Below are 114,203 nucleotides of genomic sequence, written 5' to 3' on the forward strand. Positions count from 1 at the left end.
ACAGTTCATGAGGTCAAATTCAAATTCAATTCAAATTTTTATTTGTCACACACACACACACACACACACACACAACCATACACAGTATGACATGGGGGTGAAATGCTTGTAGCTGTACAATGCCCGACCATTAAATGACAGAAAAAAAGTTTTACAATATTTACAATTTACAGGTTACTACAAAATTTACAAATTAACTTAAGAATTTACAGTAAAGAATGTGCAAATAGCAGAAGAGATTATAAAGGTTATAAATTATTGGAATTATAGGATTATAGGAAATGTGTGGTGGTGCGTGTGGTGATGTGTGTGTGAGAGTCCAGTCTTATAGTGACGTGTGTGGGAGAGTCCAGTCCTACACCTGGTTCAGGCCCCGAATAGCCTGGTGGAAGAAGCTCCTCCTCATTCTCTCCGTTTTGGCCTTAAGGGAGCGGAAGCGCTTCCCAGACCTCAACAGTGAGAAGAGTCCATTGTTGGGATGGGAGAGGTCCATCATAATCTTCCTAGCTTTGGACTTGCACCGCTTGGTGTAGATGGACAGCAGGTCAGGGAGCTCTGATTGAATGATGCGTTCGGCTGAGCGCACCACTCTTTGCAGATCTCGTCTGTCCTGCTTGGTGCTGTTCCCAAACCAGGTGCAGATGTTTGTCGTCAGGACGCTCTCGATGGTGCAGGAGTAAAAGTTCTTGAGCACCTTCAGTGGCAGATGGAAGTCTCTAAGTCTTCTGAGGAAGAAGAGACGGTGACGGGCTTTCTTGACCAGGTGGACAGGTTTGAAAATCTGAGATCTATCCGGTGACTTTTGCAAGGTTGAATTTTAGTGACCACTGAAAAAAAATGTTCTGCCTGTTTTTAAAAAAAGAAAACTTTTTCATTAAAGCCAACATTTAATTTTTTTTTCCAATAGAGCTTATGGTTCTGCTTTAGTTCCATTAGTGGTACTTCAGTGTTCAAAGTAAAGCAGTCAGTAAAATTGTATTTTTATTTTCACTGCTTAAAGTGAAGAGGTTGTTTTCGTAGTTACTAGTGCCACAAACGGATCTAAATCAAGTGGACAGAAACTACAGTTTAACACTGTAGATCAAAAAATCCAAGCAATATTTCAACTACATGTTCTTATGTACTTATTCTGTTTGCAGAGCCTTTTTTCCCCTTTCTAATGCTATAATGCATCCAATCCTCCTTTGTTAACATTTGCAAATATTAAAAAGGAAACTAGATGGCATGCATCCTATAAAAGATTTTAGTTTGACAGCTTCTAGTGTGTCAAACTAAAAACAGCACAAATTTTTGGAGTGCACAATAATTCATCCTGGGACTCATTTCAATAAAAGCTCTAAAAATCTGAAAATTAAGCTTTGAGCCATGCTGCGGAAGAGCTCCAAATCATCCTCATCTATCTTCATAAAGCTGTGATTGGCATCCAAGAACTTAGTCTATTTACAGCAGCCGCACTTTAACTAGTTCAAGAAACAGCATGGCAGCTTTATTGAGGGACTGGCAGGATGCTGTAATCTCTACTGCCAATCCAGCTGCTCCCATCCAGCCCTCCATTCAACATGAGCAGCTGACCAGCCCTGGAGGACACTGGTAAATCGCGACAACAGTGGGACAGATGCAGAACACATCTGGTGGTGGTGGTGGGGGGGGGGGGGGGGGTATGATGGCAAATTACATTATCAACACAGAGGGAGAGGTGAAGGAAGAGGATGATAATGCGCTGCCGTGTGCAGTCCAATGTCACTTTCCAACTCAGCACTAATCAGAGCGCCTCAGACCATTTCAGAAATTAAACTAATACTCTGACACTGATGAGCGGTTAAACTAAACACAAGATCTTCATCCAAAATGCAGCACACAAACAAGGAGACTTCGTATTAAAGCAACCTTTCGTTATGCGTTTAGCTGGAGGGAAGACAGCTGCAGCACAGTACTGCAGAAATTGCTGACAGGTAGTAAAATGCAATCATGGAATCACGGGACAATGTTTTTCCAAGGACTGCTGCAGGTACTTCAACACCAACTGTTTTTGTTCCTCATGCAGAGCTTCAAGGAACAGATGAGGCACGTGCCCACATAGACCCCAGGTCAGAGGTCAGCAACCTTTAACACCGAAAAAGCCATTTGGACCCGGTTTCCACGCAAAAGAAAACAGTGGGAGCCGCAAATACTTTTTGACATCTAAAATGACAATAACACTGTATATATTGTTTTTTACCTTTATGCTGTGTGTGAACAACTAAGGTGTGTTGCTTATGAAATCCTTGAAGTGCTACAGAGAAAATTACATTTTATTTATGTAATTGACACATTTTGAACTCTTAATGAAATATAGCAAAAGGAAAGACACCCAGCTGAACTAAAGTGATCCATGTAGCAAACAAAAACTGTTGTGAGCCGCCACCCTTATATCGCCTTTGGGCTTTTGGAGCCTTGACCTGACTTTTAAAAAATAATTGGGAAAAAAAGCACTATGCTGCTAAAAAATGACAAATAGATAATTGCAAAATTCTGCCTAAATATGTATTTTACCTGGTTAATGTGTGTGGCGTGGCGTGGTCTGCAGCGCCGCTGCAGGGGAGGCGACGCACCTGAGCGGCACCTGCAATCACGCCTCGCCGCCTTTACGTCTCTGCTCTCTATGCTGTTGTGTTGGTATGTGTCGGGCTGTGAGCTGAAAAGCTACAGCCGGCTGTATGTGTACAGCAACCGTGTGTGAAAAGTGGTCAATAAAGAGATGCTGAAAAGCGTGTTCATGGAAACATCGTCGGGTCTGCCGTGATATGTTTACAATGGGACTTCTGCTCCTGAACCTCTGCGCACAGCGTCTGCAAATCGGGGCTGTACAAGTCACTTTCATCTTTACGCAGGACTGTAAGCTGTCATCTGTGAGGCGTGAGCGGTGTTTGTCTTTAACATAGTTCACGGTGGAGAATGGCTGGATCCAAAGATCCATAATTGGCCTACCTGGGGTTGAAAGTCTTGATAAATGCATGGCGTTTCAGCGGGTATATCGGTTTCTGCGAGTTTGACTCTTATTTTGAGCGATGAAAAAAATAATAGAATATAAATTTATTTTTATATTTATAGAACTACAAGGTAAAAAAGAACTAACATAAAAATAAAAAAAATAAAAATACACGTCAGCTAAATACTTCTAATTTATTTTCCCAAACCACGCGGAGCCGCACTGTAAGGACTAAAGAGCCGCATGCGGCTCCGGAGCCGCAGGTTGCCGACCCCTGCCCCAGGTAGTGCTCAGGCACCTGTGCTTTTAACTTCTTACTTGATAAGTCCCCTTTTTGCAGGTTACTTTTTTTCTATCATCTATTTCACAATTTCGTATGACATTAATGTCAAATTAGAAGCATATGAAGGCCAACAATTATATTTTTATAATTCTGCTAGATCACACAAGCCACATATCCTCTTTTGATTTTTGCTGTCAGCCATATGCCTGCATGCCATCAGAGCACCCTGAGGAACAGCATGATGTCTCTGACCTGCTATTACCCTGCGAAAGCAAGGTTATGATAGCGTTTGGCCAGCAAATATTCAGATGTCAGAAACACCTGCTCGGCATATCCATCTAGAGTCATTCATATCAACTTGCATGGAAGTGACGTTAATCTTACAGATTTGTCATCGTATTTATTGGTTATAGGTGCAGTCAAAAGAGGTCAAAGTTTGTGTGCGAGTCCGTGCGACATCAGTACCAGTATGTTGTGTGTGTGTGTGTCAGACCTGCTACAGAGGGAAAAAGTAGCGTGTATAATTATTTCTCAAATACTTTGCACATTTAGTTAGCTCCAAGAGTGTTTGCCTTAAATATTATTTTAATACATATCTAATCCTTAATTATGATGTGTAATATTTATTTAATATGTAGCACAACAGCAAGAAAGAACAGGTTAAGAAAACAGAAATAAAGATAACTACAGCAGGGCAGCAGCTCTCTTCTGTCCTGGATCAGACCATGCAGCAGTGAAGTCGATGAGGGAGATCAATAAATAAGTATGTAAGCAGGTAAAACCTGTGCTATTGTGTGCAGATTTGTTTTAATATACAAATTCTTATGTGACCTGTTTTTGGCTTTAGCACTTCCACACTCTTTAAAATGTTTTTTTTCCAAATTTTTGGATGGACTGCTGTTTTTCCTTAGCAGGATGTTTAAGGGCACTTAATTGCACTTTTGTATACACCAACCCATTCAGATGTGTTATAAAACTGGAATGTGTTAAACAGCAGAGAACCAGTATATTTCACTTACTGCTGTTTGTGGTTCAGCTCTGCCTCCTTGTTCACCAGGTCCTGCTTGAGATTGGCTAGCATCTCCACGGAGACGTCCACCTGCCGAGAAAGCTCCGAGGCCTTGTCCTCCAGGTCTTGTTTCTCCTGGCTCAGCCGTTCACTCTCCAGCTTGGCCCGCTCCAACTCTGAGCTCTTCCTCTCCAGCTCCGCCTGAAGACGGCCTACACGGGCCGCTATTTTCTGCTCCACCTACAGTTGAGGAGAAAATTTTACCCCCCTGTGTAAAATTTAAAGTGTTTTTTTTTCCAAGAATTTCTAAGCATACTAGTTTTCTTTAGAAAATCAGATCAGAGAACGAAATCATGAAAAAGCATGCCAAAAACAAAAGAAGTCCGTTTACACTGGAGAAAAAAACTTGTTGCAAGAGATGGATATACAAAGTTATCGCAGTGTACCAAAATGTCAATAATTGGAGTGAGAATTATCAAGAGTTACACAGTACAGAACAAGCATTGCAGAGGTAGAAAGTGAAAGAGTTTGAAGACTGGTTAAAAAAAAAATACAGTGTCTAAAGACCCCAGATCAACTTCCATAACACTAGTGAATGACTTAGCCAAGTCAGGAATTATAGTCTCAAAGAAGGCAATCACTAGAACCCTGCACAGGAATGGACTGTGAGGTTGCAGACCAAGAAAAACTTCACTTCTGCAGAAGAGACACTTTCAAGCCAGACAGAAATATACTAATTACATACTACTTATGCATATTGGAAGTGCATCCTCTGGTCAGAAGAAAAGAAACTAAAGCTCTTTGGCCGGGGAGATGCTGCTTATGTTTGGAGAAAGAAGGGAGAGGCGTGCAACCCGAAGAACACTGTCCCCTCAGTGAAGCACGGTGGTGGGAGTATAATGCTGTGGGGATGCTCAAGCTCATCAAGGTAAGAGGAATCATGAAGAAAGAAGGAAATGTGAAGAAGTAGACTATTAGAAAATTAGTGAAAAAACAGCTAATGTCCAAGGACCACTTAAAAAATTCCAAGAAAGTCTGGCTCCTTGGAAGCAAAATATAGAGAAATGAGAGGTGAGTTGTTGCACAGGACTGTTTATGGACACAATTTCCTGATAAAGTTTATTCTGACTCTGTTAGCTTAGTGTATTTACCTCTTCAGACAGCTTCTCCAGCCTCTCATCCAGCTCCAGCCGTTCAAACGCCCGCGCCTTCAGCCTGGCCAGGCCTTCCTCATACGCTGCTTCGACTGCACTGGCTGCTACATTAGCTGCCACCGCTACAGCTGTGCTGGGGTTTCCATGGGGACCCGGATCTGTGGATGTCATGGCTTTTTTCATAAAAATCTCCCCCAGGGGAAACTCCACATTGGGAATATACCGGGCTGCAGTGTTGGAGTTGGCTGGGGTCAAACTCAGGTCGTCTGCACAAGGAAGCTCACGGCAAGGAAAGCGCCGCTCCTTTAAAGCTGAAGGCCGAAGTGGCTCAAAGGGGTCGTTGTTATTGGCGGGTGCGAGCAGAGCTCCCTCAGCCACTAGGGGCAGCAGAGCAGCAGCGTCACATACACTGTTGGATTTGGAGAGGACGTAAAGGGTCTCGTACGTGTGGTTGTACTCCAGGTGGGCACGCAACGACGACAGGCTTCGGAAGCGCTTGTGCTCCCCGCAGCGAGGACAGCGGTATGGCAGGTCCAAAGATGCCATTCCGTGCAGTAACTGCCGGAGGAGGGGGGGGCGCTCACGCAGCACAACGGTAGCGCCAGTCTGAGGGCACTGAGCTCGAGCACCTGACAGATCCTCTCATGGTGAGAACAGGGCAACTACTGGACATCAGCAGGAGAGAAGAGCCAGGTCAGTCACATGACCGCACTGGGTGGCAACATTCAGCTGGTCGTCTCATTTCATCTGCCATGGTTGCCTTTCCTAAGGTCCTAAAGAGAGGACGAAAATACAAGTTAAAGATTGTTGGTTTCATACAAGTATAATTCTAACATATACTGAGATAAAGTCACTCAAAGGCAAAAATCAAGTCAACTAAATAGATGCCAAGAAGCAGAGGACAAAGCTAAAGCTAAACCACCTGCCAAAATATACAAGGGAAGAAAAACAACGTGCCTTTTCCAGCAACACTACACGGCTTTTCCCTGCGACAGGGCCACATAAAACTCCCATTTGACAAAAAAAAACAACAACATTTTATTTACAATAGAGAAATGAACACAAATCAGTTGTTTAATCTGAGACATGAAAAATACTGGCTCATTTTGAATTTGATGATAGCAACACATCTCTAGGAAGACAGGGATGGGGTAACAAAAGTAGGTGACGCTAAAAAGAAACAGCTGGAGGAAAATTTTGCAAGTAATTAGGTTAACTGGCAACAGGTCAGTAACATGACAGAGCATCTTTTCTCAGCAGCAGAAGTGGGCTGAGATATAAAATACTATGTCTATATGAAGAAGAATTTTAATATCTCATCATCTACAGTACGTAATACAAACAACAGACTGAGAGAATCTGGAGAAATCTCTGTGCACAAAGCAGGCTTGAAAATCAAATATTGGATGTCTGTGATCTTTGGGCCCTCACGTGGCACTGCATTAACAATACGCATGATTCTGTCATGGAAATCATTGCATGGGATGAGCAAGACTTCCAGAAGCCACCATCTGTGAACACAGTTCACTGTGCCACTCACAAACGCAGGCAAAATCAAAGAAGAAGCTATGTGTGAACATGATTTATCTTCTGCGTTTAAAGCAGGCAAAGTGGAAACGTTTTCTGTGGTCAGACAATTCAAAACCTCAAATTCTTTTTTGGAAAACATGGATGCTATGTCCTCCAGACCAAAGAAGACAGAGATCATCTAGTTAACAGTGCTCAGTTCAAAAGCATCTCTGGAGATATGAGGAGCATCGGTGTTTATGAAATTGGCAGCCTAAACATCTGGAAAGGTGCCATCAGTGCTTTAAGGTATACACAGGTTTTACAGCAACATACACTCCCATCCAGACAACATCACTTTCAGGGAAGGCCTTGTATATTTTAGAGAGAAGATGTTAAACTACATACTGCATCTATTACAACAGCATGACTTTATAATAGAAGAACCCGGGTGCTGAAATGGCCTGCCTGCAGTCCAGATCTTTCACTGAAAGCAGAAAACATTTGGAGAATCTTAAAATTTAAAGAAAATACCACAAAGAAGACCCAGGACTGTTGAGCAGCTAGATTTTAATGTCCTAATGTGAATAAAATATGGGGTTATGAGATCTGCAAAACATTACATTCTGTTTTTATTTATATTTTACCCAACTTCTCTGGAATTGGGGTTGAAAATCCTGGTTATTGTTACATTTAGCTAATCTTTATTACAATATTAGAGAACAGTTTTCCTAATGTCCTCACCACAGGCCTCTCAATATTTACTACTCCAGCTGTCTGATCACTGAAGAAATCAAAGCCTGTCTCTCTCAGCTGGACTCATAATCCATGAGTTTAGCCGTCAAGAAACCTGAAACCTTTACTTCACCAAGGATTAAAAAGCAAGCTCTTGCACTTGTACTCGGGGAATGGTGGGGAAATGGAAATGGAAATGGATCCATTAGTGAGAGTGCTTATTAGTGCCAAGGTCATTTTCCAGTCTTAGTCTAAGAGGTCAGACTGGATAAGGCTAAATCCTTTACAAAGGGATCTGGTAACCCACAGTAGTAAAGAAAAAAACCCTGATATCTGTTTTCAGAGTAACGGCCCTCATAGATAATGAAGACAAGAAGAGAACATGTAAATGCATAGCAAAACTTTTCCTTGGATGCATTTCTGGGTAAAAAAAAACAAAAAAAAACAAAACAAAAAACAAACACAGTTGCATTCAGAAACTGAAGTTAACTTAAGATATTCAAAATTATTTTTTGATTACTTTTTCCCATTTGCTATTCAGATGCAGAGCTGTGTGGGTCACTGCAAGAACAGTGAATTAGTTTGTTTTTTTTATTCAATTACCCAGAACTTGAAGCCCCTGATGAAATAAAAATTCAGCACACCATCCTTTTCTGGTTTCCCTGAATCAGCTTCTCTAATTACTGTAAAGCTCAGTGTTCTGCTCAAGTCTTAGACACAAGTGCACTGACAAACAATACTGAGTTCTTCACTCTGAGCCTACACAGCTACTAAATAATATCTGTAGCAAGGTCTCATTTAGAGTCAAGTCCTGCTGTGATTCATTGTCTTAATAAGAAATTCAGTAAACTCATGTTCTTGGATGTATTTGTTTGCTACATTTTATTTTATAAAACTTGTTTAAAAAAAACAGTGCTTAAGACTTCAGTCACATAGAGCCTAGCAACCACCAGTTGCTAGGAAAAAATTAATATTCCCTGAGCAGTTGGTGAGTAGCTGCTGAAGGTTGCCAACAGTCACTGCGGTTGCTAAAGTCAGGCCAGGGATCCCCTGGTAACCACCGGTTAACTTCCACTCTTTGATTTGCTGCTTTCTGTTGCTAGGTGAAACTCCTCACAAAGAGGTATGCAGTGTTGTACTAAAAACCTCCTCACGACTGCAGACTGCCACAATCACCCACAAATATGCACAGAAATCAGCAACTTGAAAAAGTGCGACAGAAAACCAGAAACAGACCGTTTGCAATCAAAGTCAAAGGTGCACCTTTTAAAACATGGGCGAGGGAACTCCAGGCCTCGAGGGCCAGTTTCCTGCAGGTTTTAGACGTATCCTTGATCCAACACAGCTGATTCAAATTGCTAAATTACCTCCTCAACATGTCTTGAAGTTCTCAAGAGACCTGGTAATGAACTAATTGATTCAGGTGTGTTGGCTCAGGGTGATATCTAAAGCCTGCAGGACACTGGCCCTTGAGGCCTGGAGTTGCCCACCCCTGTTTTAAAACATGTCAGTTTCACCAGTATGGCACACCCTTTACTTTGACAGCAATCACTTCTTATTTTGCTAAGTTTTACAATCGCTATATGGTTAGTCAGTGAGCATTTGCAGACAAGCTGGCGTCTTCCATGCAAATCACAGGCAAACACAACAACCTACGAGCAAGCAAAGCAATCAAAAGGTTTTTTTGATCCCTCTCTGTGATCAATTTACAACTGCCAGTAGCCACTCGTCAACCAGTCAGGAATACATTTTTCCCTAGCAACCAGAGATAACCAGGGTCTCTAGACCCCTGTGACTGAAGCCTAAGCCTGATGCTTCCTTACATATAAAAGAATTATTCCCAGCTTTTTCAATTTAAGACTGCTTAAAAGGATCTGTATCAGACTGCTGCATCCCATTTGCTGCTGCACTGAACGCCACTCCCCTCAGCCACACAAAGCCCACTGGAGACACGGCGGTAGGCGATGCCTTTTTCGGTCACACTTTCCAAATCATTACCAATCTGTAAATTTGCAGTCTAGAAATAAACCAGTCATAGTTCCAATCCCAATCATTACAGAGCATATCTTTATTAGGAGTTGTGCTCATCCAAAGGTGAACATTTCCAGGCAGACTGCGATTTATAAATATTATATTGTCTATTGTGTGTTGGTGTTTTTGGCTTTAGTGTGTACTCATGTGTGTACTTTTAGTAACGATCCTGAGGAATCTCCATAAATCACACCCAAGGGTATTTTTTAGGAAATGTTTCCCTATTGACAAGAAAATCAAACTAGCATCATTACATGTGGAATTTCTTAATGGTATCAGTTTAAATACTGGGTAGTGTATTATCTGCATTTTCAACATAGCACAAGCTACTTTCTACTATAAGGCAAGAACCATTTTACAATGACTGTAGAGTAGTGTTTCAAAGCCATAGAAAGCTCATGCTTGAAGCAGGGATTGTTTTACCAGGTAGTTCCCACCAAACCAGCCTGTTCTCATTCCCAGGAGTCACGTACTTCCAGTCTGTCAAAGGCAGTGGGGTCTCACAGATTTGACAATGTGTCCTCTGGGACTGGTGCCATAACACAGTCGTTATGCATCAAGAGGCACATTTTAACCCAAACCACAATCTTTTCCTAAACCTTGCCAAGTAGTGAGAGTAAAAACCAACACTGGCACTTGAACTGGAACCAACTCTCAGAGATCTCCTATCTCTCAGAAACTTCTACAACAGCTATTAATGAGTGAAGCAGCAGGCACTGGAAGCACAATCACAAATCCCAGATGCAGACCATTCTTCACAGTGGGCTCATACACTGGAAATCCCCAGAAGTCGCACAGACTGTTATTAGACGTCTGGTAAGGCTGGATCAGGGAGTGTACTGGCAACGCGTCCCCATTTATTAAAGGAGGAGGATTTCACAGACACAGTCACTGCACTGCAGTGAGCAGGCATTCCCATCTGCTTAAAATTACTCAGTGAGGTATTTAAACAGGCAGGAAAAGGAAGGAAGCGAAGCTGCTTTTAGCCACATGTCACATCCTGTCAGTGGAGCTCAGCTGAAACATTGAAAAGAAATGCATTTAATTTTCTTTATTGTGGAGTACTGAATAGCAGACATTAGAAATACAAAATAGAAACTATTGGGAAGATAATGTATGATTTACTTTACTTCATATGCACAGAAAGCATATTCAGGCCTCAATAAATGGACATCATTGAAGAAACACAGTCGCCTTATGACATCAAACAGAGTAAAGATATAAAAATGTATTTGTTTGCTTTAAAGTAGGTGGTAGCAGTTCAGATTTTAACTCATCAGCTCCACTTCAGTGACCATCAGTAACAACAAAAAGCCATCGGTCCCATCAGATCAGCTATCCCATCTGCCTCAAACATTTTGCAACCTTTAACTGCCAACTGAAAGGCTGTGTGGCCAAACACAGATCAGCTTTACAAGCTGTCCTTTAAAAGTAGAAGCACTAGAAATGTTAGGGAACGCTTTATGATAGCTTACGTTCTCGTAACTGCACTGATCACATCTGCAAAAACCTCAAAGCTACAATTGTATTTCAGTACTATTTTGGGATTCGAGCATATTCAGAATGGCTCCATAATAATGATCCCACAGAGAAGCCACGCAGAGAGTGCATTACTCAGCATCAAGCAGCACAGTAAGCTTGTGTACGGTATTTACAACAATCATATTTACAGTCATACTTTCACAAAATCTTTGGTTTTACCCTCACAAAGGGTAGAGAGACACAGACAGATCACACATCCTAAACAGCAATTAATTCCTAATAAAAGTTAATAATGTAGAAATTTTTTTTAAAAAACCTGCCGATATGTAAATGTGGTTAAATTCATCTTATTATTGTGCATTTAGACAGTTCATTAAACAGTTGAGTTAAAAGCAAAGGCTCCAAGCCTAAATGTACTTCCAGAAGGGTTAGTTTTCACAACTATATTACCGGCCGCTTCATTAGTTATTGATAGTTATGGTCACTGATAGCTCAGGCACAGTGCGGTGGCCTGCTGCTGTGTCCCATCTGCTTCAAGGTTTGACAGATTGTGCATTCAGAAATGCTACATACCTTGAGTAGAATGGCACTATACCAAGTCCAGTCCATTTACCATTTATATTATAAATATATATTTCGATTCAACAGTCACTTCAAGGCACTTTATACTGTAAGGCCTTGAGACTACAATAAACAGAGAGAAAACCCCAAAAGTCAGACAATGATCAATCACTTGGTGACAGTGGGAAGGAAAAACTCCTTTTTTTTTTTACAGGAAAAACCTCTGGCAGAACTAAGCCAATTTTAATTTAGCGAGGCATCATTTCCACAAGCTTATGCAGCGTCACAACATTTGAGAGAGTCGCTCAATTTTTATAAATTAAATTCTTTGAGTTGGTGACTTTTCTTTTGGCCAGGCATTGTATTTACAGTTTACTTAGTCAAATATAATAAGTTCTAATTAGAACTCACAGTTATTCCATATTTACAGTACATAATAATGTACAAATATCAGTAAAAAAATCAATTCAAGTTACAACCAACACTGGTGCGATGGGACCACAAATATACCCTTTACTGGCAGTTTTGCATTTCTTTATTGAGTAATTCAAATGAAGAGATTTAATGAAAAGCTACTTTTTAAAGGGCTTTTTGCTGGGAAACAGTAACAATCTCATTGTTAAACCCACAGAAGCTTTCAGACAGTCAAACAAGACGCAAAATAAGTCCAGTCAACAATCTATAAACCTATGACCTATTTGAGTGTAAGAGGGAGAACTTCATTTTGTGGTCCTGTACAACAAGGTCAAAGACTGAAAGTTATGGTATTAGGCATAAATAACTCTTTATTCATTGCTGTTTGCATTGGGGTGGTAATCTGAAGTCAGGGTTTGTTTAAAAGTGAAACGTGGTCTACCCTCCCACGGGGATTCTGCACATCAAGCAAGATGTCAAAGGTGAAAAGAGTCCAATTCAAAGAGAAGATAGAGATAGATATAAAGATATAGAAAAGTAATAATAAAGAATAAGAAATCTATCAGGACACACAGAGGTGTGAGGGTGAGTGAGAACAGGGCAGATAGAGGGAGTGAAAGTGTTTCTCAGCAGAAGAGGCGATAACAGGTTTTAATACTGAACTAATCTGCAGACTAGAGAGAAAAGCAACTGGGAGGTGTCAGTTTTGAGCTTTGTCAATCATTTCTTATGTTCCTGTAATGCTTAACCAGCCGGTATATTCAAGTTCTTTGATCAAAACGGGATATTTTGAATATTATTTTGTTATCCATGAATTTTCAAATTCATATTTTACACGAAAAGAAAAAAATATTAAAGCAGAACATCATTTTTTTGATAAAAATGTCAAATTAAATTTATTTAATTAAATTCCTGAATACAAAATAAAATGCATTAGTGGCTGAATGTTATCCTTGATTCATTTCTGACCACTGTGCTCAAATTTGGATATAAAACCATGAATTCAACTGTTATTTTCCTAATAAATAAAACAATTATTTTTAGTTTTAAACACATTTTCAGTATAAATTTTTACGTGACATAAAAATGTCATATCGTGATATTATTGCTATAGCAACACCAGGTGTTTACATCCTATAGTGCACACAAGCTCGGGCATGTCTGAGAGAGCTGCAAGAGCCACGTGTCAGCCTTGTGTGACAATTTAGTATCTAAGAATAGAGCTGCTTTAACAACCTCCAACAAGACAAAGTACTTATATATGCAAGAAAACTTGCTGTTAAAGGTGGAAACAACAAACCTGTTTCACCACTTGAGGCAAACAATACATCATCAAGTATAACCAGGCTAAAAAGGAGAAGATAACATCTCAGGTATCATTATTGCAGGTTTTCTTGAAATATCAAGATATAATAATTGAGGCTATGTTGTCCATACTTATTCCAATGTGTTTTCATATTATCCTTTACTTGAATGATCTTCTTTTAACTATCTATCATGCTTTAAGTGGGTTCCATGTGGCTAATTAACATATCATTACATAAGCAAATTTTTATAATGATGATGATTATGATAAGCGATAATTATTGTAACCACTTATTTTTATGTTTAGGGAAGAGCAACCTGGATTATTTTCTGTAGCTACAATTTCAATGTTCACATCCTTGTAGTTACGCAATTCAGGGCTGTGGTTGGACTGGATGTGATCCCAGTTGTCATGGGACGAGAGGTGGGCATACTCTGGGCCCATCTTTTGAAAGGCTAACACAGAGGGATTTGTTTAAACCAACAGCCAATTGGAACCACTAATTACCCTAACACACTAGTTGCTGGACTGCGTGAGGAAGCCGGAGGGAACCCACGCAGGCTAGCTGATGGATTCAAACCCAGGATTTTCTTGCTGTGAGATGACAGTGGTACCAAATGCACAACCATACAGCCAAACAGTTGCTGTGAGCACTAAGAGACATGTAAGTACTTCTTTGAAATGACAGATCTTTAAGGACACAACAACTTGAAGGATTAGTCTTTGCTAATTAATATAAAACAGATGAAGTGAGCCTGAAAGGTAAAGCTAACAAAAGAAGTTGCTAAATAATGAAATATAAACTAGCAATGAATTAGCCTTCTACAAGATAACCAGGTTGACCTAAGTAGTGTTAGGTGAACTCTAACTTTTTGGAGCTACACCCAAATTTCTCTGCAGCATTTCCCCCTTGCTCAAAATGTATTTTTTGGTGGCGAGTGTAATCACTACAATTTACCAGGGTTCCCTAAATGCCTCACATGCAGGCAATCGGTAGCTGTCGTGTCAAATGTCTAGAACCTCAATGCTGCTGAAAAGATAAAGAGCAGACATGCATGCATTTGTTTAGAGAGATAACAAATGTTAATGCTATTTTTCAAAATCTAACAGTAATTGAACAGGAGGAGATAATTGCTGAAAATAGTCAAGATTGGCTCAACCATCTCTGCCACTGACGAGACCTGAGAAACAAAGAAACTGATTGGCATCAGCTGCTGCATTCAGGCCTCACAATAATTGCCTTATTCACATCAGCAAATCGTTTCTAAGCAGGTGTACACACTTCTCACTCTGCTCTATCCAAAGCCACAACATCCTGTTTATGTGCTATATTTTTGTTATTGTTGATCAAGCTCAGGTTTAAACACCCGTTTATGTGTTTATTACTGAGGATACTATTAATGCTCATTATGGTCCTTGTAAGTGATTTTAAGAGTCTCTGACTGAACTGTGTTTAGCGTAGCTGGAGTTTCAAACTCCTGCTTGAGGACAATGAACACCGCTGCAGCGACTGCAACAGAAAGCTCAATCTCTGCACCGTGTGCATAAATCATGAGCTGGCCCTCAGGCTGCATTAATGATATGCCTATTAAAGGTTCAGCTCTAAAGGATAAACGCCAAATGATGGTCTGAATTCATTTATAAATAATAAAAGCGACCAGTCACAAGCGAAATACCCCCTCAGTCTCGCAGTCTTTGTTTCACAGGCTGTCACTGGGGTTCTATCACGCAGTCACTTCAGATTTATTTCTGCGTGCTCGTGCTCGCCGACAAAGATTTGTTTTGCTCGGAGGTGTGAGGAGGAGAATGACTCAAGGTGTATCACAGCCTTCATGCCAGTCCTCTGCAAAGCATCGCTTGGAGATGCTGTAGCGCTGAGCTCAAACTTGTGCAAGCCTCTCGGAGAGGTGCGACACGATCATCCTCCTCGACCCACGCTTTAACAATGGAGCCGTTATCCCTGCTGGTATTTCTCCTTTGGAAAATGTGCTCCTCCAACTACAGTTAATACCATGATAAAAACGCAGCGCAAAATAAACAAAGTGCGACAAAATGTTTCACATCACCCCGCCCCAGTGCTCTGCGTGGCTTCCAGTTGTATCAAGAATAATTAAAGGGGACACAGATGAGGATCCTTCAGAGTTTTGACACATTACAGTACACTATAGGCTCCTTTATAAACTTAATGAGAGGTTTAGTGAAAGCTCCTAAAGCCTTTTGGGTTACATGACTACATCAAAGTATGTTAGCCCTGAGTAAGCCATGGCACTCCCCTGACAGGACAACCTCATAGCCGTGGGCCTATTACCTGACAACAAAGGACAAGCCTAATCGCTTATGTCGAAAAAGACTTGGTACACTCCAGTTATTACACAATGGGCCACTCGTCTGAAGCATTTCATCTCATGTCACAGTATTACTCAGAATCCCTTTCGGCTATATATATACATACATATATATATATATACACATACACATATATATATATATATATATATATATATATATATATATATATATATATATATATATATATATATATATATATATATATATGTGTATGTATATATATATATATATATATATATATATATATATATATATATATATATATATATATATATATATATGATGATGACTGGTAAAGAAACTACGCATCAGATTGCATTAATAAAGGAAAGTCATTTATAGTAGTACTCCTGTGATGGAATAATACCACTTTGCTTGAAGTTCCTTGTGCGTTTACTACAGTGCACACAAAAAAAGTGGTAAGGAAATGTAATAAAGCTTAACAGATGTGTTCAGTATTAAGATTTTGACACATCAGTCCTTTTTACAACTGAAGGATTGGATGTATTAATCAGAACTTTTCTTCTGGCATTTGGGCAGTTGCCCACTTTACTCTGATGAGCATCGAGCTCGGGACAGGACAAGGCTGCGACAGCCTCTCGCCGATCTGAGCTTATGGACAGACTCATCCTCTGGCTCGCCGCTGTCTGCTATTGATCCAGACAGCTGTTCACTGAAGCAATTACATTCAAGTATACATGTACATACAAGCATGCCAAGAGGATGTTGTTAGGCACCCTAACGCCACAAGTCCATGCTCATTATGTGGGCAAATCTGTGCACTGTACAAATTCAATACTGACAATGTAGGCGCATTTGTATTCTGCTTGTTCGTTTCCCCGGAAAATAGAGGGTTTTTACAATAATGTGGGTATGCTAATGAGGGAATATACAAAAACGAATTTTTTCTGCAAATTTCTTAACAGTTAATAAGATCAATTTATACGTCATACGCTTTTTTTCAGCAATTAGTTCATTTAAACAGCTGCCTATGCAGATAACACATCTGTCACCTCCACTCAGGGATGTTAGATTCCTGCTTTCTCTCCACTGCGCATCTTCTCTAAAGACTACAGCAAGCTTCTTACTGTATGTTTGCACATTAAGCCCCTCCATGCCTGCCTAAACAATAATGGGGATGAAGCTCCTATAGAGGACGTGAGGAGGAAATGATGCAGAAAATGGCCTCTGTGATTTGTGGCTGCATTTTGACTGTCTCTGAAGTCCTCTTATACTCATTAATCCTGGGCTTGTGGTGGCATAACATGCAAGTTGCAGGTGAAGAAGTGAGGGTTAAATATTTAAATAGTGTTCATAACATTTTTAGATATCACTTTTTGATGTTTTAAGTTTAAAAACCTTAAAACAATAAATGAAGATAAGTAAATATGGCACAAGAATCATTTCTACATTAGGGTCAATACAGTCGTTGATAGTCACAAGCCATCAGAAATGCTTAAATGCTCTGGGACAGAGCCATGAGTCTGATATTCGATCTGTACTTGATGGCCAGACAAGTACTTTGTCCAGCAATGCAACTTCAACTCCAGTGTTTACAACACTCTCAGTGCTGTCTGTAGCATGCGTAGCAGGATATATGGTCCTGTGAAAAACTGCTTCAATAGGAATTAATCAAATGCACTTGTATGACCACCTCTATGAAAGTAGATGTTTTGGCAGTTTGCTGGTCTGGAGCATACAGGTGTGTGTGTGTTAACAAAAGGCCAATCTTCCCAGGAATGGAAATCCCAGGAAATTCACCCAAAGGTCAGACCATGAGTGCTCAGAGAAACTGCAAGAAACCCAAGAGCTACATCTTAGACTCTAACAGGAATCAGAATGTCAAATGTTAAAGTTCATGATAGCACAATTAGAGAAAGACTGAACAAATATGGCTTGTTTGGTAGCTTACCAGGGGAAAGCCTATTCTCTCTAAGTGTCTTGCAGCACTGCTTAGGCGGTGCATTTAACAAAAACAGAGCATATCAGCACTGCTGGCACCATGTTGGACGGGTGATGATTTGGTCTTGCTTTGCAACCATAGGACCTGGACACTTTGCAGTCATTGAGTCGACCATGAACTCCTCTGTATACCAAAGTATTCTTGAGTCAAATGTAAGGCTATCTGCCCAACAGCTAAAGTTTGGCCCAATCTGGGTCACGCAACCGGACAATGATCCCAAGCACAGCAGCACATCTACGACAGACTGGCTGAAAAAGAAAAGAATTTAAATGTTGCAATGACCCGGTTAATGTCCAGACCTCAAGACAATTGAAAAGCCCTGGCAAGATCTTAAAAGAGTCGAACTGAAGCAACACTGTAAGGAAGAGCAGGCCAAAAATCCCCCACAATGATGTGAAAGACTGATAATGTCATACAGAAAACAGTTGGCAGGCTGTACATCTGCAGAAATAAATAAAAATAACTAAATAATCTACGTTAAATTCTAGAAATAAAGTACATAACAAAACACAGCCAGGAGAACATAATGAGCTCCAGCACCAAAAAAAAAGCTGATGGCTGCTACTCCAAAAAACTAGCAGAAATGCCAAAATCTTACTTTGTTTATGTCTTTAGCACCAAAACACCTATTTAACTAAATTTGTTCTTTCTCATTATTAAAACATCTCAGTTTGACTAAAGCAGATGTCACCAAGACAGCCCCAGCAAACACTTGTTTATTTCCCTTACAAGAAGCTACTTCATTCAGCTTTACGTCACATTTTTCAGTTTGTTGCTCATAGTGACTCTGTCCCACCAGTGGGACCCCACCCCTCAGTTTGAGAACTGCATACTGAAAGGATGCAGATTAAAATCTTTGGGAAAACAGCAAAGACGGTGGCAGAAGTGTAACTTCTGTAGTAGTTCGGGGACCTTTTTAAAAACTTTGATGAAACTTGGGGCAAAGTCAATGAACATTTTTAAGCAGGTTTTACCTGGACATGTACACTTTTAATGTCCAAATAATCAATGAGATTTAAGTTAAGATAATTTAAGTTTAGATAATCCTTCAAAAAAATATTTTCCAGAGGAGTGCCTGGAGGTGTCACCATGGCAAGACCTGCATCAAAGGATCCTACCAGATAGATAGCAGTACAGACAGTAAGTATTGTGCATCTGTATAAATACTTGCCTCACATGTGATCAGTCAGGAAACCATCTGTTTGCACTGACATTTGCATGACGAATGGAAACTGATAACCGGCTATGCTATAAACTGACATACTGTCTGCACAAGCATGTTGTATATAACTGCATTGCAGATAAAGGACACAGCTCTTCCTTAAATATAATGAGCACTCACAGGCCCTGACAGCTCTGTTTGCAAAAGAGTTCAATCTACTTCCACCCTGTACAAACTCAGCTCTAATCTTGCAGCCATCCCTCTTTTTTCAGCATGACTGCCCCAACTTTTGTCACATCAGATTTCTACAAACACAGCAGCAACATAAAGGCTAAGGCCCACTGACTCTGAGATTTCTCCAGCTCTGTAGTCATATGACAGTTTCCCAAACTCTAGCAGCATGCTGCCTTAAGAGCTGAGGGTACATCAGGGGAGTTTGAGGAGTCCTTCGGGTATATTATTATTATTAGACCATGCATATAGAGTCATGACTTCCTTTGACACTTTCCTCTTGAATCCAAGTGTGCTCAGAGGAACAGCACAAATCTGTGCAGTGAACACTGTATAGGCTATAAGGGGGGGAAACATGCAGATTTATGCTCAAGCTGTGTGAGCACATTCAATAAGCAAACACATGCAACTTATAACAGACAGCATCCTAATATTTCTACATACAACCTGTCCAGTTCCTACAGGCCAAGGCCGGCCAAAGTCTCAGAGCGATCCCTGAAAAGCTGCATGTAGCTGTCGCCTGACAGCCGCCAGCGACGTGACAGCAACCACTGGATCATCCGGCGCTGACGATCTTTGATCCTCACATTTTGCACCGCACATAGATCAACCACAAGCAGCCGATCAAGTGGGTGTGGACGAGCGGCACCACCAAATGTTATCTCACAGCCACGAACGCCTCTGCAAGCGCGCACACATATACACACAAGCCTAGGCCCGGAGTCCAGCTTAATTCACACCGATGCTCGTGACAGCAGCCGTGCACAACGGGGAGGGGACAACCTGGCGTGTACCCGATTTTCTCCTGTGTTTTCACGGCAGCACTGGCTCCTTGCTGGACCCGGACTCCCGACGTTGCATAAAATTCGTTGCACGGGAAGAGCGGAGCGGCAGCAGTGAAGCGACAAAGCATGCACACACACACACGCTGACACAAACGTGATCGGAAGACAGAGGGATGTTGGAAAAAGCAAAAGAAACGTGCGGTCTCACTCACCTCCTAATCTTCTCCCCATTTTTCTCCCCCTCCTGCTCCAATCAAGGGACCGCTCCAGCCTTCAGTGACGTCACGCAGCCCGTCTCTGCAGCAGAGAGCAGCAGCAGGCCTGCAGAGGACGAGCAGGGAGGAGAGGAAGAGGGAGGAGAGAAGGAGAAAGAGAGAGGGGGGAGAGGAGCAGATGCAAAAATGTGAATCATTAAGAAAAAAAAAGCCCTTCTGTCCTCAGGATAGAGAGAAGATATTGTACCAACTCAGGCTGTGGAGGTGGAAATTGATTAGACATCATATTCATCCAGCTCAGCAGCTCACCATCACAAACTGAAAAGACAGTTTTGTCCTACCAGCTGCCTGTTTGCCTATTAATTAACATCAAGTAAACATGGGTGAGGTAACATCTCTGTCATCCAGGCAGCATGTTCACGTGTCTTTGGTCAGAAGAAGACGGAAAGGGTCTTTTAATTCAACATATGCTGAGATATATTTCTCCCATACTGGTTTCTCTTCATTGGCTTCCTGTGAAATCCAGAATCAGATTTAAAATTATTCTCCTCACATACGAGGTCTTGAATAATCAGGCTCCCTCTTATGTTAAAGACCTCATAGTACCGCATCACCCCAGTGGAGCACTTCGCTTACTTGTAGTTCCTAGGATACTTAAAAGTAAAATGGGAGACATTTTACAGGTTTTCAGAAACCAGCTCCTAGTTTGGATTCAGATGATAGACACCCTCTCTACTTTTAAGACTAGGCTTAAAACATTTATTTCTGATCAAGCATACTGGTAGGGCTGGATCAGGTGACCCTAAATCCTCCTTAATCAGGCTGGAATAGGTCTAGTCTGCTAGAGGCTTCCCATGATGCATTGAGGTTCTTCACTCACCTTTTTCACTCTGTGTGTTTATACACCACTCAGCATTTAATAATTAGTTATTATCCATCTTTGGCTCTTTTCTACAGCACGTCTGCCTCTCTCCCTTCAACCCCAACTGTACTTGGCAGATCACCGCTCCTCTCTGAGTCTGGTTCTATAAGAAGTTTGAAGGTAGTTTTTCCTTCCCACTGTCGCCAAGTCCTTTCTGATAGGGTTGACTAATGATAAATCTAACAGTATTTTGTTTGTTGCCAATCATTAGTCAGTCCACATAACAATTAATTATCAGCTGTTTTGATAACTGCTTCTCAATTCAGTTCAACTCAATACATTTATATAGCGCTTCTTATATTGCTCTATGAGCAAGAATTTGGCGACAGTGGGAAGGAAAAACACCCTTTTAACTGAAAAAACCTCCAACATTTGAAGAGGCAGCCATCTGCCGTGACTGGTTGTTTTATTGTTTTGTTCTCTTTTTTTACACAATTCTGCATCACCCAGATGTCAACACAGGTCCCAAAAAGTGCCAGTAAATTAATAACAGCTAATTTCTTTGAGTTTTTATAGAATAAAAGTATACGTGTTTAAGTTCACCTGCGATATAAAAAATTGAAGATGCTTGGTTTCAAAGATCATCTATACAGTTTTAGAGCAAAACACATCATTTGTAACAGTTTCAGACAAGATGTGTATCTCCACCTGATAAATGTATCAGTGGCAATGTGTTTAAAGTTAGGAATTAGGATTCATGCAAGCTAGAGACAGAATCTGTGAGAAATACAATTTATCAATTCAATTAGGATAATGTGAATTCAAATAATATGACTAATGGATAATTTTGGTACATTTTCTTTGAGAGATTTAGAGACGGAACACAAGGATTTTGGATGGGCTACAGCCCGGTGATACTGGAATAACTGGAACAATGGTTAAAAAAGTCACACAAGTATTTCTTAGACATGCTTTATAGATGTAACGACTAAGGGCAGCTAGTTCAAAGATTTAGGGACTGTTCATGTTTAAGTGAATGCATTAAATTTACAGTGTAGTAACAGTTATTGCAGCTATGATGTGTTTGTCCTCCATTGTTGTTAATTTATGATGGGATAGCTGGTGTGTTTATGGCTCAAGGTGGTGTTGAGTTTGGTTAGTGACTGGCCAGCACGAGCCCCACACCGCCATGGTAATCAGTCACTTCTGGCTATTGTTCCCATTTAGCATATTAATGCTAATAAAACTGTGTTACTGGGGCAGAGTAGTGTATAGATCACAGGAATAACAACTGGAGACTGAGATCTTTGTATCATGATTATTTCATCCATTTGGATTTGCCACCATTTCTCTGCAGCTGTCTTCCCAACCATCTCAAGGATTTCACAAAAACTCAAAAAGATTGTGTCACAAACAGTCTGTCTCAGGATCTGAGGGACTTGCTTAATGCAGTTCACCATTCACTGGCTTTTGTTTTAGCTTTGATCATAACTTTTATGATAAAGATTCGATTTATTTTCTTTAAAATTATGTCAAGGTTTTCACAAAACACTCTGCTTCTTGTTAGGTTTTTGTTTTTATTTATTTTTTTTTATCTTTTTGGCTGTGCTGTTTTAATCTTGCTGAGATACATGTTGGGCTGCATGTGGACAGCAGCACGCAGAACTAAACTTGGCAGATTTCACTTTCTTTTGTGCTCATTTCTCCAACTCTGATGGTTTCTTGCTGTTCACTACAGGCAGTCATGGTAAACAAATCACATTTTTTATGGGTGGTTCTTTGATAACACAGAGTTAAAGAATGTTCTGGACCTTTGAGTGCAGCGTGTTTGTGTGTGTGTTATAATGGGGGTCATAACTCTTCTGCTAATCATACAGTAGGCTTCTTTGTGGTGACAGAAAAGAGAAAAAAAATAATACACAAGCAAAAATCAGATTCCAGGGATTTATTCAGCAGCTGATGTTTGTCCCATGCTTCACAGCCTGTGGCTATATTCTGTACTAATGGTTTAGAAGTAGCAGTCTGCAAACATGAATTTGTCTTTGTCATCCACACGTTATAGCTTTTCTTTTACTTTGCATGCGTTGCTTATATACATTTGATACAAAGACACAAGCATCCATCTTGATTTTGACTGGTTCTCCTACAGAACAGGACTCACTCAGTAACATTAACAACCAGAAGTGCTAAAACTGTCTTTGTGGACACTCACTGGCCAGTGTATTAGGGACATTTTGGTGTGTTTTGCTGCTGGAAGCAACCATCTGAAGTTAGGTACACAGGATGGGCACGCTCAGCAACAATACTCAGGTAGGCTGTGGCATTTAAGAAAATATCCCCCACACCACTACACCACCACCAGCCAGAACTGCTCATACAAGGCAGGATGGATCCATGTTTTTATGTTGTTTACATGAATTCTGACCCTACCATCTGAATTTTGCAGCAGAAGCTGAGACTCATCAGACCACGTAATGTATTTCCAGTCTTTTTATTTCCCGGTTTAAGTGAAACTCTGTTAATTGTTATGATCTTTTGCATATCTTGGTTGTAATGAGTGGTTGTTTGAGTTAATTTTGCCTTACCATCAGCTGGAAGCAGGTCTGTCCATTCTTCTCTGACCTCTGACATCAACGAAGCATTTTCTCACTGGATATTGTTGCTTTTCTCTCGTTTTCTTTTCCTCTGTTAACCCTCGAGGCGAAAAATGGCAGTAGACCAGCAGTTTCTGAAAAAAATCAGACCAGACCATCTGGCCAAAAGTCACGCCATGTTCAAATTCACTTAAATCACCTTTCTTCTTTCAACACGTGCCTATACGCCTGAATGCACGGAGTTGGCTAATTAAATATTTGGGTTAACGAAGAGTTGACCAGTTATATGTAATAAAATGGCCGGTGAAAGAGAATAGTACTTTCCACAGAAATGGAGGTATCATTACACAGATTTAAATCAGTGTAAAGCAAACAATGATGTTTTCATCCAGTCGGTGCTACAATAATAAAAGATGTTGTGTTTTAAAGGCTGTGAAATACTAAATCTCACGCTGTTGTAACTCTGTGTTCCTGATATTAAACACATAATCACACAATGATGCAAATTGATCCACTTGAATGATATCATTCAGTGTTTGCATGAATATGTGTTATTCGAGGCACATGCAAACACACTCTTTCTGATAATAGCTGACTAAAAGGGTGCATTTAATTAAAGGAGGTCATTAAAACCTCAGCATCAACTCAATCAATATCCTTTTGGTGTGGAAGAGGCTGAATGCCTCTTTATGTGGGGAAATTTTCAGCTTTCACAAGCTGAGCTCCAGCTTGTGAAAGCTGAAGCTCAGCTCTGCAGCTTGCAGACCTCAGAGTGAATGCACTGCCTGGTGTTTTGATTTGATTTCACTGTAGCTTAAAATGAACACAGCCACAACCAGAGGTGCTCTTATGTGTTTGCGCCTGTACACTTGACTGTGAGAGAGAGAAGACTTTAGCAGTGACTGAACGTGACGCACACAGCACATGTATTCACACAAACAGACACGATATAGTGCAAAGTCAGTACGTGAATATATTTCAATCTTAACATTAACATGTAACAGAGAGAGAGAGAGATGCATAAGGTCCATTCAGGAACTTAAGCACCACTCCCTGGTGAAAGATGAGAAATGCACTATGTGCAGGCTGAGAATACAATGAAATTAAAGACAATATATTTTTAAATATACTGCATCTAAATAAAACTGATAGACTATCGGAAATACATTTTTTGTTTAAAAAGCAGTTTGTTCTGGACATTTTTTTAAAATTCAGATGTCATTTTTTTTGGTGACAGACACTGAAATGGTGGTGTATCATACAATCTCAAAGTTATCATCAAAATGAAAAAAATGTAAAGATTCACAAACAAAAAAGAGAAAGAATCTCTTCACCTTTAAAAACAGAAAAATAAAACTTTTATTGTGGGGTCTGATGAGGAGTAACTTGCTTTTATTCGACATTGATTTACTGAATGTGGAACCACTATGTAAATATATATAGATATGTAAGTACAGTGATTGATGAAAGCCTTCTGACTTTTTTTTTATTGACTGGTATTTTTCACTCTTTGTGGTTAATAATAACAAACTCAATACTATTATAAACATAGGCAGAAGCATTTCAAGTCACCCAACTTATGAGACGTGGCAAAGGGACAACACATACACCTTACATCTTGTGCTCAGAGGTCTTTGATACCTTGTAGCATACCTCTGCTAAACAGTTAATATATATGATGGTATGTTGGTACGTTATGGTGTAACATGGTTGCAATGAGTTTTTGTGGTAGCTGTAGTTATGATATCTTTACCGTTTTGATTTTCTCATTGTTGCAATAAGGCACAAATGGAAATTCCAAAAGAATGATAACAAATTTAATCTAATATGATCTAATATACACTCACTGGTCATTTCATCAGGCTCACCTGATCAGCTGTTCATTAATGCAAATTTCTAACCAGCAAATCGCATGGCAGCAACTCAGTCCATTTAGACACGTGTCTGAATGTGGCATGGCTGTTCATGGTATTTCAGAAACTGCTGATCTGCTGGGATTTTCCCACACAAGCATCTCTATGGTTTACAGAGAATGGTCTGAAAAAGAGATTATATCTAGTGAGCGTCAGTTCTCTGAGAGAAAATGCTTTGTTGATGCCCGAGGTGAGAGAACGACCAAACTACTTTAAGCTGAAGGCAACAGTAACTCAAACAACCCACTCATTGCAAACCAGGTATGCATCTCTGAATGCAGATGAGCAGCAGAAAACCACACTGGGTGCCACTCCTGTCACAAACAAGAAACCGAGACTACCATTTCCATGGGCTCATCAACATCAGACTATAGATTAGAAAAATGTTATCTGGCCTAACGACCAAACGACCTAAACACCAAATCGTGGATCCATTCTTTGCCTTGTATCAATGATTCAAGATGCTGGTGGTGGGAGACATTTGGCACATGTTTGACCCCCAGAGTACCAACTGAGCATCTTCTGATGGCTGCTTCCAGCAGGATAGCACACCATTTCCAAAGCTTAAATCATCTCAAACTGGTTTGTTAAACATGAAAACTGGTTCACTGTAGTCATATAGCCGCCACAGTCATTGGCATTAATGGATGTACAGTTAAAAGAAAATCTGGAGCAACTGTGTGATGCTGTCATATCAATATGGACCAGAATCTCTGAGGAATATTTCCAGCACCTTGTTGAATCTGTGCCATGAGAAATTAAGGCAAAAGGTACATCTAAGAGTGTCCATTAGTGTAAATATACCAACTACTGTAATGTATAACACATGAATTAATATTGAAAAGCAAAGGCTCTAATCTTTTTTGATGTCTTTTGTCTTTTCACTAATTTCAATTTGAATTTGGCCCACTCAACTTTGGATTATTCTGAGCAAGCATGCAGAACATTAAAGTGTCAAATGGGCCATAATTCAACACTTTCCCGCAACTGTCAAATTATTCATGCCAAATGTTAACATTTCCCTCACCAGTCTTTCTCGCTGACTTTCTCAGTATAACTCGAAGGAGATCAAAGCCTAGTGAATTCTCTGTGGCCAGTAAAAATGCACTTTTAAAGCTGATGTTACAGCAATGAATAGACAGAAACACAGCGCAGAAATGTGGTCATTGTTGAATTGATATGTCACGAAGGGAATATTTAAGATTATTATCATTGATGTGCTCCTCTGCAGTATGACAGCGACCCATAGGAGTCACGGTAACAGAGATCTATCTGTAGTTATGAAAGAATGAAGGTGTCTGCACCACATTATGTGGCCCCTGAACGTAAATTTTCAAAGGTGCTCGGATATAAAGCTAAAACAATCAGCTTACTCTTTATGTCATATGTGGGTGCATAAAATGATCCAAATACACAGTTCTTGGTAGAAACTTCAAAACAACAAAACAAATGTTTGTCCTTTGGTCTGTGGCACTATTTATCCGTCCACATTGCCTATTTTTTGGGAGATATTGTCCACCTTCTCCTGAATATAATAGAACTAAATGGACCTCCACCCCCGACCATACGCTGTTGTGGTAGCTATTTTCTTACCGAACAACACCCACCAACCGCATTTCTTATACCTGCGATGAGAGGCTCGTGAAAGGGTGACAGGATGTAAAGATTAAAGGTGTCTCGCCTCAGCTGAGCTGTGCTGTCAGCCAGCTGCACAGTCGCTTTGACCTGGTGGATGCAGTTCAGTAGAAAAAAAATACAGACTTCGTGGTTTGTTTATTTATTTATTGTTTTTCAGAGTAACCAGGACATGATTTCTAGAACCAGATATTGCTGCCGGGTCTTTCTAAGATAATTTTTGGTGCTTTTTGACCACCACAAGGCACATGCCATCTGATTCCATTACATTCAAGAGAAGGTGGCCGATATCTTCAAAACTGAACATCTCACACCCAAAAAGGGTTTAGGTAGGATTACAGGAAGACTGAAAATATGTAGCTTTAATAGGGGGATGAACTGTCTCGTTAAACACAGATGCAGGTACATGCATTCTGAGGAAGAAGAAGCTATTTATTTGACTACGATGAAGATGAATCAATTAATAAAATTCCTGCTTTGCATTGTTAATCTGAGGTGGTCTGGGATCAAATTTGCTTTGATGACACTACAAGTGCACTCTTGATGAGCATTAAGTAAAGGATATGTAACAGTGAGAGTGGGAATTGGAATATAACTCTGAATATTTAAAGAAAAAATACCCCTCAGATATCTGTTTCCCTTTGATTTAGCTGTGCTGTCAGCTATATCGTTCCCTGCATCTCACAGTAACAGCTGACACCTTCTGGCTATTTCTTAAAGCATGTAACCCTTTTCATTATTTAAAAAAAAAAAAAACACACAGTAAAAACCCAAACCTGTTACATCAATCTCTACCCCTCTACGCCCTCTACATGCCGCACTCATCCAGTCATGACAGGGAAAGACTGACACACAAAAGCTTAAAAACTCTCTCCCTCAGGAGATTTTGATAGGATGAATATGATGCTGGGCCGTTTTCTCGTTCTCACGTCAAAAACCGTGGCAAATTTAGACCGAACACCTTTATCCATCCCTCCTTATTCATATTTATGAGAAGTGACTGACAAACTCATTGTTGGGTAATTACAGTGTGGTGAACCTTCATTGTCTTTAGATTGGTAGAGACTGAGACATGCTGTGCTTTGGCTTGCTGCACTAATGCAAACCTCTCCCATGTAGATATTATTAGTCGCTGTTTGCTTAGCAACCACAACACATGTCTGACATTTTTGTACGATGAAAACGCTTCGCCTGGAGTTTATTTTATTTTGGCTGTGAGAATGCTTATTTGTTTTGTTTTTTTTATTATATACAAAAAAGGTGACAAAGAAGAAGATGGCTAAGAAAACAAAGGCAAAGTCTCACATTATAATAATTATTATTAACAATATGATTATTATACCTACGCGTTAAAGCCAGAGATTAAAGCATGTTGACGTTATTTAACACTTGTGTTTTTAACTAATGCCAACACCACATGGGAAATCAGTGGAGGAGGCAACACCTACAAATAGCAGTGGTAAATAATTCATCCTAATGTTATACCTACAATATATTTATGGAATAGGTGTGATTATAGTCTGAAAACAAATCTAAGTCTCTTTGTGATCTTAAGATTGTTAAGCTGAATTTTACAGGTCACCTTAGAATAAATATGCCATACCTAAACAGATCAGTAAGCCAACAAAACAGGGGGGGAAATGAAGGCAGAGAAGGTAGTATGATCTGCGAACAGCAGGGGGCACCAGTAATATGCCTGGATTGACAGAAGTGTTACTGAAAGAGAAAAATACTTTTTAATCATCAGAATGAGATCAAACCAAGTATTTAAACTGTTTACAGACGCACTGTCTTGATGTGTCTTGATGCTAATTATTCCCTTTCTGGCAATTCTAATCAACGTAATCTTTATAGATAACTAGTCAGGTGATAAGAGTATGGAATACAGACTGATATAAAAGCTTAAGTGTGTGTGTGTCTGAGAGAGTGAGCTGCCATATTATCCCCCTGTAAATGTTCACCAGATTTTTTCTTCTTCTTCTTTTTTACAAATCAGTTTACTCACTGACCAGCGACCACACGCTGTGCAAAATGACAGCCAGCCTGGCTTTCATGAAATTCCTGCTAAATCAGTAAGTCAAATGGTCTTTTGCTGTCTGTTAACACTCAGGGTAACACAACGGAGCAACGCACGAGCCCGTGGGAGCTCGGCCAATATCAATATATCACCTCGAGTGCCAATTATACTCATTAAAGGGATAAAATGAGATGGAACTGCAGGCGAGCAGCTTGAAATTCATCATCACGTTCCCCGTGCAACAATGCAACTCCACTGCAAAGTGTGCAGTTTATTGTCGAGCAGTCCGGCCACGACAATGAACAATCTGGAGCAAGAGGCCAAATAACAGGCAAATACAAAAACATTTGGAAATCACTCGAAGACAAATTATTCATTTTGGCAAACGCTGCTGTTATTACTTGCACTGGCTCTTAACACATCTGAGCACTTCACATCCAAAAACAACAGAAAAAAATAGCGAGAGCTCAGGAACGTCATAACAGCTCAGTTACTGAGGAATTATAGTTTCATTTCTCTTCTCATACAAATATATGTTTTGAATTTTATCAGCTGTGTGACTTAGATCAAGAGCCATTAAGTGATTGTAGGGTGGCGGCGGTGGGGGGGCTGTGCGGAGAACACAGTGCCATCTTTTGTTTTCACTAAAATAACAAGAGTGGAAAGTGATGTTGTTTTGGCTCAGCACTTGTCAAATTAGAATGCACTGTACACGCAAACATGAGCAAAGCGAGGTTTTAGCCACCTCCTCAGAAGGAAAATCCCCACCTCTTTATTACACTGTGATAAAATTATTGTTTTGTAATAGGTTTTGTTCATTTTGGGTGGTTGGGGGGGGGGGGGGGTGCTTTTACAGTACCCGGCGATCATGCTCGCCCCTGTGCACAGCTACAACCCAGCGGCCCGTGCTGAACCAGGACGCACCGTGCATGATCTGATGAAGCAGTCAGGTTTACAGTGTGGGCCGTTGTGCACTGTCGCACCCCAATAAATAGTTGGAGATTGTGTTTTGTCAGGAAAAATGAAAAAACAAATCTGCACAACAGAACGATTTTTCAAAAGAGTCATATTCTCGTGCACAAACTGCCACTGCACAGTCATTTCAGTTCAGTGCAATGCCTGCACTTAAGGAGGGCAGTACATACATAGCAGTGATAGGTGGAGGCTTTTCGTGTTGCGGGCTGCTCAGCATATGCCTGCACAGTCATTGTTAAAATGATTTCTGAATGGAAACCAGTGTAAGTCTGCAAACACATGTACGTCCTCATATAGTGATACACGGATTTTAAAGCGGGGTGTGGGGGGTGGTGGTGATGGTGGGGGGAATCTGTGTATCACAATGACAACGATTATCCAGATCTCTGCATCCTTAGCTTGAGCCATGGATGTTGCCATAGTAACACGAGTATGTCTTATCAAGTACAGCCCTTGTGATTTTTTTTCTTTTTTTTTTTTCCCACTGCAACTTATTTAGGCTGTTCACTGTAGGTATGACAACAGGCTATTGAGTTGTTGCATTCATTTCCATGTTAATAGAGTTAACAGCCATTGTGTGTTAGCTTAACCTTTGATCTTGCCTTGTCAAATTGTTGTCAGCTAATATTAAATTAGGCTCGTAATAGAGGGTTTTTATGTAAATGATGTAAAAATGCTGCAAAACTATAAATAGGCGTAATTCAGCCGAGAGCTAATGTGACGGTCTCTGTGATATCAAAACATTTTTTTGCTGCGCTTTAATGATCGGGATCTGAAAAGCCATTTGTGATCCAGAGTGTTCAGAGGCGCAGAGGTTGAACGTTTAATCCCATTCAGCGCATCACGGTATATCCTGGCTGCAGAAGTAGGACGGCTGCGTGCATCAATGAGGAGTTTGGGGTTCCTTAAGAAGCTGAGCTCTCTTGTTTAAACATTAAAAGCTTCTAATTTCGCGCAATTTGCATCAAACCCTGTGTAAATAATCGCGAAACCGGTGCCAGTCTGGGGGCTTGCAGCACTTTGATCCCTGCAGCGTTTCTGCTTACAGGGAACAACCGCAAAGTGCAGATTTTATTTGAACTTGGGAGCCACTTTGCAGCTCCAGCTCGTCGCATACTTGCGCTTCCTCCCTCGTTGAAAATAATGAGGCTGTTTGATGTGAGGCCACTATGGGCCGTAATGAGAGGAGTAGACTGTTCAGGACACATGAAAGCTCTTCAGTCCATTTGGACCGTGAGCGGCCATTACGGTCGCGGGACCGAGAAACCGGGGAGGTCTGCTGACTTTAAGGGGGGGGGGGGGGGGGGATTTAATGATCGAGGCAACAGCCAAAACTGTCACCCTTTTAACATCTCGCGGAAGGAGGTAGGAAAATGTTTCAGAGGTGTTAAACACAGGGAGACCCGCGACATCTGAGGGCACGGTGAATGGGCCATACGAACAGAAACGCGGTCACATTCTCCAAAAAAGGACTGAGTGCAGCCCAGCTACTGTAGGAGATCACAAATGAAGAGAATGTGCAACATAAATGAAAGTCCTTGATTGTGCCGGCTCTGTGACTGTTTAAGTGATTGTTCAACTTCAATCACACTTCTGGATTCGCTCACAATGATAATTTCTTTGAGGGTTATTCTTTCACTTTTTTTTTCCTTTAGAAAGCCTGTTTTTTAATGACCCGCAGAGTGATGAGTCCATAAATTATCCGTTTCTCATCTAAAACAGGCAGGAAGCAGCTCATCTACCTCTCATCATATCAATCTCTTCCTCCTTTACTAGACACTGCTGTCAGTAGTGCCCAGAAGAGACGCAAACACAAGTGAGTGGATGAGTAGGAGGAAGGAGAAGCTGATAGTGATGGAGGGATCAGCAGCTCTTCATTTATCTGCAGGATCTGGAGGAAGAGCTCCAGCTGAGATGGGGTTAATATTTCCCTCTGTCCTCAGAACTTCTACAGGACATTGTGATTTGTCACCTGAGCAGTAAGCTCGCCCCACCTCCTGTCAAGAATATAGTTAATGGTTAGACACAGCATACAGCATCCTGCCACTTCCTAACAAAGGAAGGCCTGCCTCAGCCTCGGAGAGCTTTGGACCCCGTCACTCTCTTGTCTCCACCGAAGATGGCACTTCCCCGTCAGTTAATGGTTAACAGACATGTGGATGTATCAATCTTGAGGAGTGACAAGGAGTATAAATGCACAAATACACAGACGGTGGGAGCTCAATGCTGATGCTGTAAACATATCTTGTTAACAGGAAGCAGACCCTATGTCGCAACAGCATTGAGTGACAGGATCACAGATGACTAACAGCAACAGCACTCGCTCTTTTTTCTTCTTCTTCTTTTTCCCTCTCCTGTTTTCTAACCTAGCATTTTGCTGCTCAATCTTCAAAGCATAAATTAGCATCATTTTCTTGATCAAGTCTTTGCCGCAAACCTGTCTTAAGAAAGAATATTTATTGACCAAAAGGATGTTCAGTCAGAGAATAGGCGAAATGTACATAGATCATTCAGCAAATTGTGCCTTTCGTAAATTTAAATCCTCCAAAGCTGCTCATTTTCCAGTCTTGCCTTGCCATAAGCTCTCTAAAGCAGTTGCAAAAACTACAAAAATCACACGACAAGTGAATTCTACAGAGAGAGAAAGTGTTTTGATTTTTAAATGAGCGCTGCTGATCTGACTCATACATATGAAAGCCCCCATTGAAAGCACCGAGAATCAGAGGAAAGGGACAAAACATGTCTCTTTAGGTTTCCAACACCCTACAGGTTTGAGATCAGAGACAGCTCCTGTCTGATATATGGCTGGCTCTTTTATGCCTGGGAAAGCATACTGTATCGCATACGCCCCTGTGTGACCCCGGCATGGCTCCTACACACTCAGACAAGGAGAGACGTCACTCTCTGAGCACTCTCCTCTGGTAAAAGTGACAGTCAGTCACCACCTTAAAGGCACAGAGAGGGGGAGAAAGAGGGGCAGAGCTAGCTATTATGCACTGCTGGGGAGAAAGCAGGGAAAAGGGATAAGGAGGTGAGGGGACTATAAGTGACGCTACATGCTAACAGGAGGACAGCACAGTGGCCTGTGGAAGCAGAGCAGGCTGGAGAGAAAAGTATATTTGTATTTTGCTACCTTTCAAAAGAAAATGACCGTGCAGCTTTTATATTAAAAAGCTACAGTTACTAGTTAAAGTTTAAATATCATGTGTGTAAAGAATTTACAGCAGAATGTAAGATACCAACACACGTTTTTGAGGAGGGCCTTTGCATATTTAAATATGTCTTCTTTTCAAGTGAGAGCAAAAGCCTTAAAATGCAGCAAGAGCCCTTTTTGTTTGCCTCAATCCTATTCATTCATTTAGTATGGAATTTATTTAATGTCATTATTTTTACTGGAGTAAATGACACTAATGGAAATGTGCAGGTGGTGCAACAAAAAGGAAATGCGCTCTTCTTGACTATTCTAGATGAGATGATTGCAGACATACTGCTACAGGTATAAACACTGAGTAAAGAGTGCCAGACCTCTTCTAAAGGTGAGCTTTCACATAAAACATCAGCAAGGCTCATGCATGACAGCAGGAAGGAGGCACGTGGAAAGATCAGCTCTGTTCAAATCTGTTTTATTTATACAGCACCAAGTCACAACAAGGCACTTTATACTGTAAGGTAAAGACCCTACAATAACACAGAGAAAACCCCCAAAACCAAACAGCACAGTTATGAGGAGGCACTTGGCGACAGTGGGAATAAAAAACTCCTTCTTAACAAGAAGAAACCTCCATCAGAACCAGGATGAGGGAGGAGCAGCCACCTGCTACGACTGGTTGGGGGGTGAGGGGAGAAAGACAGGACAAAAGTGGTGATGTAAAGCTGGATAAATGTTTAAATATATAGATTACATACATCAATAACGAGACTTTGCAAAACTAAGAGACTGGATGCCAACTTTTACATAACTAAGCATAAAAAAAATAGAGCATGAGAGTTGTCACAGATTTTTGGCCTAATTGTGACCAAAACATGTTGAATTCAGACTTCAAATACAGTTTTATTTATTTCACTTCTTTTTGTTTGGTGAGGTCTCACTAATTTGAGGAGGCCTGCATTGCTCAGGCAGAGTGGAGTCTTTTGGAGAATGACAGCCTGCCTCCTTTCTGTTTGCTGCTGTCTGTTTTGCCTCTACAAAGAGGCCTCAAGGACAGCCTGGCTGCTTGTTGACAGTGCAGACACTCAGTGAGTTCCCTCAACTGGCGGGAGGCTATAAAGAAAACCGTGTGGACGGATAAACTTCAAAACCAGATGACCGTGCTCGCTCTAGCATGCACTCATCTCTCGTCTCCTTGATATCAAGTTGTTCCATAATAAATGTATCTATATTTCATGCTATTCATCTGCATGGTTAAAAAAAAAGCACCTCTTTATGATTTAGGGCACTTATGTGGCTGACAGAAAGTAATGGGCCTTTCTGTTTTCAGTTATTCTTCCCTTAATGGCTCCAATCCACAACTGTCAGAATTCAGCAGGTATTAAAACAACGGCGGCGGCGACGGTGGCAGAGAAAGCAAAAGCTGCTAATGCTGAAGTAGCTACATTTTGCATACATTTCATGGAGCTCCTGAGAGCCGCGCTTGATTTCGCTGGTTAATTTAGATGCAGAATACGTAGTGCAGTTGGCGTTGCGGCTGGTGTGCACATGCAAATCGTCGCCCTGCTTGACGGGAGGGTGCACTGTGTGAGCATGTTCAGCCCACTCATTTTTTTTCCTTTTTTTTTTTCCACTACTAATCTTCATGTCCCAGCCCAGCCTCCTCTCTCTCCCAGTCTCTGATTCCATCTTGGCAATGACAGGCATGTATACATACACACACACACACACAAACACACACTTCAAACTCAATCGGCCTTTCCCCACTCACTTCTTCTCTCTTACTGAACCACACATGCGCACAGTTTTCTCAGACTTCGACACGTTCCCTCCGCTTCTTCTCTATGGGTGAGCCATCATTATCTAGAAAGAGTGCCAGTGTTTGGCCACAGTGTGCCTTCTTCCCAGCGTTGAACTGAACAGCTGAGACATCGGCTGCTGGTAGTGACACGGCTGTCAGAGACATGCCTCATTACTGCTGCTGCAAATGTCAAAGCACCAAAAGTAATCGCTCGCAGCCCAACCGGACACATGGACATACGGTAAATTATTTCAAGGGAAGAAGGGTTAACTGTTGTGTGCGCGCGTGGTGTGTCTGCATATATAAATGCTGAGGTTTTACAGATCTTTTACGTTTGAGGTAATTTCCCACATGCCCTCATGCTAATGTGACAGCAGATTTCTGGTTATTTGCAACAAGTAATAGCATGGTGGAGTTTTTTTTTTTTTTTCAGCAACTTCCTTCAGAGTTATTACTGCCAATCCAGGGATGCTTTCAGCTACTTTATATATGCAGCTAAAGTTGATTTCCTCCACACATAGTCGCAGTAAGCATTTGTGCTGGGTACTTCATATTCCCAGCTTTTGTTGGGATGTCCTTCAGGTGCTCACCAGCTTCAGCGTGAGCACCTGAAGGACCAGCCATCGGCTGATCAGATTAACGATTATGGAGGAAAAGCTAATCATGTTGGAAAACATGCAGTTAATCTGAAATAACAAATTTTTAGGGACTTTTAGGGAGTGGAGTTGAAAGTCGCTGACACGACATCGGCAAATCATCGCTTTATACAGTTGCAATCAGAAATGTGAACCTCCTTTAACTGATGAGATATTCTAGTGATGTGAATAAAAGGTAATCAGAGCATATCAACTTCAATCTGTAAACAGCCAAAGAACGCTCCAAAGTACATATTAGAGGGATTTTTTGGAGAACATAGTGTTAAGCTTAGTAATGCTGCTACAAATAAAGAACACTTCTCCAAAAAAAGCCCAAAAGCTAAATTACTCACCACCCGAAGCCAGTATTTAATAACAATATCCTCTTTTTTTATGACCGCTGATTAATATTTCCAGTAGTTTCTCGCAAGTTCTCTTTGTGAGGATTTAACCAGGTCCTAGTGTTCCCAGCTTCCTTTGCTGCCACAGCTTTCTTTATATCCCACTAAGGATTCAATTCCAGACCACTCAGGGACATTTGAGGAATGTTTTTTGAACCAAGCTTAGGCCGATGCTTCGGGGTTGCTGTCCAGTGATTACCAGTTTTCTGTTTATGCACTGAGGGCATCGTATTCCTTTTGAGGCATGGCCTTAGTATTTTAAATCCAAGACGCCAGTCACATGGTCAACTTTTTTAATTTACTGCAACAGCAAAGCATCATTCTTCTTGCTTTAATGTTCTACTACTGGTCCATGACTCCAAACAGCTCCAGTTTAGTCTTGTGACATCATAAATGATCTCGCAAGTGGATTTTTTCGTGTTTTTGGGCACAAATTCTGTGCCTTTGTACGTCTTGTAGTTTGTACTGATAGTTAATCACATCCTCAATGTGTCTGCTCCTAGCAGTTGTTTTCAAATTTCCGATTTTAGAAATATTCCTCTTTCTTTCACACCCGCTGCTGCTGCACCATGAGGTCTTAGCTTACATTAGATGCTGCCAACTACAGTGCTGTGTAAAAGTCCTGAAATATGTAGAAGCATAAATGGAAATACATAATATGAGGCAAAAAGAGAGTTTGTACAATTGTAACATGCTTGAGAGTCAATATTTGGTATGACCACATTTATTCTTCAACACAGCCTGAACTCTTTCAGTCAATCTTTCTTCTGATGTATTTAGACAGTCTTCGGGAATAGTTCTCCAGACTTATTGAGGGACATTGAAAGGTCCTCTTTGGATGTTGGCTGCCTTTTGTTCTGTCCTCTGTCAGAAGGATCCCACGCTGCTTCAGCAATGTTGGGGCTCTGGGGAGATTGTCAATGACTGTTTATGTTTCTCCATCCATTGAATCCATTGGCACTGTGTTTGGGATCATTATCACACTCAAACATTGAGCCATTTCTGGATGGTATTGTATGGCAGATCAAACCTGATTTTACTTTTCTGTGTTTTAAGAAGGTCCCCAACACCACTGACTGAATTACAGCTTCACATCGTGACAGAGCTTCCACCATGTTTTATAGATGCCTGTAGAAACTCACTGTTGTGCCTCTCCTTACGTCTTCGCTACAGTCTGATGATGAATTGAACCAAAAGTTTCAAATTTGGATTCATCACTCCATCACAGATTTTCAGTCCAATTCTTGTTTAATTTAGGGTACCTCAAGCTTTTCTCCCTGTTTCCCTTCCCTAAGAATGGCTTCTTGAAGCCACCCTGAAACTGAGACCATTTCTGATAAACAGATGGATGTGCTGAAGGGCCAGATGCATCTCTCAAGTCCTCTATCAGGTCTTTGCTGGATTGTTTTCCTGTTTCTTAAGGACATGACTTTCAGATACTGTTCATCTGCTGTAGATCGTTTTTAGGCCTGACACTTCTTCTTTTGTCCTCCACTTGTCCACTTTCCTCAGATGTTTTAAGGACAAACTGCATACTACGCTGGGAAATCCCATGTATTGCCAGTTTTCAGCTTTTTGGGACTCACCTCCTTGGTGGAAAAATAAAATTTTATGTCTGTCACATTGTGTTATCTTTGGCATTTTTCATAGATTCAACTAAAAAAAAATGGGAACAAATAATGTGTTTTTGTGACAGGCTGCCAGTAACAAAATGCCTAAAGGTACAATTTAAAATCGGTTCTTTGCTGTTTACTGTTATGTGTAAACACAACACTGGTTCATCCCTTGAGTTAGGAGCCTTTTTTATACTTGAATGAGTCACAGGTAAGTGTTAAAGCATTCCTCTGAAAATGGTCAGGTACAAGGACTCGACTGAAAATGAGTGAAAAAGCAGCCAATGTCTAAAGAAATGCTTTAAGTGCCCCTCAGAAAGCCTCAATAACCTGCTCAAGACTGTCTGCTTGGAGTTAAAATATAAAGAAGTCTTATACTAGATATATCAGGATTATGTCATCTTAAACAAGTATAGCACCACCTGTTTTACATACTCACAGGTAGAGATAAACATAAACATTTACATCACATCTCTGGCCATCGTTCTCCTTTTAGCTCTGCTTTTGGTCTCCACCTGTTCTCAAGGTAAATGCCTCTCTTTAGCTGTTTAATATTCCACTGCTGTTTATCAGCCAGCTGCTTTTTAGCTGTCTGCTTTTTTATGCCAAGCTGGGAAGGTACAGTGGGCTTTCATAGGTTTATTGCAGAAAACAGCTGGATGTTGCTTCTGTAAAAATACTGCGAGTGTGGCGATAGCGGATAGAAAACAGCTGCAGCCACAATCCAAAACAGTGAGCTGAAAGATGTTTCACTGACCTATAGAGAAACTCACTACAGACACCGTATCATTTTTTACTCATTAAAGCTTTTTTTTTTTTAAATGGATCATTATTTATATTTCCCTAACTCAGCTAAGGTGAAGCAAAACACATCCAAACCATAAGGTTCAAAAGATTTTGCTATGTAGTTATGAATATGTTTGCATGCTCTGAAAATATCATTTACACTGACTTTCCAGATTTCCCCGAGGTTGTCACAGTAAACACGCAGCAGTGCCACAGCAGCATTGTAAGGTCTAAAACTGCAATGTTCCGAGGGCAGCTGCAAATTTCCCAAGTAATTGAACGACTATAAAGTCATTCATCTAACCTGGACGCATTCACCGCTTTCCATTCACCTCAGGTGCAGCATAATGCCTTTGATGTAGACATGTTGCTCACTGGATAAAAGTGCTAGACTGAACTCCTTGACCCAGAGTTGACTTACCAGTTATGAAGGAGCAAGGAAAGAAAAGTTCTTTTTTTCTTCCCCTCACTTTTCTGCTTCGCCTGATCAGTAATACAAATGATGAATTTCGGAGCCAGAGCAAGGGAAAAGAATTGGGCACTTTAAAATGTTTGCATAACAAGCACCTTCTCACTGCAAAGGTTCTCTTCTTTTTAATCACCTGCACTCTCCAGACCACCTACACCCTTCTTCATGATCAGATACAGGACTGACTGGCTGATGTATGATCCGAGGAATTAATCTGCTAAGCCTGATTGCCATTACCGCCATGCGATTATGCACCTTGATTACCGAGCCCACCCCAAGGACCGTGACGTGCCCCGGTGAACATTTTAAAGGTGCGCATAAAATTATGTGGTGATTACCCCACAATAGATCAATCCACAAGCGAATGAGACTGTGTGGCCATATAGACCGTCTCAAGTAGGACTGTGATTATTAATAGGTACTTGAGGTGACCTGATACCTGAAGCTTGAACCAATGAAACTGCTTCTGAACCTTCATATACGCAAATAAATTCCTTTTCATACATTCTGAAAGTCATTATTGGATTATTGTTGTAGAGGCAGAATTGTTTGGAGTTCAAGCATGGATAAAAGGGATGTTGGACTCTTCAGAGACAACTGGAGCTGTACTTATCCCTCTCAAGATAGGCTTCAGACATTCAATGGCAGTACAGCTTTGGAAGGGCTTCACACTCAGGAGGAGGAGGGATGCTTATTAGTCTATGTCATCATATAGAACTAATGGAGGTCAGTGTGTTGTTGCATGATGAAAAAGACTATGAAGAACAAATGATGTACATAAAACAAACTGCTGTGTGCCAATTGGGGGAAAAAGAGAAAGCTGGTGATTACAAGTAATGAACATGTAAGTACAAATCATCCTGTAGTGACACTTATCCTCAGAATTTGGGCCCATCTAATCCTTCGCTGTCATTTTTTAGGATTTTTTTTTATCCTGAGCCAAAGTACTCATTTGGTGCAGCAGATAAATAGTAGCATTGACTTATCCAGAAGCAATCCTACATCAAGCGATTAATTGGATGAGACAATAAGGCAGTAAAATCACATCAGTTCATGGTTTTCTCCTTGGTCACATATGGAATATGTTAGTCACACAGACGCGCTACCTTGGATAAACTAACCCCCCCCTCTACACAGTGCAACAGTTTTTGTTAACATGTTTGCATTAGTAATGCCCTGGCAAGGATTTAATGGACTTGATGTGCTACAATTCACAGTGGTCCACGTTCTTAGAAAGCATGGTGCTCTGTCATGTGCCCTCCCTGCACAATTACTTAATGGCTTCAGCAATTATGCATATCTACAGGAGTTTTTTTAAAACAACAACACGCACACACTCGTCAGTCAGAGGAAAAGAACTGATTTACGTCTTTTGTTAGGAAGACTTACAACATACTAAACATATTCAATAAAGGCACCGCTGCTGAGACCGGGCTCACATGCTGCAGATACATCAGCCATTTACAGTATGCAAATGCGAATTTGAGCTTACAAACGCACAATTGCAGAAATTCCATCACTGGCCACAGTTCAATAACTCTTCAATCTTCAAGTGTCTGGATAATGGTCACCGTGACTGCACATCGCCGCAATTTAAAAACCTCAACCATCCATCACTGGACAATGTTTGCCACTAAAACAACACGGACAAGCGGGTGCGTGCCGATGCCGGTTGGGCCACGCGCTATTGTAAGCAAGGATGAGTGATAGACAGGAGAGGATGGGTACATACTATTCACAGTGCTCTGTGTGGCAGCTTGCATTTCCACACTGCTACAGTATGTTTGTCAGCCACAGACAACGCAGGCACTTGCGCACTGCCGTGGGCATGCAAAGTAGTGATCTGCCAGCCAACTGCGTCACGGGCAGTGTACCACCGCGGAGACCCTCATACATGGATGGCTCCACGGTTTGCGGTGACAGATTGTGAGATTTTGGCATGTTGAAAAATGCCTCTGAAAATCGTATGCATGTACACAGTAGAGCAAATCAGTGTTGTAGTTGCTTTTACGTTAAGCATTGCTCGTACAATGATCTCTTCTTTACAGAGTGCTGCTTAAAAAAAAACACTCTAAAGATTACAAAATGAAGAAATGGCTTTCACCACAGCTTTGAGTCACTCTTTCCTTTTTCTTGTAGAAAGGTCTGAAGGCACAAAGATTATTACCTGCACTTACAGGAATGCAATGGGAAGTTTTGACAAGAGGAGGCTAAAGTTCCGGCGTTATTCAAAAAGAAACAAAATCACGATAATAGAAGATGATCGTGTTCAGCGCTTGGGTTGAAATTAATATCCTTCTATAGCCCCCAAAAAAGAGGAAAAAGGGGCAATTGAATGAACAAAGGAATGAATGAACACAAGGCTTGAGATCATCTCATTGACATGGCAAGAAAATGTCCTTTTTAACAAGATTACCGTGGCACATGTGGTGTTCACATCACGAGAAAATCTTTTGAAGTCAACAGGGATTCGGGGCGAGGTATTCACTGTAATGTGTTTGAGCCTCGTGAGTCACAGGGCAGAACTGCGATGTCTAATGTTAGGGCTACAATGTGGTGCCATGGGGGGCCTGTTATAATGTTTATTTTGGGTAAGACACACACTCATCTGAATGCTCCGACGGGGGGTCTCGACGGCGCACGATACCATTGAGCAAAGTGAGATCATTCCAAACCACACACACGAGAAACTTGCTGCTTCCAGAAAATTTTATTTTGCTCATAAACTTTTCATAAAAATAACAACATCGATATTAATTTAAAGTATTGTAGAAACTGTGTATGTACAAAATCTTTACTTGAACAGTTAATATAACTTAAGGCGAGTTAAATTACTTTTTGCAGTACCCTGTTGGTGACAGTTTCACCAAACTCTGAACATTTTTTTTGTTTTGTTTTGTTTTGTTTTTACGTTTTTTGCTAAAGTGTGAACATTTTTCAGCATACAGTATCTCCAGCAAAAGATATGAGGAGTCAAAAACCCTTTCATCGCCAAGGTAAAGTCTACAGAAACTCGCAGCAATGTGTGCTACCTGATTACTTAAAAGCAATGTTTTTTTTTCTTTTTAAATATGATTTGCTAGGTTTTTTCCCTAGCTCGAATAAACATACCTCTGTACATACTGTAAAATGGCTTGAATTGAAAAGCCGTACCACAACTAGAGTACATTCCCTTTTTTTAAAATCTAGATCAACAATTCAATGAAATAACTCTCATCGTACCAACAATGGGATGAAGTGCGAAAAGGTTTCCGATATCAAATTGTAACATTTAAAATATTGTATTACTAAACAATAGCCCTCAAAAACCAAGACATTAGTTATGATTTAGAATACAATTCACCTTAAAAAGGACGCTCAAATATACTTGTAAAATATACAGTTGGCTATAAAAATACAAAGAAAGTACAGTAATACAAATATATTTATTTCCCATTTATGATATATCTTTCACAACTGTAATAATCCAAACAATTGTAACACAACACAAAGACCAGTGACAAAAAACACTGACAGCATAATGATAAGAAGATAAACAAACACTAAATCTGATCAAAGGTGGGCAGCTTTATGGTGAGAACCATAAATATGTTAGTCTACATTCATGTCAATAAACCTTCACTGTGGAGTGAACGAGTACCTTGACAGAGGTTGATATTCCAGCCAAAGGAAAAAGAAAAAAAAAAACACTGACATAAACATGCAAGAATTTTTAAGAAACATAGTCCAAACAATTGCTCTAAGAATGCTAAAAGCAGAAAATAAGAATCTTAAATGGAGATATTAATAATCTGTAAGTGCAATCCATTCAGTGTGAGAGGCGAATGGAGGTTGGAGCTGTCCAGGTGAAGGAGGTGCTGAACAGCAGTCATGCAATTCAGGGCGGAGAGGTTTGGCTTTACTGACAGTAACAGCAACAAGTTAATTGTTGATCTGTTTACCGACTCTTACAACTTATGCACTTTTTTTTTTTTTGCATAATAGTCAGCAGCATCGGCAGCCTGCAATAAGGCCGAAGCAGTCCTCTTCCCCTTCTCTGCTCCTCAAAAACTCTTAATATTCGCAAAAACCTTTTACGTTAGGTATTGGCTCACCAGTCAGACCAACTCAGACATCAACTTGTAGTCAGCTGGTTTATCTTCCAAGACGGAAAGATCCTAACATGTTAAGTGTGCACACGCGGCCTGGTCTTCAGATCCCCTCGGGAAGAGTGAACGGCCACGCGCCGGTGGTCACCTGTGGCTTAATTTCCATTTTCTCCTTTTGTTTCAGATGTACGCGTCCGTGCCGTTTTCTCTCGTCGCTGCGGGCAAAGCGTTTGCCGCACACGTCGCAGGAGAACGGTTTCTCCCCGGTGTGAGTCCTGGTGTGGGTGGTGAGGTGATCGCTACGGCTGAAACTGCGCAAACAAATGCGGCACTGGAAAGGTTTGTGGCCTGTGTGGATGCGGATGTGCCGGTTTAACTCGTCCGAGCGAGAGAAGCGCCGGTCGCAGCTCTCCATGGGGCAGGTGAAGGGCTTCTCTTTGGCGGGGCCATGAGAGGCGGCAGGGCTCTTTCTGGCCCTGGGGGGCTTCGCAGCGCGGGTGGTGTAACTTTGGGCAAATGAATCTGGCAGCAAGGAAGAGTACAGGATGGAGTCTATGGTGCTCGGTAAAGCTGGTGTTGTGTATAAGGAATCGCACTGATTAGATGGCTGTGGAGGTTCGGGGAAGGGTTTCAGGTTAGAGGAGAGGCCCATCGGCGGGGGTGGGAGGTAATTATTGTACATGGGGCTGGAGTAGCTCTGAGAACAGGTGTCAGAGAAACACGGCTCCTGTTTGATGCCCTCCTCCACTTTAAACTCCATCTCCGGGTTGGGACAAATCGGGGGGAACGTGTCTAAAAGTTCCTTTACATCCATTTGCTGGTCAGGGGGGAAATCGCTCGACATCGGAAAGGTTTCAGTCTGGAAACTGGTCTCCAAACAGTCAGACTTATTAAGGGTCCCCCACTCGTAGCAGCTGCTCTCAAACTCATTCTTCACCACGACGGGGAAAGAAGCAGCCTCTGACTTTGGTTCAGCCTTCTTCTGGTTAGGAGCTCGGGATGAGCTGAAGTTGAGCTGGGAAGAGGACGGGTCTTGGACCTGGCCGCCGGCCTGATCATCGGGATACCTCGAGCACGTCTGATCCGGAGAGTACACAGGAGGAGTGGGTCCGGAGCACGTGTAGGACTGCCTCTTGGAGCCAGGGTCTCCAAAATTACCACTGCTGCTGTCCAGCGGCGCAGGCGACGGATAAGTTCCCCGACTGCCGCTCTGTTGCACTTCTGAAAGCGGCAGCGTGGATATGCCCACAATCTCTGTGATCATGTTGAGGAGTGTTTCGGTGCTGCACGGCGCTCCCTGAGATGCCTCCACATAGAAACTGCCGGAGTAGGCGAGCGAGGAGGGGGTGTATGTGTCTTTTGGGCACTCGCAGGGGTTAAAAGCGAATTCTGAGTTGGAAGCTTCGGTTTTGAGAGTTGCAGGTGTTCCTTCTGTGGAATTAGAAAGAGAGGAAACTTTGTAACCGCGAGTCTTTTATAAGTGGATTAAAAAATGAGTGGAATTTAAGCGATTGGTGGGGGTGTGTGAAAAAAAAAACTGCGTTACATAAACATCCGTGCGTATTTTGCCCCCGATAGAGAGCATACCGGACTGCCCTGAAAATAAAGTCTCATCGCTTTCCGGTAATGCTCATCTTCTACGTTTTAAACGGTCATGCATGCAGATTCATCGACAGTGCAAACATGCGAACTCACCGTGGCCAAACTGGGCAGGTACTCCCCGCTCTGCATCGACATACACCTCCTGGTTATCTTTCCGCACGCTGTTTTCCATCCCCAAGGAAGAACTGTTGCAATTCTCAAACTGAGGGTAGAAAGAATCTTTCGCATTCAAATCCATATTGTTCAACATACTGATGCACTTAAAAGTCCGTCTCTCCCAGGGAAGGAAATAAAAAAGGTAAAATAAAAAAAAGGGAGGGGGTAAACAAATAATACAGAAGCTTGTTTTCTTTCAACCCTCCTTTTGATGGTATTCAACAAATGATCCAAAGTGGTCTGTGGTCAAAAACAGGGAAAAAAAGCAATTAACGGTATTCCTTTTCGTTTCTGCTCCTCGGTAGGTATTTGCCTGCTGTGGATTTCACATCAGCGACTTCCCCTCTCTCTCCTTATATACACTTTGGCAGCTCCCTCGGCCCTCCTCCCCATTCATCAGCTCCAGTGAGAGGATTCCCCGCTGCGTGTAAACTTCATGCCCATATATGGACAGAGGATGTGACGGTGTCCCCACCTCCCCTCAAATCCTCCCTCCTCCCATGCCGGAGAGATGGGAGTCTGACGTTGCAACAAGTGGCGGTAGTGTTCCTTAATAATGATGCCTTTTTCTTTCCACATAAACGAATCGTCTTTTTAATTAAAATGTCACAAAAGTGAAGCTAATCTTGAGCCATAAAGTCCTCTCCTGGATGCATCCTCGTCCAACGCGGAAAATTTCACACTGAAAAGAAACGATGTCAAAAGGGCTCCACAGTCCATGCGCCCATTTGTTTTGGCTGTGCATGTCAAACGAGTATTATTCCTCTCGTTTAGTAGCCGAGAGGGTAGCAGTTACCAATTAAGGATGTGTAAAAAAAAAGAGTTACTCCAACTTGGGACTATGAGCTTAAAAGACGGAAATGTCTCATTTGTTGCAGTAACTACACATAACATGCAATACAGAATACTAAATACTATAAAACAAGATCACTTACATGACCAAACAGGCCATAAAGGACGTTGAAATGCGCGTAAATGTGCGAGATGAGTAAGAAATAACGCACATGTAGCCCAGCAGATATAACGCAAGGATACAAAAATGTCTATAAAGTCAAATGTAACATATTAAAGGTGTAACGAAGCACATTAATTGACTTTGTTCTATTTAAAACCTGAAAAGAAAGAGGCTGGCTTCACGTGCTGTGACACGGGGTACAAATATCACTACACGCTTTAAATACACGCCTATGCACACCTATTCAGGTACTTCTTTTCCCCTCGGCTGACACCATCCTTTCTCGTGTCTGGTGCAGACTGTGTGATCTGGATGTTCCTAGTAGTGCGCTGAACTCTCCTTCCAGACGTTCCACTGCTTAGATTTACTTTCACAAATTCACTTCCTCTCGAGGTGCCGCTGGAAATTGTGGTCGCTCACTCTATCAGGCGAATAACAGCACAGCCTGGTCTGAGCGAACCCTTGGCCTTTAAAAGCATTGAAGGGAGTCGATAACACCCCTGAGGTGTTCAGTGGTTGAACCCAACTGTTCACATGACATTTCAACCCCCCCAAAGCATTTTTTTTTCACTTTCGCATCTGTTGCCGGGTGCACTCCGTGGTCACACTTCCTATTACAAAAAGTCGATACTCTTTCATAGGACGCTGCAGTCTGCAGCAGACCTCTGGCTCCGGCTCGGAGGTTCAGGACCATGGATAGCGACGGTGCAGCGTTCGGCCGTGTAATCACACATGAACCAGCAAAAAGTCATTACTTTTTCTTTTTTTTTTTAAACTTCACTCTGAATGCTTCGTGTGTGTCTTTATTTAGGTGAATTGCATTATTTCCCTTAAAATCAATCCTATAGCCGGCAGAAGAATTCATACCGAAATCATTCATTTCCATTAACACCGTGGAGCTTTTAGCTCTACAAATAACATTTCTTTTACATGAGCAGGAGGCCCAGAGTTCTGAGTTGTACAGCATTAAAGCGCATAAGTGATACTCTAAGCCTCTGTACAGCCATAATGTTCATGGGAATATTTGAGTATTTCAGTAAGATGCCTTATTAAGCCTTAAGTATAATAGTACTTCAAACATCTGCACTAATATTGTATTTAATTTCCATAGAAAGCAAATAACAGTTCATGACATAATCTGCATACTAGTATACTGAAAAAACAACAACATGAATCCTCAAACGTATTTAAGGGGTTAGAGGAAGATTGTGTTTTTAGACATGAAATGCTATTCAAAAGTGTTTCTTATATTGTGTCCTTCCCATTCACATTCTGCACATGAGGGGTCAGAATAACAGAAACTCCTCTTATTAAAAAGCCCAATAACTAAATGCTGTGTACCCTTAATGGTAAAGCCATGTACATAAATGGCACCATGTACTGGAGTGCATTAAACAGCACAGGCTGACCAGGTAATGAAGTGGGCGCTGAGTGTCTGTTGGTATTTTAGCTTTTATAAAAGCAGACGGACAAAATAGGGAACACGCCTGGGAGAGAGGAAAGGACAGGGACCCCTCCTAAAATTATGCAGACTTCTCAAACTTCTATCTACCGCACTGTGTAATTTTTAGGGTTAAAACGTATTCAAATGAAGCAATCTTAGAAAAGGGAAATCGCTCTTTAATTTGACTTTTGCAATAGCTGTAAAGCCAGCAACACGGGGTCACAAGTGCACGCGGCTATACACGAGCAAAAATCTAACAAGGCAAGGGAAGGAAAACCAGAAAGCTGCTTCATTCACGTACGACAGACAACTGCAAGGGCTCAGATCTCAGGCCATTCCACCTGACTCTAAGTGTGTTTTGTTACAGGCGAGATTAACCGAAGGTAAGAGAGATTGTGGACTATATGGAATAAAAGTTACTGTGTCTACTGCAGCACAAATGCAAAAAGGACTATTAGCCATAATAAACAGCCCGCTCACGCTAGACAGCTCAAATTTTATGTTATCTCCATCAATACTGAGCGCTGGAAAATGTATCAAAGGATCTCTAAGTCGCTACCCTGTCATCTTTTTAAGGTAGGGTATGATAATAGCATATAAGCTCTTTCATTGCAGCAGTGACATTCTCCGGAACAAATCGTTTTCACCTCAGCTATGCACTCTAATTCTAGGCCCAGAGATGTTTAGCTTTGAGGAACTGCCTCCAAGTAATCCAGAGTCTATTAAAACCAATCTGATCACACAGAGTTCAGATCACGAGATGCTGTTATGATAACTGCAGTGTGGCTAACCTCTCTCCTCCATAAAATGCCACAGCACAGGGACTAAGTAATGGATTTACGTAATGTTAGCACTTACTGACATTATAGCGCAGGGGTAACTCCATACCTGTGAAAGTTAAATGAAAGCCTTTGTTTTATTCCCTTCCTCTGAGCACTGTGAGACAAAATGCTCCTGTTTCTGAGGAAACGGCTTGCTAGGCAGGGAAAGAATGTAGAGCAATACCAACTTCTCTGTTTTAATAAGATATTGACTTCAAAAGAGGTTTAAAGTGCTGGCAATGGAAAGAAGATGAAACATTGCTTTAATGAAAGGATGTCTTGGCACTTCTGCTAAATGGATAGTTTCAGTAGAGCACAAGTAGAACTTGCTTTAATATAGTACTGACCTATAACAAGCTCAAGCTGTAGTACTTTCTAATTTAGCTAATATATTAATTTGTCTTCTAACCTTAAGGTCTGGAGTCAAGTGCCCTGTTTTGGCATCTTAACCCATCTTTTTACTATCAGCCCGGTGTAGGGCCCATTTTACAAGAGCTCTTCAAATAACCGTAACTCCGTTCGTGCTAGTTACGAAATTTAAATGCTTTCGGAAAGTAGAGAAGACGAGTTTTATGGGGATATTCGGTGTATCGTGGTAGCACAACGCATTCAGAAGGTACTGTTGTCTGAACACAGACAGAAAAATCAGCTCCGCCTAGATTTCACCATGTGCGCCTCACATTACCAGAGCTCCTCAAACATTTTGGGCTAGAGGGGAAATTCAGATGGTTCCTGAAAGACGACTATTACTTTTTTACTTTTGCAGCTAAAATTACAAAATAAGTCTGATAATAATATGTCTGATATTTGGGTGACAAAGGGTTTAAAAAAAAAGAGTGAACCAGACCTGCCCTAAAACTGAATGGATTCTTTCTATTCCATTTCCCCTCTAAGGTTCATGAAAGTCTGCTTGGCAGTTTTCTGTTTTGTCTTTTATCCTCCTGAAAACAGACAGACAAATGAACAAACAGACAAACAAACACTGAGCGCCTACTTCTGCTTTAGCTCTTTCCTTTGTGAAGTCCACAGCCCTGCTAAGGCTGTGAGGCGTGAGAGCTACATCAGAGGCATGGCACTTAAATAACCCTGAACTGAAATCTATGGGAAAGATAATGTTACAACTTCCACAAAAATGCTTTTTAAAACATTATTTTGAGGCACAGTCAGCAAACCTCTTAAGCTTTTACTTTCTTTTCTAGTCAGATTCAACTGATAATATGTGTTCTTTTTTTTTTTTTTTACTACTACTGAAATTAATTTTGAACAATCCTTCAAAATACCTGCACAAGTAATTCCCTGCAGATGCTTCAAGATGCCAGCAGAGTTGCAAAATTTGGCTCAGCACGCTAAAATGCAAACATTTGCTTCTGCGCAATTAACACAATTGCACTTGTTTTGTCATGAAGAGCGAGACAAATTAAAATCTGGACCTGCTACATGAAGTGGATCGCCACTTCATTGAGGACGGGCTTTAACACGTGTAGCAAATTTCTTGCAAAATCTTTCCACAGTGCAGAAATGTCAGCCTTGCCGTTAGACTGGAGGAAAAGTCAGAGGATAATCAAAGCCATTAAGATGTGTCACCGGACAATCATGAATATTTATAGGAATTTTGCGCTGCACGTCTTCTATTAAATGTGAAGATACTTCAGGAAAAAGGTAAAAAAAAAAGAAAAAAAAGTAAAATCCTGCTGGCGGCTCTAAATCATCAGTCAAGGGATCACAGAGGAAGAGTGTAATATAAAAGTTTTTGATATTTTCAGTCTAGACCACAGTGGTGGGCCAATTGATTTTACTTTTGTGCTCAAAGTCACGCTGCTAACATTTTCCATGAAATACACTCGGTATTTCATAGCGTTTAGTGTCAGCATGTGAAAAAAATAGCAGTGTCCTGATGATATCGGGCCTACTCTGACAGAAAAAACATAGTAAGTCTATGTTAACTCATTGGTAACGTTGCAACTGCTTTATTGGATGTTTAGGTCAAAGTGAAGCATCTGGCTGGGTTATTTTCAGGTTCGCTCCTGGACAGGCAGTGGGAGTTTTTCTTACCAGGTGGGTGCCTGACACGAGTTGAAGAGGCAGAAAGGAGTGAGTGTCCTCTGAAATCATTGCCTGTGAGATGAAGGTTAGGGTGGACAATAATGCCTGCTGTATATTTGGCTATTTTGACTTTGTAAGAAATGGAATATCTAACCGCTGCTTTACCAACAACCTAGATCAGTAATACAGATGAAACCCAGATGATGGTTTGAGCCTTTATAACACATCATTACAAAAAAAGGCACATCCTGGCATGTAAATGCACATTGTGTGGTGCTCATTCTGGTCTCAGTCAAGCTAGTGAAACAAATTGCACATCAAAAAAGTCTCATCAATAGATTGTATTGTATTTGGGATCTGCAAGTGTTAATTTTCGAATTTTCAATTCCCCCAAAAATGTGAGCTCGTGTTCCACCCAGAGACCAAAGGTGCTCTTATAATTGTCTGTTCTTATTGATAGAATTTATTGCCTTTGTCCTGCAGCGCACACTATAATTCTGGTTTGAAGCCAAATCAGATAAGTGGATGGCTTTCACTAGTTATTGAAAACCAGTTGCAGGCTTCTTTCCATCAATCGATTTGCAATAGGAATTCTAAATTTTCCGGACAACACAGCTCCGCCGCTGTTTGATTTTCTTGGCCTTTAACAGTTTGACACCTGGACTAACTTACGTTAGTAAGCCTTGAGGCGACTTTTGTTGTGATTTGACGCTATACAAATAAAATTGAATTGAATTGAACTAAATCACTGGATCTTTCTATAGTCACATCAACATTACTTCTTGTTAAAAGAACACAATCATTTTGCACCTACAACTGATGCTTTAAAATGAACCTGATGTGTACAGTAACTCCTGGAAATCTCAATGCCTTGGCATCCTGTCAACCAGCTTTGCAGCCCACAGTGTTTGAGAGTAAATAATAGACGAACCTGATCCATACCAGGAAATCCACTGAGATGCAGAGGCTGTCGTTGCTGTTTGAAATAAAAAAGCACTTCAAACCCACCATGATCTGGAGAGCTTATACAGAAATTACTGCACTGGATCCACAAGACAAATACAAAAGAACTGAGATTAAGAAAATAAAAAAAATTTAACAAGGTAAGCTCCCATCTTCTCTGCATCCTGATGGTGTGAAAATGTATATGTATATATAACACATTTACATTCAGCCTCAAGAGCTGTGCCGTACTTTTTTGCTAATGTCTTCTGCTTCTGACTGCACAGAACATTTATGGAGAAATCCTCCGAAAGTAAGGGTTAAACGGTGCTAGCAGAAATCCATCTGCCACCCCCAAATCACATTCTGACACGTCTCACAGTCAAATCTCCCCCCCAAGGCGTTAGATGAGGGAACATCTTCAGTCTAAACCTGACTACAATGGGGCCAGTAAGACACCGCAAAAATGGATTGGGAGTGCTAAAACCACAGAAACCTCTGCCGGAAACACGACTTTCTATAAATACAAGATACTCGCCTCAGCTGCCAAGTTCGTTATTCTCTCTCCCTCTCTCTCTCTCTGTCATGTGGGGCTCTGCATAGTTATATATACTACATCATCATCCAAACACTGGGCAATTGAAAGCGAAATAGCACAAATAAGAAAAATGAAAGCAGCGGAAGCGTGGTTCGTCTTTGAAGGAACATCTCTCTCCTGCTCTTCCTCTGAGAGTGGGAGTGGGTTAGGGAAGCCCGGTACCAGGCCCCGATGCTGCTGCTGCTGTTGGTGTGGCAGGTTTCCCGTGCGATCCAAAAATACTTTCGCACTCGCCCACTTTGGTCCCCAGCCGCCTGCCTGTACTCTTTGGTTCTACAACAGGGATGGGTGAGAATCAGATTCCAGCTCTCCAATCGTGATTGCGGAATGCCCCAGTGTTTCTTTAACTATGCCCCCAGACTCCTCCACACACGCTGTGCTCGCATGGCTCCCACCTTGCCCTCTTCTCTGTTGCATCCATGCTTACGGCTCTCTGACAGTCCGATTCTTGGGCCCGATCCAGCTACTGCACCTGGTGTTACCTAACTGCCTGCACATTTTCAAAAGAAATCCAAACAAACAACAACAAAAAAAAAGCCAAGACATTAACATTTTCTTTCTTTCTTTTTTTTTTTGCTGTTTCAATTATAACATCTCCACAGAGGTGAAGCATTCCTTAACTCGCACGAAACACATACTGTTAGATAACATGAAATTAAGAGAAAGCAATGTAAATACCTATAATATTTCATTTGACAGACAAACCAGCAATGCCTTTAGACTGAAGCTCAATAACATCCACTGCACTACATCATTTTCACGCAACATGGAACTAATTGCATGTACTTTTGACCAACTTAAGTTAATAGGTCGGCATATTCTAGTCTCTGACTCATCTGCACCCACACCGATTTCTATTTGTTGCTCTTTCTCTTATCAAGTGACTCCACAAAGTGTATGAAAATGTACGTCCGTTAATTATTAGAAAGCATTATTCGTATCGGTGCTTCACTGCCGCGCATATACTGGTCATTACAGAGACCTGCAATGCAAACACATTCAAATAAATAGCTAACAGCAGACATGTGAGGAAACAGATGAAGAATGTTAAGAGCTTGCAGCTAACAAAAGTAACTATGGAAACGGCCGGCTCTACATTGCACTAGCTTCCACAGCTCTCTCCAGAAATAAAAACTGTTGGGCTAAGAGCGAATCAGGTAAAGACAAAAGATCCCGGGTGAACCTATTTATAGTGGGCCTTACATAACATACATAGACCTATGTTGGCTGAGGCAAGTTCGGTATTAAACAGCAAGCTTCTGAGGAGGGGGGGGGGGGGAGTTTGTGTGTAAAAGTGAATATGATAGATCCTAGAGCAAATTTTATCGAAAGCCATTTAGTGTAAACAGCAATTAGGATGACTCCTAATGAGAGGAAAGCTTGCTGTTTTTGATGTCGGGGAGAACAAACGCTGTCACGCCATCCTGTGTGGTCAGTGATGTCAAAGCTGGAGTTCCACAACAACATTAACATGCAGTACGCTAATGAGACGTGATCCATTGAGCAGTTTAAAGCCACGAGGCTTGAGGAATACACAGGGACCGAGAAAAAACAAACAAACAAAAAAACCTTACTTCCTAAGAAGCGCAAATTCATAGCCAGTTAGCCTGGAAGCTTTGTTTGTTTGTATGAAAGGCAAAAAAAAAAAGTTGTGTCAGAGGAGAACACACACACGCTCACACACACTCTCGCACACACAGAGCAGCGTGTGGCCTCGGGACAAGAAAACATCTGATATCTGCAGTGAAATAATACGAACATGCAAGCCCACATGAGCACAGAAACTGTGTGTTAGAGCCACTGTAGTGCTGTAATGCATGAACAGTGATCATCTAGAAATACAGCCTGCCACCATATCTTAAATCCAAATTGATCCATTAGCATAATTATCCACTTATACTGCTTTAATTCTAAGTAGCTCTCCATTGTAAGTAAAATGATAGCTAAGCTGTATTCAAAAAGCCACTTTTCCACTCACAAATGCCTTATTAATTAGCTCCCTCTAGCATACCTTCCCAGTAATTACATTCAATACAGGAGTCACTGCTGTGTGTGTGCATGTATGTGTGTGTCTATGTGTGTGCTGGGGTGGTGGGAGGGGGTGCTATTAGACAACTTTATAATTACTCTGTACATGTATAATGATCTCCATCACAGGAAGAAAAGAAGAAAAAAAGCCCCTTTCCCCACAGAGCTGCTGCATTTTGGACACTGCATTCACCGCACTCACTCAGCCGAATCACCGGCAGCAGGCAATCACAAAATATTCACTGTATAGAAGCTCTGATAAGGTTGGGATGATATGCAAATGAATACTCCCTGACTCATCTGTTTATTATGCAGTCACATTAGTTAGCTCTGATGCTGTTTGGCTATTATCCCATCTCACTGTGAAAAAAGGGTCCTGGGTGAGGGGGATGGATTGCGCAGTGAGTGCTTTAGTCACACAGATTGTCCGCACTCTTCAAAGAAATAAATGCATTTTCGACTGTAGTTGCATTGAGGGGATGTGGAATCCATTTCCTCTGAGAGAAGCAGCAAAAAGGCAGATGATGTGGCTCGTCTGTGTCCAAAATCCCTTGATACTCTGCTTTTACGTTAGCAGGTCAAGGGGTCAAACGACGAGCTTGCGTCTTCCGCAACTGAACCCGGAGCCAATTATTTCACATTGATAAATCATACGGCGTTTTTTTTTGTGCTTTATACCCAGCAACGATTCAGTCAAGTAAGAGTTTCAAAAACGTAAAATGTGAATTTTAAGCCTTTCTGCAGCCGCGCGCATGCTTAAACTTATTGTCGGTGACACGATCGAGGGAAAAAATGGATACTAATACTGTAGCTTTTACTACATTCAGCAGGACTACCAGTCTGCAGCTTCTCAGTCTATCTGCTGCTCTGCTAACTGATAGAGGCACTATTTTTAGCCATGCAACCTTAAAGCACCATGCTAAGCCTTCAACTATACAACCGCACATCTAGTCCATTCAAAGGATTCATAAAAGTGTAGAGGCTGCAACCCAGTGGTCATTGCACACACACTGAGAGCCTGTATCAGTGCTCCCAGCGCCAGCGTTTTATATATCTGGTGTCAAAGTATTAATAAGAACATTGCCACTCTTTGCCCATGTGCGTGAATGTATGGCAACATATGTCAAGGAGTGAAAAGAATTTGCCATGTATGTCTCCTCTATGCCTTTGATCTTGGCTAATTAAGCACCAAGCCCTCACAACAACTGTGCTCCATGGAAACCATGCAAAAAAAAAAAAAAAACAGGGAAAAAATTGACGTCAGCAAAAGGCCTTCAAATGCGCCATCTCACAAAAGAAAAAGGACCGGCTGCTGTATAAGGTCACAGCGTGTTGAAGCTACCGTCGGCTTTGACTGACAATGACATGAAGTACCTGCAACACAACTTTATGTCAATAACTGGAAGAGTGGACAGCCTTCCATGTAAGCTGTACATTGAGGATGAAAATCACACTTAGCCTCTCTGTGGTACTGCATAATATTCATTAAATATTAACACTTAGATCTCAGACTTAATCGTGTTTTTTGGGATAATATCCACTCCTAGAGGGTGGGCGATATTATCAGAGATATTATAAAGATCTGGAGCTTAGAAGATAAAAAGGCTACAAAAAGAACAACTTTCCTAATCTAAGATTATGCTTGAATAAAAAAAATGAACTGTTTGTGTGTAAAAACTACTATATATATCCAGCCAGCCGTGATATTAGAACCACCTGTATAACATTATGTAGATCCTTCCTGATCTAACCTGCCTGATGTCTGGTTCTGGGAAACTGGCAGAAGATAGTTTGGGTCCTGTAGGCTGTGGGGACGGGCCACTGTGGATGAGGATAGGGGGGCACACCGGCCTGCTGCCATGACAGGGTGTACTTAACTACAACATTTAGGTCAGTAGTTAAAGTAACATCCACAGGAATACCAGGACTTACTGTATGTCAGGATGTCTCATTGTGATAAAATGATCACTTTTAGCCGTCAATGGTTTTAATGTTTTTGGCCCATTTGTGTATTTGTAGTAGCAGACAAAGCCGCCAGTGTTTCAACCATAACAGGGTAATTTTCTTTTTGTTGGATGTCAAGCAGAAATGGCAGTTAAAGGCTTAGCAAGTTAAAAAAAAACCTGCTTCCAATATTGCAAACACACCAGTATTTCCAAAATAAAGTACACTCTGACAAAAAAAAAATATTTAAACCATTTATTTGTTGTCACAGTCTCTGCTGCATTCCCTGCCAGTCAAACCACAGGCAACAAAAAATGCTGAAAAAGACTGAATGTAACATTTTTTTCCCCCAAAAGACTGATTAAACAATTAAACGTCAAAATAATCAATCATTAAGACAGAGAATCAAAGACATGATAGATTAAAGAGAAAATGGCACAGTTACAGATAATGGCCCTTATTTGTCAAGTGAAAGCACGACTCGTAGAACTTTTCCAGGAAACTTTTTTTAGCAAACAGCTGTCCGTATAAAAACTGTCATCCACGCTGCTGTTAAAACATGAATCCTCCCTAAGAAGACAAACAAACATAGATGTCCGTTTTCTTTTTCCGTACTAAAGGCTGGACCAGTGAAGGTGTAGACAATTAAGTTAAATGCATCTGAAGCACTAGAGGGAGCTTGGCTCCAAAAACTTGGCAAAGACAGTGTAGCTGCACTTAGGCTTGTTTAAAACTGCCCTTCAAAAATACTTGTGTGAAAACACTTAATTCTGATCAAAGGTTAAACGAGACAGTGTGACCGCAGAAGCCGGTTTCTAATTTTGGATCTCGTTGCGTGTCGCTACTCTTTACTGCACAATGCTGTTTCAGTCACATCCAGATAAATGAAGGCCAGTATCTTAAAAGATAGGAGATAAAAATCAACAGCATCAATACTGTTCAGCCATCATTAATAGGGTCAGAGATGACCAGCCGGTGAAGGGGTGGCTTCCCTGCCCCCTGCCGGTGCCGTCATTGTACTGCTCCCAAATATACCCTGCTTCAACATACTGTCTATAAACATTATTGATAATGTTAGTCCTGAGTTCCTCATAAAGAACAGCTGCCTTCTCTTGGTATGGCCCTTCTGTGTGGCTGTAGTAGTGGAGCGCTCTGACTGCCAAGTAGTTGATGTTAATCCAGATAGGTCCTCTCCAGTAGGGGGCATCGTGTTCTGTATTTCGCTTCATGTACAGTGGATCGGACTTGGAGAGCGATCGCAGGCCGTAGGGTGTCCACAGCTTATTGGAGTCTCTCATATCCTGGAAAATATGCTCCAGCTTGGGTGAGTCGGGCTGGAGAATCTGCAGTAAGAACGGGAACAAGCTAACATAACCCAAAGCATTAACATGCTGCGCTTTGGGGGCCCTACGGACAGAGCGAACGAGACGAGCTACGGGGAACTGATGACGAGGCTGCCCTGGAGGTACGTACACCTTCTCCCTCTGCAAGGATACATCCTCTGTGTGGTTGCCAAAGTCACTGAAAGCACGGTGTTGTTCTGACCAGTGGAGCTCACTGAGCAGGTTGTTGTCACTGAGCACTTTGTGTGAGAGCTGGTAGTCCTCATGGGGCTCGCCCAGAAGCTGAGCTACTTTAGCCATGATGCCTGAGGACAACGCCATCCAGCAGTGCAAGTCAACGTGACGCTCATCTGCTGAGGGGTGTGAGGCCCGTGGGTAGTCATCCAGCCCAGAGGTCAAGGTCTTGGGATTGAGAAACAGATTGGTGTCCTTGTCGCGTCCACGCCAGCGGTAAGAATTGGGTAGGGGCCCCGTCTGTGTGGTGTTGTACCATTCATACCAGGTTTTGAGCCTGGGGAAGAGCCGTCGGAGGAAATGCAAGGTTGGCTGAAATGCTGCCTTGTCTGGATTGGATGAGAGTTGTTCAATAAGCTCCTGGAGCGCTAAGAAAAGCGTAGGGGGGTTGGCGTTCTCGTTTCGTTGAACAATAAATTCAGATGGGACTTTGCTGCGAGCCTCATCTCCAAGAATCTGCTCACGGGGGATCCAGCCCTCCATATTCATCAGGTCTATCCAGTGGGCAATGACCTCCCTCGTCACCTGGGGATCCCACTTACTCAACAGCAGCTGGTGAAAGCCCTCATCCCAAAGGAATCCTCTGGGAAAGAATGAGCGTGATGGAACAGCGGTGAATAAAGCACCTTCGGGATAAAGGAGAGGGTATTCATTGTAGACCGACTGTACTACCGACTGCCCAAAGAAGTAGCCCATTCCGCCCAGCATGTTGCTGAGTGCTGCCTTGCCGAATTTAATATACGCTTGGCTAAAACCTTTCTTCTCAAGGCCAAAAACTTTCTCAAACTTTGCATCAAACTCCGCTTTCCTCTTCTCCAGCTCCTGAGTCATGATGGAGCCCACCAGCTGGTTGGGGCGATCGTGAAAGCTTCCAGATTCAAACAGAACCTCAATCTGGAAAGGTGTCTGAACAGTCACCTGGTACACCACAAAGTCGCTTTCCTTCCTCTGGTCAGGTTTCTGCTGGTTTTGGTGGTGAGGGGGTTTGTAGGTATCTACACCGATGTAATGCTTCTTCTCGCCGGACGGAGGGCTATACACAAACCTGCGGTTCAGACTGTACTTCACAATGTCAGTCAGCTTCTCCAGACCAGGAGACACAGTCTGAAGGTAGTTGTAGCTGAAAAAGACAGAAAACTAGCATTGACTGCCGTGTAGTACCAAATCAGTTGAATAAACACAAAACCTTACAGTGTATTTTGTATTCAGCTACAACTATTAAGCAACCTTAACTGAACTTAGCACACTGTAGCTTAACTTCTGATATCTCCTGCTGTAGTAATGACTCAGAGTTTGAACAGAAGGTCACAATAAAACTTCATCATGCCCCTTCCCACAGCTAATCACTGGAACAGTTCATATACAATTCTTATCATTTCTATCCGTGCATACTGTACCTTGCTATTTTGCTATGCTGGTCTTCTCTGGCCCTCTTCAAAGTGCAAAATACTCCTCCTCCCTGTAAATGCTGCTAGCAGAAAGCTAGCATACTCCTCGTCCATTCAATAAGAAGCAACAACAGTTTTTTCCTGCTGTGAACAACACCTTCACTGCACTAATATCATCTGTTGTTTCAGCAGTACATTAGTTTTTTTCTTTTATTTTTGTACTGGTTGTAAAATGTTTTGTACATATTCCTCTAAAATAAATGTCCCAATGTTGAGAAAACCTGTATCATCAAGTCTGAAAATCTTCATCTGCTGACATCTAGTGGTTAGATTTCTTTTTTAGGTACTCTAGTAATAATTAGGATGACTCTAAATCACACCACAAAACACCATCCAAGACGGTGCAACATAATTAAAATGTTATGGCTCATTCAAGTCATGATTCTCTACTAGAAATTCATTTGTGTTTGCTGACTTAGGACTCCTGCCTACTACACGAGTGGATGTTTTCACCGTTCTATCAAGGTTTACCTTAAATCACTGACTGCTAATTGGAATTTTTGGCAGCTGTACTACATTTATTAAAGTTTAGACCACTGTTGTTTGATGCATATCCTTAACCCTGATAATTCTGAGCAGCCTCTTAAAAGTATGTTCTCTCCAACTTCTTTGCCTTTGTATTTAGTGTACTATTTTTCCTATTCACGTTTGGACTCATACACTCACGTGGCGTATTTAGCACTGGACAGCTCCCCAGTGACAGGCTTTCGGAAGGTGATCTTAAAGTTTCCAAGCTCCTCTGAGAAACCGGTGATGGACGCGAGGCGATTCCTCTCCTCTACGTGAGCCTGCAGCGAGCCCTGCGCGTCTGCTGCTGCGTAAAACATCAGGGAGATGACTGGTGCCTGGGGGGCGGAGCTCTGGTGGTTGAAGAACAACATACAAATCACCAGTGGAAGAACATAAATAGATTTAAAATATATAAACTTAGATGGCAGAATATTATCAGCTGCTTTTGATCGTGTGAGATAACAGCTGCGGCGGTGCAAAGTTATTACTCACATGCTGTTTGGCTGTGACCCTCCACGTCCAGTCTCCTCCATGATCCCCTCCCATCCTCTTAACAAACTCGGTGGTCAGCGTGAAATCGTTGTCTCGGATTTCTTGGACGCCAAAGGTGAGGCCATCGTGCATGAGCCAGCCGTAGCCTTGAAGGCGATCGCCCTGCTCACAAGTGTGCCTGAGATTCATGTCCAAGTCAGAAAACTGACGCATCCACATCATGCCTGACAAGAGTTATACATAAACGGAAAAGAAAAATTCAGTTAAAAGCAATAAACTTGTACAAATTATGCTCAGGATTATGTGGCAATCTGCAAATAGTACCTCAAAATGTACCGTAAGTAGTCCTGTCAACTAATTATCAATAATATTAAGTGCAGTCAAAGTGTTCTTAATTTTGGGAAGCACTCAAAATTTTATCCAAATATGGAGGATTAGGTTTTATAAAATAAAAGATGAATTACATATTTACATTACATTAAATATTAAAGAGAAATTCCACGTATTCTACCAGCGTGCCCTTGTTGTGATTGACAGAAAAGCTACAAAAAAAAGAAAAAGATTCTTCTTCAGTCTTTGTTTTTTAATAAAATTTTACAGTTAAATATATTTTTTTACTTTATATGTTTGTTTCATTTCAACCAAGGATGCTGAGTAGGTAAGTGGAGCTTCAAGGCACAGCTAAACTCTCCTGTTTAAAACCATTGAAACAAACTCATCGAAGATGGGTACACAGTGGTCGTAAAGGGCTGGACGTGATCATCAATATTACTCAGCTAAGCTGTGGTGTTTAAATGATGCTCAGTTGACTCTAATGATCCCAGTGTGTCAAGAAAATATCCCCCATGCCCTTACACCGCCGTCAGCCTGAACCGTTGAGTGCATGCTGCTTACGCCACGTTCTGATCCTAAAATATGAATGCTTGCAGCAGAAATCAAACGTTTATCCAATCTTCCGATGTCCAATTTTGGTGAACGTGTCGAAATTGTAGCCTCAATTTCCTGTTCTTAATTAACAGGAGTGATCATCTGCAATCTTCTGCTATCTGTCTGCCTCAAGGTTCAATGTGCTGTACGTTCAGAGATGCTCTTCTGCATACTTTGGTTGTAACGAGTGATTATTTGAGTTTCAATCACCTTTCTTCCTCATTTACCAGCTGAACTTCAGCAGGTCAACCTTTAGCATGTCTCCATACCTAAATGTGTTAAGCTGCTGTGATGTGATTGGCTGATATTTGTGTTAATGAGCACTCGAACACGTGCAACTAATGAAATGGCCAGCATATTCATAGACACTTGTTTTTCTGAGATGTAGTAAGTTGAAGCTACATTTGTAACCTATGGCAGTTTGTGGGGTTTGAAAGGTTAAAAAAATGATTTTTCACAGTCTCAAAAGTCTTTCACCAGAGTTGAACGAACAATAAAATCACAAAGACAAACGTGTTTTTCTAACATGTCATTTTGGGAAACAAGCAAGTGGCCACATTGCTATATTGTTTCCATTTAGATATTCATTATTAAATATTCCGATGTTTAAAATACAATAAGTCGCTGTTTTTCATTAAAACATTTAATGACACAAGTGTTTAGCCTTAGCCTGACTCTAAATGTGTGATCATACCTGTCACAATAGACCTGGGACTCCTTGTTTTCATCCCAAAGTAGACCTGAGGCCTGTATGACCCCCAGAACCTCTCTGGGGAAACCTTGGCATCGGTGCTATTGGCATCCAGGACGTGAGGAGACGGATGCAGAGTCACCACCCTTTTAGCCAGGCTGGATCTCATGTAGATGGCATAAAAGAACCAGATGAGGCTGAATATGCAGAGACCAATTGAGATGTTAATGAACATTTTCCCAATATTGACTTTCTTTTTCTTGTCCTTGCGGTGAAATGCAGAGGGCTTCTCATCTTTCCGTGGAGGTGGAGCAGCTTCACCCGTCACCACCCTCTTCCTCTGCCTGCCCATCCTACCCTACAGAAGCTAGGAAAAAGACAACAAAGAAAGAGTTAAGATTTATCATGCTGATTATCATCATTGATAAATATTATGGGATAAATAAATCAATTTCAAAGTTCCAAGCCTGGACACTTCAGGAAGGGTATCCAGTGTAAAATCATGGGCAAATCAAGCATACGGATCATCAAAAATAAGACTACCATACCGGATCAGTCAAGGCCAGGATTATCAATGACAGGCTTCGATGCTATTGTCCAGCAACAGGGTGCCAGTGGCCACAGCTGTCATAAATGACTGATAGATGAAGAGAAGGAAGGTTGAAGTATTATGTGAGCAGGAAGCATCACGTCAAGTGCTTTGGAGACAAAGAGAGCCAAGGCTGAGACGATTAGGACGTGTGCAGAGGAGGGATAGTGGATGCTGAATATGGAGCTGCCAAGCAGGGGGAGAAGTGGAAGACCACAGAGAAGGTTCGTGGATGTCTATGATAGGGTGCAGACAGAGGCAGCTGATCTGTGTTGGAGACCCCGAGATGAGAAGAAATTGTAGTCTTGCAATATAGCAAGTATAAAAAGCTCTAACTCTATGATGAAATCAGACCGAGGAGGCAGGACTCATGACGGGGACTAAAGCATATAACCCGGAAATATCCGGGGAAACATTCATCCAGTAAAATGCATCCCTATTAAACTTGTCAGTCCTGAAGGAACTGTGCAGGTTCACGTAGTCTCGAGCATAAAAACGCGGTCTAGCTTGATAACCTTGCACTGTGTACAGGAGCCGGAAATGTCGACTTTATAAAGCATTTTTATAAATGTATCCCATTCACACGCAGAGGTCTCGATTTCAGCAGCCATTTCCCGACACCTGTTTAAAACGGTGAACTAGTTCCTCGCCCCTACACCCCGGCAATGCAACGTCGCCTGCAGGTTGCACGCTACTCGCTAGTTGCCTCAATGCTAACGTGAGTTGGTAGGACTAACAGCTGTCTGTCGCAGTATATTTTGGCCTTAGTTAGCCTGCAGGCGATTAAATTCGGATTCATTTATCATTTCTAGCTACATGTTCATTGAGCAAACCATCACCGACCTGTCCAAACACCAGAGTCTCAGCCGATCATTATCCGTACTTGGCTAAGCTTGCTAGCCACTTCCTGGTTACTGCTCGCTTCCACTGACGTGTCTATGTTCTCCCTACCGCACGCCAATGATGTCATCCAATGATTTACCGCTTGCCCCTAAAAAAATAAAATAATAATAATATTTATAATTAGAATAAATGTAAAACTAACGCTTAGAAGGCGTTTTCATTTAAGCGTTAAAAATGAGAGTTTAATAAACCACTGCATACAAGCAAATATAGATTTTACTAAACAAAAAGTAGTAGGATTTTAACCGTGAACTGTATATGGTATATTTTATATACCGCGAATTAATTTAACGCACATTTATCTCAACCGGTTTATTTATACTGTAGGAATAGTAAAGCTATGCTAGGTTAAACCAGAGCCACATATGTCCTTAAAGGGCCAGAGTCTTGGTTACAGGTTTTAATAAAAGATTTTAATAAACGCTGATTAAATCAGTGTGTGTTAAATGAGTGGACCCCGTGATTCAGTAGCTTGTAGAACAACCTTGTAGCAGCAGTAACTTGAATTGTTTTCAGCTTAACTTTAGCAGCAAATCATTTTTGGAGGATTTTTCTTACTCTGCTTTACTTCGTTAAGGTTTGCAGGCATTTCTTTATGCACAGAAAGGTCTTGTCATAGTATTTTTCAGTCAGGTTGAGGTCTGGACTCTGACTGGATTCTTGGCTGGTTGTAGATTTGCTGCCGTGTTTGACATTATTGTCCTGTTCCATGAAGTTAATTTGAACCAAGCTGTAGTTTTGGGACAGAATATTTTGGTATACAGAGGAGTTCATGATCAACTCAGTGACTGAAATGGTAAATGCCCTGTATTTGTATAGCGCTTTACTAGTCCCTAAGGACCCCAAAGCGCTTTACACAACCAGTCATCCACCCATTCACACACTGAAACAGTGACTGAAAGGTACCACGGCCCCGTGGCTGCAAAACAAGCACAAATCATGACTCTCCCACCAACGTGCTTGACAGTTGGCATGAGATTTTTCTACCAAGTTGCCGTGTTAGGTTTTCACCAAATGTGGTGCTGTGCTTCATGGCAGGACATCTCCACTTTGATCTCCTCTGTGCAAAGGACATTGTTCCAGAAGTCCTGTGGTTTCTTCAGATAAAGTTTGCAAATCTATCCGGTGCTGCCATGTTCTTTTTAAGAAAGAGACTTGTGTGACCTGGTGGCGAATTTCCTGGAATGTCTACTCTCAGTAACTGTCTTAAATGTTTTCCACTGGTGAATTATTTTTCCCCAGACTTAAGAATTATGAATTCAAATTGTTTGGAAATGGCATTATAAATCTTCCCAGACTGATGGCAGCAACAGGTGCTTTTCGGTGATCTTTGATGTTTTTAATCCTGTAAACTCACCTGAATGTACCAGATCACAATTGCTGATTATCAGTTTATTCCACAAAAATAAACACAATTAAGGATGTACTAGTTTTTGTAAAATAATTAGAAGATGCATTATGTTGTGTATTGTTCATCTGAGCTTTAAGTAATTTAAGTAAAAGATTGTCATTTCCTTTTCACGTGACTGTATATTTCTGGTTTTCCAACCTTACTTATCCACCTGCGCTGCTCGCATGAATGACAAAATACAGAAACTTCAATTTGTTACTTTTTTTTAATGAATGAAATATATTTATTATAACTTTGGTCAACATGTAAAACTGTAAGACAGGGGCAGAAAAAGTCTCAATGACCGTTTTCCAAGAAAAGCTGGGGTTGTCTTTACACATGCATTAAACTTAATCCATTAAAGACAATTACCAGACGCCGCCGTCTAGAGCGTCTCTGCACACCGAAGGCTACCCTGTCCAGAATCAACTGCTGACCACGTGGCTGTAAATACACGAGTTAACTGCAAGCAGAGTGCTCAAAATATTGCTCATTTATTTATTTTGAAATCACATTAACCCCAATTTATCTTCATTTTCAGAAATGGCTTCTGAAGTGTATTTGCCCTGATGCAAGTTTCAGATAAACACCCAAATAGTGCCCAAAACACCTTTTGCTTTCACTGGTGCTTTACGAAAGTAAACATTTGGCTTCAAAGCCCAAAATTCAAGGAGGAGGAAAAAAAAAAAGTCATCACTGTTCATAAAACATTAATGAACAACTTAAACAAGAGGTACGAAACATGGCATCCTCGAAATAAGGACAGAAGCTGAAGAGTTTTAGATCCTTTCTGCTCAGCTAAATTACTAAGTGCTCGCTGGATACGGTATGCTCTGTCCCTCTGAGTGCGCGTTTCCATTTATAGCACATTATGTGAATGAAAACAAAATAAAAAATAAAGACACGGTAACAGGTGAAATTAAGCAAGAGACAAAAGCAATTAATCTCCCACGTAACCCAGCCTGTCCCCCTGTAGCTCTGCAGCTCTGACTTGTGTTATTCTTGACAAACAGGTACAAAGACTGAGGCAAAAGTGTCACATGAACCCTCAGAGAATATTCATCACAAAAAGGTCAAAAGAAAAAAAAAAAAAGAAAGCAGTGACGAACAAGATGATGGGATCTGAACCCAGGCCGCTCTTTTCGGTTTACTTCCACCAAACGTCAACAAACGCTGGTTTTAACTGATGACATTATAAACATTACCAGGAGAGGAACAAGGAAACATTAGACCGCAGGCATGTCCGGTTTCAGGGAAACATGCTGGAGCAGAAACAGGGTGTAAGAACCAGTAGACACCCCCTCCTCTTCCTGCTGCCGCTGATGCCCCCTCTTCCTCCTGTAGATTAGGTCTTGATCATCCCTCCATCTCCTTCGCTGACAAAACGCTTCCGCCCTCTAGTGGAGAAAGTCAAGACAGAGAAATGTTTTAGTGTTGGTAGGCAGCTCACAGACTCACAGATAAAGACATGGCACGTTTCACATTTTCTCACTGAGAACAAAACAACAGCAAATCGTCTGCTGTCCAAAAAGCGCAGTGCAATCAAGAAATCACCGGGCCTTTACTGAAAATGTAACAGTGTATGTGTGGCTCGTTTTTAAAGATTTGCATCTTGAGCTGGAGCAAGATCAGGAAGCCAGAAAATACTGACAGATGTGTATTTAAGCAATAATAGCCGTGTTTAGAAAATGAAAAGGAGGTCATCCCATCCAGTGTGGACAACCTGTAACATCAGAGCATGAAAATGTGCGATACGTGTTCTTTGGAAGCTGTAGTTTGTCCTCCAACTGACAGCCAGTGCTGTTTGACGGGTTTAAAGGTATGTTCTAGTCCATCCTTAACACGTGGAAGACGTTGCATGAGCACACGAGTCTGCTGTTGGAACTGTGAGTGACGTCACTCTACGAGTTAAAAGCACTTAGAAGTAGAAAAGGACGCTGGTGTAAATGAGGCTTGAAGTGAGAGAGCAATTTGAGTGCTTAAATAAGAGTAGAAAAGCACTATATAAGTACCAGCTCATTTAAAGGGACTTATGTTTGATTGTTTTGTTTTGGCATGGATAAATGTGGAATTACACCTTCACTTCACGCCTTTATTGTCAACAGGGACAAGATGTATTATTTTCCAGATTCTTTCTGAAACTCTCAGTGGAACGGACCTGAAATCATTAGACAATAAACCCCGATTCACCTGGAGGGACAGGCATCCCTCAGCTGTTTGGTGATGACAGACTCCTGATAGCACAGGTCCACAAAAGTCTCCATGATAGAGTGGGCATGTGGCACATCTAGGCTGATTTCAGGCAGCTCATCATAGACGCGCTGGAAACCCTGCAGGAGAAAAAAAAAATGTATAAGTAGTAATACGAAAGTGATACAGTGCATAAAATGGTAGAAAATAAAAGGAGACTAACCCTGTTCATCTGATCAACAGTGATGAGGCCCGTTTTCCAGAAGGACTGCAGGAGCTTCATCATCATACTAGTGGCAGTGTCACCTTTAGACTCCAGCACCATCACTACAGCCTGGAAAATGAATTCAGAAACTGAATTTAAAATCTTTCTCCTCACATACAAGGTCTCGAATAATCAGATCCCATCTTATCTTGAAGACCTCACAGTACCGTATCACTTCAATACAGCACTTCACTCTCAGACTGCTACCTTGCTTGTGGCTCCCAGGATATTTAATAGTAGAACGGGAGAAAGAGCCTTCAGCTTTCAGGAACAGGCTCCCAGTTTGGAAATGGGAAACAGACACCCTGTTTACTTTTAAGATTAAGCTTAAATCTTTTCTTTTTGATAAAGAGTATAAAGAATACAGCTAGGGCTGTAGCAAGTGACCCCGAATCCTCCCTTAGTTATGCTTCAACAGATCTAAGCTGCTGAAGGCTTCCCATGATGCACTTGGCGTTTCTTTTTCCACTCTCCTTTTCATTCTCTCTGTGTTTATACACTACTCTGTCTTTAATCATAATTTATTATTATTAATCTCTGGTTCTCTTCCACAGTGTGTCTTTGGACCCGTCTCCCTGCTTCACCCCCAACTGGTCTTGCCAGAAGTTGCTTCCTTTTAAAAGGGAGTTTTTTTCCTCCCACTTTCACCACATGCGTGCTTATACAGGTTCATCTGCTTGTTGGGGTTTCTCTGTATTGTTGAAGAGTCTTTTTTTTAACAATATAAAGCACTTTTAGGAAACTGCTGTTGTGATTTGACAGCATATAAATAAAACTGAAGTGAAATAGACGCACAATACTGAGAAACACGCACCAAGTATCATCATCCGATCAATGAATCGAAGTAAGAGAATCGAGGCCAGTAATCATCAACATTCTCTGAGCTGAACATTTTACAGCATTGTAAAGTGTTTCAGCCTACAGCCTACAGCCGAGGCAACTGTTAGACTAACATGAGACAGGACAAGGGGGGGTGAAACTGCCACGACTGTGCTCTCCTCAGTTGTGCCCTTTGCAGACCTTGGACTGTGTGAAAAAATCCGTTTTTGAAGTCTGCATGCCCGAAAAGTAAAACTGGCTCTACTGCAATTAGCTGCATAACATTGTGCAAATCTTAGCAGGAACCCACAAGGTCACACAAGGAAGCAGAATTATCACCGCTGCCATACGTGCACTAAGCGTGCATCTGTTTGCACTCGGTCTAATATGGAACAGAAAAACTTGCCATCCAAAATTGAGCTTGTCAACTGTGTGCACGTTTGAAATTTGGTAACCAGTAATCTGTTTATACTTACACAAGGACACATTTTGGTTTGACTGATTTGAAGTGAGCTTAGCGAATACATGTACTGCAAATAAGAGACAATCACTGCCAAACACACAGTGTCCTTGGCAGAAAGCAGAAATGACTGTCACCGATCAGTTTCTTTTTTTCTTCCCAGTGTTGCTCTTCAGTTTACTTGACACCAGAGACAGAAAACACTTAAAAAAAAAAAAAGGCTCAGTTTACAGATTTTAATTCCTATTCTGTTATGTGTGAAGAACAAGTAGAAAAAAAATAAACCTTCTACTTTGTTTGACCTCACTTGACTTGAACAAATAAAAAGCTGTGGATACCTCGTAGACCAGCTCATGGTGGAAATGAGGCACTTCCAGGTCCCGGAGACAGTGCTCCGCCTCCGACACGTCTCCTGATATCAGATACTCTTTGAGCAGAAGATTCATCTGAAACAAACAAACAGCCACGTTAGCAGTGTGTGGCAACGTTATCAAACACAGCAGAAGACTGAACTGATGCATTGCTGCCGCATCAGTTGAGCTGCAGGTCAAACACTCATCAAGACTAACTAACCCACGTTTAATTCAGAGTAGGTATAAAAGAGTAAAGAGCCATGCATACAGTGTTCTACACTGAATTATCCCAGTGCTTACTCTCACCGTGTTTATGTACAATAAACATGGTGAGAGTATACAGAAATGTAAGTAAATCTTTTTCTGTTAGGAGCTCCAGTATGAAAACATGTCTCCTGGCATCAATGCACAGAAAATCCACAAGCAGGAAAAAGGCTAACTAGAGCCCTGTACCTTCATTTAAAAAACACCCACTCATGATGGGAGACTCTGGCCAATCACAGATTGTTTTAGACCAGCTCAGGTGAGCAATTTAAGGGAGTGTAAAGAACAACAAAAAGAAACGTTCAAATCCAACGTAGAGCCAGAAATCATACATGTGAAGCACATCAAGGCACATGATGGTGGGAGGAGATCAGAAGAGAGGAGAGAACGAGCTGCACAAGGAAGGCTTGCTATCAAATTGCTCCTTTTCTTTTTTTCTTCTTTTTTTACTGCCAAATTACAGAATCTGCAACTAACCAGACAACATTTAAAGCCTATGAAATATTTTCATCTAGCCATTACTCCAGGAATAACCCAACCTTCATCTGGGAAATAAAATCTATCATGAAATGTTTAACGTTCCCGACAGAAAGAAAAACATTTCTTTGTTTGCACTTCTGCTTGAATTTTCAGTCTCCGCTCTGTTTTTATAGCAGGTTTGGTTATGTCACTCTCACTGCAGATCTGCACGTACATCAGGAAGCATGGTTTTACTTCAACCTATTTATGGAACGATTAGTCATTCGATTAGAGCGCGTGATTGATCCAAGATGCTCAAAACACTGAGCATGACCAACACTTCTGAGTCAACTTTGGATCCAATTCAGCAACGGGTCTGAAAACTACCGAGGCTGACACACCGCTCTCACTCGCACTCTTTTAAATGTTGCACAACTTACAGTTTGGGTTTGTTTTCCTCAAGTGGAACTCCCACATTGTCCACACCCACATTCACACGGCAACAAAATCCCAGATTACTGAAGAGTGATTGTAAACAAAAACAAACCAGAGAAACAAAAGACCGAGTAGCAGAGCCCATCAGCACAAGCACACGCAGATGATTACTTATTATGATTACTTATTAAGCCATTTTCAATAAAAAATAAGTTTAAAAAAGTAAATTGTGATTGAAGTGCAGACTTTCAACTTTAATTCAAGGGGTTTAACAAGAGTTTTGTGTTAACTGTCTAACAATTACAGCCATTTTTATACACAGCCCTCCATTTTCAGAGGCTTAAACATAATTGGACAAACTAACAATTTTAAACATAAAGACTGTTTTCATATTTGGATGAAAAATCCTTTGCACTGCATTTGACTGCCTAAAGTCTGGAAGCCAAATGCTGCGTCTCCTCCCTTGAGATGCTCTGCCTTCAGTCGCTGCGTGTTTGTGGGTTTTTCTGCCTTCAGTTTTGTCTTTACCAACTAAAAATCACGCTCTACTGGGTTGAGATCAGGTGACTGACTTGGCGCCTGAGTATATCATTTCTTTGCCTCCATAAAATCTAGAGTTGCTTTTGCAGGGCTTTGGCTCATTATCTACTTGCGCTGTGAAGCGTCGTCCAATCGGTTTTGCAGAATTTAGCTGAATCTGAACAGAGAGCATAGCCCCGTCCACTTCAGTCCATCCTGCTACTTCTATCAGCAGCCACATCATCAATAAACCCTAGTGGGCCGGCTGCATACGCACCTGTGCCGTAATGCTGCCTCCACGATGATCATCATGTATGTTTTGGATTATGAGTCGTTTCTCTTCTCTAAGCGCACTTTATCATCATCAGTCCAAATCATTCCCCCCCAAAGTGTTAATTTGCCCTTCTTGTTCTTGAGTGAAACTCACGGAAACCATGGAAACAATTAACCTCCACTTTAGTTGCCTTCTTTTGGTGTTGTTGAGAATGCAGCAGATTGTTGATCTGGTCACTCCTAAAGTTTTTGTTCTCTCCAACTGGTTTTATTTTAGTTTTTCAGCCTAATGATACACTGCCTCTACCGCAGTGAGATCTCCTCGAGCCTCATATTTAAAATTAAAGTGCCAAGCTATAAAACAGAAATGTAACATTTTCAATTAACTTCTGATGTGATGATCTCCAGATGGATCAGCTGCCATTAAATAAGAGAATAGGCCTCACCTGGCCATGAAATTGCTCATCAGTCAGCTAAATTAATTTGGAGCTTCTGGAAAAAAGCAGGTCATTGTGCATAAAAATACTGGTGATCACAGACACAGCTATGGTATCAATTTCAAAATCCTATGTATCAAATTCAGTAGATTTTCATAAAACTTTACCTCTGACCCCTGATCCTTAGGTCAAGGTCACTAAGATCCAAACTTGTCCCAAGATTTTAAGTAGATGAACCTACGGTATCATTTTAAAACTCCTACATCGCATCGCTCTCACGTTGTTGCATTTACAAACGTACGTGTCCATTGCCCCTGCCCACCTGGCAGGGTGACAACAATACCCCATTTTTAAGCAATTAACAAGGTCCTTTTTTTAAACCCCATAATTTAAAAGGAGGGAAACATATGGACTTAAGTGTACATGAAGTTGCACGGTACACTCTGCACTAATCCTCTGTCCTCCATCCTCCGGCCTGCGACCTAGAAACCAATTTCAGTACGCCACGTTAAAGCGTGTCTCAGTTCATAATGTGCATCACACGAGCAGAGGAGAGAGAAGGCTTGTTGTGTCAAATCCTGTCTCCTCGTGTCTTTCCCTCGCCTCCTCACACCTTTAGAGGGAGGGATCAAGACACAAGGAGAGGAATCGATTGAGACCGTCTTAATTTTAATCATTTATTTATCATGTTATTGCAGGACACTCTGGGTTTTTTAAATCTATGCATATGTTGACGCTTATAAGGTGATTTAAATTAAATCCTGTTTATATTCTCACACACTGTTTATTGTATTGATTTGGCAGAAAGAGACTCTACTGTGAGAGTGTGTTTGTTTATGTCTGCCCCTCCCATGCCTTTTTTTTTCTTTTTTAAATTCTCACTTCTCAGGGGGGAAAAAAATCTTTGCTGACACAGCAGCTAGACTGTGGCGCTCTACCCAGCATGCACCGTTTTCGCCCTGTTTACATTACATAATGTAATACACACTTGGAACTCCGATGTGAGGGATTCACTATGATATCACAAGCGAGTGACTTATCAGTTTCTGAACGGGGTGAGGCTTACCTCTTTGATGAGATGTTTGACAGGTCTCAGACCTCCACCGACACCCCACACGTTGTCCAGGCGAACCATCTCCCTCTTCATGGACAGCAGCACAGCAGCGCGGTCTAAAGCCACTCTAAAGAAAAGGATCACAGTTAGGTGGAGGGGAAGGGTGGCAGGGGCACAATACAGCCTTTCTTACAACGCGTTGAACTGCAGCTTTCACCTGGCATGCTCACAGTCCACTTTGCCCTTGTAGCAGTCCAGGAATGACATGGGGAGGACGTGGTCTGCGATGGCTCTGGCTATAAACTGGCCTAACATCTGCAAGGAACAGGAGGAAAGATTAAGCGAACCAAGTGAAGCCACATAACAAACATACCCGACTAACATTTGTTTTATTATTTAGTTTTAGCTCTTAAATGTATTAGGCCTCTGCACTGCTGAAGGTGGCGATCTAGTATGCAACATTTTGCTGCCTCGTAATAGAAGAAAGATACAAAGAGCATGTGTAATATTTGAAGAGGATTTGTGTGCACCTTTGGGATAAAAAGGGGTTTACACTTAACCACGGTTGAACCCTCTCCACCCTCTGAAGCACACAGTTATATTTGGTAGCATATCTGTGAGTGTTTCTTCCCATCATGCATCAGCTCTACCTGCGGGGCATCCGGTGTGTCCAGGATGAGGTCCGGGAGCTCTTTAAGCATCTTGTCGAAAGCTCGCCCCATCTCACTTTGCGACAGCATCTTCCCCGACAGATCAGACAGCAGGCGGGAGGTCAGTTCTCTGTGGCTCGCCTTGCCTTCGAGGGACAGGGACACAGCCAGAGAGGAGAACTCGTACTTGTGCTGGCCCAAATTGAGCTCCTTCAACAGCATCTGATAGGGTTTGGAGGGAGAACTGCATTTAGTTTTTACAGTTTAAGCATTTTTAAAAATGACCCCAAAACACAAACACATTATGCTTTTCAGAAGCGAGAGACACAAACCGAAGCCTAATCAGGCCCAGACAATCAAAGCACAGTGCGAGTGCCTTCGTGTGCTTGGCACCCGTGCATAGGGTGAGCACAGCCCAATACACCTGTTGTTAAAAGCTCCACATTACTTCAGTCATCCAGCTTTGTTCTTTAAACCTGCTCACTCTTGGTCAGCATGCACAGACTTCAAAAGCTTTATTATAATTACTTACCTGAACCTCTTTTGTGTCCCCGTGCTCAAAGTACTCCTGTACAATCGGGTTCACCATTTTCTCAAGTTCCTTCTCGTCTATCTCGGGCACGACCGTCTCGTAGACCGTGTCCCCCTGTGTAAAAAATACACACACGCGGCGTCAGTCAGAAACAAGCACGCACAGCAGAGCGGATGCACGTTCATTGTTGAATTTCTCATCAGCTTTGTTTCAGGATTATATGAAGTATTTTCAACAATTCTAAAATACACAGTTCAACTTACAGTACTGTGCAAAAGTCTTGAGCCACCCCTCATTTCTTTATACTTTGCTAGGAAAATAGGTGCAGTGGTTTGAAACATGCAAACATTCTGTACAGGGTAAAACAGTCAATAACAGAGTTTGTATAATTCTAATGAGCTTAAGACTCAAACGGACACCTTTATTCTTCTGAGACAGGCTTCACTGTAATTTCTTTAAGTAGTCTTCAGGAACAGTTCCCAAGATCCTGGAAGGACATTCAAAGCTCTTCTTTGGATGCCGGCTGCCTCTTTTTTTTTTAACCCCGTTCTCCTGGATGCTTTCCAGATGTTACTGAATGTGCCATGTTTTACTGATGGCTTTATACACTCACTGTTGTGCCTCTCTCCTGACCTCCTCTGTACATAGTGGCATTGATTTGAACTAAAAGTTTTAAGTTTGGATTCATCACTCCATAAGACCTGTTAAAACTGATTTTAAAACTGATTTTCAGCCCATTTCTTGTGTAATGTCATATTCCTCAGTCTTCTTCAGAATGGCGTCTTGAGAGTTACCCTTCCAATGAGACCATTTCTGATGTCATAGGTGTCAGGCTTTCAGATACTTTCATCTGCTGTAGATATTTTAAGTTTTAAGCCTAATAGCTCTTAGGAAATGACCTTATTGGTCCAAAAATAATTTTTTATGACAGTCAACCTGTTAACTTTAGTGTTCTTATAGATTGAACTCAAGAAATGGGAACACACTGTGTGGACTTGTAGCAACAAAATGCTGGAATTGTTTTTTGTCTGTTATGTGTAGACAACACTGGTTCATCCTCGAATTAGGCGGCCTTTTTATGCTTGAATGAGTCGTAGTTCAGTGTTAAGTAGCTTAAAGAAAATTCTTTTAAAATACAAAGAAACGAGGGGTGACTCGAGGCTTTTGCACTGTACTGTATGAGCTAATTTCGTATAACTGCGTGATATATAAGATATTTTTCACTGGAATTTTCACGAGAGCATCCATATTCATTCTTGAGGTGCTTTTCTTTCCGTTATTAAAGCTCTGAACATCCACCAGATCCCCAGAGAGCTGTGCAAGACTCATACTGAGTTTGTGTTTCTCCCCAAAGAAACCAGAAGTTGTTACCTTTGAAAGTCTCACAACCATTTTGACCTTTCAGTTCATCTATTGAAAACTTTTCCTTTTTGGGCATACCAAAAACTCCACAGAAGATGTGTAAACATAACACTGACTGAAAACGGGCTACCGGTGAGCTTTAACCTAAACTTCTGTCCCAACACTTGTATTTACGAATTCCAAGGATATGAGTAAACTAACGTTCAGCTGAGGTTTTGAACAACCTGGAGCACAAATGATAATCTCAGTGCAGGCTAACATATACATTTCTACAAGTCCTCTTAATTATTTGAGTTATTTTAAGGAAAAACCACCTCCTAAAAATAATTAGTCAAAGAAGAGGAAAGAGGCATTCCAGCGTGTTACAGTTCCCATTTCTAGGCAGCTCCTTTATCAGGTGATCTGTGCAGTCTGATTCAAAGTCCACAGTCTGCACATGTCTCGTCTATTTTTCTGTACCACTCTGTCCCAGTTCCCTTTTAACAGTCAACATCTTTACGCCACCTTCGTGCTCCAGTCAAGGCTGAAATCACACCGGCTTTTCTGAGCCATTTCCAAACAGTTATCAGCATTTTACAGACAGGAGCGCCGTTCCCAGCCTGCATTCAGTCGCAAGTGCAGCAAGAGACAAACAAACTCGGCCTTTGGCGTCACATGGATGATAACGGGGTTAAAGATTGCAAATAGTGTTGACTGCAATGGGACGGAGCCATCTGGATTTAAGAAACATGCTAGCAGACCAATTTTTTTAACGGGTTTCAAACAAAGCTTGTTACGATTTTTGATATGAAAACAGTCTTGTATTTCCCAGGAAATCCTACTGTCAACATTTCCGGTGTTTCTGCGTAGCATGGGAGATGGATTACAATGCATCTCATCAGCAGTTCAGAATCAGAACGTGGACATAAAGAGATAAAGGGTACCATCCAATGCACTGACTGCTGGAAGGAAAAAAAACACAAACAAAAGCCCCCTGACTGCTGGATGCCAGCATTTGAAAGCAAAGGACTTACAGATATAAAACAAACCTGCTTGCAGATAATCTGAAGTGTTAAAAGACAAACCCCCCAGCGGCCTCACCTGATAAGATTCATCATAGTTGGGGTCGTGTATGTCGGGCTCCTCATCTTCGTAAACCATCCCAGCAGCTCCCCAAACTCCTTTACCACCTGCCCCACCTGAACACGAAGAGTCAGCATTAACAGTCAGCAGTATAAGTCATGATGCTCAGGATGCATTGCTTCAAACGTAACTGCACTGCTACTATAATGCCATATGCTTGCATTGCATTGAGTAGGTGACGGCTACACACTATTCAAAAGGTGCCAAATCAATTAGAGCGGTGAAAGCACCAGATGCAGCAATGCAGTTTTGGACAGATTCAGAAAGAAGGTACATCGCTAATAACCCTTTTCCATCAGTATCTACTCGGCACGACTCAACGTGGTTTTTAGGGTTTCACCTGGTACCGAGTAGTTTTTAAGTACGTACTCGGGTGGGATTCCAAACAATTCGAGGCGATCTGAAAAAGTGATGTCATTTTTGAAACAGAGCATCGAGGGGAATTGGCTGCACAGAAACAACACTGTGGTCCTCGAGTCTGACAAAATGCCACAGAGTGAGGAGCAGGTATGCAATCGCCTCAATGTCCGCCTTTGTTGTAGCGTTCGTGTTGCAAACAAATGATGTCACTGGACGTTCTGTTGTGTTGCTATAACAGCCCCTTGAGTCGCGTTGAGCCGATCCAAGTAGAAACTAATGGAAAAAAGGGCTGAAAATTGCAGCGGACTGCAAATTATACCTTTTTTTGGCAGGCCTCTGCCTTTGCCCGTCCTGGATTTCCGGTCATTGGTGTTGACTTTGCCTTTCGGGCTGTGCGGGTCACCACCCGCCACTTCTCCCGACTCCGAGAAAGACTCGCTGGTGGAGTTGCGAGACGAGGATTTGCGCAGGCGACGCTTGGCTTTAGCTTTCAGACGAGCCTCGTGGAGCGCCTTTTCCTGGGGCGTCCAGTTGCCGTTCACCTCGGCCTCATTTAGCGAGTCGTCGTCGTCGCTGTACGGATGGTTAGCCTCCGCCACGGTGCCACCAGGAGCAAACCTCCCTGCAGTGAGAGGAGTGGATTTGTTCGTTAATGAACTGGTCTACACTGTGACAAACAACCTTATAAAAGTACACAGAATGGCCACAAGTATACAGACAATAAATATAAAGTTTTTTATAGCACGTCTTTGTCCTGTCTCCATCCCCTAACCCCAACCGGTCGCTGCAGATGGCTGCCCTTCCCTGAGGCTGGTTCTGCTGGAGGTTTCTTCCTGTTCAAAGGGAGTTTTCTGATTGGTAGATGGATCATCTACCAACGTCGCCTTTAAAAATAGTTTTTCACAGTGGAAAACTTTAAATATTATTTGAGCGACTTTAAAAAACATCAACACTCTCAAGTGTTCCCAGTTTTGCCCTTTGTGACGACTGCAAAAAAAGAAAAACAAAGGACACACTGACAAGAACGGAAGCCACAGTAAAAGGTAAACATTAAACTACTATTTAGTAACAACACACGAGTCTAAAAATAATCCAGCACTAGTTTTCTGAACAATAACACAGACGACTCAAATCACCTACAGCAGCGGACTGATTTCTGAGGTAAGCAACTTTCATAAAAACTGCTCCTGTCTGAGTAAAACACAAAAAAATAAATACAATTTAAAAAGTGAGTTTAAAAAGGTACAGCTCTGTTACTAAAGCCAAGTTTAGCTGCAAGCCTGAACAGTTAATGGTGACTGTATTTCCCGTGGATGTTTACAAAGCCAAGACTCACTCTGGCAAGACGACATGGCAACATTTAACCTATCGGTGTTGTGCAAGAAGTCTCGCTTTGTGACTTTTTCTGCATAAGAACAGCTGCACGACTATAGCAAAATAGTTCATACCGAAGGTTTACGGGCCAACTTCCAGTCTTAATTTTTCTTGCATTTGCAAACAATCAAGTGCACCCTTCAGCTAATACACTGGCTTTCTGTCCACCTGTGTGTGTCAGGGCAGTGTTTTGCACAGCAAACCAAAGGTCACATAACAGGCAAAACATTATTCAGGAAGTCTGCAGTGCAAACTCACTCGCATGCATAGCTTTTTGACACTCACCAGCAATATCAGAAGACATAAGGTGGATTGAGTCGGTATTTTAATACGCTTCTATGGGTGTATGGAGAAAAAAAAAGGGAACATAAATTAACCGAAAGTTAGCTTCTTGCAAGCGTGGTGAAACAAACAACAAACCAACAAGTGTGACTGGAGCTGTGATGCAGGCATGGAGGGAGGAGGGAGCAAGCAAAGGAGAGCACATGCTGTAGAAATGCTGACGCCAGTTTTTTTTTTTTGTTTTTTTTAACTCCTCTATGTTCTCGCGGTCTGTGGGGCGCAGCTAGAGTGGACTTGACTACATATGGCATGGCTGGGTCCATGAATGATCACATGACAGCACTGTAGGAGTGAGGGAAAGCAGCAGGAGGAATGCCTGAGGGTGAAATTCATACTCAGCACCCTAATGCATGGCTCCAAAAGGAAGTTTGTGGAGTTATAGCCATACAGGTTATAAGGACAAGCTGAAAACACACACAGGGCGTCCCAGCAACAGATAAGTATCCAAAAAAAAGGAGAACCAACTGTAACTTGTGGTTTCCTGCTTTTCTTTTTTCTTTTTAAATGACATTACAACAAAACAACACATCTGCAGAGTTCACAGTAAAGTTAATAACAAAGAAAAGGAAGGAGGAACCATCCTGATTTAACCTGTTGAAGTAAAAGTAGCACCACACCCTGGCCTTCCAAAACCTGTAAACAACCGACCACGTGTCACCTCCTCCTCCTTTGGTTCCTCCTCCTCCCTCCTCAGCACAGGCCACAAGGGCCTGTCCGGGCAGTAAATTAGGAACTACCCAATGGCAAAGTGCCAAACACACAACTGACCAACTGGAAAGGAGCAGAAAAATGAGAAGGCACAGAGGAAAAAAAAAAAAAAAAAGCAGTTTGCAAAGACAAGAGTTGCATAAGAAAATGTAAGCAAATCCAACCAAGCCTGCTAACTTTTAGACTCTACAAAGACCACATGGCTGTCTTCTTAAAACAGGCCTGAGTGTCACCGTCGCAGTCCTGTAAAACTGCAACAACAAATCGCACTCTAGCCTTTAACACTAACACTGCACACCTACTAGAGCACCCAATGGAAACCTCCCCCTCCCACCCACTTAACACACATACAGATATAGGCAGACGCAGGCCAGCGCAGGACCTCTGCCCTGCATGACATATGGGAGCTAGTCGCTGGCAGAGAACATGATCGGCCCAGTTCAGCTTTAAGTATCTGCACGACCGAGGCGTGCATAAATGAGAAGAAGGTCAGTGGAGCAGAGTTTTCACATTACTCCAAAGGGACGCACCTAGTTTATCAAAGCTGTAAATATAGTACATGTGCTGCCCAAGTATAAAGTTAGATGTATGCAAGTACAGCAAGTTCTTTTTAGTCAAAGCACAAAGTCTGCACGTCTTATGACGTAGTCAAAGCCATTGATGTGTAGATGACGGATATATTTAACATGTTCACTCTCAAAGAAAGCTTCAGCTGACACACCCTACCCTCTAACAAATACTCACACTCAGGTGTAGTCTGCACATACAAGGGCTTCACAAAAGGTAAATATGTACGGCACAAACTACTAATCTCAGTTTCAGAGGGTTAAAATCAAGAGTAGCTGTAAATATATAGACATCTTTCTACATTAACTCAAGCAAATGTGAGTGGGATGTCCTTTGGGGCCAAATAAGCATCTGCACCATGATAAAAGAGGGGGTAGGGTGTGGATGTCTTTGAGGTTTAACTGTCATTTCAGTTTAATGAAAAGAAACTCCGACAGAATTTTTCCTTAAAAACATGCGCCAGGCACTTAGCCTAAACTTGGATGGTGATTTGTGCTTAAATATACAACTGCAGCGGGCTCACAAGCAGGCCACACGTGCAACAACAAAAAAAAGACAGAAAAAAAAAAAAAAAGAAAGTGCTCGGTCCTTGTTTTTTTTTATGTTGGAAACGTTTGCTGGTTGCAGAACAACAACGACAATGATAAAGTGCTCACAAAAGATTAGAGCTACTCTGATAAACAGTCGAGAGGCTGATGGCTCGTTTTGTTATCATCAGCCAATCACTCGTGTGTTGTCAAGCACGGGCGGTTTGCTCAGCTTACGAACTAAAGGGCCTGATGGTGTGTGCAAACATGTTTTTCACAAATGTGAAGAGGTAACAAAAGAAGAGCAGCCACAAAGAGGTCCAACGTGATGTTTATGGCCACGATGCCCTTAATGCACATATATACACATGCTCTCTCTCTGAAGAGATCACAGACCTGCTCCCACACTGTGGGGAAACATCCTGCTCACAGGGGCAGTGTCTAATTTTTAGACCAAGTTTTTTTATAGAAGCCCTTTTAAATCCGTGCCAAATGACCATAAAGAGGAGGATAAATGCAAACGCTGCGCTGCCATTAGTCGATTGTGTTGGTGTAATAAGAATAAAAGCTGCAAGAAGCTCCAAAACTATTTCCAGGGTCAAATACTTTTGCACTTGACACAGTTTTGAAAGTGAGGAGAGGCTTGTTCTGTTGCAGAAGTTCCCATTTAAACCCAGTAGATGGGATGTTCTGGCAGTGCAAAGCCATCACTTCAGCCACTAATAACTCATCTTATTACACCTTAATTAACACCTAACAGCAGCACCTTGTTGCAGAACTGACAGAAACGGCCTAAAGGTCTGATCATCTGGGCGGATTAATACGACTTTACACCCACTGCTGTGTGAGCTCAGACTGATCCACGACCTAACGAGGAGCCGTTCTTCTTGTTTTCCAAGCCAGACAATAGACTCTTTGACGGTGTCTGTCGCAACCTCATCAATGAGGTTTGACCTTCAAGGAAGTTAATGCAGAAATACCCATCCGTGCACACATGCTCTCACTACTATGACATACCAATAATGCACCATGTGGGGTGTCACATATACATACATATATGTATATACATATACACACACACACACACACACACACATACAGTCTGCACAGACAACCTTGGGACAGGCAGCTGCAGGGCGTTTTCAGGCAAACAAACCAATGGAAGATTATGGTAAGTGTGATCCATACAACCTTGGCGCTAATAATGCATTTCTTATGTAACACTTAAATGCACTGCAACGCAGAGCTTATGTAAGGTTTCGCTGTTGGCTCGTATTCTGGAGTGGGCTGTACATTTCCACATCACCGTCGAAACCATGTGGGTCATGTTACCATAAAACAATAACAACAACAACAACAACAACAAAAACAACAAATAGAGCGCAATGATCATCAAAACCATCGCTCATATAACCCAAGAACGCAAAAAACAAACAAGCAACCTCGGTTTCGTTTCTATCTATGATCAAACACGGTGATATCTTCCGCAAACCCGGATCTCAACATATGACTTGGTGCAGGATATTGAGGTTTAATGCCACCTGCACAGCTTTTAAAACACGCAGGGTGACATGGTGCCACGCGCACGCACAGACGGAGGAATCGTGTCTGTCAGCTTAAACACAAACTCCCTTCTTTGTTCGTTTTTGTGTGTGCGCGCTTCCTTGGCATCGAAGATGGACTATAAGAAAAAGTCTCAACGACGACTCGCAAAAGCGGAAGTAAGCACGATCTCGTCCAATCAAAAGCGCGAAAGGGTTAAATGTAAAAGCAGACCAACAGCAAGCTTACAAAAGAAAAAAAAACAGTAAAAATACAAATGGGGTTTGGTGCGAGTCGAAAACGCAAATCTGCGCTACAGTGCACAGATTTATTTGTAATCTTTTGCACCCACCACCGCCTCCCTGTGTGTGCGTGTCTGGTTTTTTAAACGGAGCACATGGTAGTGGGAGCATGGCTGGCGTTGCAGACAGTCCCATGCGAGGAGGGACAATGGATCGAGCGAGGAGGCCCTATCTGTGTGGTTGCTTCTCCAAGGCTTCGCATCGAGGTTGGACCCACTCACCGTCGGCCTGAGGAGCGGTGTCCATGTCGGTCGCCATGGCGCTCTCTCTCTTCAAATGCTCGATTAAAAACCCCTGGCGGTGCACTCCTCCTCCCGTCGAGCTGCCGTTAGCTGCAAGAGGGCCCCCACTAAAATAAAATAATAAAAATAAATAAATAACAGTCCTGCAGGTCAAACCTCTGCACAGCAGCCTCGTTTACTGCGAGTTTTACGGGCAAGAGAGACGCTGGAGTGTCTTTTTCGTGCTTAGCTTAGAGAGGAGTAAAAAAAAGATGAGTAAAAATGAGTGAAGGCGCGAGATGGAGGAGTTCAGTCCTCTTGTCCGCGTGCACAGCTGGGGTGTAAAGTTAAAAAAAAAACAATCACGCTGTGGGGGGAAGGAAGCGGGTGAACTAGTTGAAGAGCATTTCATCAAACAGCCTGGAAGATAAACAAAGTCTGTTTTTAACTTTGCAGGAGCGACGCGAGAGGAGTCACGTGTCGAAAACGCGGACGGGGAGTGGTCAGCGCAGGGGGTGGGTGCTAATCCCTAGCGACCAATCACAGAGCAGCAAACGTCTGCACGTCTCCAACGGAAAATACCCAAACAGTGCTGTTTTTTGATATCGATCCGATACCAAGTAAATACAGGGCCAGAACTGCTGATACCGATACTGATAGCGATATTTTTAACCCGTAAAGGCAGCGTGAGAGCAGTGTCACTCTGAAAATTCACACATTTTAATGACAACTAAATCACTACGACTTTTACTTTCCACAATAATTTGTTAAGACAGCAAGAACTCACCTTTCTGCCTTTCTTTTTTTGTGTATTTTTGATTTCCAAAAAATAATTTGTTTAACACAGATCAGTGGACCACATGCTGAACTCAGAGGATAGAAACAAAGTAACAATCCTACTACGCTGGTAGCTCTGAAATTCCAGTGTTGGTATCGATACTAACATATTTGTATTGTTCCGCCCACTTCTATTCAACAGGATTACCGCCCAGCAGAGTTTCATCAGAATGGTTAGAGAGGTTACGTCAGGGTTTTTTTTATGCATGAATGATCGGTTTTGTTTTAATTATTATACTTTTGAATTTTACTAGTGTTACAATTAATACTTTTATTTATATTTGTTGATTTTGAGGCTTTATGCAGCCCTGGTCTGTATCTGATTACATGCAAGTTGCTCTGTGACTCCTTACTGTACATTGATCAACTTGCTATAAATAGATAAAACGTGATAATCCACATTTAAACACCTTTTTATGTCATCTGAAATCTCACCGCTAGGTGGCGTTAAAGTATGTTTGATCACATGGGCCCGTAGTATTTGTCACTGTCACACTATTCTTTCACTGTAATGGCCTGCCTGTTTACTCACTGGCTTAGCCAAATGTTGGATCACGGTGCACATTTTCTTCATTTTCTTTCCCCCCACGGTGATAGTGGGTCCACCTCCACGTGTCGTTGAATGTGGGTGGTACACACTGATACCATCATGCCATCGATGAACCGGTTTATCCATGTTTTCTTCACTTGATGCTGTAGGCATTTTATTAAATGCATATTAACTTGGGAATGTATGACTATAGATTGTGACAACAGATTTGAGCGATTCGGTTACTCTGAGTGTGTGTGAGTTTGTGAAATAAGAGTATTATTGTTGTTTTGAGTCAGGGCAGTGAAGTGAAGCTCAGCACTGGAGACGTGTCCCTTTTCAAAGGTAACACGTAAGCTCAAAACTTGTATAAGTGAGAAAATACACGCATTGGCCACTTCATTGGGTACAGCTGCTTGCTTATTAATAGGGGCCTTTCTAATTGGATTCTCTCCAGGTACTTGGACTGCGGGAGGAAGAAAGATTAGGTTAAGATTAGGTTAACTAGAGATTCTAAACTGTCCAGAGGTGTGAATGTGAGCACAAACATAGAGATGTTTTAGCCCTGTGACAGACTGACGACCCGTTCAGGGTATATCCTGCCTTTGATCCTATGACAGGTCGAATAGGCTCTCTTTCTTCCTTAAAGAAAAAAGGTTGAAATAATATGGTCAAGTTGACCTGGTGGAATTCAAACTGAGCATTAGAATGAGGAAGAAATGTGATTTAAGTGTATTTTAATGTGGTATTATTGTTGGTGTCAGACAGCTGAGTATATCAGAAACTGCTAATCTGCTGGGATTTTCACAACCATATCTAGGGTTTACAGAGAATGGTCTGAAAAAGAGAAAATGTCCAGTGAGAGGCAGTTCTTGCTGATTACAGTTGTTAGAGGAGAGTGGCCGAGAGTGGCCGGCTTTGAGCAGGTAGGAAAGAAAAAGGTAACTAAAACAACCACTCATTTTTGAATGCATAATACACCAAACCTCATTAAACCTTTGCCATAAAGAATTAAAGCAAATGTGAAGTTTGAAATAGGTCTAACTCAGTACTAGCAAGGTGTACCTAATAAAGTGGCTGATTAGAGTATAGAGGATCACTTCTCAGCCTCTTATACTTTGTGCTGTGATCATCACTGTTGCATTGCCAGCAAGGCAAGGACACAGATATCAAACTTCGGAAAAGTCAAAAACCTCTCAGAGTCAGAGCTGACTGCCGGATTTATTCTGAGTCATTCACGGCGACAGATACTCACGAGTAGGAGATTAGTCAGGCGGCAGATCGGGTGTATTTCACAGCAGAATATGTGAGAACTACAGGCGCGTATAATGTGAAGCAGAAGTACACACATGTATTTGGTAGCACATTTATTTTGACACAAAATCCACAGTTTTCTGTTCAATAGAGTTAAGCAGACGTCTGCGTCCAATATCGCAGAATCTCAGTGATGATCAGTGAGATGGAAGAAATCTAAATACAACCCCACCTTCTAAAAAACAAAAAACAAAACAAAAAAAACCCCCCAAACAAACAAAGCAAAAAAACATGATGGTGTGCAACCAAACAGACACAACAAACGTGAGAACATCTCACTCAGTATGCATCGGAAACCTCTGAATCTGCTTTACACCAAGATACAAAATCAACTTGATATCCATGATGACACGAAAAAGTTTTGGCTTTTTTTTTTTTAAATCGACAGTTATTATGTTAACATTATACTCAACATTATCCTCACAATAAGCGACAGTGATTTTTAACAAGAAAACGGCACGGTTACTCTCTCACACATACGTACGACACGCTGAAGAGCCGCAGGTAGAATTGCACAAAGATACCTTCAAAGTACACCACATGTTGTAGTAATATTAATCGGAACTATTCCATGTACAGTCACATATACATACTGCTATATATGCTGCTGTCTCGTAGCTGCAGGAGTAGAAGGAGACAGTCTTGAGTTATCCTGAATCAAAAGGATTGGATGTTTTGTTTTTTGTTTTCTGGCAAAATGGTTCAACGGCTGTACCAATGTGAGGTTTGGTTTTTTTTTTTGTATTTTTATTCAATTCTTTAACTTTTGGCATTACAAAATAAAATCAGTACAAATATATAGTAGATACTATCTTCAGAAGGAGAGAACAGTCCTTTACAGTCAAAACTCGAGCGAGGTAACAGTCTTATATCAGGCCTTGGCCAAAGAGTGGTAACAAAGGTAAAATCTGGGGCATATTTCTCCACACAAATTGGCTTCTGACAAGGCGAGACAAATCAAACCGCTTCTATTTACACTGACGTCAAATGAAAGCAGGAGTCGGGATACAATAAACCCCAGTGTGTGACTCCTATGTTTCACCATCTTGTTCAGGTTCAGTCATAGAAATTAAACATCCATCCATCCATCCGCTTTCCACCAGCTCATCTGGGGCTGGATCAAAAGGGAATCCCAAACCTCCCTCTCCCCAGCCACCTCCTTCAGCTCATTCGGGGAAAGCACCGAGGCATTCCCAGGCAGTGCTGAGGGACGTAGTGTCTCCGGCGTGGCCTGGGCCTACCCCGGGGCCTCTTTCCACGGGGGCATGCCCAGGAAATCTCAGCTAGTATCCGATAGATCCACACGCTAACTTTGTGTTTTTGTTAATAGCTTCTATGCCGGTAGTGCAGTGGTTGAACCTGTTGCCTCACAGCAAGAAGGTCTTGGGTTCAAATCCATGAAGTGTTTCTGGGAGTCTGCGTGTTTTCCCTGTTCTTTCTGGCTTACTCTCAGACTCCAAGCATTGTAAATTGCCCATTCATATGAATATGAGACTGGCAACGTGTCCAGAGTGTACCCCACCTCTGCTCTATGGCAGCTGGCAAAGGCTCCAGCTAAGCCTCCATGACCCTGAACTGGATAAGCGGAAGAAAGTGGATGGATACTTTCTAAACTAATATCAAGAGGACGCCATATAAAAATGGTATTTTTTGGCCTCTTTTCTAAGTGTAAAATTTAAAACAGAATGATGCCCCTTAAGACAATTATCCTAATTAAAATCTACAATAAAATGTAAAAAAACTAAACACTCACTAACCAAAGCGTCAGTGACATTACAGCTCATTTGCTTCATGATCCATCACAGTTCAAAGGTTGTTGTAATGTGTGAAGTACAGAAAGAAAGCTGTGCGGCTCTTTTGCACAAATGAATGATAATTAAAGTCGAGGGAGAAGTCAAGGAGGCTCACAAACAGTCGTATCCAGGATTATCTAGCCTTGCTTCACTAAAGACAGACCAATACTCCAGGAGGAGAAGCGATTCTTGTAAAAATGACTTGTACAGCCTTGACCTTGAGCACAGTGTGGGTGAAGACACATCAGGTGATCACTGTGTTTCATTAAAATCTGACCAGTACTCTGGGAGGAGTATGGATTCTTGTGAATTGCGGTGGGACAAACGGACGACGGATGCCTCGCTATGGCGTAAGCGCACTGAACCTTCAGTCAGATGAGCTTAAAAAAAAATCAATACAAAACACTAAAGTTTAAGGTCAGTAACATGCAAGACACACACTGGGGCTTTAAAATACAACCCGATAATATAAGCTTGCACTTACGCCAAAGGCATTTTTTTTAAAAACTGCTGTGTTTGTACAATCGAGGGCCTTTGCCCAGCACAGCTAGCATATGAGTCATAAAGAGGTAAATGTCATTTCAGTTCATCTCATTTCCTGTCAGCCAGCATAAACCAGAATAAGGAAAAAAAAGTGTGAATACTATTGCTAAATACTATTTTTGCAAGTCTCACATGTAATATGAGCATTTTAAAAAGAGACTGCTAAGTACTCTTAGAAAATATTTTCGCCATTCGATTTACAGCTATTCCTAATCCACACACACACGCACGCACACGCTCAGATTAGCTGGGAAACTACGGATTCCTAACAGAAAAATACTTTTTCAACTAGGCACCACTGATCAACGACACACATTACCTAAAACTAATGAAAATGAGAAGAAACGCAAGGCTCCAAAAAGGCTTTTTTGCCAGTATGTCCAGAGGATGAACCATCTCTGTCAGGCCATCAGCGAGTCACTGCAGAGGTGCTTTGAAGATGATCATCAAGAGATCATCAGAAAGCAAACTGCCACTCAAACTTCCATGCAAACTCACATCTGAATGTTCAAAAGAGCAAATGTGACTTGTTCTTTTTTAGGAGTGAACTGTGCTAAATTAGATTTCTCTCCACACTACTAAGAGTTAAAAGCTTTGCCCTTAGGCATTAAACAACTAGGGACACGAAAAAAGTGGCCTCCAGTCAGCGAACTACTGAGACCCTTGTCTCATAATAACAACTACGGCAAGACAAACATGTACAAATTGTGTTGTGAGACGCTCTCCGTTTATTTTTGAGCACATTGTTGTACTGACAGATAACTACGAGAGAGAACGTATGTGCTATCCCTCGCCAGGTGAGCATGGCAGGCTAATGTAATCCTTGGCCTTGCTCTGGATGTCAACTAGTCATCAACCAGGAGGCATTTAGAGAAAAACAGTCTGACTCTGCGAAATCCCGTTTTGCCACAGCAGTATTTAAAATAAAGGAGATTCTGTTCTGTGACTTCAGATGCTTCCATCGTACATTTACACCTTTGATATTTAACAAGCATCACTCGACACAAACAGTCATCACGATGGGCACGTCTTTCCAAAGTGACTTCTCGAAGCACACGCCTACAGACTGGATTGCCACGCTGGCATAACTCTGTTATTTTTTTTCTTTTTGTTAAAAACAAACAAACAAACAAACAAAAAAAAGCTTTCAGTCGAGCATCATGCTATAAAAAAATCCTCAAAAAACAGCTTTGAGTGCGTTTTTTTGTTGCAATGCATAACCTTTTACATTCATTATCAGTTTAGGCTTAAAGTGTGCGCCTAGTAAAAAACTCAACACGAGGATTCAGAGTGATATTGCCTTGCAAAAGGCAGGAGCACGTTAAAACTGCACTGAACCCAAAGACAAACAGCTGGCTAAGTATACAGTATACTGATGTAACAGTCTGAAACTATAATGTATAACTACAATATCATAGTAAAGCTTTGCCACCTGCACATTTAATTAAAGTTTGTACCCGCCCCCCTTTTTAAAAAAATCTTTAAGAAGGAGGCAACATAAGACACAAGGTATAAAACACTGACCCACTGAATCAATCTATCTATGATAAGGGAAGTGGGCTCCAATAAAAAAAAGAAAAGGTCTTTCAATGTTTAAATGCCTAAAAAGATGACCAATATTTTATGTTAAAATGTGTGGATTTGACAAAAGTCAGAATATTTTATATCCACAGGCTGGCAGCCGGTGATACGAGCTCCATTTCAGAGCTAAAAATGCTGCTTCGATGCTTCGTACAGAGAAACACTGACAAACATTTTATCATAGTGGCTCTAGCAAGAAAAGGATGCAGAAAGTGGAATTATTTTTAGGATTTTGAGCCATTTGCATTTTAAGAAAAGAACACCTCGTACTCCACAACAAACCCAAATCATCTCTTATAAATCACAAGAACTTTGAGGTCTGGGGATCCCAAAATAAAATACAGAGACCCCCTCCTAAAAATGTTACTCATCCGATCTGATGGCTTGCAGACATTTCTGTAAGCTCTCCAAGACTTTTCTTCAGTGATCACATTTTTCACTTCTTAAGTCTTCATCGACAGGCGGATGACAAATTAAAGGAAAACCCAGAAGCTGTTGGTATAGTTCACTCGTCTTATTAACGTAGTAGTCTTCCAGGGTTGTCCCCGTCCACAGGGCGGTCCATCAGAGGTCACTGGGTGGTTGGATGAGTATGAAAATCATGTCAATAATTTTGCTAATGCCTGTGCAGTCACCTGATCTCAGCTCAGTTATACACTAATGGAAGATTTTGGAGACTTTCTACAACCATCATCCAAATGCCCCTTTTTTTTAAAGAAAAAAGGACAAAAAAAATAGTGTGCCATCCCTTCAGTAGATTTACAGAGATTTGTAGAACCAACACTAAGATGCAGTGAATCTGTTCTGATAGCTCAAATCTTCCCTAAGACCGATCGCTTTCTTTTTTTCCTTTAATTCGTCACTCATCCGGTTACACATGCTATCCCACGTTTCCTTCCTTCCATGGCTGTTTACTTACAGGGACTCCACAGTGATGATAGCCTCGTTTCTGTTAATGATGACGCTAGAAGGCGAAGAGACATGGCCGCGCTGCTCCGCGCAGTCGTCCGTGCTGGACGACTGTGCGGCGACCTTCTTTTGCTGGGAACAGTCCACGCCGTCCTGCAGCACCTTCTCCCCTTCCTTCACGACATCTTTCCCTCCCTTATCGAAGCGCCCCTTCTTTGGTTCCTCATCCTCTTGTTGGCCTCTTTTCACATGGCAGCGGCACACCTCAATACCCGAGTCACCCGTCAGCCGTCGATGCCGGAAATGGTCCTCCTCATCCTCGTCTTCGTCGTCGTCCTCCTCTTCTTCTTCTTTTTCCCTTTTTTGCTCCTCCTTGCCGCCGCAGTGCACAGAGACAGCCACGTTTGATAAGAGGAGAGCCTGCTTAGGAGCTGAGTGCAGGGGCCTGGTTTTTGGATCATGAGGTGACGTCTCTTCTTTCGCTCTCTGAAGAGCCATGGCTTCGAGTGGGTCCGATGGAACGAGAGGGTGGACTTGACCAGCGGGAATTGAAGATAGCAGCGAGAGGGGAGAGAGCGGAAGGCGAGAGGAGTGTGAAGGACGGGAGTGCAAAGTGAGAGCAAGTGGATGAGATGGAGGCGAGACTCCTTCACTACCGTTAGAGGAACATCTCTGCACCGGAATGACATCTGGAGTGACCGCAGGTATAACATCAGGTGGAACCTGCGAGGGTGGCGATGGCATCAACGTGAAGGGGACCCCGACCCTTGGCACCACGGCCAAATCTCCTCCTGCTTCACTGGGCGTGGACATGTGGCTGCTGTCATACGTCTCATCCGTCACCTGGACAGAGAAGGAGGTGCTGGATGGGGAGGTGAGGGAGCAAGACTCACAGGAGCAGCTGGTGTAGTTATCAGAGCTCTGTGAGGAGGTCAGACCGCTGGGGCCGGGGCCCAAGTAGGGAGGGCAGGGGTGACGGTGGTGGTGATGATGGGGGTAAGAGGAGCTAGGACCTACTGTGGCACCTCCCTGCAGTGCAAAGATGGAGCTGTAAGGAGGGGGAGGGGTGCTGGGCTGCGCAACAACCTCCTCGTAAGAGGGCAACTTGAAGGAAGCCAGAAAACCTGTGACGAAAGAAACACACTTTTAGGCTTCAGCTCCGGGTACGCAGACTAGTGTTACATGTCAGTTAGCTTTCTCATGGGGTTATGCCTCATTGGTGTGGTGTGGCAAGCTCATTTGTAGTCAAAGCTTACTCCTCCCACATGCCAGGGCGGAGAGGGAGCTTCACGGTGAGATGGGTATGAGTGTGAACCTGCTGGCGTCACGCTCCTTTGGTTTTGTGTTATTTTTAGAATCTGTGAATTTTTCCTTCCCAATTTCTGTCTGAAGGTGTTTCTGCTATTCTAGCATGTGATGTCTATATTTTTCAAGTTTTGGGTTTGAATTCTTTACTATTCTATAGAGTGATCTCTGGCTTTACTTTATTCTTGTTCTCCTGAAGTCTTTTAGTTTTTGTGTTTTAGGTTCTTATCTCTGTTGTAAGTCGTTTTCCTTTGGGTCACAGTGGTCCCTCGTTTATTGCGGGAGTTACGTTCTAAAAATAACCCACGATAGGTGAAATCCACGAAGTAGCTAACTTTATTTTTTACATTATAGATGTTTTAAGGCTGTAAACCCCTCACTATAGGGTTGTGCGATATGACCAAAATCTCATATCCCGATATAAGAATTTTATCGTCCCGATAACGATATAAATCACAAAAATGTAACATTTTCTGTAAATTCTGTGAATCTCGACTTGCCGGAAGTGTTTCCAGCTGCGCGTCATGTAGCTGGAGTCGAGTGTTTTAACCGATGCATGAAACGATACATTTTTAGACGCAAGTTGTAACGGCCGCTGTTTTCTTTGTGAGTATTTATTACACGACGTGCTGCAGGGAAAAGCCTGTTCTAACTTTTGAGTCTAAGGTTTATTTTTTAGCACCTGATGGCTCTTTTTTACTTGTCATCCGTAAATAATCTGCTCTTTCACGTGATTCAGTTTATTTTGAAAAGTCTCAACAGGATCTTGAGCTTTATTGTGAAAACTGTAAAAAAGTAAATAAAATAAAAAAAGCATGCAAAATTGCACACAAAAAAATCTGTGAAACAGCAAGGCCGCGAAAGGTGAACCGTGTTATAGCACCACTGTATTTCTATTTTCCTTCCATAGTTAGTCACATCAAGACTCAAGAAACAACTTTTTTCCTATTACTTTCAGCAGTGCTTGTTCTCCAGCCGTCTTTCACTTCCCTAATTAACTCACAGTTTATAAATAGTTCAGTCTTCCTTATTGTCTGCTGTACCTCATGTTTCCCTTGAAAGTTTTCTAGCTCCTGTGTTTCATTTCTGTTGCTACATCAGTTATCAAAGTTTTGTCTTTTCTAATACATGTCCATCAAAGCCTCCTCAGGCAAGCTGCAATAACATCTTTTAACAGATACTAAAACTCAGGATGTTTGCTCTCCATTTTTATTTTGTTTTAGTTCACAAAATTGGTTAATTCTTTTCCTTCCAAAAGTCTAGTTTTTATTTTTATTGTAGTTAACTAAAACTAGCTGTGCAAAAACATTTTAGTTAAGTATGAAACCTTGTGCTACATCTGGTGTTTGTTTACCACTTCTGGAATAGTTGGACGTATATGACGCAGCATGTGAAAGACCATCCAAAATGATAACCTTTAACTTTGTTTCCTAAAATGTCAAAACTTCTAGATTAACGTAATTTTTAACTGTGTCCATTCTTTGCGTGATCACGGTTTAATAACAATGCAAATAGGTTTCACTAGGTTTACAAGAAGCTGTCAATCGATCACAGTCCACACAGTTTTTCACCACAGGCAAAAGACGGAAAGCATCACTAATGGAGTAAATCTGCGGTAGACTTGAGAGATGTTTGCCGATAATAGAATTTAGATAACAAACATGTCCTCAAATGCATCTTTGCTCTGAGTTCTGTCTGTGCCTTTGGCTGGCTTTTGCGCTGCATCACACACTGGTGAGTTGCAAACAGACTGATGTGCACACCAAAAGCTTCTATATGAAGATTTTTACTCGCTGTTACATTACAAGCATGAGCCACTTTCCTCAATTAAAAACTCCACAAAACAGTTCATTTAACAAAACACGCTTACATTTACTGCTTTATTACTTCCATATGATGCCTGTTAACAGACTTATTTTGAAGTATCTAAATGTAGGCATATTTCTATTTCCTCAGAAAAAGTGGTGCAAGGAAATCATAACGCATGCAAAGTCTGTGGAACTGATTAATTTAGTATTCAAAAGCTACAGCATGTGCGATTTAAAATGAAGCAAACATACTGAGGTCCAGCATTGATGAAGGGTAGTTGCAAGCGCCGTTGTAAGCGATCAGATTGATTTCTCTTTGCCTCTGCTGCTGTTGAATTCTCAGCTTGGCCCGGCGGTGGCGGTAAGCACAGAAACAGCTGAAGAGGATGAGCACCGTCCACAAGAGCCAGAACCCTGTAGAAAACAGGAAATGAGTGGCCATCGAGATAAAGAAAACAAACAAACAAAGGAAACGTAACCTTCAGGTCTGTTAGCTGAATTTCATCTCAGATTTACTCGGCTTTCACACAAGTTTTGCTTTTTTATCATTGAGGACTCATTGAGCTTTCAGGCGCATCAGGTAACCAACAGCCCAGCGCACACACTATTCAAATTTTCTGTTTGTGCAAGCGAGCCAATCCTAAAACAGCTGTCTTAAAGACGGGGGAAGGACACATAAAAGCACCGCACCAAGGCACATTTCAATAAGGAGAGATAAGGAAGAACTGAACACGATTTATGGAGGAATGTGACTAGACTCTGACGACCTATCACGGCAGCGGGGAATCCCAGCAGCGATAGGATTTAGGACAGGAACACCCAGGGTGGTTGCGAAGATGAAGACTGAGGGTTGGGAAAGTGGTAGCAATGTAAAGACCAGAAAGCAGCCGAACCCCCAAGACGACAGATGATAGATTACAGATCTTCCTTACTGAACGTAAACATTAAGGATTATTTTAAACTGAACCATGTAAGAACTAGAAACACTCCAAGAGCGCAAACCTCCACCAAGAAAGGAAGATGTGTAACATCAAAGTGAGGTCAGAGGTCAAATATGACATAAAATCTGGATGCAAACTGTAATGTGAGATTTTGAATCCGAACATAACAGTATCATCTCCTACAGGTTGCCAATATTAACAAAATTTAAATTTTTGAAATTTGACCTTTGTTTGAATTTAAAGGAGAGGTCAGCGGTCCAAAGTAACATAATATTTAAAATCTCCATATATCGTTCCCTATATGTCCATATGCTGTCAATAAAAACACTTTAGCCTTCAGATCAATCTACTGAATTTAACCTCCTAAGACCCGAACTCTTTCATGGCATGCATTTTTAAATTCTCTTTGCCATTTGGGCTGATTGGGACCTGATTAATGTAAAAACAAAGAATTACCAGATTTTTTTTTTTTACCTGATTTTTGTTTCTGAGAGAAATGAGATCCACATATGAGGATATTTGCTTTAAATTTAGATAGAACAGAGGTAGTATAATGTCCTCGTAAGTGGAAATCAGGCCCTTGTAGAGCAAAATTTTGTATTTTGGTCTAGACAACCCAAAATGTGATGACCACATATGTGGACGCCAGGTCCTAGGAGGTTAAAGTAGAGGTCAAATGTGACAATGTGGTATTTCCTATGTTTTTGCAGTACACATCTAATTTGTAAGCATCATAGTTTCTAGGTTAGAATGTTTTTTGTCAGTTTTCGACCATTAAATCATTAAGTTGACATCGAAAGTAGTGCTTTAATGGGTCTATTAAAAGAAACCAGAGATTTCTTCTGGTTCTTCCTGTTAAAAGGGAGTTTTTTTCTTTGATCTGTCACAAAGTGCTTGGTCATCTGGGGTTGTCTGAGTGTTTATTATGATTATGATTATGATTATTATTATTATTATTATTATTATTATTATTATTATTATTATAGGGTCATGTTGTTGTGATTTGGTGTTACATAAATAAAACTGAATTGAATGTAAGCCAAATTTTAATGGATTGTTAACATGACCCCACTCTACATGCCTACGATGTTTTATCAGAATTCATTCGAAGCTTTTTAATGTACCACGTTTACAGACAGGAAGAATGACAGCTACCAAAGGCTATAAAAAACATCACCTCCTTGGCGGAGGCAACAACATTAGTAGATTATGAGACCAGGACTTTAGAGCTGCAGGTAAGCATAATAGGACACCTTGAATGTTTCCCAGCAGGTCTGAGTAATGAACGATAAACAGCCATTAAATCAGAACCCTTTCCTCAGTAGCACAGCAGAGAAGAAGCGGTCAGTTGACTCACACCAGAGTTCATAGTAGTAGGTGCAGCAGCCCGTCTCCCCGCAGCAATGTCCCGTTTCACACAGGTAACCTGGACTGTTGTTCACTCCAGGACAGTACTTTGGATGCCTCGCCATCTAATAGATAAAACACCACATCGCAATGTAACCACAGTGGAAATATTGTAGGAAGGTCTAAACTGGAGCCCAGTGCTAATCGTTGCACCGCCAAGATGTCCAAAATCCAAAATCCACTGTGGAAACTCTGATCAGAAAAAAAAAAAAAAAAAAAAGCAGCCTCACTGACAAAATAGTAAAATTACAGTAAATCTATTTAGCTTGCCTGTATAGATAACACATCTGGTATTCCTATGCTCTATCAATTTCTTCCCCCACTCCAATTACAAAGCAACATTTGCTTAATTTGTAGATGATGTCCCCTCTCTCTCTTTCTCTCTTTTTACGTCTATTTTGGTTTTGGTGTTCACAGATGGATCATGAAGTTAACCATTTATTAGTTGTGTCTTTCTGTTGTTTGTTAATGAAGCACACAGTAAGTCTAACCAAACTTTAAACTACTGATACACACACACTTTTATGTGTACCTGAAACCCTAGAAATAAAAAATAGTTATCAAAAGCATCATCAGGTGAAAAGTATTATTTTATATTTCATATTAAATCTCTGATACTTTTCTGTTAACAATGAAATAAACAGTTATTGCATCTGTAATCTTACTTTTTATATGAGTGCATATTTAATGGCAGCTGCGGGTAAAAAAGTATTTTAAAAAATGTTTTAAAAAGCCTCCCACCTTATTGATTGTGCTCATTTCGATCTGTTTCACAGGCACCTATAGTGAGAAAGGGAAGAAACTAAAGCAAGTGAAAACCCAAACATTAAAAATGTGCACATCATAAAAAGCCAGCAAATTTCAAAGCTTTTACATTATAACAACCTCAATGAGCTCAGACACTTGAGCAAAGCCATAAACCATACTAATAAAGCACTGAGGAGAGGTTGCTAAATCTGTCATGTGCATAGTTACCACACAAGACCCAAGTGCTAACAAATAATTATGCATTACTATAGCAACCACTGAGGAAAAGGCTCTGAGGCCTTTTTACCCGTGTGGACAATATTTAGTTGTGGTTAAAGGTTGAACTCCCTACCGTAGCTTCTTCGGTTACATCCAGCCCTTGCAGGGACATAGTCATCTAGTAAAAGGCAGAGAGAGAAAACAGTTAAAATGGAGCTTAAAAAAAGTAAAGGGAAAACAAAAGATATGATGTGTTGTTATTACAGTAATTCAAGCATATAAAGTTGGCCACTAAAGACCCATTTTCCAGTATTAAGCCGGTGGCTACTACTGACTTTTCAAGAAGAAAGAAGGGAAGGTCGCTCATACAACCGTTCCCTGTGCGCTCCCCGTTTCAAATACATGCCTGTAACTACCAATTATTTTCATTACTCATTAATCTGTTAGTTAACTGTTAGAGTCATAAAACATCAGAAAAGTACCCCACGTCTATTCTCAAAGCTCAGCTTCACTCATATTTTGATTGAAACAGTGCTGATCACAGTCTGCATACTTTGTGTGTGTACAATGCGCACATATCTGTGCAACTATTCTGAGTACGAGAATCACCTCTGCTCTCTATTCATGTCAGTGACCTAAACGTTCATGAATAATCCAACTCCACATGCTTCTCTGACAGTGAAGCGTATTTAGCCAAGAGACACTTGTGTTTACTGTTATTTAGTATAATATGTGGCACACAACTCTGCAGTACTGTATAGTATCCACTTGTAACACCTGATGCATCCACAGGGCAATTAACATTGCATCACAAAACATTATGTGACATTAGTGGAAGAGTATCAACCTGACAAGGGCAGACAGGCTCCAAATAAGTACCTGGCATTATAGCAGACACAGGAAAGGATACATAACTCACATTTTTCTCATCAGAAACTGGTGCGGTTGTAGATAGAAATATGTGTATATGATTACAACCGCTTTCCTTGAGATGCTTTTATAGAAAACTGCTTTTCAATTCAATTTTATTTATATTACACCAAATCACAACAGCGGGAAAAACGTTGTTTCAGGAAGAAACCTGAAACAACGTTTCTTCCTGGGGGTGACGGGAGGGATACAGGAGAAAAGACACACTGTGGAAAAGAGCCAGAGATTATTAATAACTAATGATTAATCCAAAGTAAATGTAGAGTGCTGTATAAACAGTGTGAGTGTGAGTAGGTGAAAAAAGATAGGTGGAAAAGAAACAGTTCAGATAGGAATCTTATGGGAAGCCCTCCAGCAGCCTTGGCTCATTGCAGCATAACTAAAGGAGGATTCAGGGTCACCCGATCCAGCCCTAACTATATACTTTATCAAACTGGGAAGTTTTAAGCCTAATTTTAAAATTAAAGAGGGTGTCCGTCTCCTGAATCCAAACTGGGAGCTAGTTCCACAGAAGAGAAGCCTGAAGGCTGAAGGCTCTGCCTCCCATTATACTTTTAAATATGCTAGGAACTACAAGTAAGCCTGCAGTCAAGAGGGAGCCACTAAAGAGAAACTAATATGCTTCCTTTTTCTAGTCTCTGTCAGTAGATTTGCTGTAGTATTTTGGATAAACCAAAGGCTTTTCAGGGTGGCACGGTGGTTAGCACTGTTGCCGCACAGCAAGAAGGTCCTGAGTTCAACTCCACCATGAGGCCGGGGTCTTTCTGTGTGGAGCTTGCATGCTCTCCCCATGTTTGCGTGGGTTCCCTCCAGGTTCTCTGGCTTCCTCCCACAGTCCAAAGACATGCAGTTTGTGGGGATCGGTTAATTGATTAATCCAAATTGCCCAGCGTGAATGGTTGTCTGTCTCTGTGTGTTAGCCCTGCCACAGACTGGCAACCTGTCCAGGGTGAACCCCACGTCTCACCCTATGACAGCTGGGATAGGCTCCCGCGACCCTGAAAAGGATAAGCGGAAGGGAATGGATGGATGAAGGCTTTTCAGTGAGTTAAGGGCAACCTGATAATAACAATGCATTACAATAGTCCAGCCTAGAAGTATTAAATGCATGATCTAGTGTAGAGCTGGGCGATAGAACGATAACGATATGTATTGCGAAATTAACTTTTCTATCGAGGAAAAGTTAAACTATTGCGACAGGCCTCGTCTCTCTTGTCCTCTTTAAAAAAAAAGAAAAAAAAGAAAAAAAAAGAACAACAGCCAATCCAAATTAAGTAGCGCAGAGCCGAACCAATCACAGCCGCAGCGTCACGTCACGTGACTTGTTACGTACAGCACAAGTGCCAAGCCGCACATGTGTATTTGTTTGAAGCAGCCAGCCGCCGTGCCGTCCGGGTAATGGAGGAAATGAGTGTGCCGACTAGAGAAAAATCAACCGAGAGCGTGACCGAAGAGAAAACAGATGATGGTTCCAATGCCGGAGAGATTGTCGAACAGAAGGGCCATAGAAGTTCCGTAGTGTGAAGGTATTTCGACTATTTCAAGTCTGACAAAAAACAGAGTAGCGTGCACTGTAAATTGTGCCGAAAGCAAGTCTGGAAATACAATAAAGCGGTGCATGCTCAATCTCTGACTGGAAGCGCTAATTCGTCATTCGGCTTTTGTCAGACTAAAGTAACTGTTAAAACTGTTTGAAAAGCTCAGCTATACAACAAGGAGAGATTGAGAATTTCCTTTTAGTTCTCAGTTTATTTGATATTGACAAAAGTTAGTCAATTTTGTCTGTTCTTCTGTAAAACAAACTAAGATTTATTTTTAGAATTAATATTTTGTTTCTAAGTGGAATTGACAATTTAGTCTGTTTCGTTTGTTCTATTTTGAAACTTAAACGCTTTAGTGGCTGCCTTTTGTGTAGTTTGCAATATTTGCCTTTATTTATCTGAAAAAGTCTCATGTTCCTTAAGTACATCTACCCTGTTGAACTTATTATGGGAAATAAATATTTAAATCAAAACAAGCTGCTGATTATTTCACATTTTACTTGTGAGCAACGTCACATTTAAATCTTACAAATATAGTTATTTGGCTTATATCGTGATAGATATCGTTATCGCCTGAAATGAAAAAAACATATCGTGATATGAAAAAAAATCTTATATCGCCCAGCTCTAATCTAGTGTTTCAGTGTCACTCTGAGACAGGATGTTTCTCATTTTAGAGATGTTGTGGAAATGCAAGAAAGCAGTCCTACATATTTGTTTAAGATGCGTTTTGAAAGGCATATCCTGGTGAAAAAATAAATGAATAAACCCCAAGAGTCCTTAGTGTTCCTGGAGGCCATCCAGAGTAAGCATCTGGTTAGACACCATGTTTCTAAGATTTCTAGTACCAAGTACAATGACTGACTTTAGAAGCAGGAAATTAGGGCCTCATTGTCTTTGATACAGTATTTGGCATTTGTCATCTAGCTTCATGGAAAGATAAAGCTGGATGTCATCTGCATAACAGTGAAAGTATATGCTATGCCCTCGAACGATACTGCCTAAAGGAAGCATGCATAATGTAAACAGAATTGGACCTTGCACAGAACCAAGTGGAACTCCATAATTAACCTTAGTGTGTGAAGATGACTCCCCATTTCCATGAACAAATCAAAGTCTATTAGATAGATACAAAATGTTAAAATTTCCATAAAAACAATTCCTGGATTCTAATCTTGATGTACCAACCAGGCAAAATCTTTCCCTCCAAATATCAATATCAATTCCATTTTTGATTTCAGTTTTAGCTATCCAGCACCAGTTTACAGTAACAGTTGTCTCAGGGTGCTGTATATTATAAATTAAAGCCCCTATATTGTTAGTAAGAGAACCCTAATCCTCACACAATCCATTGTAAGCAAGCATTTGGTGACAGTGGGAAAGAAGAACTGCTGTTTTAACAGGATGAAATCTCCAGCAGAAGCAGCCTCAATGAGGGGCAGCCATCTACCACATGGATATAAGAGGAAGTACTAAGGAAAATGAAGGGAAGTATAGGGGAACCACAAATGATAAACAAGGCAATAAACAAAGAGGCAGCAGATAATAGTTTCTGACATGCAGTAGTTGGATATGTTGTTTGTCCCTTCTCTTTCAGCTCTCTTTTATAATTTAGGCTTACGCCTTTGGAGGTTAACTAGAAGATTGGATGTGGTAATGAGATGACCCTCAACAAACTGGGAGCTGAAGGCTCTGCCTCCCATTCTGCTTTTAGAAACTCAAGGAATCAAAAGTAAGCCTACAGCTTGAGAACAAAGTACTCTCTTAGGATATTATGACACTATGGCGTTTAAAGATATAATAAGGCCTAACAGGATTTTGTTTTTTAAAAAGAAAGATTTTAAAATGAATTCTGGACAAATACAGTAGAGATTCTTCTGTGAACTGATAAATATTGGGTTATGTTACCTACCGTTGCAAATACCAGTGTCAAATGTAACAACCTCTGGGGACTTGGCCTATACTGATGGAAAACATAAAGAGTCAAGACAGGAAATGTTCTGTCATAAATACCATCAGGTTGAGTTCCTATGTGCTTCCTGAGAGGTAAGCCCACCACACGGCACAGGATATGCATACAAGTGTGATGAGAAGTCATTCAGGCTTCCTCAGATACCGCAGACTAACCACAAATGATTTCCACCCAAGGGTCCTGACAAGTCTCCATAACTTTGCTTACAAACCCCCCCAAAAGAATAGTAAAAAACAAACAAATAAACAAAAAACAAACAAAAATTATGTGCAAATGGCATCATTTTACTTTCAAAGCTTTTCTTAGCAAAGTCAACCAGTTCCCCAATGTTTAAAATGTAAACAGACCAAGTTCCTCGAGCAGGAAGAACACTGAGGAGGCTCAAGTGTTATACACAAATATTTACTGCAACAAGGCCAACCAAGGAGGACAGAGTGCAACAAAACAGGTCAACATATGAAACCACCGTCCAATACGACAACAGGACACATTTATACAAACACAACTCATTCATGTGTACTGCACAGTTTTTCCCTCTCTGAAATAGTGCAGGTAAAGTGCTGTGAAAAGTATTTGCACCTTTCCTGATTTCTTTTTTCCCTCCATATTTATTACACTTACATGTTTCAGATGTTTTTAAATCATGATTTGTCCAAACCTACCTGGCACTATGTGAAAAAGTAATTGCCCCCCTTGTTAAATCATGAATGAACCACATTGACCATATGAGTTCAGTTTTACTTGCCACACTCTGGCCTGATTAATGGTGGACCTGTTGAATCAAGAAATCACTTAAACAGAGCCTGGAAAGGGTACAAAGCCAGTTATAAAGCTTTTGGAGTCCACAGAGTCACAGTGGGACCTATTATTCACAAATACAGAAAAACGATTATTTGTCTGCAGACAGACGCTGAGTCGCTACACTCCTGCATGTATGCTCAGTAGGCACCACTGAGTGTCTCTGGTAAATGACCTCTGAGAGACCCCTCCTCAGACTGACCTCTTGTGACCCATCCATCCATCCATTCGCTTCCGCTTATCCTTTTCAGGGTCGCGGGGGGCGCTGGAGCCTATCCCAGCTGTCATAGGGCGAGAGGCAGGGTACACCCTGGACAGGTCGCCAGTCTGTCGCAGGGCTAACACACAGAGACAGACAACCATTCACACTCACATTCACTCGCACATTCACACCTAGTGACAATTTGGATTAATCAATTAACCTATCCCCACAAGCTGCATGTCTTTGGACGGTGGGAGGAAGCCGGAGTACCCGGAGAGAACCCACGCAAACACGGGGAGAACATGCAAACTCCACACAGAAAGACCCCGGCCTGATGTTGGAATTGAACTCAGGACCTTCTTGCTGTGCGGCAACAGTGCTAACCACCGTGCCACCGTGCTGCCCCCTCTTGTGACCCTGCCTAAGGAAATAATTATCAGCAACTGGAAGCCCAAAATAACCATTGTGTAAAACACTCTAGTATTCAGACCTTTCTCTAGCACATTCCACTTCAGAGCCTTAAAATGCTCCACACTTTATATTTTCTCATGACCAAGCTGAATTTTAGTTAAAAAGTCAATGCAACAGCATCAGCAAAGCTTCTTTATTTTACCCTCAAAAAGTCATATTCATTCACTTTCATTTCCCTTAGTTATCCATGCCTCAGCAGTTTGAGAGTCACTGCAATGCTACAGTAAATAATTACTCACAATGTCAACCATCACAAATACAAACAACCTAAATGGAGCCCTATTTATCAACCGAACAGAGACACCCAATTAATCTGCCTGTGAAATAAACCACACAGAGTAACAACAGCAATCAACAATTAATCAGAAGACTAGCAAACAAAACAACGTTACGACCTGCCTGTGAGAAACTGGGAAACTTATCCATATCATGGAACCGCAATGTGTGGGAGAAGCAACAATGACATTTAAAATCATATCCAGCCAGAGGTCAAAGACACACTTTTATGTTTCCATGGAGTTGCAAGACACTCAACTCAAGACACTCACACACTCAACGGCATAGCAGGTACGGTACTTTCCCTCGTTTCCCTAAGGGTCACTGCAACGGATGGATTTTTAAAATCTTAACAACATCAACAGTTTGCATATTACGATGAGTAATTGACTATAAATAAATAAAAGCAGCTCTTGTGAGTCTTTTTATTAAAGTAAGATCAAGCTATGTAAAAGCTTAATTGTAAAAAAAAAAAAAGTTGGGATGTTGAGTAAAACTTAAATAAAAATAGAATCAATGATTGCAAATCTCATAAAATTGTACTGCAGGCAGGCCAGTTCAGCATCTGAACTCTTTGATTTGGAAGCCATGCTATGTCATAGATGCAGTTTAGCGTTGTCTTGTTGAAATATGGAAGGCCTTCTCTGAAAAAGGCATCTTCTGGATGGGAGCACATGTTGCTCCACCATTAATGCTAAACTCTTTCAGCACTGAGCGAGTCTTTCCAGATGTGAAAACTGCCACGTCGACAGGTGCATGCCATCAGCGATGCTGACCTTTGAACTGAGCACTGATAACAAGCTGGATGCTCCTTTTCATCTTTAGTACGGAAGACGTGGTGTCCTTGTTTTCCAAAAACAAGTCTAAAACGTTAATTTCTCTGACCACAGAAAAGCTTTTTTTAAAATACACCACAGTCAAAGAGCTTTGGTCCAGAGAAAGATGGACTTTCTGGATAATGTTCCCGTCTGGCTTTGTTTTTGCTTGATAGAGTTTTAACGTGCCTTTGTGCATGGCATGGTGAATTGTGTTCACCATGATTTCTGGAAGTGTTCATGAGCCCCCTGCTGTGATTTCCATGACAGAATCATTCCTGTTTTTAAATGCAGATCCACTTGAGGGCTGGAAGATCGTGAGCTTTTTGGCCTTGTTCAATGCACACAGAGATTTCTCCAGATTTTCACAGTCTTGATGATATTATGGATTGTATATGATGAGATATTCAAAGTCTTTCCAATTTTACATTGAAGAACATTATTCTGAAATAGTTCTGCAACTTGTAGACAGCTTTCTGCATTACTGGTGAACCTCTCCCTGCCTCCCTAAGATGCTCTTTTTATACCCTATGATGTTACTGATCTGTTTCCATTTAACCAAATTATTTGGAAAATTTTCTTCCAGCTTTCTTTTTTTAGCACCACATACTTTTCCAGCTTTTTGCTACCCACATTTCCGCTTTGAAATGTGCTGCTGTCTTAAATTCTTAAATTCAATTCAGCTAAATTTTTTCATGATAAAGTAAAATGTCTCAGTTTAAACATCTGATGTGTTTTATATGTTCGACTGCAAATAAAATATAGGATTATAAGATCTGAATTTTACACAGTCTCCCAATTCATTTAGAACTGGAGTTGTATTCACTGAATACTTTCAGACAACACACTCAAAGCAGAGAACAACACAGTCATTGAAGAAACCACTTCCCCAGTTCAGTAGAATAATGTTCTTCTTCTTAACAGCCAAGATTCACAAGGTGTCTTGCATTAAAAAGCTCTTGTTTGTCCATTTGCAGGTTTTTAAGCCACATTGCTAAACAAGGAATTTTTACTTGTCCACAAGTCTTGAAAACTACAATCTAAAACTGAAATACGGCAAATCATAACCAAAAATTCATTAATTTAGTGTCTAAGTTTAAATTAATATAAACCAAGAATCTTTGCTTTTTCTTAAAGGATTTGCACACCAATCCTGTTATGTCTAAGATATTCGTTGTACACGACCACGTCTACAAGTCAAACTTACAGATATTTTGCATTGGCCACAGACTTACAGACAGCCTTCCCAATGTTAAAAATAATTAAATATAAAATAAAACAGAGACCTAAGCTGACTGACTGCAGTGGTGCACAAATACACGTGCTGTCTCGTGTATGTCACAGATGTAATGACCAAAAGGTGACGAAATAAAAATAATAATAATATGCCGAGGTCACTGCTGTTTGTCAACAACCCCACAGGCCGAGGGAAGCATGTTGCTCTGCAGAACAGCTGCTGACAGCTGCGTGCGCATCAAATGTAAAGCTGTGCAGTGCATTACCTCCATAGTCTGCAGCCCGTGGCAGAAAGTCAGCGTTTTCTCTGGATCCATGGCTAAACCCTCATCACCACTGTCCCATTCCACAGACAAGACAGCATCCCCATCCGCCATTCCCCCCAAACGGGCTGATGCCCCTCCCCGCCTCCGCTGCACGCTCCGGTGTACTGGGGCCGCTCTCTCGGTGTATTTTACGGCTGGACCTGCGCAAATTCACAACACAGACGGCTCAGTCGGCTCCTGTTGTTTGCTGTAGTAGAAGGAAGATGTTTCACTCGTAGAGACGGACGGAGCCGAGCATGATGTCATGCTTTTTTTCCCCCAGCCACCACAGTACTTACACGGGAGCGCTGTATGCTTTGATTGGCCGGAGCTCCCAGCAACAGCCTCAGAGAGGCTGCTTTCACGGTCCACACGGTGTTGCTCTATTAAACACAAATATAACCACAACGAAATAAATAGTGGCAAAAATATAAGAGCTTTGCCCGGGTATGTTTTTTTGCTGACGCAAAATAAATGTCTGAATCTACTTAGTTTATATAAATATTAACAAATTAGTATTGAAATTATGAAAATAATGTTCTTAAGAGCTCAACTTTTGTAAAACTTTTGCAGCACACCTACCTGTATCAGATGCGAGTTAAGTTTTCAGTTCTATTTGACATTATTTAATAATATAACTTCCAAATAAACTGCATGCATCGCAACATTTCGGAACGTTTATTTACAACGGAACTGCTTCGATACTGTAATTATTAGCCGCAAAAAGCTGTGACGGCCTCCTAAGGCTAAATTGCTTGTTAAGTCCCAGCCAATCAGAATGCCCCCTGTTGCCACGAGGAGGCTGCTGGCGTGCAGCACGAGCGGAAACGACCGCTGCTGAAGGACGGTGACATTGATTGATAGATCGATTTATTTATTAATTTTAATGTTGTTGTTTTTTCAGGTATGCGCGCGCGCAGGCAACCACGTAAAGTAAGTAAATTTAAAAATTGTTGTGCTTTATGTTGTTGTTCGTTTATGCTGTGTTTGTTACAGGGGCGTAACAAGTCAGTTCTAGGCCCCGAAGCAGATATCTGTGTACAGCTTTAGCCTTGAAGTGGAGCAGCATGGAAACTGTACAAGCAATAGATAGAAGAAGAAGAATGAACATGGAAAGCTTGAAATTAGCTGAATACAAAAGGCCAGAACAATTGGAAAAAATTGCAATTTTTCCAGTAAAGTTCAACAATTGAATCAAATATTTTTGAACTTTACTTTCTTTGAAGCGCTGAAAGGATCAATACTGAATTTGTTATATGCTGTCTTTTGAAAATGAATTTCAGATATGGAATTTATGCCTTTTTGTTATTGTAATGTCTTCACTGACAACCAAAGTCAGAGGTCAGGGGATTAGGCGTGTTCACGTTAGCTTAACTACACTTTGGCTCCTCCATCAGTCAGACGTTACGCCTTTGGTTTGTTACATGGTAACTTTGTCCAAGTTGTTACTATTTTCACTGCTTAGGCAGTGTTTCAATTAATTTGTTGTTGCATCCACCCGTTTTTGGTGTCAGTGGTTGTGAGGAAAAGTGACCAAAATTGTTAAATAGAAATCATCTAATTTTTTTTATCGCATTTGTCAGCATTTTTGTTTTGTTTTTCTATTGGTTTGTATGACTTAATGCGTATTCTGTCCTAAAACCCAAATTCCAAATCCTTTCATCAACTGTGCTGCCAGACCCAACGTGGGTAGAAACATAGCCAGCAGTCCACCACAAGAGGGCAGCAGACAACATGCTTTTGCTTTTGGAGGCTTTTTTCCCCCCCCTTCAGGGTTCAATGACCTGTTGTGGAAAACAACACTTAAGCTCAAAGTGAGCAAAACGAGGGTAGTTACAGATGTATACATTTGTAGTTAAGGAAGTCATTTAGTCTTTTTTTGTCTCTTATTCATTGTGACGCACAGCCTCTCCTTATGTTCTCTTCAGTAGGTGTGTTTAAAACCCTTGAAACAAAAGGTTAAAAAAAGACTCTCTAAGCTGCTTTTGTTGCCACACCTATAGTTTTCTCCACGTTTCACACCTGTGGTTGAAATCCCTCACTGTGTAATGCACATTTTAGAGCTTACACACTGGTTTTGATTCATCTTTCTAAGGTAAACCCAGTTAATTAGCATGGATTATAGGTTGCACTCATTATAAGGGTGTGTTATCTACTTTATTTGTAAAGGCACACGTGTTGAGATGGTGTCACAAATGAACTGTAACATTTCTCAGTTTTGGTGAGTATGCAAAGTTTGAAAATGTTTGCAGCTCCGCACACACGAGCCAAGACAAATAATTTCTTTCCTTCCTTCTTTTTATACTGTCGCCTCATACCAGCTAAACTGTGGCACTGGACCCAGGTTTACTGTAATTTACAGAGCACTAAAGAGAAGACGATTGGTCAGCTTGTTTGTGACAAAAATACACTTCCTCCACTCCATTTTATGCACATGAATGCCCACACGCACACATACACACATGCATAAAAAACAATATGCTTTTGCATACAAGAAACGGTCCAGTTTCTGTTTAGAATTCGCACACTTCATTGTAAACTTTTACATCCCTCGACTGATTTGTGAGTCAAACTGTGCAATATGATTTAGAGGAAACTCAAAATGAAACTAATTTCATATTTTGTGTATTTCCACAGTGAGGTTGGTGTTCTATGTAATAATTACTCTGGCTAATTGCTTTGTAACTTCTCTGTAGCTCATGAAATTTCCAGGTTACATAAATTTCACGCTAACTGTCTGAGACGTGACCATGCAGCACATGTCTTCCTCTTCTTCCTCACAGTCTCACGTCAGAGTGTTTTCTCTTTAAATTCTGAGAGGGGAAGTAGGTACTGCACAAAGCAACATACATGCATATATGTCAGAATAAGGCTGGCATCCAGATCCAGCAAATCATTTTTCTACAGGCATAATTTAAGAGTTACTTGTTTTCTGTTTTCCAGGAAGCCCAAATCATCACCCTTCCACCGCCATGCTTAATAGATGACATGTTATGTTTGTGCTCATATGCTTTGTTTGCTTTTTCACCAAACATGGAGCTGTGCATTATGTCCAAAGGACACTGATCAAGATTTCTAGAAGATGCAACTTTGCAAACCTAAGACATGCTGCCATGTTCTTTTGTAGAGAGAAATGGCTTTCTTCTAGAAACTGTTCAGTCTTTTTCTAATTGTGCTGTCATGAACTTTACAGGCCTCAGCTAGCATGGTAAATGTTAAGAGTCTGAGATATCACATCGGGGGTTTTCTGGAGTTTCTCTGAGCATAGCACGATCAAACCTTTGCTTGGACGTCCACTCCTGAGAATATTTTGGCACCTGAATGGTCCAGACCAGCAGACTGTCAAAACCTTTGCTATTACAAAGGTAGTCACACTTGCTGATTGTAAGTTAATCAAGTGCATTTGACTCTTAATTTCTATGAAAGCAGCATTCCTTTTTAAACGATTCAGATATGAAATATAAAAAAATAAATATAGATTTTCACCCATCTTATATCTGAATCAATTGTAGTTCCACAGACGTGTAAAGCAAATAGGATAATAATACAATAAAAGGACAGCTTATGTCTGTGATTAAGCGCAGATGGAGACTAAACTTGAGTTCATATTGCAGACTTTGACACAGTTATCAATAAAACGATTATATTACTGTGAAGACCGTTTCCTGTAGCTATGCGTGCTGTCATTTTTAAACCTATCAAACGCTAGGTGCTCGTAGGGCTCAGCACCGGTGTCACGGCAGACAACAGACCGGGAAAAGGCACAAGTGGTGTAACTTCCCCTTTCTCTATAAATCTCCAACAGAAAGCCCAAAGGAAGACGTCACCAAAGCTTAATAATTTGCTAATGCCAGGAAATGCAAAGTGGTCTAGCACTGCAAAAACAGCATGCATCTGTCTGCACACACCACACTGTCAATTCACATCCTGTGTCTCGTGGTCATGTGACATTTAAAAATGCCACTGTAAATGACAGCACAGTGCACAGTGGGTCCCTGATGGGCCCCTGAAGGGGAGAGCGAAATTCCATACGCTTAGCATTAGTATCAGCCATATTTCCAAGTAGTGAAGGAGCACTGCATGACAAATGTTAACTTTGTTTGCCTTTTTTTCTTCATGCAATCTCCTTTAATCGTATGCATATGCTTGACTTTTGAGAAAGCTACTAACCCACAGGTGTCCTTGCGATGCTTTACTGGTTTCTAAAGGCCCTGTTGTTTCCCTGAGTTTGACCTGCTATTTTAAAGCATGCAAAAACCACAGGTTCTTAATTCACTCAGACGTCTAATGAGAGCTCTGCAGATTAAAATCATTGATAAAATTCAGCACTGTAACATCAAATTGATTGTCTCTGTTTGAGTCAGCAGCCTCTTTTTTTTTGGTGATTTTTAAATGCGCCATGAATATTGTGCGGCATAGTCCTAGATTGATATATTTCAAATCAGCTGATCTGAAGGGGATTTATTGACTTTGAGATATTTTTTATTTGATCTATTGTCTGGTATGGTATATTTTAAAGGACCAGTCAGAGTTTAAAAAATGTAATAAACTTTTAAGTGAATATATTGGAGAAAATAACTAATCCAGTGTTTGCCTGATAGCAGACAGAACTGTCAACCCACTGCGCTCAATTTAAATCTTCATTCGGCTCGGTGGAGAGGTCACTTGCAAAGGTCGAAGCTCAGTCCTGTGCACAAACGATGGCTATGTGTTCATGCCCCTTAAAATTTGTCTAAGAAGAACCTACATGCTCATAGTTACACCCACGGCCAATTTAGAAAAACAAAATTAACCAAACATGCATTCCTTTGGACTGTGGGAGAAAGCCAGAGTACCAGGAGAGAACTTAGAGACACATGAGGTGAGCATGCAAACTCCACACAGAAAGGCCTCAGCTGGCCAGTGGATTCACCCCAGGACCTTCTTGTTAATCACCAAAACACTGAGCTGCACGTAGGACACTCAACTATATTCTTATTATAGTGATCATAGTGTATGGCTGTCTATTTCCAAAGCCCTCCTAGACATGTTAATCAATGAATTTGTTTATGTAAAACACTCTTTTGGAACAAATCGTAAGGGTTTTTGTAAGTGAACTAAAGTCCATGTAACACAAAGCCACAGCACCCAAAAGATGGAAGGCTGACGTCATAGTGCCAGAGACCATTGCATGGATGGCAGCATGAGGAGGACCAAGACAACAATAGGCAGGTGGTTTTAATGATGTAGTTTCTGTATGGATTTGGTCTGTATCCAGATTTGACAGTTTTGTTTTGTTGCCTGCTCTGATTTTAAGATTGAAGAATTTCTCAATGCTTAATTCATTTTATATCAATTGCAAGACTCAATACATTAAGGCACTTTAAAATTTATTTGCTGTTTCTACAAGCAGCCCTTGGGCAATTTCTAATTTCTTGTCTCATCAGTCGGTTGGTGGTGATACATGACATTTAGCATGAGGCCTTTGAAAGATCCTCCTCCAGCTGTCCCTGGTTAAGAAACACAAGAGTCACTGGATCAGCGTCTTTGGGCTCTTTGTTTGAAGTATGATGGCAGTGTGTTATTAGAGCCACTGTAAATCAGCTGTTCCTGTGCTAATATACTTCAGCTGTCAAACAACTACACAGAGACACACACAGAAAAGTGTTCCTCTGATGTTTGTAAAGGATCACAACTCTAATCCGGGAGCAAACATTTGTCATTATGTTCTGCAGCAGCACAACCCTTCACCAACATACAAAAACTCAATACTGGTCAATATTCACACACGCACACACACAATGGGATTGAGGGCTTTTACACTCTCATTGTCATTGACATTCGGTTTGCAGTATTGTATTTCTTTGAGATTTGAGAGTTGAAATGACTGTTTCTTGAAAAGGCCACACCTTGGTGCTGTGAATTGAGGAGCTGTTTGGGGAAAATGCTTCCCTGAAGCATTAGATTTTTCTCCACGCCACTTTCTTTGTATTTTCTGATGAAATTATTGTTTAATTGTAGGCAGTCTGAGGGAAAACATGATTCATCTCTCTCTAATGCTGGAACAAACACGGGGGGGGGGGCATGTGACTGACAGGCTGTTTAGCACTCATACTCGTACTCTGTTCCTCTCGTTGACAGTAGATTGAACTGACAGACACCTCCTTGAGCGCATGCACATACACACATGCATGCATGCACACACACATACACAGTGGAACCACAGGCCAGACAGAGCTCCATGACAAGTCCTGGTAATTCAACCATAGTTAACTTAATGAGGGTAGTAGACACCTTGACACATACACATACAAGGGGCATGCTATCAAACATGATTGTCGTAGTGTTGAGTGAGACAACCAAAACATCATATGAGAAGACTTGATCGGGTTACCTCTGCAGTCTGAAGTGTGCAGCTGCATAGCAGAGCAGCGTATCATAATCCACTGAATTAGTTTTGTTTGCTGCAGGCTTAAAAAGATAACCTACTGAGCCACCTACATCATGAAATAAGCTCATGGCGTTTTGCTTCTGTACCTCAGCCATGGAGGTTTTGATCATGTTAATACGACAGCAACAAATGTACATACGTACAGTGTGAGCAGTAATATGGGTTTCAGTTTATACTTCATTTGGCATTAACACTTGTTTTAAATTTGAGTTTACTTGTAATTGTGTGCACATCGGTGATGTAAAGAACACTTGTCTGTTCAGTCGAGCAAGAGAAAAACAGATCAAAGTGAAACGAGGATCACATTCACAGAAAGGTCATCTTTGGCCTGGGACAGGACTAGAAATAGATGTATATAGATTATTCTGCAAAATCCGATTTGAGGGGAAGTAAAACATTGGGGTCAGATAATAAGGGGGAAAACCACAAAATGAAATAGTTGAGTTTTTAAAAAAAACAAGAATAAACAACAAACAAGGTTCCCCCATATTAATGCAGTTCCTCCGCCACCCCTCCCTCTGCAGGACCGTGGTGACTTTCAGTGTTTAGTGCCGCTTCTGCTGCTGACACAAGGCTTTTGTTTCAGCCTGGCTCCAAAACAAGAGGAACCCAGAGGACCATACGAGCATAACAGGAGCACAACAAGTGAACCAAACTCGGACACCCTACTGACTCCTGTAACCCAGTTAGCAGAGGAAACTTCACACAAGTAGAAAAGCCAGTTCCTAGTGCATGTCTGCAATGTGTCTGCTTTCCCCATGTGAATGCTTTTTTTTTCTTCTTTTTTTTTTTTGCTGACAGTGGAGGGCTGACTAATTACAGTCCAACTACTGCAGCCACACTTTGATAGGCACCACGCTGCTGCAGCACACAAGCATCTGCAGCCTGCATCGCTGCAGTTTCTGGGGACAAGAACAAACTGTTTTCTGGTGAGAAACTGTCAATATGGTATGCATAAAAAAGAACTGTGTGATACTGTAACATGAAGCCTCTTTTCCACTTGCACTCATTTTTTTTATGCCACACCTGCTTTGAGTGCCACAATGTGAAAGAAATGCTTGTGAGAAATACTTTTGCAAACACCTTTTTATTTTTAGCTTTTGTGTTGTTTTTTCTTACCACATTGCTTGAGTCATGTTTTATCTGGTTTTGCCCTCTTTCTGCTCCTTGTGTGGATTTGTTGCTGCACATTTGAGTCCTTTGGATTCTTAGCTGGCCTCCACTGACTCTCTCTGTCTCTCAGTTTTCTCTTCTCCCCTGCTCTCTATTTTTCTTTTTTCCTCTCTTCTGGAGTCCTGAGACACAGTGACCCACTTCCAGTTCCTTCCTCTCTCCAAAGCAGAGTGTGTGTAAATGTTAAAGTTAACGGTTTTTGTTTTTGCAGCCTTTTTGCTGCACAACGCCCCCCCCCCCCCCCTTCCCTTCTTTCCTCTCTTTTTTTTCTCCCATACAACAAACCCAATTCCACTGACTCTCTCTCTCTCTCTTTTTCTGCGATTCAGAGAAACTCCGTCAGTTTCTATGAGCATATATGAGCATGTGTCCAAAGATGTGCACATATACTTGGAGCAGCAATGAAAAGATTTGAAAGTGCTTACACAAGTCTGGTGTCTGACATGCCATGCAACCTGTTAAACCTATAGCTGAATTCTGCCTCTCTCTCACTCCTGTTTCTTTTACCCCTCTTAACTCCAGTGTCTCCCCCCTCTTGTTTTTCTCCCTCTACCTTCCCCCCATGGCTGAGTCTGGCAGGGCCACGGGTTCAAAGATGTGCAAGCACCAGAATGTAGGTCAGCCATCGGTGCTGAGTTACCGATTAGAAACAGCTGTGTGTTTGTGGGCCATTTTCTCCACTGAGGCCATTGCAGAGAAACGGTGCAGAGAAAAGCTTTGCTGTCTTTGAACACCCTCTGCTCTGAAACTCCTAAACTTCATTCTACTTTCACCCCCCTAGAGATGGGGGGGGGGATGAATCAGCCACTTTGGCTTTGGTCAGCTCATCTACAATGACATGTAAACAAATCTAGTCAGGTAGTGCTGTCCTATATGCATGCAGAAACAATAAGCATGTTTAATTTGTCGCTCTTTTGTTCATAAATGGTAGTTCCTTGATCCCCCCCCCCCCCCCCTTTTTTTTTTCTCTTTCCTCTGAGCCCTTAAAATAGTCTGGCATGTCTGTGGTTCTGTCTATTGTGTTTGAATGAAACCATTGCTCAACTGCAGAATGTGTTTCCCTCCTTATGCTGTAACTAATGTGTAGCATGAAATAACTGGGAATGAGGGTGGGGGGGGTGTCTGTAAATGACACCAGTACTGGCATGTCTTGATCAGCCCTGGATGCCCCACCAGAACAGCCCTTATTACCAGTGCCTGTCTATATATACAATAATTACCTTTTGCCTGTTAGAAATTCATGTTTAAAACCCCTAAATACACTAGTGTGGGAGGAGCGCAGGGAAAAACGACATCACTCCTTGCACATCCAAACTATGAAACAACCCTCCTTCTAGTGCTGTCTGAGCACCGGATATGAGCCAAACCCTGTACCTTGCAGCTGCGTGCCCAACATGTCAAATGGGGAAAAAAATAAATGCATGCAGACACCCAAACACATACATTTACATGTAGCAAACTCAACAAAGCAAATGTGCGTGCAAGCAAACAAAGAGCATATACAAAGGCTCAGATGCAATCAGTCACAGAAGCTCAAGTTGTACGGTATGTATGACCTCGAGTGATAGTCATCACAGCGGCGTGCTGTCTCTGACAATTGTCCCTGCCACGCCCTTTTGAACACTTGTGAGCTAGCTAATGAAAAGCTTAAGAAGGGCATGTCAGTAACAAAAGTACGGACGCACACTGACACACACACAACTCATTACTCGCACGGCACGTGTGCATTTTTTAAAGATTGGCAGAGCCCAGCTGAGAAACTGATCCTTCGACCAAAATATATGGTGTCCCCCATTTGTGCACTATGTGATATTTGTTCTGGGTCATGGCATCATTTAGCAGGAATAGTAAAAAGTAAATTACAGTGCAGAAGTGGTTAAAGATGTTTCTGCTTACTATTTGGAAACTCTCGTGCAAGTGAGCGAGATGTAGAGCCCCGACGCTGTTGTCACATGCTCCTGGGATGGTCCTAATTTCCGCATTAGGAAATTGTTCTGTAGACCACTGTGTGTTCATCTGACCTTGAGTTGGATTGTGGAAACAACATGAATACGAGTCTCTTTTTAAAGAACACGTCGGCAGGTGTTTCCAGTAAAATATTACTTTGCAAGTCAGGTGCCTAAAAGTCTGAAATTTCCATAGTTTCTGAATGGTTGCCCTGACTTGCAAGGGTGTTTTCCCAGTTGGGAAATTTATTTTTACCTTTTCCAGCTCTGCATGAATGTGGAATTAGCATAAAATTTGAAAACATAAATAGGTGCTTCCCATTAAACTACAAATGCGTGTGTGGATTTACTTCTGGCCTCTGTTCAGCTAAAATAAATGAGATGCACTGTCCATTTGAGAGTTACAGTTACAGTTGTTGGTGGGTTTATTCATTTTTTTTACATTTCTGACAAAGCAAGCTTTTCCTGATTGATGGTGACGCTTTCATAGGTTAGCTGCTACACATGCAGGAAAAAACTAACCTTAATAGTTAAGAAGGTCTAAGTACTCAAGTATTTCACTCTCAGGCTGATTGATGTTGATGTTTTCTACAATCAAAAACTACAAACTTCAAAGCAGCCTTTCAAGCCTACAGGGGCTGGGTGTCTCACTTCCAGTGAATACACGGAAGTGCACAGTCACAAGTCACAACAAGTCCAGAGGTTAGACGCAATGGCACAGTAGGGATCTGCAAATCCAGACATCCTGACAGGGAACCTCGGCAGAATGTCAAACTCGCTTCTGAACTGTGAGACATGAGCCTCGGTTTTTCTTTTTGTTTCAGAAACAGAGTGCTTTCATTTGCTGATATTCAGCCATCATGAGGAGAAAATCACATCCACTGGTG

At 41.4% G+C, this 114,203-nt stretch overlaps 5 protein-coding genes and 1 long non-coding RNA gene across 12 annotated transcripts in view; 1 reads left to right on the forward strand and 5 right to left on the reverse strand.

The window, feature by feature from the left end:
- Nucleotides 1-23,680, reverse strand: part of fbxo41 (F-box protein 41) — an 81,931-nt gene extending 58,251 nt beyond the window's left edge. The window contains exons 1-4 of one of the 3 annotated variants that reach the window (XM_026171179.1): nt 23,602-23,680; nt 20,152-20,260; nt 5,412-6,187; nt 4,271-4,500 (exon numbers count right to left, since the gene is read on the reverse strand). In XM_026171179.1, coding sequence (XP_026026964.1) covers nt 4,271-4,500; nt 5,412-5,960 — 779 coding nt within the window. In that variant the 5' untranslated portion in view covers nt 5,961-6,187; nt 20,152-20,260; nt 23,602-23,680. Of the gene's footprint in view, nt 1-4,270; nt 4,501-5,411; nt 6,188-19,601; nt 20,123-20,151; nt 20,261-23,601 lie in introns of those variants that run through there. The other 2 variants (XM_026171181.1, XM_026171180.1) reach the window with 2 other exon arrangements.
- Nucleotides 23,681-41,698: 18,018 nt separating this feature from the next.
- Nucleotides 41,699-45,667, reverse strand: LOC113023305 (early growth response protein 1-B). The gene is made up of 2 exons (XM_026169331.1): nt 44,787-45,667; nt 41,699-44,522 (listed from the first exon to the last, which is right to left on the reverse strand). The coding sequence occupies exons 1-2, from the start codon at nt 44,941-44,943 to the stop codon at nt 43,195-43,197; spliced, it is 1,485 nt and encodes a 494-aa protein (XP_026025116.1). The 5' UTR covers nt 44,944-45,667; the 3' UTR covers nt 41,699-43,194.
- Nucleotides 45,668-55,864: 10,197 nt separating this feature from the next.
- Nucleotides 55,865-62,848, reverse strand: mogs (mannosyl-oligosaccharide glucosidase). 2 transcript variants are annotated; one of them, XM_026171183.1, is made up of 5 exons: nt 62,702-62,848; nt 61,273-61,636; nt 59,652-59,875; nt 59,316-59,509; nt 55,865-58,321 (listed from the first exon to the last, which is right to left on the reverse strand). In XM_026171183.1, exons 2-5 carry the CDS (start codon nt 61,619-61,621, stop codon nt 56,554-56,556), a joined length of 2,535 nt encoding a protein of 844 aa, XP_026026968.1. In that variant the 5' UTR covers nt 61,622-61,636; nt 62,702-62,848; the 3' UTR covers nt 55,865-56,553. The 2 variants fall into 2 exon arrangements, with proteins under 2 accessions (XP_026026968.1, XP_026026969.1); XM_026171184.1 differs by lacking the exon at nt 62,702-62,848 and adding an exon at nt 61,818-62,673.
- A 1,510-nt stretch (nt 62,849-64,358) lies between these two features.
- Nucleotides 64,359-81,794, reverse strand: pdcd4a (programmed cell death 4a). 2 transcript variants are annotated; one of them, XM_026171185.1, is made up of 11 exons: nt 81,289-81,794; nt 76,025-76,327; nt 75,304-75,401; nt 72,862-72,975; nt 72,330-72,551; nt 71,897-71,994; nt 71,692-71,806; nt 68,224-68,331; nt 66,565-66,675; nt 66,342-66,481; nt 64,359-65,548 (listed from the first exon to the last, which is right to left on the reverse strand). In XM_026171185.1, exons 1-11 carry the CDS (start codon nt 81,323-81,325, stop codon nt 65,497-65,499), a joined length of 1,398 nt encoding a protein of 465 aa, XP_026026970.1. In that variant the 5' UTR covers nt 81,326-81,794; the 3' UTR covers nt 64,359-65,496. The 2 variants fall into 2 exon arrangements, with proteins under 2 accessions (XP_026026970.1, XP_026026971.1); XM_026171186.1 differs by lacking the exon at nt 81,289-81,794 and adding an exon at nt 77,365-77,799.
- Nucleotides 81,795-87,439: 5,645 nt separating this feature from the next.
- On the reverse strand, nt 87,440-104,488 carry LOC113024274 (uncharacterized). Of its 3 annotated transcripts, XM_026171189.1 has the most exons (8): nt 104,350-104,488; nt 104,067-104,150; nt 103,729-103,928; nt 95,355-95,399; nt 94,997-95,035; nt 94,206-94,320; nt 92,160-92,321; nt 87,440-89,918 (listed from the first exon to the last, which is right to left on the reverse strand). In XM_026171189.1, the coding sequence occupies exons 3-8, from the start codon at nt 103,837-103,839 to the stop codon at nt 88,801-88,803; spliced, it is 1,590 nt and encodes a 529-aa protein (XP_026026974.1). In that variant the 5' UTR covers nt 103,840-103,928; nt 104,067-104,150; nt 104,350-104,488; the 3' UTR covers nt 87,440-88,800. The 3 variants fall into 3 exon arrangements, with proteins under 3 accessions (XP_026026974.1, XP_026026973.1, XP_026026972.1); XM_026171188.1 differs by lacking the exons at nt 104,067-104,150; nt 104,350-104,488 and having other exon boundaries at nt 103,729-104,053; XM_026171187.1 differs by lacking the exons at nt 103,729-103,928; nt 104,067-104,150; nt 104,350-104,488 and adding an exon at nt 99,605-99,887.
- Nucleotides 104,489-104,602: 114 nt separating this feature from the next.
- On the forward strand, nt 104,603-111,101 carry LOC113023306 (uncharacterized). Its single transcript, XR_003272537.1, has 3 exons — nt 104,603-104,700; nt 110,784-110,906; nt 110,999-111,101. It is a non-coding gene; the product is annotated as an uncharacterized LOC113023306 (long non-coding RNA).
- The last annotated feature ends 3,102 nt before the right edge of the window (nt 111,102-114,203 follow it).

Source organism: Astatotilapia calliptera, chromosome 6 (genome assembly GCF_900246225.1).
Source record: "Astatotilapia calliptera chromosome 6, fAstCal1.2, whole genome shotgun sequence".
NCBI lineage: Eukaryota > Metazoa > Chordata > Actinopteri > Cichliformes > Cichlidae > Astatotilapia > Astatotilapia calliptera.

Excerpts from the sequence above, each read along its gene's own strand:
- LOC113023305 (XM_026169331.1), bottom strand. The coding sequence starts at position 44,943 with ATGTTGAACAATATGGATTTGAATGCGAAAGATTCTTTCTACCCTCAG. Across the intron at positions 44,523-44,786 it reads ACCTGCCCAGTTTGGCCACG|AAGGAACACCTGCAACTCTC; the intron begins GTGAGTTCGCAT and ends CTAATTCCACAG.
- mogs (XM_026171183.1), bottom strand. The coding sequence starts at position 61,621 with ATGGGCAGGCAGAGGAAGAGGGTGGTGACGGGTGAAGCTGCTCCACCT. Across the intron at positions 59,876-61,272 it reads TCCCAGGTCTATTGTGACAG|GCATGATGTGGATGCGTCAG; the intron begins GTATGATCACAC and ends AACTCTTGTCAG. Across the intron at positions 58,322-59,315 it reads TCCAGTGCTAAATACGCCAC|CTACAACTACCTTCAGACTG; the intron begins GTGAGTGTATGA and ends TGTCTTTTTCAG.
- pdcd4a (XM_026171185.1), bottom strand. The coding sequence starts at position 81,325 with ATGGCGACCGACATGGACACCGCTCCTCAGGCCGACG. Across the intron at positions 76,328-81,288 it reads CACCGCTCCTCAGGCCGACG|GGAGGTTTGCTCCTGGTGGC; the intron begins GTGAGTGGGTCC and ends CTCTCACTGCAG. Across the intron at positions 72,552-72,861 it reads GGGACACAAAAGAGGTTCAG|ATGCTGTTGAAGGAGCTCAA; the intron begins GTAAGTAATTAT and ends AAACCCTATCAG.
- LOC113024274 (XM_026171187.1), bottom strand. The coding sequence starts at position 99,790 with ATGACTTCTCATCACACTTGTATGCATATCCTGTGCCGTGTGGTGGGC. Across the intron at positions 94,321-94,996 it reads AAATGAGCACAATCAATAAG|ATGGCGAGGCATCCAAAGTA; the intron begins GTGGGAGGCTTT and ends TTTATCTATTAG. Across the intron at positions 89,919-92,159 it reads TTCATCAATGCTGGACCTCA|GTTTTCTGGCTTCCTTCAAG; the intron begins GTATGTTTGCTT and ends CTTTCGTCACAG.